Source organism: Arachis stenosperma, chromosome 1, assembly GCF_014773155.1.
Source record: "Arachis stenosperma cultivar V10309 chromosome 1, arast.V10309.gnm1.PFL2, whole genome shotgun sequence".
Lineage (NCBI taxonomy): Eukaryota > Viridiplantae > Streptophyta > Magnoliopsida > Fabales > Fabaceae > Arachis > Arachis stenosperma.
Window position 1 is genome coordinate 13,008,623 of NC_080377.1, and position 123,847 is coordinate 13,132,469.

At 32.9% G+C, this 123,847-nt stretch overlaps 13 protein-coding genes across 24 annotated transcripts; 5 read left to right on the plus strand and 8 right to left on the minus strand.

Annotated features, from left to right (window-relative positions):
• The first annotated feature begins 27,881 nt into the window (after positions 1-27,881).
• LOC130982075 (phosphoinositide phosphatase SAC7-like) lies at positions 27,882-31,843 on the plus strand. The gene is made up of 19 exons (XM_057905966.1): positions 27,882-28,113; positions 28,358-28,485; positions 28,580-28,671; positions 28,760-28,817; positions 28,923-28,979; positions 29,064-29,097; positions 29,187-29,267; positions 29,436-29,542; positions 29,636-29,722; positions 29,807-29,884; positions 30,004-30,074; positions 30,205-30,303; positions 30,385-30,484; positions 30,636-30,744; positions 30,861-30,933; positions 31,166-31,259; positions 31,352-31,444; positions 31,548-31,614; positions 31,713-31,843. Exons 1-19 carry the CDS (start codon positions 27,882-27,884, stop codon positions 31,841-31,843), a joined length of 1,791 nt encoding a protein of 596 aa, XP_057761949.1.
• Positions 31,844-32,292: 449 nt separating this feature from the next.
• LOC130975539 (dehydrodolichyl diphosphate synthase CPT3-like) lies at positions 32,293-34,000 on the minus strand. Its single transcript, XM_057900326.1, has 3 exons — positions 33,792-34,000; positions 32,790-33,175; positions 32,293-32,639 (listed from the first exon to the last, which is right to left on the minus strand). The coding sequence occupies exons 1-3, from the start codon at positions 33,998-34,000 to the stop codon at positions 32,293-32,295; spliced, it is 942 nt and encodes a 313-aa protein (XP_057756309.1).
• A 1,534-nt stretch (positions 34,001-35,534) lies between these two features.
• On the minus strand, positions 35,535-40,056 carry LOC130965823 (probable serine/threonine-protein kinase PIX13). Of its 2 annotated transcripts, none has more exons than XM_057890583.1 (6): positions 39,710-40,056; positions 38,733-39,094; positions 37,192-37,327; positions 36,953-37,098; positions 36,605-36,728; positions 35,535-36,200 (listed from the first exon to the last, which is right to left on the minus strand). In XM_057890583.1, the coding sequence occupies exons 1-6, from the start codon at positions 40,038-40,040 to the stop codon at positions 35,794-35,796; spliced, it is 1,506 nt and encodes a 501-aa protein (XP_057746566.1). In that variant the 5' UTR covers positions 40,041-40,056; the 3' UTR covers positions 35,535-35,793. The 2 variants fall into 2 exon arrangements, with proteins under 2 accessions (XP_057746566.1, XP_057746574.1); XM_057890591.1 differs by having other exon boundaries at positions 36,953-37,095; positions 39,710-40,052.
• A 2,114-nt stretch (positions 40,057-42,170) lies between these two features.
• LOC130939395 (protein RKD5-like) lies at positions 42,171-46,492 on the minus strand. The gene is made up of 5 exons (XM_057867504.1): positions 46,334-46,492; positions 45,873-46,125; positions 44,152-44,390; positions 43,425-43,645; positions 42,171-42,744 (listed from the first exon to the last, which is right to left on the minus strand). The coding sequence occupies exons 1-5, from the start codon at positions 46,386-46,388 to the stop codon at positions 42,502-42,504; spliced, it is 1,011 nt and encodes a 336-aa protein (XP_057723487.1). The 5' UTR covers positions 46,389-46,492; the 3' UTR covers positions 42,171-42,501.
• Positions 46,493-49,624: 3,132 nt separating this feature from the next.
• On the minus strand, positions 49,625-51,688 carry LOC130970187 (uncharacterized). 2 transcript variants are annotated; one of them, XM_057896182.1, is made up of 2 exons: positions 51,415-51,688; positions 49,625-50,596 (listed from the first exon to the last, which is right to left on the minus strand). In XM_057896182.1, exons 1-2 carry the CDS (start codon positions 51,429-51,431, stop codon positions 49,816-49,818), a joined length of 798 nt encoding a protein of 265 aa, XP_057752165.1. In that variant the 5' UTR covers positions 51,432-51,688; the 3' UTR covers positions 49,625-49,815. The 2 variants fall into 2 exon arrangements, with proteins under 2 accessions (XP_057752165.1, XP_057752173.1); XM_057896190.1 differs by having other exon boundaries at positions 49,625-50,507; positions 51,415-51,686.
• A 989-nt stretch (positions 51,689-52,677) lies between these two features.
• Positions 52,678-56,713, minus strand: LOC130961617 (protein GET1). The gene is made up of 7 exons (XM_057887588.1): positions 56,542-56,713; positions 55,994-56,073; positions 55,398-55,468; positions 54,364-54,422; positions 54,197-54,278; positions 53,876-53,925; positions 52,678-53,535 (listed from the first exon to the last, which is right to left on the minus strand). Exons 1-7 carry the CDS (start codon positions 56,653-56,655, stop codon positions 53,461-53,463), a joined length of 531 nt encoding a protein of 176 aa, XP_057743571.1. The 5' UTR covers positions 56,656-56,713; the 3' UTR covers positions 52,678-53,460.
• Positions 56,714-57,122: 409 nt separating this feature from the next.
• On the plus strand, positions 57,123-59,005 carry LOC130945368 (HMG1/2-like protein). Of its 2 annotated transcripts, none has more exons than XM_057874099.1 (8): positions 57,123-57,381; positions 57,503-57,636; positions 57,830-57,928; positions 58,015-58,072; positions 58,197-58,241; positions 58,371-58,451; positions 58,525-58,599; positions 58,704-59,005. In XM_057874099.1, the coding sequence occupies exons 2-8, from the start codon at positions 57,596-57,598 to the stop codon at positions 58,722-58,724; spliced, it is 420 nt and encodes a 139-aa protein (XP_057730082.1). In that variant the 5' UTR covers positions 57,123-57,381; positions 57,503-57,595; the 3' UTR covers positions 58,725-59,005. The 2 variants fall into 2 exon arrangements, with proteins under 2 accessions (XP_057730082.1, XP_057730086.1); XM_057874103.1 differs by having other exon boundaries at positions 57,125-57,381; positions 57,506-57,636.
• A 14,549-nt stretch (positions 59,006-73,554) lies between these two features.
• Positions 73,555-80,004, plus strand: LOC130944506 (uncharacterized). Of its 7 annotated transcripts, none has more exons than XM_057873198.1 (16): positions 73,555-73,917; positions 74,504-74,800; positions 74,871-75,309; positions 75,589-75,837; positions 76,015-76,147; positions 76,257-76,337; positions 76,415-76,497; positions 76,620-76,717; positions 77,495-77,626; positions 77,754-77,863; positions 78,583-78,940; positions 79,034-79,087; positions 79,175-79,264; positions 79,342-79,428; positions 79,548-79,610; positions 79,700-80,004. In XM_057873198.1, the coding sequence occupies exons 4-16, from the start codon at positions 75,768-75,770 to the stop codon at positions 79,766-79,768; spliced, it is 1,428 nt and encodes a 475-aa protein (XP_057729181.1). In that variant the 5' UTR covers positions 73,555-73,917; positions 74,504-74,800; positions 74,871-75,309; positions 75,589-75,767; the 3' UTR covers positions 79,769-80,004. The 7 variants fall into 7 exon arrangements, with proteins under 7 accessions (XP_057729181.1, XP_057729028.1, XP_057729258.1 ...); XM_057873045.1 differs by having other exon boundaries at positions 74,504-74,796; XM_057873275.1 differs by having other exon boundaries at positions 74,504-74,796; positions 74,874-75,309.
• A 101-nt stretch (positions 80,005-80,105) lies between these two features.
• On the minus strand, positions 80,106-91,936 carry LOC130972018 (uncharacterized). Its single transcript, XM_057897145.1, has 24 exons — positions 91,699-91,936; positions 89,535-89,668; positions 89,155-89,239; positions 88,988-89,041; positions 88,594-88,685; positions 88,397-88,500; positions 88,225-88,294; positions 87,416-87,821; positions 86,869-87,195; positions 86,440-86,646; positions 86,152-86,247; positions 86,000-86,060; positions 85,773-85,900; positions 85,337-85,583; positions 85,071-85,171; positions 84,840-84,964; positions 84,592-84,715; positions 84,454-84,512; positions 82,035-82,131; positions 81,663-81,852; positions 81,466-81,573; positions 81,107-81,234; positions 80,539-80,598; positions 80,106-80,445 (listed from the first exon to the last, which is right to left on the minus strand). The coding sequence occupies exons 1-24, from the start codon at positions 91,741-91,743 to the stop codon at positions 80,341-80,343; spliced, it is 3,153 nt and encodes a 1,050-aa protein (XP_057753128.1). The 5' UTR covers positions 91,744-91,936; the 3' UTR covers positions 80,106-80,340.
• LOC130972034 (serpin-ZXA-like) lies at positions 83,145-84,467 on the plus strand. The gene has a single exon (XM_057897146.1). It carries the CDS (start codon positions 83,520-83,522, stop codon positions 84,027-84,029), a length of 510 nt encoding a protein of 169 aa, XP_057753129.1. The 5' UTR covers positions 83,145-83,519; the 3' UTR covers positions 84,030-84,467.
• A 9,639-nt stretch (positions 91,937-101,575) lies between the features above and the next one.
• On the minus strand, positions 101,576-102,298 carry LOC130975559 (uncharacterized). Its single transcript, XM_057900335.1, has one exon. It carries the CDS (start codon positions 102,296-102,298, stop codon positions 101,576-101,578), a length of 723 nt encoding a protein of 240 aa, XP_057756318.1.
• Positions 102,299-105,612: 3,314 nt separating this feature from the next.
• On the plus strand, positions 105,613-109,809 carry LOC130962468 (uncharacterized). Of its 3 annotated transcripts, none has more exons than XM_057888691.1 (6): positions 105,613-105,658; positions 106,811-106,866; positions 106,987-107,066; positions 107,183-108,412; positions 108,700-108,868; positions 109,145-109,809. In XM_057888691.1, exons 2-6 carry the CDS (start codon positions 106,827-106,829, stop codon positions 109,771-109,773), a joined length of 2,148 nt encoding a protein of 715 aa, XP_057744674.1. In that variant the 5' UTR covers positions 105,613-105,658; positions 106,811-106,826; the 3' UTR covers positions 109,774-109,809. The 3 variants fall into 3 exon arrangements, with proteins under 3 accessions (XP_057744674.1, XP_057744660.1, XP_057744667.1); XM_057888677.1 differs by lacking the exon at positions 105,613-105,658 and adding an exon at positions 106,227-106,410; XM_057888684.1 differs by lacking the exon at positions 105,613-105,658 and adding an exon at positions 106,428-106,518.
• Positions 109,810-110,501: 692 nt separating this feature from the next.
• Positions 110,502-113,952, minus strand: LOC130946620 (uncharacterized). Its single transcript, XM_057875426.1, has 4 exons — positions 113,726-113,952; positions 111,974-112,744; positions 110,993-111,040; positions 110,502-110,876 (listed from the first exon to the last, which is right to left on the minus strand). The coding sequence occupies exons 1-4, from the start codon at positions 113,912-113,914 to the stop codon at positions 110,553-110,555; spliced, it is 1,332 nt and encodes a 443-aa protein (XP_057731409.1). The 5' UTR covers positions 113,915-113,952; the 3' UTR covers positions 110,502-110,552.
• Between the last annotated feature and the right edge of the window lie 9,895 nt (positions 113,953-123,847).

Consider the following 123,847-nt stretch of genomic DNA (forward strand, 5'->3'; position numbering starts at 1 on the left):
ATATATGCCATTTTTACCAAGGGAAGCACTAACCTGTAACATTTTAATTAAGTCTCAAGTAACTATGTTATTTAACATATTTATTACATGATGCTAAATGCTTGATTTATGAGCAGATTTGGATTGATAATCAAAACTCATTTGATATCATAAATTGATTTTCTGCTCAATCACTAATAAAAAAAATTGAACATAAATTGCTATTTTAAAAAATATTTTCCAATCAAATTAGAGCAACATACTTATGGTAAGAAAAATATTTTTAACCACATCATGATCACTGCAATTTTCACATTTATTTCCATACTTAATGCTTAAAGGAACTGCCAAAAATAACTTATTCTGCAAACATGTTTACCAAGATGAATCAGAATATTCCTATTCCACAGGTAGCAAGCATATTCATCAAGATAATCCTTTTCACAAGATTCAATTAACAACCAGGCAGCCATAATATCAAAACAAATGCATCACAATCATAATCAACCAAGCATTATTAGTGTTCTTTATCAAGCGTTAGGTGAATCCTTTTAACAGGGGTGATCATGAACTCTCAACAGAGAATTTCATCCCCTGTTTTCCATTTTAAATTTTCAGCACTTTCTCCCCCTTTTGTCATCAAAGGGGCACCTGCAAAAAGATTTTGACATAGAAAACATAATATGCAAAATATAACAGAGTATCACAAAGTATCACAAAGTATAAAAAAGTATCAAAAAGTATCAAACCCAACAAAACATAATATCAGATTGAGCCTACTTAAGCCAATATCCTAAATTAAACAGAGAATTAATCATCAGATAGATGAAGGTCAGATTCCTCAGCCCCGTCCTCACTTGCATCTCCCAGTTCCTTCTCCAAATTTTCTAACATCAAACTGACCCTGTCCTTGCATCTCATCCAAGCTCTTTCACTTTCATATGCCAGTTTGCGTGCAGCCTTGTGAGATTGGACCATGAATTCGGACATAGTTGAAAATTCGGTAAGAATTTTTTTGATGGACTCGGTGGTTTTGGATGACTCAGGTCTGCTCTCATAGTCACTCTCTGAAGCCATGGATTTCTTGCTCTTGGTTCCTTTAACAGCTCCACCACCTTTGACCATTGACACTTTGTTTTCTACTGCCTCATTCAAAAGGTCAACTTTAAAAAATTCAAAGATACTGGTTAAGAACATACCATAAGGCAGATTTGCCTTTTTGGTGCTTCTTACTGAGTCTCACATATGGCGGATCATAAGATAACCAAAAGAAATAGGAGTAGAGGTAACAAGTGCAAATAAGATGAGAGAGTCAGAATATGTTACTTTATTGTGAGAGCCGCTTTGAGGAGTCAAGATGTGGGTGATGATCATGTGAAGCAATGAGTTGGTGGGACCAAGGACCTTGTGGGTAGGGGTAGTTCCATCCAAGCTTGAGAGATTCTCACATATGTGTTGAAGAACAACCTTATAGGTGATGCCGACTTGTGAGCCCCACCTTTCGGCCATGTAGGCTCTCGGCCCTTCTTCTTTATATCCCAAGGCCGTCCCAATGGTGGCAGTGTCAAGAGTGATGTGAACTTTTTTCACATATGAGTGGATGGTGCCATCAATGAGTCTCATGTTGGCATAGAATTGTCGGACTAAGCCAGGGTAAATCGGTTTTTGAATGTGAAGTAATGGAGTCCATTGAAGCAATTCAAACAGAAGAGACACATTTATTCCTTTGTTGGAGAGATTGTCAAGGTTGACAAGGTAGGTTAAACAGAGATGACACCTTTCCAGAACATCTTTGTGGAATTCAAATGAGGCGCAGGAGTTGAATCTGGCAGGGTCATAGTGGGAATGTGTTTCGCTGAACTTGTTCTTGAATTCCATGGATTCCAAGTTGGCAGGTTCGGTGGTGTCGTGCAATGCAAAACTGTCTGGCTTCTGAGTACTCTTTCCAGGAGTAGCCTTCTTGGGTGGTGAATGCGGTGGTGATGGAATGGAGGATGTTTGTGATTCCTCTTCTTCTTCCACAGGTTCCTTTCCCTTCTTCCTTCTTGAAGAAGTTTTCTTGGCTATGACTTTTTTTCTCATGGTGTCTGTGTGTTTGGAGGGAGGTGAGGGTGATGATGATGTTGTGGAATGAATGTGTATATGTGTATGATATTGGGGTGTGGACGGTTTTTGAGAAAGAAGAATCCGTTCGCTTTTCCTAGGGGCGGTTTTCTTTTTCATGGTAGTGAAAATGGAGGAGTGGAATATGAGGAGGTTGGGTAGGAACCGAATAGAGTGAGGGAGGAGGGAAGATAGGGAAGCATTAAATGTGGATTGGAGAGAGAATATGGAGGAAGTTAATAACCATTAAGAGCACGGTTAATAACCAGGAGATTTCCAAGAATTTGAAAAAGTGGTTTCCTTAAATCAAGGGATTAGTTGGAAGGAAAGATTTGATTTGACACTATGCCTCTTTCAACTAGATTTGATAAGACCACAAAAGGATTTTGTTTTTTCAAAAAAATGATGAACTAACAAAACGGTCAAGGTGGGGTCAAAGAGATTTGGTATGGTCCACGAAAATTAATTTTTGCGCAGCCTCCCCCTAGATCACATCCCTTCCTTCATTCTTATTTTTATCTCGTCCATTCCTATGAGACAAAACAGGGCAGAATCAGAATTTCACAAATTATCAATAGAAACAAGATCAATCATTCCCAAGCTTTTTCTCAATAAACAGAATCTGTCTTCACAGAGGGGTTTTGTAAAAATGTCAGCAAGTTGATCTTCAGATTTTACAAATTGAATATCAATAGTACCCTTTTGCACATGTTCTCTAATAAAATGATAATTGATCTTAATGTGCTTTGTTCTTGAGTGCAAAATAGGATTTTTTGAAATATTTATAGCACTCATGTTATCACAAAACAATGGTATACTATTGATCTTTAATTTGTAATCTTCCAACTGCTTTTTTAACCAAATTAATTGTGAGCAACATGCAGAAGCAGATATGTATTCAGCTTCAGCTGTGGATAGAGCTACTGTGGCTTATTTTTTGCTTGACCACATGTTGAGTGAGCTTCCAAGGAAGCAACACATGCCGGAGGTGCTCCTTCTATCCACTCTATCTCCCGCATAATCTGCATCACAAAACCCTACTGCACAAAAATCATCAGATTTTGGATACCATAAGCCATAATCACTAGTTCCCTTAATATATCTAATGATGCGTTTAACGGCCGAAAGATGGGATTCCTTTGGGTGAGATTGAAACCTTGAGCATACACCCACACTTTGAACAATATCCGGTCTAGAGGATGTAAGATACATGAGTGATCCTATCATACCTCTATACCTTGTTTCATCCACATCTTTCCCATTATCATCTTTTTCAAGCTTAGTGTTTGGATGCATTGGAGTTTCCATTAGTTTGGAATTTTCTAGGCCAAATTTCTTGATTAATTCTTTAGCATACTTTCCTTGGTGAATAAAAGTACCACTAGGAGTTTGTTTAATTTGGAGGCCAAGAAAGAAAGTTAGCTCTCCCATTAAACTCATCTCAAACTCACTAGTCATGAGTTTTCCAAACTCTTCACACAAGGACTCGTTGACCGATCCAAACACAATATCATCCACATAAACTTGAACTAGAAGTATATTATCATTAGATGCTTTAATGAATAAAGTTGTGTCCGTGGTACCCCTTTGAAATTTATTTTCCAATAAGAAGGCACTAAGCCTTTCATACCAAGCTCTTGGAGCTTGCCTAAGGCCATAAAGGGCCTTTGATAATTTAAAAACATGATTTGAAAAATCTTTATGTTCGAAACCGGGGGGTTGAACCACATACACTTCTCTTTCAATAAAGCCATTAAGGAAAGCACATTTAACATCCATTTGAAACATTTTGAAACCCTTATGGGCAGCATAGGCAAGAAGCAATCTAATTGCTTCCATTCTAGCCACCGGAGCAAAAGACTCATCAAAATCTATACCCTCTTCTTGATCATAACCTTGGGCCACTAATCTAGCCTTGTTACGAACAACTTGTCCTTCATCACCAAGTTTATTTTTAAAAACCCACTTAGTACCCGTAACTTTCTTACCATCCGAATGAGGTACTAGTGTCCAAACCTCATTCTTGTCAAATTGAGCAAGCTCCTCTTGCATGGCTTTCACCCATGATGGATCTTCAAGAGCTTGTTTGACATTGTTGGGCTCCATTTGTGACAAGAGTGCAAGATAGCTTGGTTCGGATTGTCTTTTGGTTGAGGATCTCGTTGTCACACCTTGAGAGGGATCTCCAATGATAAAGTCATGAGGATAATCCTTCATAGACTTCCATTCTCTAGGCTTCCTTTGAGGTGTTGAGCTTTGATGAGCTTCTGTGGGCTTCACTGTTTCAGTTTCTCTTGCTGGCTCAGGAGACAAAATAGAAATGTCTCATCCATTCTGACGAGACAAAACTATACTGGCAGATTCTTCATTTTGGGCAGACTTGGGATTTTCTTTGCTTGTTCCAGCTTCTTCACAATCTGAATCATTATCTATCACAGTACTGGAAATTAAATTAGAATCACAAAAAATAACATGTATAGATTCTTCTATGGTTCTATGATCTTTGAGATAAATCCTATAGGCCTTGCTAGTGGTAGAGTATCCAACAAACATTCCTTCATAAGATTTTGGATCAAACTTGCCAAGATTTTCTTTGTTGTTAAGCACAAAATATTTGCATCCAAAAACATGAAAGTACTTAAGATTGGGAGGGGTTCCTTTCCATAGCTCATAAGGAGTTCTTTTCAACCCTTTTCTAATTATTGTCCTATTCAAAATATAGCATGCTGTATTTACAGCTTCAGCCCATAGAAATTTAGGAACCTCATTCTCACATAACATAGTCCTAGTCATTTCTTGAAGGCTTCTATTCCTTCTTTTAACAATCCCATTTTGTTAAGGTGTTCTAGGACATGAAAAATTATGAGTAATTCCAAAGTCATCACAGAAATTTTCAAAGTGTTGATTTTCAAATTCTTTTCCGTGATCACTTCTCAAATGGGCCAATTTTAAATCTTTTTCATTTTGAATTTTCTTGCAAAGAGTTGAGAAAGCATTGAAAGCATCATTTTTATGAGCAAGAAAAAGTACCCAACCAAATCTAGAGTAATCATCTACCACTACCAAACCATAGTATTTACTTCCTAAATTTTGAGTTCTTGTTGGACCAAAAAGATCAATGTGTAATATCTCTAATGGCCTTTTGGTTGAAATTCCATCTTTTGGTTTAAAAGAGGATTTAACTTGTTTGCCTAATTGACAAGCATCACAAGTAAGATCTTTATCAAATTTGATTTTAGGAATTTCTCTAACCAGATATTTCTTTACTAGCTTAGAAATTTGGTACATGCTAGCATGCCCCAACTTTCTATGCCATAGCCATTTTTCAGATTCAAGAGAAGTAAAACATGTTACATTTTGTTCTTTCAAGTCCTCAAGAGTTAATCCATACACATTGTTGCATCTTTTAGCTTCAAAAAGAATATTCTCAATTTTTTCACAAACAACTAAACACACAAATTTTCTAAAAATAACTTCAGAACCTAAGTCACACAATTGGCTTACACTAAGTAAATTATGTTTCAAACCATTTACAAGAAGAACATCATTTATACAAGATGAAAAGCTTTTACCAACTTTTCCAACGGCCACTATCTTTCCTTTACCATCATCACCGAAAGTGACAAGTCTTCCATCATATTCATCAAGCTTTATGAAGAAGGTTGTCTTTCCGGTCATATGCCTAGAGCATCCGCTGTCCATGTACCACATATTTTCCTTCCTTTTGGATGCTAGGCATACCTACAAAATGAGCTCAAGTGACCTTAGGTATCCAAATCTTCTTGGATCCTTTCACGTTAAACCGTCTCCTATGTCCCAAATCATTGTAATAAAAAACAACTTTGTAAACTTTATCACCAATCATTCTTTCACCAAAAAAACACTGAACGAGAAAATAACCGTTTTGGTTGCACAGCCTACAAAACCTTGGAGTTGCTGTTTTGTTAAAGTAGGTGGGATCTTGAAACCTTGTGTCATTAGAGGAAGAAGCTCTATTTTTAAAAGAAGGTTTCTTATCAGTTTTATAAAACCCCAAACCAGCTTTATCAAAGAGTGGTTTTTGACTGGCCAATATTTGATTTAAATTTTCAGAACTTTGAGTAAACTTGGCTAAGTCATTTTCAAGACTTTTAACCTTTTTCAGCAACTCTTCATTTTCCATGAAACAGTTTACATATGCAACTACCGAATGATCACTTTCGCAACTTCTAAGTTGAGCTTTCAACTGCTTATTTTCTTCCACAAGATCACAAGCAGTTTCGGCCTCCCTTAGCTTTTCTTTGAGAAAATTATTTTCAGCTTTAAGAATGGTAATTTGTTGTTCAAGTCTTGATTATCAAGGAGAAAGCATCTTATTTTTTCAGAGAGGTGATCTATCATAAGATGAAGGTCTTTAGTGTCAGGGTTTTGAAAGAATACCTGATCTATATGATTTGTCATGAGACAAGGCTATGACTTGGTCTCTGATTCTTCATCACTGTCTGAGTCATTTTCCAAGTCTTCCCATGATGCCATCAGACCCTTCTTCTTCCCCCCTTTTTTCTTCTCCTCCTTTTTTAACTTGGGACAATCAGATTTGAAGTGCTCCATTTTCTTGCAGTTGTAACAAGTTACTTTGCTAAGGTCTTTCTTCATTTTCCTTGAGCTGCCGCCTTTGCCTTTGAACTTCACCATTTTCCTGAATTTTTTGGCAAACAACACAAATTCATTTTCAGAGGAGTTATCACTAGATTCATCATTCAGGGGGTTAGTCACAGAAGAAAAAGCAATTCCTTTTTTTTTTGAATCTTTTTTCAAATAAGTATTTTTAAAAGCAAGAAGGTTTCCTCTCAAATCATCCAATGTCATGGAATCTAGACTACTGCTCTCAGAAATAATTAAAGCTTTTGTTTCCCACTCTTTAGTGAGACATCTTGATAAACTCCATTTGTAGGGTTTATCTTGTACTTGATTTAAGGGATTTTATGACCTTTTACCCGCATTTATCCATTGAAATAGCATGGTTTCATAACTTCTCCTTTAATTGTGCTTAAGAGTGAAAACATACTTTTTAGGTCTTAAAATAAATAAATTTAATTCACCTTGATTCCATTAGATGTCTTGATATGTTTGTTAAGTGATTTAAAGTTTAGGAGGCAAAACTTGGATCAAGGGAATGAAGAAAGAAAGCATGAAAAGTTGGAGAACTCATGAAGAAATGAAAGAACCGGAAAGCTGTCAAGCCGACCTCTTTGCACTTAAACGATCATAACTTGAGCTACAGAGATCCAAATGATGCGATTCCAGTTGGGTTAGAAAGCTAACATCCGGGGCTTCGAAACGATATAAGATTTGCCATAGTTTCTATACGTATGGTGACGCGTACGCGCACTGTACGCGCACGCATCGTTGCTGCCATATGGTCCACTTAAAGCAATACGTGGCCAGCAAATTCTAAAGCCTTGTGGGCCCAATCCAACTCATTTCTGATGCTATTTAAGCCAAAGATTGAAGGGGGAATGAAGATACTTTCATACTTTAGAAGAAGTTAGTTACCATTAGTTTAGTTTAGTTGTAGAAGTAGTTTCTAGAGAGAGAAGCTCTCACTTCTCTCTAGGATTAGGATTAGGATTAATTCTTAGATCTAGGTTTTAATCTTTGCTTTCTTCTACTTCTACCTTTCAATTATTTGTTGTTACATTCATCTTCCTCTATTCTTTTGTTGTAATTTCCTTTATGTTGTTCTTATACTTTGTTGTAGATCTACTTTTGTTCCTCATATTCTCTTTCAATTCAATAAGAGGTAATTCATAATAATTGTTCTTCTTTGCTTTTCTATTGTTGATCTCTTGCCTTTGTAGTTAGATCTCTCTTTAATTCTTGCAATTTATGTTGTTTACTTTTATTGCCTTTTATGTGTTTGTTGAAATGCCTCTTCTAGATATAGTATAGATTTTGTTCCTCTTGGCCTAGGTAGAGTAATTAGTGACACTTGAGTTATCTAATTCCTTTGTTGATTGGTAATTGGAGAGATTGCTAATTGGTTTGGAGTGCACTAAAGCTAGTGTTTCCTTGGGAGTTGGCTAGGACTTGTGGCTCAAGTCAATTCATCCACTTGACTTTCCTTTATTTAGTAAGGGTTAACTAAGTGGTAGCAATGAACAATTCTCATCACAATTGAGAAGGATAACTAGGATAGGACTTCTAATTTTCATACCTTGACAAGAGCCTTTTATAGTTGTTAGTTTATTTTCTTTGCCATTTATATTTCTTGTCTAAAATCTCAAAAACCCCAAAATAACTCACAACCAATAACAAAACACTTTATTGTAATTCCTAGGGAGAACGACCCGAGGTTTGAATACTTCGGTTTATAAATTTTAGGGGTTTGTTTTAGTGACAAACAACTTTTTGCATGAAAGGATTAGTGATTGGTTTAGAAACTATACTTGCAACGAGAATTCATTTGTGAAATTCTAAACCGTCAAAAATCCAATTCATCACATCTCAACATTCTTCTCACAAGCACAGAATCAGAGTGTGTTATTCCCATAGCATCCAAGCCAATAATAATGGTGTTGAACTGTTCGAATAGTTCATCAATGGATTCTCCTTCCTTCATTGCAAACATTTCATACTCTCTGTTTAACATGTCTATCCGAGTCTTCTTTATAATGGTGGTTCCTTCATGAGTGATTTGCAATTTATCCCAGATTTCCTTTGCCGTTGTGCATTGTGATACCAATCGGTACTCCTCGAAGCTGATAGCACAGTTGAGCAGATTTACAGCTTTAGCATTTAGCTCAACCTTCTTTCTATCTTCCTCGGTCCAGCTAGCTTCTGGTTTAAGTTGTGACAACTCCTTCAGCACTTGTGTTGGTTGGAAATTGAGGACCTTTTAGGATGATCTTCCAAAGCCTGTAGTCTACTGCTTGCACAAAGATCTTCATTCTCTCCTTCCAATAGGTATAATTTTTTTCATTGAAAAGAGGAGGTCTGTTGCTTGACCGTCCTTTTGTAAGATTGTAGGATACCATATTCGAGCCATTGCTTTCTGCCATGTGAATCTTTTCTCCAAGCTGCAAAGCTTGATCTCTTTGAGACCAAGCTCTGATACCAATTGATGGCTTTTAGTGGCTAAGAGAAGGGGGGTTGAATCTTAGCCCACTTTTTAATCAATTACACTTTCTAGTCTTTGAGGAGACTTTTGGTTTTTTTTGTCTCGTCCCTAGCCACGAGACTTTTATTTTTGTCTCGTCACTTGTCACGAGATATTTTTGGTTTTAGCTCCTGTGCAGTAGAAACAGAAATGGAGTAGAAGAGAGAGAAAGTTACACCCAGATATATCCTGGTTCAGCTGCTAAGTGCAGTGCATCCTACATCCAGTCTCCATCACAACAATGATGGAATTTCACTATAATCAACCTGATTACAAACAGTAAAGTGCTAACCCAACTTACAAGGGGATTCCCACAGAATCATGAAACACAACACAGATGTACAAAGGAACTCTAAGGACATCTATGGCTTTTTCTTTTTAATTTTGCACTCTCTGCCTTTTTCCGCTCTATGGCTTTTTCATACAAACCTCACTGTTTGCCTTTTTTCCATGAGACTCAAGACATGACAAAATTAAACAGAAAAATTACAAAATAGAATACATTGAAGGAGAAGAAAAACTGTAAGCTTAGGTAGCTATGAGACTTCTGTGCTTTGCACTCTCTCACTTTCTCCTTGAATCAAACTATGACTGTTCACCCCTTTTATAGAGAGGAGAAGCCTTCACAGTTGAAACAAAAACCAAGCTTAACTTCTTTTTCTTCACCCATAACCGGTTCGGCCAGAGAGAGAGAAGAGGTAACCCATGCAAAATCCAACAAGCAAATACCTCTAGTTCTCCCTTGGTCATCATCCTTCATCAATTCGAGCGCTCCATCCTTGGCTTGTTCTCCAAGATAAAATTATGTCCCTTGATGCTTCATGATGATGATGATGGCTTCATCTGCTCCAATCTCTACCTCTTCCATCACGTAGCCACCCTAGCTACCTTCTGTGGTGGTTGAGCAGAATTAGAGACAAGCCAACACTTCAAGAATCTTCACCATGCTGGCCGAGATCTTTTTTTCCATTTTTTGGTATGAAGAAGCTAAGATCTCATCACCAAATCTTTCCACAAGTGATAAGAATCTCAGCCACAACATACTTTATATTTTCTTTTTCGTGCCATCATTGTGATGGTCTTGTGACTTGCTTTTCCTTCTTTTCGGTGACTCAAAGTTGCTTCCATGGTTTGCTGTGTATTGTCCGAAAAGAAGAGAGAGATGAGAGAATAGAAAATGTAGAAAGAGAAGCAATCAAGTGATTTTGAATAATTAAAACTAAAATGAATTAATTTACTTCCCTTTCTTTGCTATTGGTAGCGTGCAGCACTATGGCAATCAATCAACTCAATTGCAAATTTCTCTCTCATATTTTCCATGCAATAAATGACAATTTAATGAAATTTGAAATCCATCACATGGTAAAACGGAAGCAATTTTTGCTTTCTTCTTCTCTTGATTTTGGATCAAGCATGAGGAACATTCATCAAAATTAAAATTGGGCTTAGTAGCAACAACATTTAATCTGCCGCAATAAAGTTTTGATTCATCTAAACTAATTGGGCTTATGGCAATGTTTGTGTTCTGGCCCAATTAATCACAAATTGCTTCAGCCACATATTATAGGAAACATACACCAAGGCTGAATGTTGGTTTTGATTTGGGCTTGCAATATTTCTTTTATGTTTCGGCCAAATAAAACCTGCATTACAAAAATTAATTTATTCAAAACATATGATTTAATATTTTTACAATTAATCGCATTAATAATGTTTAGTCATCACAAATGTTAATTTAGAGTTTTCCAATCTCATCACTTATTTTGCGTAATCAACGTTTCTCAACGTAAACCTTTTCACATAACGTAAACATCTTTCGCGTTTTTTTTCTTCTTCTTCTTCAACTTAATTAAATTCGTGTTTTTCTTCTATGCATTATGGATCTGGATTGATTCAACGCAATTAGCCTCGTCGTTCATCTTCTTCATTTTTTTCTTCGATCTGCACTTTTGAATTGAAACAATGAATGAATCAACTTCAAATCAGTTGAATGAGTGCGATTTTGATGATTCTTCTGAAACGCATCAATTTGATGAGGTTTGGATTATTGAATTCTGAATCGAATTAAATGGAATGAAATTGCTAAATTTATTTGAAATGAATTGAATGGACTGAGGTGATCTACATCTGAATTGAATTGAATTGATAATATGTAACTGTGAGTAACTGTTAGTTTCAGTAACTGTGAGTAACTTTCAATATATGTGAGTAACTTTTCGATTCGGTAAGTACTAAAGAGGTGGTTCATCATGTTCATGTTTTCGATTCGGTCTGGAGTCTAACAAAAATTAGACCAATATGTTCTGTTTTCTTTCCTAAGTACTATATAATTGTTTCACTGTAATTAAGATTTCGGTTCACCATAATTAGGATTTCGATTCACTATAAAATTCTCTCCATATATGCCGATTCTCGTACAGCTCTGGATACCAAACCGAACTTATAAGGTATGGTGAAACGAAAACAATAACTACCAATGAGAAATCACATTCCAATATCAACTATCACGCACAAACTGTGATTGATTCAGTAGAGAATGAAAGCGGTTAGAGATGATGGATGGTGAGTAACTCTGACTTGAGTGGTGTTGTGTATAAATATTATTAATATACAGGTTAGTGGATAATTTTTGTGCCAAATATTAAATTGAGAAACTTTTATTTCAAATAAAAAAAATATTTTATATGTTGTTTCACCTACACCATATCTTATTAGGTCCAGTCACACACTAACACCATATATAAATTATTAGAGACACTTTTTTTAATGTTTATAAAAAATAAATATTTTTTTCGGTATATAAGAATAAAGTGATTATTATGGTATTTATAAGATAACGATTAATTTATTAAAATAAATTAAAAATTAATATTTAATTTAAAAAATATAAAATGAATAATTTTTAAATATTTAAAATTTATTATAAAAAATAAATTAGATTAAATCTAAATAGCAAGTAATAAGCATGTAAATTTTATCTAAGAATAAATAGTATTATGTCTATTCGGTTCACCATAATTAAGATTTCGGTTCACCATAATTAAGGTTTTGGTTCACCATGACGCCATGAGGGTTTAGCATTCAGGGTTCATAGTTCTGTGTTCAGGGTTCACGTTCAGGGTTTAGGGTTTAGGATTTAACGTTCAAGGTTTAGAGTTCAGAGTTCAGGGTTCGGGTTCAGAGTTTAGGGTTTAGGGTTTAGGGATTTAGAGATTTAGGGTTTATGGGTTCAGGGTTCAATGTTCAGGGTTCTGGTTTTAGTGTTTAGGGTTTAGGGTTTAGGGGTTCAGTATGTTTCTATCTTTCGGTTCACCCAGTATATTAATTTCAATTCACTATGTTCTTTTGGAGTTCGAATGTATTGGTAAATACAGTGATTGCAATCACTGAGAACCTGGAATAAAACAGCAGTCAGACAGTTCCAACATATATATCAATTAACATCTCAGATGAGTAATCCATTTTGAATCAAATATAAATATTAACAATTTATACATACGTTGATATTAAGAATAGATATATACATTAACATTGACATATATACATTTGAAAGAAGCATTGTTTGGTTCACCATGAGTACTGTACAATTGTATTTGAAAGAAGCATTGTTTGGTTCACCATCTTGATTTTATATAATGGATTATATTTCGTTCACTCAGTACTATATAATTGTATTGTGTTCGGTTGACCATGAGTACTGTATTCGGTTCACCACGAGTACTGTGTTCGGTTCATTCTGCAGAAAGCTGTTTGAATTTGATTTTATATAATAGATTATGTTTCGTTCACTCAGTACTATACAATTGTATTGTTTTCAGTTCACCATGAGTACTATGTTCGATTCACCATGAGTACTGTGTTCAGTTCATTCTGCACTATTCAAAACTCTTCTTCTTCACCTTCTACTGCTTCTTCACGAGAGAGAGAAGGAGAGAAAGACAAAAAATACAGCAGCAACAACAACAAAAAAAATGATGATAAGGAGAAAACACGTGAAGAAGAAGGAATGCGAAAAAGGAGGAAAATGAAGAACGCGAAGAAGAAGGCGAAGAAGAAGGCGTGCGTAAACCAGCGTGAGAAGAAGAAGAAGAAGAAGAAGAAGAAGAAGAAGAAGAAGAAGAAGAAGAAGCAATGTGATGGAGAAGAGAAGAAGAAGAGAAGAAGTGTTTCGTGTGTTGGGCGCGTGTATTTCACGTTTCATTTAATGGTATTGGATTTTTTTCGTGTTGGACCAACTTGGTTATATGATTACATAGATGTGTAACATCCCTGATATTCTTTTTAGGGATAAGTATGATTTTAGTCCCCAACGTAGAGGCTGAAAATTTATTTCGTCTCCGGCCTTTTTTTCGCTCTAAAATGGTCCCTAAGGTTTCAATTTGTTTTAAAATCGTCCTTCGGACGAAAATACCCCTCTCCTTCTTCCCCCAAATCAACCAAAAGCAAAGCTGTGAACCCAGAAGTTGAAGCAGAACAGAAACAAAAGCAAAAACAGAAGCAGAAGCACCACCAATGAACTCAGAACTTAGAAAAATCATCATCATCATCAAAACTCAGAAAATCATCATCTGAACTCAAACAAACAACAATAAAAACAGCAAGAAATAGAAGAACAACAATAGAAGAACAACAACCCAGAACTCAAAATCATCGTCATCGTCAAAACTCAGAACCCAAAATCAGAAAAACGAAAATCCATAACTTAGAACTCAATCGATAATGGAATCAAAAGAACAACAACAACACAGAAACCAGATTGATAATCATAAACATGTAGAAGCAGCAGAATCAGAAGAAACCACAAAAAACCAGAAACCAGAAACCGGTGAGGAGCAGCGGTGGCGGCGACAGTGAAGAGCAGCGGCGGCGAGGACCCTTCCCCTTCCCCCTCTTCTTCCCGAAACCCCCCTCTTCTCCCTTCGCGTTCCCTTCCCCTTTTTCCCGAGGAGCAGAGCGGCGGCGGCAGCGAAGAGCGGCGGCGTCCGTGAAGACCGGTGGCAGCAGCGAGGACCCTTCCCCTTCCCCCTCTTCTTCCCGAAACCCCCCTTCTTCTCCCTTCCCTTCGCGTTCCCTTCCCCCTTTTTCCGAGGAGCATAGCGGCGGCGGCAGCGAAGAGCGGCGGCGGTAATAAAAACCGATGGCGGCGGCGAGGAGAGAAGAAGAAGAAGAAGAAGAAGAAGGTGGTGGTGGTGCGATGGTGCGGTGCAGTGCGGCAGGGCGGCAAGGCGGCGGTTCCGTGGTGCAGCGGTCCCCTTCCCTCCCCCTCCCCCTCCCCCTCCCCCCTTTCTTTCTCTCCCCACCCCCTTCTCTGTATCTATCCCTTTCTTTCTTCTTTTTTTTTTATTTATTTTATATTTATTTTATTTTATAATTTTTTTAATGAGGGGTAGTTTGATAATAAAAAAAATAAAATTGGTAAAAAGAATGATTTTAAAACAAACTGAAACTTTGGGAACTATTTTAGAGCAAAAAAAAAAAAAAAAAACAAAAGACGAAATAAATTTTCAACCTCTACATTAAAAACCAAAATCATACTTATCCTATCTTTTTATTTGGGGAAAGAAGAAAGTTCAAATTTATTGTCTCTTAATGGGTAATTACAACTTATAAGTGAATCATTCTAATAATATTTGGGCAACATCTTTAAGATAAATTCATTTTTTCATAAATTATTAATTGATTCATCTCCAAGTTTTTAAATAATAAAAATAATACAATGTCGTTATTCTATAATAAATTGAATTAAATTTATTCATAATATGCAATATAGTTATAGTGTTTAAAAAAATATTATTAAAATTAAAATAATATTTTTTTATTATTTAGCAATATTATTAAAAAAATATTATTAAAAAAATTATTATCAAAATATAAAAAAATTAATTTTAATGACAGTTACATAACCACTATATTATTATGAACATAGGCGTATTATAATTCACATGTATATAATAATAATAATAATATGGTGATGATGATGGAAAGAAATGCATAATGACAAAAAAAATTGAAAAAGGTACATATAAGTTTCCCAAAAATTTATGACAAAGAAAATTTAATCTTTAGCAAAGCGTGAAAGCGGGGCCATTAATGATGAGGGAAGTGGAATATTTTTAAAAAATATTATAAAGTAGGGACACTTTTTTAATTTGTTGTTTGATATGTGTATTTTTTGTGTTTAACTATATCTTAATAAAAAATAAAAAATTTTTTATTAGATACGTGTTTGGACACACTTAAATACGATCACGTATTAATATGTTCAATTTTATTCTTAACATGTATTTTTAAAATAAGTTTAAAAATAATATATATTATTAATTATTAAAACAAAAATATTTTAAATATTTTATATAATTCAAAAAAATATTATTAATAATTACAAAATTAATTTATATTTTAATATCAATAAAATACTCAAATATCATTATAATTTATTTAAAAAATATTTTATTTTATATATATATATATATATATATATATATGCCGTGTCCAGGTATCCGCATGTGAGTGCATTCTATCAGTTTACTCTTCAACAGAATTTTGACAAAATAATTTAAAAGAAAAAATAAAATAGGACAAAATAAATTATTAGAATAAAAATGAAATATTTTAAATGTTAGAGATAAAATTAGAATTTAAATTAAATATTAAAAATTAAAATCTAAAATGGTATTTTATCTCATATATTAATTAAATCTTCAATAAATTAATTTTCTCATAAAAAAATATTTTAAGAAATACTATAAATTAATTGTGAGTGCATTCTATCAGTTTACTCTTCAACAGAATTTTGACAAAATAATTTAAAAGAAAAAATAAAATAGGACAAAATAAATTATTAGAATAAAAATGAAATATTTTAAATGTTAGAGATAAAATTAGAATTTAAATTAAATATTAAAAATTAAAATCTAAAATGGTATTTTATCTCATATATTAATTAAATCTTCAATAAATTAATTTTCTCATAAAAAAATATTTTAAGAAATACTATAAATTAATTATTTTTAAGAATTTATTATTAAAAAATATTTAGTGTAATAGTTTAACAATATTTAAATAACGATTATTTTATGTGTACATCAAAATCAATCACTAATATAAAATACATATTAAAACATAAATACACATTAAAAATAAATTAAACCATACGTATTTATATACAAATATTCTAGTAATTATTTTAATAACATTTTTTTGTTTAAATAATATATGTGCTTCGAGACACAGAATTTTCTCATATTATTTATTTGAGGAGGAAAACCTCAAAATCTGTTTAGCATTATTAGTCTGAGTAACCCTCTTGATACTATTTATTGGAAGAACATTTAACCAAAGAAAATTTATTTATTTTAGTAGATCACCTTTAAAACGATTTTAGAATTATCTCAAATTGAATCTCTGATTTTCTCATGGAAAACACTCAATTGAATTTTAAAATAATAAATTCTGATGAATTCAAAAGACATGGTGCTGTGATTAATGAAGGAAGCAAGCAAAAAGAGGAGAAGATTGACGAAGAAAAATCATTTGAGGATAAAAGAATGAACTTTTTTCAAGGTATTTATACTTTAAATTGATGATTTTATTTGTGTTCAACTTTATTTTTATCATTAAAAAAAATTCTGATAGAATAATTAGGGTGAGATTAAATTGCTGATTAGAGTACAATACTCATAGAATATGTATTCAGCAGTTCAACTTCAATTAGATGAAAACATAAATCAAATTCTTATTTATTCTGATAAAATTTATTTTTAATAATTATTTATTAAATTTTAGGGTATTTAAATTATATGTTATTTGTTGAAAAGTCATTTTATATTCCATTTTTTGAATAAAGTTTATCTAAATTTGAAGGCATATAATTAATAGTTCCATTTCTCAAATTTTTCAGTCAAGGACATATAGATAATAAACTGCTTCTAATCAAGTGAATGAATCTAATCGTTATGTTTAATGTGATCACTTTGGGTTTGCGTTTAATCCCAAATTTTTTATTTCTTAATTATAACAATCAAATAAGGGAAGAATGAAAATTTATTATTTATAAATTCAAAAATTAATTTAATTATTTTTAAAATTTAAAATCATTTTTACGGGTGTTAATAATTTTAAAGACTAAATTGATAATTGAGTAATATTTGAATTAACATTAATATATTATAAATATGAAAAATATTTAATTATATTTAAAATAAAAAAATCAACTCTAATATTTTATTTGTTAACAAATTAAAAAAATTGTATTAGTTTTAAATACTATAAATTAACTATTTTAAATTTTATTATTAAAAAAATATTTAGTGTAATAGACTAGTCATACTTAAATAATATATATGGTTTGAGGCATATAATTTTTTCGCATTATTTGAGAAAGAAAATCTCAAGATTTGTTCAACATTATTATTTTAAGTAACGGATTATACTATTAACTGTAAAAATATTTAACCAAAAAAATAAAATACTTTAATACATTACTTTTATAAAATGATTTTAAAATGATCTTAAATTGGACTTTTGTTTTTTCTGTGAAGAACACTAGATTAGATTCTAAAACTATAAATTCCGATGAACCCAAAAGTTATAATGTTTTGATTAGTGAAAAAAAGAAAACAGAAAAAAAGAGGATTGATGAAGAAAAAATATTTAAAAATGTTAATAATTTTAAAAACTAAATTAATAATTGAGTGATATATGAATTAACATTAATATATTATAAATATGAGAAACATTTAATCATATTTAGGATAAAAAAATCAACTCTAATGTTTTATTTGTTAACAAATAAAAAGGTTTTTTTCCGCATTAGTTAATAAAATAAAATATTTTAAGAAATACTATAAATTAACTATTTTAAGAATTTATTATTAAAAAATATTTAGTAAAATAGATAGCGGTACTTAAATAATATATATGGTTTGAGGCCTAGAATTTTCTTGCATTATTTAAGGAAAAAAACCTCAAAACCTATTCAGCATTATTATTCTAAGTAACGGCTGATATTATTTACTACAAGAATATTTAACCAAAGAAACAAAATACTTTAGTACATCATCTTTATAATTGTAAAAAAACCTCAAAACCTATTCAGCATTATTATTATAAGTAACGGCTGATACTATTTACTACAAGAATATTTAACCAAAGAAACAAAATACTTTAAGACATCACCTTTATAAGACGATTGTAGAATAATCTTAAATTAGATTTCTGATTTTTTTTTATGGAGAACACTAAATTAGATTCTAAAACTATAAATTCTGATGAATCCAAAAGTTATAATGTTGTGATTAGTGAAGGAAAAAATCAAAAAAGAAAGAGAATGGATGAAGAGAAAATATTTGAGAATAAAAGAATGAAGCTTTCTCAAAGTATATATGTTTTGAATTGATGATTCTATTTGCTTTTAATTTTGTTTTTATTAAGGTGAGATTAAACTATTGATTAGAGTACAATATGTATACTCAGCCGTTCAATTTTATTAAATGAAGAAATAGATAAAATTCTTATTTTGATAAAATTTATTTTTAATAATTATTTAATGTATTTTAGTGCATATATATATATATATATATATATATATATATATATATATATATATATTGGAAGTCATTTTGTATTTTATTTTTTTAGTAAAATTTATCAAAATTTTAAGACGATGAAACTAATATATATATAGTCCATTACTAAGTTTTTCGGTCAAGAATATATATACAATAAGATGCCACTAATAAAGTGAAACACTGAAACCTAATGTCCTAACGATTAATTGTTATATATGTTGAATCTAATCCTCTTGGAGTTTTATGAGTTTAATCCCAAATTTTTTATTTTTTAATTTTTTTTGGTGTACGTGAGGTGTACGTGTGTTTTGTGGTAGTATTTAATTTTCATTTCAAAAATAAAAATATAATAAAAAATTATATAACTTTAAAACAAAATAAAACAATGAAATTAGAATTTAAAAATAACATATTTGTTTCACTGTTTTAGTACATTTTTGTTACTAATTGCTTTTTTAATTGGTAGTCTGTTAATAATAAAATTTTTGAAATAGTAATCCGATAATAATAATTTTTATGTCTTTATTTTTTTAAATACACTGTTCAAACACACTACTCATGTTATCAGTTATTACAATATTATTGAGGAGTTAACAATCTAGCCACCATAACTAGTGAGTTCATCTTCACACTAAGACTTCCTAGATTGTAGTGTCAATTCTCAAGTGATATGATTGTCATCTATCAAAATTTAAATTGAGTTTATTAACCTTTGGTTATATTAATCTCTATAAATATATTATCCAAACACTATCTATTCTGTGTTGAACTACCTATGTTTGTATGTCTTTAATCTGTTAATGACTTTACTTTCCCTAACCAGTGATTAGTGTTTGTTATATAGGGTAAACTACAAAAAGTATATCAGAATTATTTTGTTGATAAAAATGCTTTTAAATTTTGTTATTAATAAAAATATTCTCAAATTATTTAAAAATATAACAAAAGTGTATATCAAAAAATATTCTACGTGTAAATATAATTTTTTATGTAAAGAGTGAAATTCTGCAGGTATTGACAAGTGAGTCATATATATCATGCTTTTTTGTTAACAGAGCAGGTTTTTAATTATGATTTAGCATTTTTACACGTTTTTTAATTGTTTAAAAATATTTGTATCGATAATAAAATTCAACAATATTTTTATCCGCACTAAAATAATTCGAATAATTTTTGTAGTTTACCTGTTATATATGTCATATGTGTATGTTTTTGTATTTGATAACAATAATAACAACAACAATATTATATTGTGTATTTATTATGTGATTAAAGGATTCGAATTTGGTGAAAAATCAACAAAAAATGAGAACTCATTGTCGCTATCGCTACCGCTGTCATTACCACCACCACCAACTAATGATGCTTCAACAATAGAACCTGTTGAAGGTGGTGAAGATGAGAAGAAAAGTAACAAAGAAGAGGAAGCATTGGCCTTAAGGGATATTGAAGTTGATTCCTTTGTTATGGATAGAAACATTGAAGTTGAACGGCCTGTGGTTTTTTATTTTGACCTCAATGAGCTTCCTACTGAGGTTGACAAGAATTGGTGGTGATTCTATGATAGATTTGCTATTTCAATTTCATATTTAGACTCAATTTTGATTTTTTATAAACATATATATGTTTGTTTAATGTTTCTTGATGACTGGTATTGTGTTTGAACTTTATTGTTAGACATCTTATAATTAAGTTTTGGATATCATTTTGGATGTGTGTTACATTTATATTAGATTGAAGTAAATTTATTGCCAAATTTTAAATTAGGTATTGCATTATGTGATGAGTTGCAATATTACCGTTTCAGTTACTTTATTATCAAAAATATTAAGAACATTTTTAATAGAGTATTTTTAGAGTATTATGTTTGATATTTTTAAGAAGTAAAATGATTTAGAATTGCAATTAATTGATGAAATGAAATTGATATTACTTTGATAGAAAATTAATAAAATTTTACTACTCATATAATTATATTAAAAAAATAATTAAGAATATTTATATATTTTTTTGTAGAATTTAAAATAAAATTAAAATTAGAACTAGTACTAAAGATGTTCTAAATCTTAAATTTTTGCATAGAATTTTTTATTTATTTTATATTTTTTTCGAAGTCAACAATGATTAAATTATTCATATTTTATTGGTTTTCTAAATTTTGATACCATATCACACAATTATTTAAAATTCTAGTATAAAACTTTGAAACACAAAAATCCTATTTATTAGTTAGAAGTGTGGCGAATCATATATTATTGATTAGGTATTTCACTTGTGTTACTAATTAATTAAAGTGTTTATAGTCTAATAAATAAGATCAATGTTAAAATGAGAGATCTATTAAATTAATATTTTAAAGTTCAACAAATAATCAAAATTAAGATGAGAGACTCATTAAATTAACATCTTAAAATTATTTTTTTATTTGATTTTTTTAAAGTCAAAATAAAAGATTAATTAAATTGACACCTTTAAATTTTAAATTAGACATACTATCTTTTTATCTTACATTTTATCACTTAATTTTTTTTTTGGGAGATTTTTTTTTTCATTTGATTTTTGTTCTTTTATTTTTTATTTTAAAGAGAAAACTATATAATATTATGAATATATAACTTAAATTAATCAACAAAAATGCGGCTTGACGACCACTTCGAAATTAGGTAGCTTATCTTATGACACAAAAAGCAATCATAAACACAAACTGAAGATATATCATGTTTTAAGCTGAATTGTGTATAGTTCCCAAAGTGTATCCGTATTATATATGTATAGAATATCGATAAAAATTTAAAAAAATAAGATATTCATTAAGAAATCCAATTTTAATGTACGTGTATGCTAGAAACTTTAATTCCTATATACATGACTTTTATTTTATTAAGATATTCATTAATAATAGTTACACAATAAAAAATACATAAATATATTAAAATATTAGACACCGCTTGTTATTCCTTTGAATATTTAAAGACAAACTAAATTTAAAATAAATTATAAACAAATTTATGTTGATCACTATTAATGATAAAATTATATACTTAAATTGGATATTTCTTGCTATATATATGGTTCTTTTCCTTGATTTAATTATTAACACTTTACGCTGTATATTTATAATTTACTTATTTTAATCGCTCTATACATTTACTCTTTTTTTCTTTAATCATATAAGTTTAAATTAATTAAGGACTAATTAATTGTTAACTTTCAAGTAATTTTAAGAATTAATTTTTTTTGTCTCTAAATTTATACATAAGTCTTAATTTAGTCCTTAAAATTTTAATTATATCTATTTGATTTTTAAATTTTACGAACTAATACAATTTTCTATTCATAAACATTAACAAAATGCTAGCGTATTGTCTATCACACTAAACTCTATAAAACTGCGTTATTTATTTTTGACACTCAAATAATCTAAAAATAACGTTATAAGTAATATTTATTGAAATTTTTTTACAAAACAAGTGATACAATGTCGTTTTTGGATTATTTAAGAACTAAAACCAAAACAGTATTATTTTATATAAATTTCTGCGTAATATATAATTGTCAGCACTTTATTAATGTTTGTGTGCTGCGTACAAATTATCTCAAAGACTAATATGAATCATATTATAAAATTTAAAAACTAAATTAAAATAATTAAAATTTAAAAAATTTACATATAAATTCTAAAATTAAATTGAATATTATCTCGACATCATGTGAATCACTATTACTTCTTTTTTGTTCTGCTTAAAATTTAAATTGGTTTAGCAGAAATAAAAACTAAAACAAAAAAATAAAATATTCACAACCCCCTATTTTTTACATTATGTTCAAAATGCATTTAAAAGAAATGATAATTAATACTATTTAAACTTATTTGAATCAAATAATTGAATTCAAATAAATAAACTTCTTTGACAATTCAAATTATTAATTGCGAGGATTAAAATGAATGGAAATAAGAAAATTAAATATTATATGACCAATGATTAATGAAGGAAAGAGACACTTCTATAAAATGAGAGCGAGGCACTTATATTCTATTATATAAAGGCAAAAAGGGAAAACATAATAAGCATTAAAGTATAAATGGTTTGACTATAATAATTACATACACACACTATATTTTAAAATATGTGTTAAAAATGAAAGCAGTATATATTAAGACAAAAATTATATTAATAAATATATATAATATGAATTGACAATATTATCCCTTTAAAAAAAATTTAAATTAATTCGAATTAAATATAACTGTTATTACTAACATAGCAAGTAAATGACAGCATCATATACCAGCGGTTTTTAGAACTGTTGGTAAAACTACGGATAAATTTTTTGAAACTTTTAAATTTTTTTTTTTTGTTAAAAAAACAGATAAATTGAAAAAAAAATTAAATCCAAAAAAGATTTATTTTAGCTAAATCATGAGTTTATTTTATATATTGATGTATTACTAATGAAAACAAATTTACTATTTCATCATCTAATCAACTAGATTTTTTATAATAACTACTAAAATAGTGAAAATAAATTAAAATATAATTACATGATAATATATAATTAAATATATGTATAAAATGCTTATACATTTGTTATTACATAATACACATTAATTACTAATTAAAACCAATGTTGATGACATTGATCTATATTACATAAACATCCCTAAATCTTCACCTACCTTTCATCAATTAGGTTCCCTCATATTTTTAGTTATGGAAAAACCCAAAAAGAACTCCACCAATAAATCTATTATCTCAATTGGTGAATCCAAAAGGGTTATTGATATCATTGATCTCACAGAAGATAGTGATGATGATGATGATGATATATTTGAAACAAATGGAAGAAAACTTAACGGAGGAATGGAGATAAGAAAAGGAAAACAATCTTCTAAGCACAAAAGAAAAATTTCTGAAGGTATATAATTAAGAATATAGATCCTTTTTTATGATTATACTATATATGCCAAAAATTGAATTGTAATTTTTGGAAATTTATATTTAAGTTTCTTTTTTCCTCCCTTAATATTTGTTACACCAAATATCCCAAATCATAATTTGGGACAAGTTTTGAATGCTAGGGAGAGGGTTAAAAAAGGAATAAAAGTATTGAAAAGAAAAGGAAAATGGGAGTGCAATATAGCTGTTCAATTTTAAATGTTTCACCTTAATTATTTATATTAATCTATCTAAAAAATTAGATAATATTACAAATGAGATCTTCTCTCTCGAATTTATAAAAAATATATACTCACCTCTCTTAAGGTTAGGTGATATTATATGAATATTTTTATATTGTAAAATGTAAAATACTAATAAGTGAATATAGGCGTGTAATGTGATTGTAATATTTAGAGTTTGCCAACCCTTCTCCTTTTATTTTTCCTTCAAAATGTTGTACTAATTAAATTAAATATGATAATTCATCACACATCTATGACGGGCACTATAAAAAAAGTTCTATTAAAACGTGACTATAGCTAGTGAAAAGGGTGACCATAAGTCTATAGTCACGATTTTTGACCATATGGTCACGATTTTTTTGTCATGGTCTATTTTTTTATGACTATAGATCTATGGTCACGATTTTTTTATCTATGGTCACGGTTTCTATAGTCACCCTTTTTAAAAAAATCGTGACCATAGCTTTGTTTTTGGTCACCCTAAAAAACTGTGACCATAGAGGGTCTATAGTCACAATTTTTTACCGTGACAAAAAAAACCGTGGCCATAGACCCAAAATATTGTAGCGTGGATTTTTCTTTTAAAAAATTTATATATAAGATGTGAACTAAATTTTCCTTTTAAATTATGAGTAAAATGACCAATTTTTTACATTAGAAAGATTTTAATTTGATCTGATTTTTATTTTTAATAAAATGAACTCCTAAATATTATTTATGTTTGATAAAACAAACTAATCATTATTAATTTATCATTCTATTAGTTTAGGTTATTTCATTAAACAGAGTTGATATTTAAGATTTATTTAATCAAAAATAAATTTTGAGGTTTGTTTTATTAAAATCAAAATTTTGTGGATATCAAAATGACTATTTATTCTTATTAATGAGCTGATTTTTTTTCCCTCTTTGACTAAGTTGATAATTGTTATTACACGGTTGTAGGTGAATATGAAGTGACTACTAACGATAAGAAACTAAGCGAAGTGGATCTTCTTGTTAAAAAGAAAAATTTTGTTGGTCAAGTTTCTAATAACATGATTAGATCATTTGACCTTAATAAATCTCATGATGAAGATGAAGAAGGTTAGCTTTGTATAACATCTTTTCATTGATGAGTGCTTCCTGTAATATGCCTTTGGAATGAATAATGGTTTATAAATCTTTTTAGGTTTAATTATTTTATTATATTAATTTTTATAATTTTACTAAATTTACGGTTAGATTTTTATATTTATTTTTTTAATTGAATTTTTACACTATTTTTAATTTTATAATTAAATCTTTTCTATTATAAAAATTATGTTACAAACAGTGTAGAAATTCAATTAAAAAATATAAAAATTTAATTATAAATTTGGTAAAATTATAAAAATAAATAGAATAATTAAATCATATTTTTAATATGATTTCATAGTTAATAATAATAACAATAAAGCTATGTTCATATAAGAAATGTGAGAAAGATATTTCTCAATCATGTTCATTCGGAAATAACTTATTACATATATATTTTTTTTCTCAAATTATTAGTCATGCTTAGGATTGGAAGTAAGTCAAGTTAGCTCATTAGCTAGTTCGAGCTCGACTCATTAATAGCTCGATAAGCTAAGCTCGTGAGCTAATGAGCCATGCTTGAGTTTGGAATTGAGCTCATAAATTAAATGAGTCGAGCTTGAGTTTGGATAAGCTCAGCTCATTAGATCGTGAGCTGACTCGATATATATATATATATATATATATATATATATATATATATTAATACACATATCCTATATGCATTTAATCTATATTTTTAATATTATATATATATACATATGAAATAGTACTATATAATTATATATATTAATGATCTTAATTATTTAAAATTTTATATTTATTTTTTACATATAATTTTGATGTAGGACATAAATAAAAAATTTATAATTTATTGATAGGTAACAATATATAAAATTGATTTTTTTAAATAATTTTTAAAATATATAAGTTATAATTTATTGATATCGAATTATAGATTATGTATTTATGTTTTTATTATTTGAGCTAGCTCGTGAGCTCGAACCAGCTCGTGAGCTTTTAGTGAGTCGAGTTTGAACTTAAGAAATATGCTCGATTATTAATAAGTCGAGCCGTGAGTCAAGTTCAATTTTTGTGAGCCGAATTTGAGCTTGGTCTAACTCGACTCAACTCGTCTCACTTCCAGCCTTAGACTCATGCTGCTTATTACTTAATTCAGATTCAAATGTAGATGTGAACATTATTGCTTGCTCACTATAATTATTATAGTTTCATGTAAAACGAAATAGGCATATACATATATACTTCTTCGGTTCTTGATATTAGACTACTACTTAATTGATATTATTCTTTTTAATTTTGTCCACTAATAATGTACTCGTCTAATTCCAGAACATCTGTTGACCAATTATATCAATTAAGTATTTAATAAAAAATATTTAAATGAGTTTTGTATTATGTTCATATCTATGGAGGTGTATACACATGTATCATAAAACTATTTATTTACTTAAAAACTTTAAATAGTTATATATTTAACAAATATGTATACATTTGTATTTGATAATATTTTGTTGTTACTTATGCACGTTTGCTTAATTATGTGATTAATTAATCTAATAAGATGGAAAAGGTGGTGCATTAAGAAAAGAAGACTCAATTATTTCCACTGAAGAGTTACTTGAAGGTTTGGATCTACTTGCTCACCATGCAACACAAGAATCTCTTTTCATAATAAACGAAGAAATTGATGATTTGATGGAGTCTCTTCCTGAAAAGAAGCAGAAGCTGAAGACAAATAAATTGGATTCCATTGTTATTAAGGAGGACCTTAAAGATCATGGTGTTGATGATAAGATTGATATCAATTTTGATTTGAATTTGCTTCCTACAGAAGTTGATGAAAAATGGTGGGTCTAATCCAATAATGATTAATTAATCATTGCAAGTGTACTTTCAAGATCTAGACCCAATTCTTATTTTCCCGTTAATTGCCAAACATATATTTATATAAATTTCAATAATTGATTTTGGTATTATTTCTCAAAATACTTGAATGGCAAATGATGGCGGTTTTGAACCAATGCAAATAAAGTAAAAAAAAAAAAAAAGAAAAGTCTCCTAAATGTTAATCAAATAATTATTATCATTACTTAGTTTATATATTTATATATTCGTTTGTAGTGTATTATTATTACTTAGTCAAATAATTATTTTAAACAAAAAAAAAAGTGTCCTAAAGGTTAATTTTAAAATTGACTACGTCACAAGGTTCTCCATTGTAGTAGGCAAGTAGCTCTCACAAACCCATAATTGCATTTTACGTGTCCTTAATTCACATGCATTACCCACTGTTTTAGCCTCAAAAAACTTTCAATCTTATTTTGATATCATCACTAATACAATCTCATACTCTTCAACACACATTTGCTTCCAAACAAAACAAAATTTAAAATAAAAAAAAATAATGAAGCGCATAATAGTGGTGTCCCCTCCTTGTTTTCATTGCTAATTCAAAGTTTTAAGATCTCTTTGGTTATCACCATTAGTGTTCTTATTATTCATTAATCCACCTTCAACAAAGGTAAACATTTCTCTTTTCCATGCATTCAAAATTTCATAGCTCTCATTTTTAATATTTGATCTTGTTAACCATTTCTTTTTTCACATTATTTTAAATTGCAAACAACATCATTTCGTTGTTTGCAATTTAAATAATTATTCACGTAAAAAATGTCTTCAAAGATAATAATTTAAATGTTGATTATATTATGTTAAACTATTTAGTCAATTCTTACGGGAGACTCACGTAAAAACAACTGCATGTAAATTTTTACCATCAAATATATCAAATTATCTAACGGCTATTATCTTTAGATTGAATAGTGAAAGAATGGAGAAAGGAGATTCGGGGCAGAAGCTGCACACAAAGATGCGGCTATGGGAATTTCCGAACCAGTATGTGATTGAACCAATTGAAGGATCATCTTCTCGATCTCCACTCTCAATTAGTAGAAAAGATGGCACCATGAAGCTCATTGATGGCATCCCTGAATGCAGCACCCTTCGAGTCCCTAAGATCATGACCATTTTTGGTGTCATTGGCATGCTAAAGATCTTGGCTGGTAACTACTATTTTCAATATAAATACATTTAACTCATTTTCAATGTGTATTTCATATTTCAACGTGTACGACATTTATCTGCGTATCAAAAGGTCACAGGTATATTTTTCACATAAAATATTTTACATGTGACGTACCACATATCAGAACGTATTGCCTTCTATGTAACTATGATTTCGAGATAAATTTAAACATTACCCTAACTATAGTAGTACTTGAAATTAAAGTATGTAATGGTTTATAGGATCATATTTGCTGGTAATAACTGGGCGTGAATGTGTTGGAACACACATGGGGCATCCAATTTACAAGATATCATCAATGAAGGTTTTTGCATGTGATCAAACTCTTAACAATACCCCTGCTGAGCAAGTAACTAATTAACTTCCTATAGCTTCATTTACTTCTATTTTTTTTTCTAATTAAAATTCACTATCAATTTTAATGTATGATATTCTTTTTGCAGAAGAAAACAGAGATGGAATTTTCTAGGTTAATAACTGTTGCTGAGAAGACATATGGCCTATTCTTCTCATATGACACTAATTTAACTTTGAGGTCATTCTTTTTTCTTTTTATTTTTTTAGATTTTTCAGAAATCATCATCCAATTCTTATTGATATGAATTTTACATAAAATTATGCAGTGTCCAACGACTGAATGAATTGGGTAATGAATCTAAATTGCTTCCTCTTTGGAGACAGGTAATAATTGTTCTAAGCATCTTAACTTTGTAAAAATTTATGTCTATGCAAACAATGCCTGCTTTAGATCAATTCAATTTATAATTCCTTTTGGTTTCGCTGCAGGCAGAGCCTCGATATCTCTGGAACAATTATATGTTGGAAATGCTGATTGATCACAAGGTGTGTTTGTAACAAATTGCTGTTATCTGTTAACTTCTTCTTGTCTACATTTTCTCACTTCAATTTTATTTTATTTGAATGCAGCTTGATCCATTCCTACTTCCTGTAGTTCAAGGCAGTATCCTTTCTAAGACATTCATATGTTTTTTAGTTTGATCATATCGCTTCACTTTCGCCTTCTTAGAATTATCCTTAACAAATCATTAGGCTTTCACCATTTTCAAGCAGCAATTGGGAAAGATATCATTGACATCACTTTGATTGCTAGGAGATGCACAAGAAGAAATGGTAAAAGATACTTTTCTATTCATTTACATATCGACTATGTACTTATTACTAGTAATGTCATAAGACGCGTCTGCATCTTAGAAATCGAACGAGTAGTTATAAAATGACTCAACTTTTTGTACTGATTCGGTTGTTAATAACATCTTATTTTGTTGCTTGGCGAATAAGGAACTCGGATGTGGAGAAGAGGGGCTGATGCTGATGGTTATTGTGCTAATTTTGTGGAATCAGAGCAAGTTATGCAGTTCAATGGCTATACAGCATCATTTGTTCAGGTAATTAATGCTTTCTAGTTGAATCTTGTCTTAGTGATTTGGTCGAAACAAGGACAGGAAATTAGATGAAAGGTTTTGTTTGATCTCTTGCAGATTCGCGGATCGATGCCATTCCAATGGGAGCAAATTGTTGACTTAACATACAAGCCAAAGTTTGAGATATTGAAACCTGATGAAGCTGTAAGTGGTTGTTGTTTCATTTTCTTTGTGTTTCTTGATCTTCAAGCTTCTCTGCTATGCTAATTGACTAATGTTTCGCTGCAGCCTCGAGTCATGGAGCGTCATTTCTTAGATTTGAGAAAAAAATATGGGAGTGTGGTAGCTATTGATCTTGTCAACACGGTGAAAAAATATTCTTCTTCTGAATTAACTTCAAATATGATATCTAATGTTACTAAGTACTAACATTGTGGTTTAATTTCAACTATAATTCGAACTTTTTTCGCTCCTAATCTTATCAGCATGGAGGAGAGGGGAGGTTATATGAAAAATTTTCAACCACGGCGCAGCAGGTGGCAGGTGATGATGTAAGGTAGAAGTCTCTTTCAATTAACTTTTAGATTTGGCTTTATACATTCTTTTGGTTTCTTTCTATTTGATATCTATGCACATGTTCTTTCTTTTCTTTTTATTTTTATTTCTTTGTCTTTTTTGTTTTACAGATATATACACTTTGATTTCCATGGCACATGTGGTCACATTCATTTTGATCGTCTCTCAATCCTCTATGATCAAATTTCAGATTTTCTTGAGAGAAACGGGTGCGAAAATTTTATTGGATAAGTTATTATGATAAAGACTTTAGCAATTTGATTCAAACTTGCTTTGTTATGGAATTGTAGATATCTTCTGTTGAATGAAAAGGGAGAGAAAATGAAGGAGCAACTTGGGGTTGTTAGGACCAACTGTGTTGATTGTTTAGACCGTACAAATGTTACTCAGGTCGGCTAGTCTCTGTTTTCATTTTCAGTGTTTTCTATTTTTAGAATTTCGAAAAAGAAAAAGCGAAAATGAAAAACATGGCTATAGAAAATGAAAACATAAACCAAACAGACAGTACTTTTTGCTTGACGGAATTAAAATGACGTGGCAGAGCATGATTGGACGGAATATGCTGGAATACCAGCTTAGAAGACTTGGTGTCTTTGGAGCTGAAGAAACAATTAGTTCACATCCAAATCTGGATGATAAATTTAAGATCTGTAAGTATAACTATATATTATGTATTTAATAATTTATTTTCATTTTCATTCATGTAAACTTTAAAACTTTGATTCTATTCTTTTTTTATTTTTATGTTTTTTTTTTCTATGTTCAGTGTGGGCAGATCATGGTGATGACATTAGTATTCAATATTCAGGCACTCCTGCTCTGAAAGGAGATTTTACCAGGTATTCAATTTCTCATGGAATTTTTCTAAGATTTTTTTATTTTATTTTATTTTTTAATATCATGTAAAGAGCGAAGTTTTGGAGCAACATTGAGTTGTTTCTGTATAATATCATCATGTTGTAAAGAGCATGTAGAATTATGCAACCATATAGAAGATTAGTCTATATTGAAAATATATTCATGATTTGATTTGATTTTTTCATTAACACTTTGAGGTTTTGTTGGATTCAGATTTGGACACCGCACTGTTCAAGGCATACTAACTGATGGTTGGAATGCTCTTATGCGTTATTATTTGAATAATTTCGCTGATGGAACAAAGCAGGTTTGTGACACTAATTATGGTAATATAGATGAATAGTTGGTTTATTAGTGACACTAATTACCATGCTTAATTAAATTGTGTTGTTGGTGAAGGATGCAATTGATCTCATGCAAGGACATTACATAATCTCTGTTGGAAGAGATATGACTCCAACTTCTCAGAATGGAGGCATTGAATCTATTGCTGTGAGTGTTTCAATTTAGATGAATTCCAAATTGAAGAACATAATTAACTTCATCATAGAACAAATCCATATTAACATCATTTTTTTTTCTATTATCTCTGCAGTCTTTTCCTCTGGCTCTAGGCCTGGTTTTGACCGGATTCTTTTTCGCTACCATGTCCTTGAGACAAGGTGAGTTTTTCAGAAATTTTACATTACATAATTCCTTCATACTTCAATCATGCTTTTTAAGTGATATGATAGCTTCTGTCCATTGTTCTTGCATGCAGTTCGATACGATTTTCGGCACTTCTTCCTTTCACTAATGTGGGCAGGAATTAGTATTGGGATAGCAGCGTTCGTGAGGGCGAACGGCCGAGTTTTCTGCAACAGGCCACGCCTACACAAGCCGCGGTCTTAGATGATGATCAATTTTTTTTAAAAGAATTCAATATGTTTGCATAAGGTTCCCTAGCATGATGCTCATATTACATTTTATTCTTCTTTTCTATACTAACTTTTTGTAGCCATTATTACTATTATATATAGCTGCCACAAATTCATAATTGGTGCCTTTTGTTGGCAGTTTTTGATGCCACTCTCCTCCTCCTAATTTGTATATGCAGATTTTGTTTATGTTCTTGGAGATTCATGTATTCAGTTCATTTTTGTATGCTTAAGATTCATACAATATATACAGATATAAATAACATCATTATACATTTTGATTTGAGTCAAGAAAACAAGAGTAAATTATACTGAACTGTCTTGAAATTCGGCTATATTATTGTTATTATTGTTACCAAATTTCGTTCACAAACATGATTTAACATTGTTACCAAATTAACATAGACATTTTCCATAGTTCAATTAGAAGTTCTTGTGCTTCTTCTTCTCTTTCTTGTTCTCCAAGTAATGATGGTACTTTTGGAAGTTCAACACTGCCAAGACCAAGTGCCTCAAACCTATCTCAGGCCAAAGTGAAGATGGTGCATACAGAGGGCAGGTACCAGCCTGCCACAGAAGAAAGTTGCTCAGCCGCGCCTCACCGGAAGTTCGGATCAATATGTCAGGGTCTGGTGCCACTGCCATGTACATATTCCTCTCAACATCAACCAATTCTATTAGAGAACAAGAAGAGGGAGGAGGAACACTATGTTTCTCAACTTTGTTCTCAAACACTCCATTCTTGCTACAAATCATCCCTTTCACTTTCTCTGTCAAAAATCAAACAGCATACAACAATTAGGACAAAAAAATAAAGTAATAATGTTGACAGATGTAAAAAATTATATAAAAACTATGAATATTTTCAATTATTAAAAGCCTACAGGCTGAAAACGAGTCGAGTTGAGCTGAATTAATACCTATACCACCATTCTTAACTACTTTTGATGGCTCTTCACCATTAAGATGGCTCCATTTTTGCTTGCAAGATTGGTAGACGGCATGCACCATCTCGTCGCGCGAAGTATACGCGACGCAGATGAAAAGAACTCTGTGGTTGTTGTGGGCAGTGACTCGCATTGCCTTGTCCACAGCAACCCTGACAGGCTCACTAAGCATTGAAATGTTTCCAATGAAATGCAACCTCACACCATACTCATTGATGATGCTTTCTTGTTGAAGCAACTCTTCAATCTTCTGCCTCATAAGTTCCATTAAACTTTGAACATCTTTTGGCTTCCTTCTAAAGTTGTCAATGCTGAATGCATATACAGTTACATACTTCACTCCCAGTTCATAACAGTACCTATAGCCAGCCACGGATTTAGAAAATTTTAGCAGCTAGAACAAACATATATAGGACTAAAACTTTTGCAATTGTATTCAATTTTCGATTAGATCTTCATAAATTAAAAGTTTATAATAATAATCAATTTTCTATATTATAAACACCTCTATACTTATATTATACAAAACTCTTCAGAGAGAAAAGTTTTTATCAATTATAGGAAATGGACCACAAAATTTATAGACTATGGAGATATTATCTAAAAGTGTATAGTACATGCACTTGTTTAAAATGTTTAAAACTTAACAACCTGGTTGAAATTTTTAGAAACTTTGAGCTAGAATTATAATACATTTGTATAACTTGGTTGAAATTTTTAGAATTATAATACATATGTATAACAAGAAGTTTATGAATTTTTGTTTTAGAATTTAATTTTGATATATCTTCATGTAATATCATATTAGCAAAAACAACTATTGTGAATTATCATTCAAAAGGACAGATGTGATTATACCACTGTGAAAAACATTTTGCCAACTTTTTGTTAGGTCACATATCTTTTAAAAATACAGAAAATACAAGAATTTTCTATTTTTGGATAAAATAAAAAGTTGTAGTATTATGTTGATACCTGAGGATGGATAAGAGAGCTGAAAATCCAGCTTTGTGGCCTTCACCTTCAGCCAAATTGTTCTTCTTTGCGAACCTTCTATTACCATCCATTATGAATGCAATGTGATTTGGCACTGCCCCAACACATAACACTTTAAAGAGAAGTCTTCTTAGATAACAATATAACCCTTCTAACAAGTGCACTGTGTAACCGTTACTTATCTGCATTATTATTATTATTATTATACCTTCAAACAAAGAGAGAAAGACCTTGACAATAATATAGAATGATGGAAGATTCAAAAATAAATAGAAAACTTTGGTGGAGACATATTAAAAAAAGAATAAAATACTCGTCGTTTCATACATGATTATTTACACTATTCAGAGATGGTATATTTATAGAATTAATTTTTATTCATTGACAATATAAAATATTTTACATAAATTTATTTTATTTTTCTAAAGCGTCTAAGGTGGCAAGATTCTGGCTTAGATTTAGGTAAAAGCATTTTCCCTATCCGCATAGAATTACTTTATTTCTAACCTTTTCATGTGAGCAACTGATGAATATGAAACATGAAAATAGTGTGAGGCATTGTATTTTTCTGTTATTATTATTATTATCAAATAACTTCTTGATCAAGTTTTTTCCTCAGTGAAACTATGATTAATTAAACCATATGTAAATAATATACTAACATTAGTTGTATTGTGTTATAAACTATAAATAATATATTAAAGTTAACCTATATATGTAATTGACTCTCTATTTTTTAATAAGGTATATATACTTGACTCTGCTTAATGAGAAAAAAGTTAGCTGTACAGTAAAGTCATTATGAAATTTGGATTAGTTAATGATGATTTTAAGTATATATTGAAAGACAACTGATAATTAAACATGTAATAAGAACATGATAATAATGTGCATATATAATTCATGAGTATATGTAGCAAAAAATGAATGATCCCCGGAATAATCCCTGATTCAATGGTGGTGAAGATGGCATGGACTTTCACAATAATATTTGTTTACTCATCTTACTTTTGTTAAGTAGAGTAATTCAAAAATAGTATAGTAGAAATTAAACATAATAAGCTATATATATATATTTGTATTTTTTATACATACCCACAAAATACAATTTGATTTGAATCTCTCGATACTTATTTAAACGGATGAATAACTTGATTACTTCACTTATTTAAGTCTGGTTAATTTATGCATTTTTTTTAAATGTGTCCTTCTTTATATGAGTATAATTAAACACATTTTTCTACCTAAATATTAACAAATAAAGTGAGTTGTTGAAAAGAGAAGGTTGTATATTAGTAATAAAAAATATTTGATAACAAAAAATATTAACCAAAAACTACTAAAACTTATTACTTTTAGTTTTATTTAATGCACCCAATAATAAATAAATATTAAATAGAACAAATTTAAATTATTTAAACTAATTATTTTGTCTTCTTAATATTATTTTGTCTCCTTAATATTATCGATCAGCAATGATTAGAAAATGTCCTAAAAAGTATGTATTTTCTGTAGAGTTTGATTGTTATGATCATGTGATATTCTTTGAACTTTGATTCTAGAAAGAGTGAGTATAATAAATTAACTTTTATAGGTACGAATAACATAACTCTCTTCATAAATAAATAGGATAAGGATACTAAGTATATATAGCGAGTCTTAAACAAGAATGACAAAAAAAAAAAACAGTGAAAGTGAGGAAAAGATTAAAGAATGTCAGTCTTTTAGAATAATCCACACTTTACAAGTAAACGAATTTTTTTTTCCCACTTTGCAAAAATGTTAATATTTCAACAAAAAGTAAAAAAAGAAAAACAATCATACAGTTGTAAGTTGTAACAGGGTTGTTAATCTCACCCTCCAACCAGGTCAAAGGAAACAAATAAATTAAAATTAAATTAAAATTAAAAATTCATATTGATTGGATCATATATTACTATTCAACAAGATCATTTTGCCAAATGTTTCACAATTTTTTTTCTCATACTTTTGCTTTTGAAACTCTTTGCCTTGAATGATGGTGACTCTTAGAGGCTGCAGAAGAATGAGAACCTCTATTCTTGGACTCCTTGGATTTATCTTGCATTGATTCTATGGCTTCCAATGCCTCCACAACTTCTTTCATCGACGGTCGGTTTTTGGGGACCGGTTCCAAGCATTTCAGAGTGAGTTGCGCCGCCTGCTGCGCCGCCTTTTGTGAATATTGGCCATCAATCCTAGCATCCATTATGGTTTTCAACTTTCTCTTGTTGGAGAGATTAGGCTTAACCCATTCAACCAGATTCTGTTGCCCTGTCGGCCGCTTTGTATCGAGTGCGCGCAAGCCTGACATCATTTCAAGTAGAACTACGCCGAAGCCGTAGACATCACTCTTCACATACAAGTGACCTGTTAAATAATGATTACAATTTTGCATTGCATGCAGCCATGTTAGTTGTTGGTGAGTCTCAAACAATAGTGTGTTCATGTCAACCTTTTTTTGCAAAAACATAAATAAAGAATGAGATCACTTCTCTAATTTTTGCATAAATTTTATATGCATTTAGATTAATTCAGTGTAAACATGACCAAGCATTTAGACTTCATGAAAGTAAGAGTTGACATAATAACAAGGTTATCATATTGACCTATCGATCACAGGTTCGGATCCTAAAATCAGTCTCTCAGGGGATGAGAGCCTTAAGCGCCGGAGCTGCCTGTTTCGTTCTTACTTAGCATAGCATTCATATTCAAGTTCATGCAGCATAAGTCAAAAGATGAGTGAATTGCAAACTATATATACATATAATTACCTGTTGCAATGTACTCCGGAGCAGCATAGCCATATGTGCCCATGACTCTGGTAGTTACATGTGATGCTCCCACAGCAGGGCCCAATTTAGCCAAGCCGAAATCCGATATTTTCGCGTTGTAATTCTGCAGGAGACAGAACAATAAGTTGTCATATTGATCTGTAGAATTTAGTATGCTAGTATAGATCATCAACTTTGATTACTTCAGAACTATGTGGACATAACATCACGAAATATGGTTAAGATTGTGGTCTAGAACCATTTGTTTTGGCTTTTTTCTCTTAGCATAAAGGAAAATACACTAAGAACAAGATTAAGAAACGAATGAACTAGCATAATATAGCTGACCCCGTCAAGTAGTATATTTGAAGCCTTGAAATCTCTGTATATGACTTGTTTTTCGGAAGCGTGCAAGAAAGCGAGGCCCCTTGCTGCGCCAATAGCTATCTTAATTCGGGTGTTCCATGAAAGTGGTTCTATGTTAGGATTCCCTGCTTAGGAACAAAACAAAAGAAAGCAAATGAGGTACAAATCCACAACCAATATAGTTTTTCTTTTCATCATTTGGAAAGAGTTTCAGTTCATACTTCTGAAAAGATGATTCTCCAAGCTCCCCTTTGGCATGAACTCATACACAAGTAGAAGCTCGTCGTCGTCCCAACAGTACCCTAATAGCTTTACCAGGTTCGGGTGAGAAAGCCTTCCTAAGAAGTTTACTTCTGACTGCACATTGCCAAATCAACAAAGAAGCATAACAAAAATCAGATCACTAAGTTGAAACTTCTGCACAAAAATTGTGACAAACAAAATTATTATTATTATATTATTATTATTATCTCTACAATACACAAATATAAGAAGAAAACATGATCACTTAACTTTCTATAGCAATCTGTGTTTTGTACTATGCTCTCTTCACATTCATAAAATGTATAAAAGTCCACACTATTTTGCAAAATGAAAATATCCCATGTGCCTCAATGCCTCAACTAATTACTTTACTATATTTATATAACATGCACAAAACATGATTAATTCTTTTTATTTATTTTTTCCTCCCCCTCTTTGAGGAAAAGTCAAGAGGGATTTTGCAAAGCTACTTCAAATTTTTTGTCTTTTTATGAAAAAGTAAACGCTTATCTTGAAAATCAATTTGTAGTCAAGTATTCAAATATGTGGAAACTAAGACAACTTATTTTAAACTGTTAATATCCAAAGTTTCCTGTTGGATCATCAATGGATGGAAGAAGGACAGGTCATCTAAGTGGGGACCACAATGAATTTTCCTGCTACATTCCATGACCATATTCCATAAATGTGATGTTTTTATATAGTTTGCTTGTAGAATAAGGAATCCATTTTTAATGAACCGTCTGCATCAACCACAGCTGTGCCTCTCCACATTTACATTGCATAATCATGGTCACCACTATTTTCAATCAAGAATTTCAAGTTCTCTTTCAAAGCATAGTCTTCAACCTCATAATAATAATAATCTTAATAAAAATATATAATTATAGAATGTAGGAGTTATATTATGCAGTAAACCATTTATGATTTACACCTTGTATAAGGTTAAGGATTTAATTTTATAGGCAGACCATTATGAATATTTTATAGGTTATACCCAAAAAAAAGATATAATACATTGACAATATAAAACACTTCATATTATAAAAAATTAATCTCCTAAATTACCTTGATTCCATTTTATTTTTTTACCATTTAAGTTAATCATGAGATCAAGTGTTGACAACAACTAAACAAGAGCTCTATAATCTTTTTCACCACAATTACTTTCCACCTCTACCCCTAGTACTTAGCATGTGAGACAATAATAACAAGGGTTCTGTTATTCAGTGGCATTGATCAAAGGTTTCCAAAATAGAAACTTTTAATTGAAAGAAAAAAAAAAAAAATTTTTAAGAAGCATTAAAAGCACCATAAAATTTCTATAATTTGAAACCTAACCAATGTCCTAAGGGCACTATATAGCAAAACCATAATTGTAGTAGTAACAATAATACTACTACTAATAATAATAATAACAATAACAACTATACTAGCATCAATCACCAAATACTGAAAGATTAAGAAAATTAAAGTCTTGGAATTCAATTCAACAAACCTGCCACTCTTGAAACCCTTGAGTGCTTTCAGAGTTCAATTTCTTGATAGCAACCACCATCCCTGACCCTGCCTTTGCTGGTGTGAGTGTCTTCTCATCCAACCACCCTTTGTACACTCTGCCAAACCCGCCTTCACCGAGCAATGTATCTGATTTGAAGCTCTTTGTTGCCGATTTCAGGTCCCCGAAACTGAACACTTTCAAATTAGGCCTCTCCAGGATCTGGCCACTTGAAGATGGAAGCGAACTAGTCCCGTCATCGATGATGCTGCCGCTTGCAATCTCCGAGAACTGGCTCTTCCCGGCGCTGCTAGCGGTGGTCGCCGAGAACCCCACATTCCTGCTGTCAGTGCTAGCTGAACCTGCAAAGAACAACAACACAAATACAATTACAATTATGTGAAAAATGTAAACTCTTTTTACTAGATTTAGTAATGGATTACTATAATCAAAGGAGTACACTCATAAATTGAGCTTCTTTCAGTCATAATTCTCCAAATTATACTACAAATAAATGAGATAACATTTTAAAGTTCCATTTTTAAGAGGTATTTCCTAATATACTCAAATATGATGCCTCTAATTTATACATAATTATGAGAAAATAAAAGTGAAAAAGTTGTATCCATGCAACCATTGGAGATCACTAGTCCCCCCAACAAGTGATTAACTTTGAATCCTAATTGAACTTTTCGTGTCAGAGCCTTGAACAATTGTGCAAAAGATACTTGTGAAAAATAAACCCCCCCCCCCCCCCCCAAAACAAAACCAAAAAAAAAAAAGAAATTGTACAATTTTACCCTGGTATGTAGTTTTTCATGTACAGTGAATGATCTAACACAAAACATAGGGGGAACAAAAATTGGAACTTTGCATTTTCTGAGGAGAATTAGAGGAAAAGAGTAACTACCCATGATTTGTTTTGGGGTGAATTTTCAGTGGAAGAAAAAAAAAGAAGGAAAATTGAGAAACTTTACCTGAATACTGAGCCTTGGAGAGAGTAGAGGCTGAAGGGTTTTGAGCAGAAGAGAGAGAGCCAAAGCATTGACCCATGTGAAGCTCTCTCTCTTTCACTCTCTCTTTCTCTTTCTCTTTCTCTTTCTCTTCTGTTTGGTTTGGATAGAAATGGTGTTGATGAAGGAAAAGAAGAAAGTAAGAGCAGATTACTATGCACCAAATCACCAGAGAGAGAGAAAGAGAAAGAGAGATGGAGAAAGAAGTGTGTTTGTCTTTTTGATTATGTGTGTTTTCTTGACTGAGGGGTTGGATTTGATTTTCTCTGTTACTTACACATCCATCAATGAACATACCAAGATGTTTCTTTGATGATAATAACAACTACATTTTTTTAGCAACTTCCTTTTTATCTGTTTTACAATTCTCAAAATTCTGTTGCATGCTCTTGTCTCTTTGCTCTTTAAGGAGGTAAAATTTATAAAAGTTTCATTTTGGACACTTTTTCTTTTATATTTATTTTTTAGCTTAATTTCGATCTTAATACTTTTTATGCAATTATTTACTAATATTTATTAAATATTAAATAAAATATCAATTAAAATTGAATTTTTTTTTCTTTAAAGATGATTAACAAGGTGACAAAATTTACTCTTGAATAAACAAAATAAAAATGAGTTCTATTTTTAATTTTGTTAATATAAAAAAGAGTGAAAGAAATTATATAGAAAAAAAATATTGTATAATCCTTTTCCTAGAGATAAAAATGGTTACAAATATTATTTTTACACATAAAAATTATATAAATGTAAGTATTTGGAGTCAACGGCCGCGTGAGGAGTGTCTAGTCAAACCCACCTTGGAAGTTGTTTTCTTCCTTCCTAACCAGGATACAAATTACAATACAACTATACAAGCATGACTAAAACCTAACACTATGTCACCAAATTCATTTTCAATTTTCAAATTTCATTACTAGTGTAAAGAGATTAATCTCTTTAAATTTGGTGTACTATATCTAACTTATATGGAAGTTATTTAAAAAAGTCAAGTGCTTACTTTTATATATATATATAATAATAATATGTGGTCATATATGATTATGTAACAATTATCAATCTGAAATTACTGTGAAATTGAATTAAATAGAAATTTCTCCTTAATTCTTATGGCAATTGGCAAAATGGCAAGTATTCGTTTGTGTGACATATGATAGAGATTAGAGAATAATTTATCACATGTTTACAGTTAATCATGAAAAGTCATATTACTAACATAAGATTATATAGTTTTAAAGTTGAAAGAGACACCTTAATAAATATTATGCCCTATAATACAAACAAAAGTAATATAATTTAGTTGATAACAAGAAAAAAAAGGCAAATAGTTTACTTTGCCAAAAGATAATTACACCTATTATTAATCATAGCAATCACTTTATCACAAATAGATTATTCAATGTGATTTCTGTTAACAATCAACAATTTTAGTCTCCTCCCAAAAAAAAAAAAAAAACATCAATCAATAACGAAGACTTGATTAAAATTAAAAAGCACTATTATATCTAAAGTTTATCAAACCCAGGGAATATTCTTTATTCGTACAATTATCTTTATATAAAATTGATAGTCAAAAATCATTTGATAATTATCATCTAATGACTTTCGATTATAAACTTTACATGAAAACAATTGCATATGAATTTTCACATTAAGCATTATCTAAAAAACATACCTAGTATAAATCTAGAAAAAAATGCCTCGTATAAATCTAGACTCTATTTTAATGATTAGAATTCATACTATTAAATTATCTTAATATATGACAGATTAAATTAAACTCAATGCATTATGCATCTAAAATGTTTCCTATTATCTAATATTTAAGTTGAATGAATCCACTATCAAATTAAACATTACTCAATTTATTTTCTTTTCCATAATTTATAATAAATAAAGTTCATTTCTTGTTTAAAAGAAATAAATAAGTATCAAACTAGTTTCAAGCAATAGCAAAAAATAAAAATAAAATAAAATAAATCAAAGGTGAGAAAACCAGTGGCAGTACTTTGACAAAAATTTAATTTGTCAAAAGTTAGTGGACCATGGCACATCAAATGCTGCACCCATATTATATGTTTTCTCAACTATATGAAATAAATCATGCGGTAGCCCTTTTTGACTTCAATAGACATTAGACAAATAAATTAATAATTATTAATAATATAAATATTTATTATTTACTCACTTTACATGAGACACTGTTAATTTATTCATCATTTATCATTGGACATATAAGTTAATCCCATTTACAAAATAAGTGCATCTAACATAACTGAATAATATAATGGGGAATGGTTGGTGCTCCAAATATACAAATTGAGAGCCAAATTCTTAAATCATGAGTTTTAAGATATAATAATTTTACTTAACTACCTTATCCAATCCAAAATTGTGCAGAATACTATACAACTTTTTTGAGAGGACTCAAAAAAAAAAAAAGTCAAATTTATAATAATTTTGCATTTTGCAATGGCACCTAACATAAAAAACAAAGGTAAATAGTCTAAAGGCATAGTTCTATAGAAAAATGTTTTAAAGGAAAATTCCAACACAGCCTAGTTGCTGGTTCAAATAAAAAAAAATTCACCTGAATTTCTAATTAAGAAAGGTGAATACAGAGAAAATTCTTAAGGCTAAATAAAAAGCATTTATAGGAGAGAAAAGGGTATGAAGTCCTCAAAGAGTAGTACTTCCAATGTGGACTAAAATTATAATTTAGAACCTTGAGATGCATAATTTTCAATATGAAACCTTCAAGTTTCAATGGTAGTTTTGTTGCTACTGCTGCTGCTGGAGACAGTCGAATTATGTTTGACCTGAGCTCGCGCCCGATGCCTTCTCTTGAAGATGTCCTGCCTCAACTTCTTGGTCTCACTTTGTATGTCCATGAATGGTTTCCTTTCTATGTTTTCCTTTTCACTCTCCAACATCCTTCGTTTCTCTATTGCCGCCAATGCTGCAGCCTTGTCATCCGATTCTTGGTTGTTCGCTTCTTCCTACAAATTCGGTTTATGTTCGAGAGCCACTCAACAATAGTGAAGCATAAATGCAAGAATAAACCTCCCAAATGCTGTATTTAAAACTACCAAAATATCAAAAGCATGGGTAGGAATGATGCACTAAGAAACCAATAAAACATGAAAAAGAAAAGCAGCAACCCCACTTATAGACTTATAGTGTATAGTTCACAATGACTAAGAAGCAATATGATACAGCTGGTTAGATTTGAATGGAGACAACCACAAAGTGATGCAAATTTGACAAAAGTAGGCATTAAGGAACGGCTGAAACCACTTCATTTTCAAGGTGAAATCTTGACAAATTAATAAATAAATAAATAAATAAAGAGGATAAAGTCTCCCTAAAATTCATAAATGACAAATTTTTTCCTCACCATTTGGAAAAGGGTGTTAATTTAGGTCTTCCGTACGAAATTCTTATATGTACAAGAGGACTAATATGCCCGTTTATTTTGGGGCAAACTTATCCGATGAGAGACAAATTTGCCACTTTAAGATTGAGGTACTACTTGGTCCCTGAGGTTTTGTTCATGGATGAGATTGGGAGATTACTCCAAAATTTAAATGCTTCAATTCAAAGTACTATTACTTGCTTTCACCAAAGTGCTCTTCATTGAATAGTATTTGTAATAGGAAAGGGACAGTAAGAAACTGACCTGAATTTCATGAATGAGACTGTCAAGTGATTTGATCTTCCTATGAGGCCAGCGAGGAATACCAAATTCTCTGCATTTCCTCTTCAGAACTGTTAGTCCAACATTTAGCCTTCTTGACGCTTCTACAATCGGTATATCAAAATACTTGACTAACTCTGATAACGTTATTTTTGCTACCCGGTCACTAGATGCACGTTTTTTCTTTTCTGCAGAATCTGCATCTGTTGACCTCAATTATTAGCTGTTAACCTTTACATATGGTATGCCTAACAACATTAGAAAGACTACTAACGCATGTTGAGAGAATCTATTCCATTTTAACTCGGTGTCCTCTCCTCCACACAATACATACAGATAATCAGAGACCACTTGGCAGAAATTTACCTAAGTTAACACAGAGCACAAAGTTGCAATGTACCTTCAAATTCAGAAGCATACAATATACAAAATTTAAATTAATAGCACGATATGTGAAAAAGGAGGGAACTCCGTATGCGTTTCATTACAAATATTTTATGGATTTGATTAAAAAGTATTCACAGGTTACGAAACTATAGAATCCAGTTACGAAACAAAAAAACAATATTGCTGTGACAGTCAAAATTAGGACATATTGTAACATGGTGAATTTGCAGATTGGAAGATTGATTAAGTCAATAACTGTGCTAAATCATTTCATGCTAAATAGTTTGTGTCATTAGATTATTAAGAGTAATTGAGAGTAAACCTGGCAAGGCTTGGACATCTAGCTTGTTGTCTGGTGATTCGGACATGTCATCTTCATAAGGAAGAAAATTCAGGTCCTGAGTTAACACGGGAACCACTTTTCTCAATGGTTGGGAATCTTTGTTGTTTCCTTGGCGTTCTCCCCCTGTGGAGTCTGATAGAACATCTTTGTCTTTTTCCAATTTGTATATCACACGGAGGTCTCTCAGCAAGGTTGGGATTGTCCGAAGCTTCAGGTTTCTGAAAGTTCATTACAGACAGTTAAAAACAATTGGAAACAAAACATTCTATCAATTGGAGGAGGCATAATGATTTGAACAAATCAACAATGCTATTAATTAAGTTGGTACTTTCACTTGACGTGAAGCACAAGTGAAATTCAAAACACAAAATCAATCATTTTACAAATAATGCCATGCCTGGCATGATATGTATGACTCTTTGAGTAAATGCCAGTTTCAAGGAGAGGGTAGGAGAGGGGTTGTAAGGCAAAAGTTCCCCACTAATGGATGTTAATAAGAAGAAATTGTGAATAATACTTTCTCTAGTGTTGTTTAACATTTCATGATAATGATTTTTCAATTTACTATTGCTGATACTCCACTTTGTAACCAAAAAGAAAAGTTGTCATTTTTATGAGAGTGGAGATTGGAAGGGAATTGCACAACTCCATTCCCTTCTCTTTACCTTTTATTGATTCCCCTATGCCCCCAAACCCAAAAATTTAAATTAGATCATATCGTTTATTCCTTGATAGACCAGTCACATAAAGATGACAATAGTAAAATCTGTATCCAATTCAGCAAATGAATAAGCGAACATATTATGTTCTTCTGCAAAAGAAGTCAAGTTAAAATATATTATTTATTGAAACAAGAATCATTTTCACAGATGTTTTCGACGTTTTGCTTTTGGTACCCTTCCGTTATTTTCACAAGACAATCAGAAAAGTCCAGAAACAAGAAGCCAAGAGGGGGACTGGAAATTTGAAAAGCTTAATTTTTTTCATGATAGCATAAGTATTCCACTATCACCAAATAGTCTCCACGCTGCTAAAGAAATCTCGTAATAGTACTATAGCTAGTTCCACATTTGGTACCGATTTCGCAAATCTTGGTTTGGTTTACCAGGGAAAAGAAATATAACCATCTTTTAACTTTGGCTCAATTCGTGGTGTGAGAGGTGAGACTGAAAATCATGTCAAAATGTGACTTAATGCAATTTCGCTTAACATATTGGATTAAGTTGAAATTCAGATTGAACCCTACTCAAAACATGGTTTCTGAGCATTCTCAGTACCATGGCTAACCAATTCCAATCATTATGACAAGGACTAAGCTATCTAACTTAAAAAGGAACCCCCTTCCCCCTCTCTCTCACATTTTAGGACCAAGCAAGATATAAATTGTGAGAACTAATAGCCCTGTTTCATACTTTTAAAGAAGGATATGCAGATAGACATAGAAAATGCATAATGTCGCTGTCCTAAGACAAAATATGCCCAATTTGGTATCCATCCAAAAGTTGGGGACCAGGGGAATTGAGACAGTGACACAAATATATTCTCTGGTCTCAGTCTCATGCCTCTGCATTTTCTATCTTAAGGCATTTCATAATATAGCAATAATCATGACCAAAAGCAAATACACAATCTAAGAACAGATACAAAAAGTTTCAGCAACTTTAGATAGGGACTTGAGCAGATATTATCTATATATATACCTTGAGAGCAAAAGCAAGTTTGGAATGCTGGAAAATTGAGGCTTGTGATTTCTATGAAAGGAAAAGATACAAAGCCACACTCCATTTTGGTACCCTTCAGAAACTTCAGCAACACAAAGCTTCTTCTGCAATCTGAGGATTGGTGTGGACCTCATTTCGCCATAGGAGCCACTCTCTGAGAACACAAACTCTCTTTCAACTTCCCTTACTTTCCCATCCTTTATTTGGTATACATGCACACTCCTGATCAACTCTGCAAAAATTTACTCAAAAAAAAAACCCCAAAAAATTACAGAAAAAAAATTAAGAAAAACCTCAATTTTGCACAACCCCATCAATTAAAAATCGATTTTTTCCCAATGAAATGGAGGGAAAAAGGAAACTTTATGTGAAAATGAGGCATGAAAGTTGAGAATCTATAATATGAAAGGTGAAGTGCATGGTGGGGTTGAGGTGGTTACCTTCTCTAATGGTGTTCTTGAAGACTAGGAGGGTGGTGAGCAAGGTGTTCTTCATGGCGAGGTTGAAGATGCTACCATCACTATTGGGTACGAAGCAGGAACAGTGTCGTTGTGGTGATAAAAGGGAGAAACAACGAGACAAAAGACGAGGTTTTGGAGTTTGTTTGCAGGTGCATGATCTTCTTGTCTGTGTTGTTTGGTCATTTTATATCACTTTTAGGATCATGTCGAAGGAATTTTTTTTTTCAGTTTTGTTGTTAGTGTTTAATTATTGAAAAATATTAATATAAAATGATATTTATTATAAAAAATATAGATGTAAGTGAAATTGATTTTTTTCATCTTTTATTTATTTATTTATTTATTTATTTTTGTATTTAGATCCGAATTTGAATTGGTTCTTTTATTATCAACTTTTTATCTAAAGAAAATTTAGTTAAATAAATCAAAGTTAACTTCATATAAAATAAGGTATAAAATTGTGTCGACTAAACTATTATAGAAAATTTATAAAAATATTCACTAATAAAAAAGATAACTATTCAAGATAATAATTAAAAATAGTTAAATATAATTTAATTAAATATATTAAATTATTTAATAATTCTTACTTAGTAGCTTCAATACAATATAAGTGCTATGCAGGTAAGCGAATCATATAAATTAAAGAGTCATGTAAATTTAATACAAATCATATTACATGAAGACAAAAAACTAATCATAAAATTAATTATTTATATAAAATATATATTAGAATAAATAATATATATATATATATATATATATATATATATATATAAATAGATAAATATATCATGGTTAATTTAGTGATTTTTTTTAGTATGTATATTAAATTTTTTCGAAAATATTTGATTAAAAAAAATTAGAATTTGTGTTATTTAACATTCATGAATTAACTGATTATTTTTTTGTCAATTTAACATTATTAAAATTTTTTATTTAAAAAACATATAATTAATTGTATAATCCTATCCTTTAAGTTGGTCAAATGTACAATCTAAATTCTTTTGGTTTTTGGCCACATGCATTTTATTGATGTACTTTCTTGTTTTGGTTATCCTTTCTATCTTTTTAGGATTTTTTTAATTATCTTTCACTTATTTTCATTTATTGTTTTCCATTTTCTGTGTTGTGTTTAGATCCTCTATTTTAATTCAGATACGGAGCAGTTTTATTCATTTACATTCCTTTTTGTTTAAAAATACGAAAATATTTTATAATAAAAAATATTAATAAAAACTGTCAAAATTTATTATTTTTAATTTTATTTAATGTATTTTATAATAAATAAATATTAAATAAGAGAAATTTAAACTGTTTAGGTTGACTGTTTTTTGTTTTTCTAGTATTACCGAAAATAAAATAAAGAATAAATTATTTATTAAAAGGTTAAAAATATAATTATACTATATAAATACAAAAAATCATTTATCCTTGTAGAAACTAGAAACACAATTGACCTCTCATTCACATTTATTTTGATAATTGATTATTCTACTGAGAATTTTATAAATATATGCAAATATATAATGAATAATTTCTAAACTCTATAAAAACAATTTTTTGTATAAAAAGTGGTTATGACTTATGATATAAATGATTCAACAATAAAAAAAACCCTCAAAATCGAAGCAAATGTGTGAGCTAACAAAGTGAGTCGTATAAATATAATAAAATATTACTTGTACAACCCTTAGTCTAAATGTTTAAGTTGGTCAAATGAAGAATCTAAGCTTTTTGTTCTTTTTGTTTTATGGTTTTGGGGTTTTGAAGGTTTTTTTTTTTTAGAGGGGTTGGGGAATTGAGGGAGATAGAGGTTAGAATGGAACTCAATTTTTTTTATTTAATTTAAAAGAATTTTTGTTTTTAAAGTTGGGTAAAAAACTAAAAATTGATGGAATAAATCAACATTTATCAATCTCCTCATGTAAGTGTTTAATTGGATCAAATTCACTATCTAAATTGTTTTGTTCTTTTCCACAAGTCAGACCTCAAGAAGACAAATTTGTTACATCTATCTGCGCTTTATGGAGATTTAGTTGCACTTCGCAAAATCTCCTTAACTGGCATCAAGTTTGGATTGTACAAACTAACTCTTAAAACTTGGTTGAAAGCACTTCAGCCAAAATAAATACATTATACCCTCTTCTCTTGAACTCTAAATTATTAATAGATCCCCAACAAATTTCCGAGGATATATAACTATAGGACTTAGAGCCCGTTTGGGAAGTAATAGAAGCTACCTTTTTTTTTTTTTACTTTTGAATTATGAAAAGTCACAATCTGCATGTTTGACACTATTTTAAAAAAAACTTTTAACTTCTTGAAAAGTTAATTTGCAGTTTTTTGAAGTAGAAATATATGACTTCTCTGCTTTTCAATAAGTCATTCAACCACTTACTTAAAAAAAAATTAATTTAAAAAAAATCTATTTTCCTTTTTTACTCTGTAAAAAATACTGACCATTTACCACCATTTTCACGTAGATCTGCTAAAAACACTGGTCTTCTACTATCATTCTCACACAATGTTCCAAACCTCTGGTCTTCTACTATCATTCTCACGTAATGTTCAAAACCTCACCATTTTCAGGTAATGATTCATCTGATAGAAATATTGAACCTCCACCACAGACAATATACATTTTTGTTATCAAATTCCTAGTTTCCTATTTTGAATGATGAATATCCCCCTTAAAAAAAGTTCCTTTAAAGAAAAAAAAAAAAAACTCTACTAAACAGTCCTTTTATGCATCGTTTAATCCAATCAAACTCACATTTAATCCCCTTAATTCATTAAGTTAAAATGGTTGAATTCAGTTGAGGGTTGAAGGCGAGTTAGGTCACAATCTGAAGAAGAATCTGTTCGAGGCCATAGTGTACTTTGGAAACAACTATTTTTATGTAAAACATCAATTCTCCACCAGCTAGTGACTAGTGACAGGAATAACGATGTCGATAAGCCCATTCCTGTTCAAATATCTTAAAAGGACACTAAAAATAAAAAGAAAAACCAAACTGGTAAATAGCATGTGAGCCCTTTTTTATTGGCCAGGCCTAAGCAAAACTCGTGAAACGGTTAGGTTGACATGGGTTCTGTAAAATGGCACACTACCGCACCACATTCGTCGAGCCACATGCTGATCGAAGTAACTTTTGGCCAACGGCCAGTCTGTGAAACAGGTAGGCATATAGTTCCGATCAAAATCTTGATTGTGACATACACAACTAAACTGTTTAATTCTAGAGAACAGTCCACTAATGACCACTGTTATGGATCTTATCTATTAATCATAAATTAATGCATGCAATTCAGAGACATTGAAATATAGCTAGCAAGTTGAACTAATACCATAAGCACCATAATCTAAAGCTAAACAGTGTAGTAATAGTACCAGAAAATATAACAATGTTTCAGGACCTAAAGTAAGATACACAGTCCCTAGCAGAAGTGTATATCTGTTACTGCCTTGATCTTGACTCTGCCCGCCTAGCTTCATCTGTTGTCGAAGGAAACAACTCCACGTACCTTGATCCAATTGTCATTTTATCCTTGCACATTGCTCTCTTGGCCTCGTCGGGGGAAACAAACTCCACATAAGCCTCTCCAGTAGCTTTTCCATCTGGGCGACAAGCAATGTGTACCCTATCTTCTATCAGCTTGAAATCTTTAAAAAAATCAATAATTTGAGCTTTAGTAGCTGAAAATGGAAGTCCACGCATCTTCAATATCTCAGTGTATTCCATCTGATCTTTATCGCTGAACCTTTTGGTCCGAGATGGAGGAGGGCTTCCATGGTAGTCATTATCGTATATTCCTTCATAATTGACCTCAGATGCAACAGCATTGTAGTAATCTTGCTTCTTGCACCTGAAGACTTCCACATATCTGCGACCCATGTTCTGCCGGTCTCTCTGTAGAGCAAATTCAACCTGCATTGCTCCTGCAAAGACTACAAAGGCCTCTCCTGAGAATCGTCCACTCTTGTTGACAAGCAACACATCCACAATGGTCAGTCCAGCAAAGAACTTCAGGATGTCAATGTCAGTGCAGTTGAATGGAAGTCCCCTGAGACGAACCACAGGAAATGGAGGAGGGGGCTGGAAGCCACCACCGTATCCATAGGGTTGAAAGCTGCCTGTTCCGCTGCTCACTGCGAAGTATGGATTGGATTCCATCATTCTTTGTCTCTTTGAGCCAACCTCGTACCCGTCCGAAACCCCCCCGCTTCCCAACATTGCCCTTCAAATTTCCATACCCATAAAAAAAAGAATCCCCCACTCAACATGTTAATAAAGCCAAACCCAACCCACACTTTCCCTGACACCTAATTCTAATTCCTAATGTAATAAAATATATCATATTGATTAAAACTCCCAAAACCAAACAATATAGAAGGCAGTAACTATATATCAACTAGCTATACCAATAGAACACAGTATTACCAATAAAAGGTCCACAAACATATATCTTTCAGAGAATGCGACTCAAAGTTAACAGTAGAGATACCTACCCTTAAACTAACAAAGCCCAAGGAAGCTAATCAAAGATGTATATAAAATCAACACAAACAACAAAGAGTCGGTTATTCCCTATTAATTTTTCAGTAAGAATCACAAAATACATAGGTAACTTAAATCAGCACATGGGATATAGATTATCCAAAAAACATAGCTCTATACGTAAAATTGATATACATAGCCAAAATCCACTCCTCTATCAGATTCTAGCCCACATGTAAATAAAACTACTCTCATTTAACACAGCCACTCTTCCCTCTAATTTAAAAAAAAATTGATAAGAATATCACTGCAAAAAACTTAAAAGAATGATCTTTTCCTTTTCAAAACTCAGATGCACAAAAACACAACCTCAAATCAGATAAGCATCGCCACCAGAAACCTAACTCCAGATTAATATCAAAACAATAAAAAAAACAGAGAACAAATCGAGCAGAAAAAAAAAAAAAAGAAATTGAGCTCAGCATAATGGTACAATAAACGGAAATTCGAATCAAATAGAGACGGAAACAAAAAGTGATAAAGTTATGGCAGCCTTACCCTCTCGGACCGTACATGTTACCGAGATCGCCGAACGATCGAGCAAAGGGGGGGTCGGTTGACGGAGGAAAACGATACGGATCCAGTGCTGCGATTGGACGAAAATCCCCAAATCCAATGAAGAATCAAAAAAGAAAATGGAACGCGAGAAAGAAAAAAGAAACCCTAGTTAGGGTTACAATAACGTTAACGAGCTTCTTCGTGGTGGAACACTGCGCACCCTTCCCCGGAGAGTTTTTTTTATTGGGTTGGCGTGTTCGTTATGCTTATGTTATTATTGTTTTTATTTTAAGAAAGTTATTGGTTAGTTAGCATTATCTTTTTATTATTAACATTTTCTGTGATTGATTTGAAAATTATTTATTGGCTTGGATCTTTTTATTTCATTATCTTTTTATTTTTTAAATATTTTACTCTGGATCAATTTTTTTTAAAATAAAAAATTTAAAAATAAATAAGTAAAAATCTAATCATTATTAAATTGAAATAATAAAATTTACAGTCTCACACATGATAAAAAATAAACAATTATATATTAATAGTAGTTAGTCTATTTAATATGTTATTTTTATTTTTTTTTTTCGCTTTAAAGTACCTCTTACTCCAACACCCTTTCACATAGCGAATTGAACCATTGAAATTGTGAACCACTCTTATTTAATTTATTTAATTATTTCTAATAAGAAACATTCTATCCAACTCCAAGATTGAATCCTTTCCTGATTCCATCAAGATATTTGTCCCAAATTCTTGAATTATCCTTTTAAAAAACTTAACTAGAATATTTACTATTCTATTAGTTTAAAAAGCACAAACACTTTTATAAATTATAGTGTCTCCATATCTTATATTTTATATACATATTATATTTCCATATCTTATAAAAAACTAAAATTCGTATATTCGCATATCTTATATCTATTTGATATTTTCTTTCCAAATATATATATTGTATTCCCATATCTTATAAAAAACTAAAATTCGTAAGTTCACATATCTTATATCTATTTGATATTTTCTTTCTTCGTGGATATCCGTAGAATCAGATATGATTAAATGGTAATAGAAGCTATCATGTAAGGAAAACATTTGAGTTTCTTGACCAAGAAATCAATAAGCATTCAAAATAAACAATATATATATTCTTGTTAAACTAGTACTTCAGTTACACACCTGAATTTAGTGTTTAGTTTAGTGATATGAAATACATCCGAGAGATTATCATATGCACATAGATTGAAACTGGTCTAATTATATGATGTCAATTGTCAAGTGGTAAATTAAATATTAATTTTTAACCCATTTTAATAAGTTAGGCAAACACTTTTAAAGATCATAGCAATCACCTTGTCAAGTATCTACTAGTCAGTCCTTCAAAAGAACACTTTATCATAGGGATATGAGCCAAACACTGCACTGAAGATATTAGCTAAATTCTAAGAAACTCTAAGCATCAAAAGGACATTGCTGAACCTGTTGGTGAAAAAGTATATTTAAACTGTTCTATATGATAACAGCATCTTAACACATCTTGTAACTGCGTAAAATGATTGCTAACCCGGCTGGAGTGAACAGAACAGAATGCCACTGAAGCTTTTGCAATTCAAGATGAATCAAATGATAAAATTCCTTGATAAGGTCTAAGATACAACAAGAAACAAAAAGAACCCAGCAAGGTAATGGCTATCATATAACAAGCAAATGCAGAATGGATCTTACTCAGTGGCCTCTGCTCAAAAGCAAAAGTAATGGAATACTTACAGCCAAGGTTATCAAAATAAAGTTTCTAAACTAGTGGAAATCATAAAAATCAACCTATAAACTCATAAACCGAATTTGGAAACTAAAGAATTTACAAGTCTAGTCTTAGAGTTTGATAACTTTGCTTACAACTGACCATCCAATGTTGGAAAAAAAGAAAAGAAAAAGGGAGCCCAGTCATGGTGTACAAATCTATTAACTTTTCATTCTTTTCATTTTCAGATCCATGATACTAGTCAAGGGAGCTTGTGATTTTCCAGCATTGTAGTTGAAGATCGCAAAAATCTATTTAAAATAGACGAGTCTACAAATAACTTTGCTAACCCTGGTAGATACTATTAGCCAAGGTATAATCCCAATCTGCAACGATATTTAAAAAGAAAGTTGGCAATTACATTTAGAAACCAACTGCTAGTAGAATGCATAGTGTAGACAACGTGATTGCATTGTGTATCATACGCCATGTAAATAGGTAAATTGTAAAGTTAAATCTCCCACACTTTAACCTTTTAATCAAACATACCCCAAAAGTAAAAAATTACTGCAAAATGTGTACCAAAATTATTTGGATTTTGAAGTACCATAACCCATGCAAATGCAAAGTATAAAGCTGATATCAATTTTCTCCTTTGCATTGCCTTAAAATATCACTTCATTTGAAGAAATATGCATGTAAGGAAAGATACTCGCAATTACTTACAATAACATTGCCATTTTGAAACCCACCAGTCCTCCAAGATAATAATCTTCCTGAAAAAAGTTCAGAACACAAAACAAAACCTTAGTGTTATGTACTTTTGCTATTAATAAAAGATGAGGTAGGAAAGTTATCAGCTACGACATCCTTCGGAAAGAATGTTAGAAATCCAAGAAAAATAAGAAAGCCAAATTTGATTTTTTCCACATGAAAAAAGCTAATAAACCTTTTAGGTCTTATTCCTTTTTTTTAAACAAAACAAAAGGGCAATAATGCCGTATTATAACCTAAAAAATTTGAAGCAATAATTGTAATTGCATTTACCAAATGGTTGCACAAGTTGTTGAGATATGGTAGCCACAGGAACACTCCAAAACCAGATAAGCAAAACGAAATATGTTAAAACCTACACAGCATATCCAGATAGCACTTTATCAGCATACAGAAATAAAATAAACAAACTACAAAACAAATATTGTATTTGTAAATACCCGGGCGATGAGCAGAACTTTTGAGTACAATGCATTATCCTTGTTCTGTACATTTTGACCTGCAGATTAATTTAAAATAAATTATAATCTTTCAATCTACATGAACAAGAAACTATCCACCAAAATAATATGTAAGGATGTTGAAATGAAAAATGATGATAAATGCTAGATTTATGAAGTAGGAAACACCTACGGCAGTTTTACAATATACATGCACAAGAATTTCCACACATTTTATGCATAACTGATTATGTGACTACAACATTACTGAGAATATATCATTAATTGGACACTTTTAGGTATTTTACAGGGGGGGGACAATTGTTTGATATTTCAATTGTTGGGATTAGTAGGGATTTTACAATAACTTGATTGCTCGACAATCAGGCTGTGCCGCTGTGGTTTATCTAAGAATTGTAAAGTACTTCAATATTAGAATTTGAAAATGGGATTCTGGAACTAGAGTTTTGTTTACCACTTTTTTATACTGTCCTGCATTCCTTTCACAATCACTCAAAAAATTCTTATTGTTCCCTTTCTTCTGTTGTGCTATGCGACATACATCATACATCATGAAGTGCAAAGAAAATCCTCCCAAAACACAGAAAATCCAGCAAAAGGATATGAAACAACAGAAAAAAAGAAGTTGATATAAAAATGGAAAGGATATAAAAATTATCTTTAACTCCTTAGCATCTATTATAAAAAATACTGTTAATACAAAAGAGCACACATTTAATGAGTTTAAAATCATACCTTTTATTTTATATATGAAAAAGTGTATATTTATTTAGATGACCTTGTTTCAATTTTTCAGCAACATATTGTTTAAATTGAACAACTTGAATAATTACAGCCTTCTCATTTTCAGTTACTACTTATTGCTTCCAAAATTCAAGAACATATTTAGAACTATAATTTTCTTTATTTCAATGTAGAAGTTCAAAGATTTAACATTATAGCTCTTCATTGTGTCAATCTACATCTGCATAAAATACAACATCAAAAATGAATTGCAGCAAGATATAACTCACACTTTGCAAGTTCTCTCTCTTTAGCAGCTGCTTGTCTTCTGAGTTTTGCTGCCTGTGCAAAGGTGGCTGGCCTGAGAGGACAAACAATGGGTTCATGTACACATTCTATCACAAAAGCACACATATGAAATTAAGCTTATATTAGATTTAAATCAATGAATTTCTGATGTTGCTATGAAATATCTATGGCAGTTGCCAATGATATAGACACTTCTCTATCATATTGGCCCTTGTCCACTTCAATATTTTTGTTTCAATATTCTTATTATAACATGCACTTTTAAAGCCAAAATATCTATGACATAGGGCACAGAGAACATACTGGCAAAACGATAGATTTACCCTTCCACTTCCAATGGCCATAAACTAAGCAAGCACATAAGAAAAGAAACCAAGTATAAATAAAGTTCCACTTTCAATCATATAATAGCAAGTCTGAATGGCTGAGCAACTCAAACTTGAGTCCTAAAGCGCCAAATAAAAATGTTTCAATGCAAGAAACAACAAATATAAAATACCACATATATAATTTCAATTCTATCAATGATCAATTCCTTTCAATAGAGGAGACAGTGGCCAATGCATGAGTTACTTACTGTGACAGTGTACTTGCTTCCCTCAGAAGTTGTTTTATTTGTGCTCGCATCTGGTTCTCTTTTTCTTGCTCGGATCGACTCTGCAGCAAAAGCATACGAACAAAGGAATTGAATGTTGCAATCAACATATCTTACCAACAGAAAATAATGATAACTGATAAGCATTCGAAAATAGTGTCCACTATGTCTCATGAAAAGTTCAAAATCATGTTAGATAGAATTGAGATTAGCTCAATTGTAGTTGTTCCCATTAAAAGATAATCCAAATCAGCACAATATTTTCATAACACCAATGCACATGATTGACAACTTATAAATTTAAGTTCATATATTCTTAAGAGACATATAACCTCTAGAATTATAAACATAACAATATCAATAATATTAAGTTATGCTTCTTCCTATTTAATTTACAACAGAACAGAGCATGCACGAGACTTTATTCAGCTGGACTATGCATGAGATATATCATCGCTAAACGTCAAAAAATTCCAATCGAGAATTATTTCTCCGAAAGCATTATTATTAGCGTAAATGGAGAGAAGAACCTTTTTGTGGCGTTCGATCCAATTTGATCCGAAATGAAAAGCGAAAATGATGAAGAATATGAAAGGTGCTGCTATCGACCTTCGTCGTTCTTCACTTGCTTCCGCTTCCATCATCTTCGTCTTCGATTCCAATCACAAAAACGCTTCCGCTCTTTCACTTCGGTCCTTTCTTCTTCTGTGTTTTTGTTTTAATTTTTGTTTATGCTTCTTTTTGTTAAACTTTTCTGTCACTTGGGCCTAGTTTCGTTATCTTTTTCAAAAAACTTCAAAATAGGCCCAATAAAAATCCAGCAACAACAATCGTTGACCTTTGACCTTTTTAACTCTACAACTCTAATAAGCCTAACAAAAGGCTATGAAATATCTGTAAGGTGAATTTACGAACATGACCTTGGAAGGCGCAGAATATCTACACGTCAACTTCGCGTGGGCGCGTTGCTCATTATCCCGTGGCAACTTGGTAAATTCTCAAACCCCAAAAACCCCAAACTGGTAATTTCCCTCGCCTAACAGCACGCGTCACAAACATTCAAAGCACAACGCAATAGTGCTATTTTCTCCCAAATGGATTCGGCGTCCGCCCAAAACACACACACAGAGGAAGCACAAGCGGATCGGGAGCCAATGATTTCGCATAACGGGGATCGATGACGTGGCAGAAGATCTCAGAGATCCCGCGTAAACCCAAAACTTCAATTTTATTTTATGTTCCGCGATTCCAAAATTTTGTGTTAGCGTTTTCTCTTCGTTGCCCCTACCCTCTCAGGCTTCTTATTCTCGCGCCCAAACCCTTCTTTCTCACAACGCAACACAACGCTACGCACTCTCTCACGAAATCACGTTAGTGTTTTCTCCTTCCAGTCTTTCCCTTTTGCTTTCGTTTTCGCTCTCTATAATTATTTGAGAGCCTTTGTTTATTATTATTATTATTATTATTTATTTGTTCTTTTTTTTCGTTTAGTAGTGACTCGGAAACCCTTGCGGCTCTGACTCGGACTGAGTCTGCGATTTCGCAACTCGTTCTTCGTTCGATTTCGAGTCTTCACGATTCGCTATGCCGAAGGTTAAAGCCGACGCGAAAGCTGCTGATAACCGGTGAGTTTTTTTTTTTTGGAATAAGGATTTGTTCAGTTGGTTTTCACTCCTTGATATGCTAGGTTTACGAAATTGGATTTTGCGATACTGAAACTTCTGTTTTCAGATCTGATTTCAAGTGGTATGAAGTTTGCTGTTTCGGCATAGATTTTTGAAAATTTTTTGTGATTTTCTCGGTCGCGTGTGGTTTTAGGTTGAAGCGCAAAGGCGCTGGAACGGGAAGGAAGCAGGCTAAGAAAGCTAAGGATCCTAACAAGCCGAAGAGGCCTCCAAGCGCTTTCTTCGTTTTCATGTATGTTTTTCAAATTGTTTAGCTACTTCGCTTTTGTTAGAGATTTAACTGTTTGTGGCTGAGATCGATTTGTTTTTGTTTTGCAGGTCTGAGTTCAGAGAACAGTACAAGAAGGAGCACCCAAGCAACAAATCCGTTGCAGTTGTGAGTGTTTATTTACGTGGAATTCTGTTCAGTACTTGTTTTAAAAATTTTTGAAAGAGTTTTCAAATTATTTTTTAGTTTGAATTTTAAATTGTTTTTGACGTTGCTGCTTCAAATCAATTAGGTTGGCAAGGCTGGTGGTGACAGGTGGAAATCAATGTCTGATGCTGTGAGTACTTAAATTCTGAATTTCTTTTTTCGATGCTATTCTATGATTGGTGATTGGTTTTTTCTGTTATTTTTGTAATTGTTTTCTTATATTTTATGGTCCTAATTTGTTTATTACTTTGTGGTTTAGGATAAAGCTCCCTACCAAGCTAAGGCAGAGAAAAAGAAAGAAGAGTATGAAAGGAGTATGCAAGCCTACAACAAAAAACAGGTAACTACATACTTTTTAGAAGTCACAATTCTAATTAATAATCCTTGTTATTTATTGGTTTTTATGTATTCAGGAGAGTAAGGGTGCTTCTGAGGAAGATGAATCTGACAAGTCAAAGTCTGAAGTAAATGATGAGGATGAGGATGAGGTGGAATCAATATATATGCTGATTGCTTTTTGTACTTTAATTTTATCGCTTTTTCATGTTTGATTTGTTGGTATTAATTATGTTTTTGTTCTTTGCTGTTGTAGGAGGATGATGATGACGAGTGAATTTGCTTGGTAACACGGGAAGTTTAACATGGAAATGGGAGAAGCAATTGTTTTCGGATAATTAGGGTTCCATTTAGTATTCGATAGGATTCTTACCCAATTCCAATATCTTGCTTATTATTAGCTTTTTAATTCTTGTTATGCTCTCTCTTTAGGTTTAGATTAGTGAACGATGTTAATTAGGGTTAATAGTATCATGATTATGTACTTATAGTTAACCTCTCTAGTATCTTCAGTCACATACTTGGTTTATCTATTATACTTTTTCTCTTGCCGATTAATTTTCTCAGTCTCCTGAGTTAATTTAGTTTGTTGTCACGGTGAAACGCCGCCAATTTAGCACAGTGAAAACTGAAATGGAAGTAACTGAAGTTTGAACTACATTTTAATTTTACTATTTAGAATTGAAAATTTCATATACTCCCAAGGATTTCCACACAAGATGGTTTTTTGTTCTTCGGATAAAGAATAGAATAGTGTCGGTAGAGTGGGGGGCTTCCGCAATCACTGAACCGATTCTCCTAATATGCTCCCTTTTGTTTGTGAATAGTTTTGTTGTGTTATACGTGATAATGTTTCATTTTTCTCATAATTAAGAGCGCTGCAGTTATATTATACTCTTAAACAGTGATCCTGTAATCGAGTATTTAACCTTTATAGATTTTATAATTCGAGCAACGAGTTCAGTAGGAGCTTTTGCTCGAAGTAGGCTTTAATTGTTTTAAAATTTTAATTTGATTCTTTCATGTTTACTAGCCTGTTTGAAGATTCAAGAATCAATGCAATAATTTACCTTATTCGAAAGATTGTTAGATCAAGTTTCTCCACTCTTTCTCCATTTACATGAACAGTTTCTTAATGCTTTTTTTTTCTGTTCTCATCAACAATAATGGTTGGACAATCCGACGCATTTGGATGTTGACTTGATAATGAGAATCACCTATTCTGAGTTCGGATCTCCTCTTCTGACCCATCTTCTGTATTACTTCAAACTTTCAAAGGATCTTATCAATTCTAGTGACCTATATTATTGTGAAATGCTACTAACAAAATTTCCCACAAGCAAGGAAAGTAAGGGATATGCATGTCTTCCCTTTTCTTTTTAATAAGCTTGGCTTATTTACGTGTATATTTGTTTGTTAATACTTGAGCACTGAATAACAACCCAAAACTAATAAAAATGTGTGCCAAGGAAGGATTACAATTTTAAAGAGAATATACAACACTATAGAACAAACTTAAGTTTTCCCAATAAAAACCGGATAAATTGAATCCACTTATTCAGTGTCTTTTATGAATTTCGTTTATCTTGTTCTGCTATTCGGAGCACTTGATTTGCAGACGAAATTGACTTTGTTGTGTCTTGTATTTCTGTAGTTTTAACATTGAAAAATGACGAACATGCTTCTCTTTGTGTTCTGCATTTTTTTTGTGTTAAACCAAAATATTTGACCTGCAGTTTATTCAAGTTCTCACACAGCTTGCTTTCCGACAGTTTAGCAGCACTTGTTTCCTGCATTATCAGATTTTTTCTTGAATCATTTTTTGTTTCTAATGCACCTTAGGAGATTATTAACAATAGCTAACATTGCACAATACACAATAATCACATTGCACAATCTGAGACAAAAAAAAATAAAAATAAATAAATTCTCAACATAGATAATCTCCAAGATTGCAAACTTTTATTCCCAAGTAGAGATTAAAAATGTTCTTTGTAAGACTCAAAATTTTCGAAAAATCTTATTGTGAACTAATTTTAATTTATTTATTCGTTAAATATTTTAATATCAAAAATTATTTTATTAAAGTTAACTAAATCAAGTTTTGATAATTAAATTAAAAATTTTATCTAATTTTATAATTTTTGGATAATTTTCATATTTAAATTATAAAGTTTAGAATTCGTAAAACAATAAGAATTTACATGATTTGATTTAAATAATTGTGATTTTAGAAATTAATATTTTAATTTTTATGAATAAAGAAAATTAATTAGATTATTTATAGTTATCGAATTAGAATTATTTATTTGGGAATAATTTGTAAATTAATAATTAAATAGTATTTTTTTAAATGTTAGTGTTAGGATAAAACATGTTTTCAATTATTCTATTATTCTTAAATTTATAAAATTGTTATATTATTCATATGAATTTTACCTTAACTCTAAATTCTCAAATAAAACCCTAATTTTAACCAAATTAACCCTAAGAGCAACTCCAATAGTGAGTGCCTTGCTAACTTTTTCTGACACAAATGAATTCCTCACCGTTGGAGCAAAATGGAATGGATTCTTGTACAAGGACCGATGGAACAAAGTTCCTCTAAATAGGGACTGAGAGTAACGATTTGGCAAGTTATTATTTAAATAAATAATTGTATAAAGTTTAATTAATTATATTAAATAATTATATTAAAATAAATGATTATATTAAATAATTATATTTTTATTTAATTAATTATTTAAATAATAATTAAATCATAATTAATTTATTAATAATTATAATAATTAATTAGATTAAATAATTAATTTTTATTTAATTAATAATTTATAATAATTATTTATGTCATAATTAATATTAAATATTATTTATATTATTATATTAAATTAGTCGTTATAAAACTAGCCGTTATAAAATTAGTCGTTAGAAATTAGTCGTTATTATATTACTTTTATTATTAATAAATTAATATTTTGTTACTCTACATATACCAGTTAGATACACTTCTATTCTCACACTTTTTACTATTCTTCTTCATCTTCTTCCAAGTTTCCGTTCGTCAATTATAGAACTTAATTATATTTTTTTGTATTAAATAATTTTACAAATTAGTATAACCCCGAATGATATATTGTGTATTATTGTTATATATGAATTTATTTAATATTAATATCTTTTAATAGTGAATTTTTTTAAATTTAAATATTTAAATTATATTATTGAAAAAAATTAATTACATTAATTTCAAGTATTTTAATAAATTAATTAAGTGGGACCAGAGACTAAAGTTAGTTCCTCCTAATAGAGAAGAGAGAGATGTTTTGAGTTCCTATTTACTGTTTATGAAACAAAAGCTGATGTGGAGTTACTTTTTATGACAGGTGGGTTATAAATAGGGACTGGGATGAGTTCCCTACTGGAGATTATCTAAGCCCCCTAAACTAACCCTAGCCGCCCTTGTTTCCCCGTTCTAACAACATATACGCAGCAGCAGTAAGAAGCAAAAAAAAAAAAAGAAAGAAAAGAATGAAGGAAAGAAAGCTTCAGAGAGAAAAGGAAAAAAAAGAAAGGGAAAGAAAGAAGAAGGGGGGGCACGAGAGGAAGGGAGAGCTGAGAGGATGAGGAGGAAAGGAAGGGAGCGGCGTTGGCAGGACTGGGAGCCGCCGTCGCCGTCGAGTCATTGAGAAAGAGAGAAAAATGCTGCAACTGGAAGGAGAGAGAGAAGCTGCCTTGCGTCTTGCTGTCTCCGTCGTCCTCATCTCGAATCGCCATTATCGCCGGTGCAGGGAGAAGAGCCGTCGCGCCGCCGCCGCTGTGGGGTCGTCGTGCTATCGTCAGAGAGTAGAGGGCATACGCGAGGAAGGAGAAGCCCTGCCTTCGTGTCCGCCGCCGCTGCCTCTGAGTCCGTCTCCGTCAAGCAGAGCCACGGGCAGAGGGGAGATATCCGCGAGGAAGGGAGGACCGCGACCCGTCCAGCCGCCACGCACAGTTGCCGCTCGTGTCGCCGGCGCCATCCTTGTCAGATTCGCTACCTTCGAAACTTCTGGCCGCAGAGGTGAAAGGTATGTGTGTCCGGGTGCCACATTTCCACCAAAGCGTTTACCAGTGCTTTCTGGCATTGAACACTTCCAATATGGGCGACATGGTAAAAACAAGTAAATGTAAATGCTCCTCCGCCCTCTTATTATATCGATCCGGAGGGACATGGTGATCACATGTCAACATCTGCAAATCCTGCACACACATAGCAAAATTACGATTGTGATTACACAACTATCATACGTAATGTAAAAATATCTTATTAAAACATATAATTTTACTGATAATACTAAAACCTTCCCTAAAATAACATATTTCTGTCAACATTATTCTAAAAAAATTAATCCAAAAAAATTATAGAACGAAATTATAACAGTTAACTAATTAATTATTATTACTAAAATTATTACACAAAATTAAAAATAAGTCATTTTTATTACTAATCTATTATATTGAAAAAAATTCTTCACAACACTTCCTTAATTACATTTAAGCACACATATTCCGGATTATTATTTAAACATATAATTCTAAATTGTTAAAATTAATTATAAGACTTAACTCTAATTTATAATATTATTACAAAAATTTATAAACAAGTAATTTTTAATACTGATCTATTATATTTTAACAAAATTGTAAACAAGAATTAATTATACTTAAACACACTTATCTAAATATCATTTAAATATGTATTCCTAAATTTTTAAAATTAATTATAATAGTTAACTAATTAACTATAATTTTTACTATTATTACAAAAAATTCTAAAAAATTATTTTTTTATTTATAATCCACTATATTTACCAAAAATTCAGCCACAAGAATAACGCAAATTAAACATACATATATATTTCTAGCTATTATTTAAACATATATTCCTAAATTTCTACAATTAACTATAACTACTTAATTATAATTTCTAATATTACTCCAAAAATTTTTAAAAACGTCTGTTTTATTTATAACCTATAATATTATAAACCATTTTAAACAAGAATTAACTACATTCACACTTTTTTTAACATTTATTTCTAAATTTCTATCAATACAATTATAAACTGATTCTCAGTTCAAGTTCTAACAACAATAAACTTAACTAAATTTCAAAAATAATAATCAGAACTATGAAATATAAAAAAAAATTAACAAATAAACTTACATAATCAGAATAGTTGAGATATTTTATAATTTGAAGTTCCGGACGATCAATCTTTCTAGTTTGTGATCTCTTTGACATTTCAAATTTTTTGAAAGAGCCCACGGATGAGAAGCACCAAACTTTCAGGTTTTAGGGAGGAAGAATATGGCATGCAACTCATTGGGTGAGAAAGGAAGGGAAAAGTGAGGATTGGAACGCGACTTGTGGGGTTAAAGGGGGCATCGTCTTGGGAAGCCATGAGCATGCGACGCATGGACAACTCTTCCACAACTCGTCGGTCCGCGTGCAATCCACTTCTCGCACGGTCCGATTTGGCCAGGACAACTCGTTCGGTCCGTTTTCTGTGTACACTGACACCATACCCATGTAAAGCTCTCCTCCTTTTCATAACGCCATCACAAACTGTGGCTCCATAATAAAATTAATTTGCGAAGTGTGTGTTTGGATTAGAGTTGGTTAAGGTGGAGTTTGAACGAAAGTGATTTTGTAAAATTGATTTTAGATAGAAGTGATTTTGTGCCAACATGATTTATATTTGGCAATTCTATACTAAAATTGATTTTGATAAAATGAAATTGTTTGGATAATATTAGTCAAAATTACTTCTAGATAGATAATTAGTTAATTACTAAAAAAATATAATATTAAATTATAATGTTCTTTTTTAATATAGAATATTATTCTAAATTTTCAGTTTTATTAGATGGACTGATGTAGACAACAAACATTTAATTACATTAAATATACATTTAAATACATTAAATATACATTTAAATGAAATATGCATTAAATATTCTAAACTAAATATTAAATATAATAATATATAAATAAGATTATTTAGTAAGATAAATATAGTAAGAAATATAAAAATAAATATGGAAATAATATATATTAAGATATAAGGGTATATAGAATAATATAAATAGAACGTATATTCAATCTTTTTTATATTTTTTTAGTATATTTTTTATATAGTATTTTTTATAAAATTCTATTTTAATTTGTTATAAATTTTTACTATTATAATAAAAATTAATATTTATTTATTAAATTAAAAATAACATATAAAATAATATATTTTAATATTCTTTTATGAGTACTCTTAATAATTTTATTTTGTTTACTGTTTTGGTTTTTAACTTTTTACTATGTTTTTATTATTATTTATGATTAATTTTTTATTTAATTTATCGTTTTTAATAGGAACAATAATACATATTATAACAAATTAGAATAATAAACAGTGAACAAGAATTACAATAATAAATTTTATAATGTCAAATAAAAAATATTCTATAATTTTTTAGTATTCTCAGTATTCTTTTATTTAGTATTATTTTAGACTGTAAAATTTTATTACTTATGATTTCATTATTATGTATGGTCAGTTTTTTATTTATTTTGTCATTTTTAATAAGATCAATAATTTATATTAGAATAGAATTACAATAACAAATTTAATAAAAAATTAAAATATAAAAAAAGTTATAAAAATTGAAAAAAAAATTAAAATATTTGAAATGACTTGAAACAAATATGAAAATTCTTTTGCAAAAAACCAATAACATCATCAAAGGCTAACGCACGTTGAAGTGAACGCAGAAGCAACAATTTTTTGCTTCCAGTAAAGGCGCTTTTAGATTGCAAAATCACTTCTGTGTTTAGAGGGAAAAAGGTTGTCGAACATCAAGAAGCAGCGTTCAAAGAATTTCAACGCACTTTTATCCTCTCCAACATAATTGCCAAACACACCCGAAATTAATCAGTCGCAAAAAAGAAGTCTTAAATTAATATTCTAAGAGATGAGAATGAAAGATGGATTGGGGGATTTTTCATACCACATAGGCTCTTGCACGGCTTTCAAGACAGAGAGTTATGGGGGATTGATCAAGGTCTAAAGATGACATGGACTATGGGGATAAGGAAGCTCATTTTGGAGTGTGACTCTCAGGCTATTATATCTATTTTGAATAGCCAAAAGAAGTTAGACAAGCACCCAAATTCCTTAGTTAGAAGCATACAAAGATGGAAACAGAGAGATTGGAATGTCTATTTTGTTAATATCTACCGAGAAGGTAATAGATGTGCTAATTGCTTAGCTCGAAAGAATATCGATCTAAATCAAGGATTTCACTTTTGGGATTCGCCTCCTAAAGAGCTTATCCAACTCCTAGCTGATGATAGAAGGGGAACTTCTTTACCCTGAGTAGTTTGTACTTAGTTTCTTCTTTTTTGGACAATAACCCCGTTTAATACCAAAAAAAAGGATTGGAAGCTGATGAACAATGTAATGTTCTCATAATCGAAGCCTAAAAAAGTAAAGCATAGTTGTTTTTTTTATTTCAAAATGAGTAAACCATGTGGGGGAGGCAACAGGTGCATTGAAAGGCTGGATGGAAGCTGAAAATCCTTAGAATAATGACAAAAAAATTATCCATTCACTATTAAGTAACTCCCACTCACCAACACAATGCCAACTAAAGAAAAGGAAACTTTCGTGTCAATGCCTAGGATATTGCCTATTTCCCACGCCAAACAAACCAGAACACCCTTGCTCAACCTTCCTTTCCTTCAGTGATGAAGTTTTTCTATACCCTCTAATGAATAGTAATTGAACAAGAGAAGAAACCAACTATAAGTGGTCATAATAAAGACCAATAAATAGAGATTAGAATGCATCAGTACTTATACACCTTACTGTTAAATCATTAAAGATTTCTTAAAAATTAAAACTTAATTATAGCATTAAATTTTCTTTAACATCCTGGAAAATACCACTCACACTCAGACCGAAATGAAAAAATCATTCAACTTTATATAATTAATTATAATATACATTTATTTAGAATAAAAATAAAGATTCTCAAAATGCTTTTTTTTTCCTTCAACTCCATTTCCTTTTCTTGAGACTATTATAAGAAACCAAAAAACCCATGAACCTTAAAGAAGTCCAAACAATTACAAGCCAAACAATTTCAACCCACTTTCCAAAAATTCATAATCACACACGCACATTAATCTTTTTAATATATACCGTCAACACACTCTGCTAACCATCTGCTATGACCTGCTACAACCTGTGCTACCAGTCTTTTACGAGCACAGTTCTCCATATACCGCAGAGGAAGAAAGTTACGCGTCGCAACATGCTAACTGCCATAACGGATCCATATGTATGGATGTTTCATGTGATCCATACCAGAGAATTTCCCACACAATAATACAATATACAATAAATTCCTAAATTAATCGGCTAATTCTTTTGGTTATGGAAGAGTTGGGTGTGTTGTGCCGGGTTATGGGATGAGGAGGAGTTAGACCAAGATGTGGGACAACTTTTTTGCTCAGAATTGGTGATAAGAAATCGGACCAAACGATTTCTTTTTTTAGATTTCTTTGAGCAAATCGGAGGGTCCGTTTTACATGGAGTGAAGATATGCAAATAACATAAGGGATATCGGACCATGCGACTTGTACATGTACAAATTTTTTTTTATATTACTTTAAGGAAATCGCATGGTCCGTTTTCTTTGTTAACGAATTTTTGGATTTAGGATGAGCAACTCGCTGGGTCCGAGTTGTGGAGAAAGATTTTTTTATTTTCAATAAAGGAAATCGGATGGTCCGTTTTTATTATTATATAGTTTATTTGAATTAGGTTACAGAAGTCGCTTGGTCCGATTTGTGTGTGTAAATATACACTTGCGAAGGTGTGTAGATCTTAATCCGCCGACCAGATCTAACATTCTTCATCTTCTTTGACTTCTCTTCTTCTTCCTCATGGTCTGGTGTTGAGCTGGTTGGCTTGAATAGGAAAAAAATTGATAGTGAAGTATTTGTGTTTATTTAATTGAGTGAGAAGAATAGATGATAGAGTTCTTTTGAAAGTGTATTATTTTGGTCATATTTTATTGCAGACGCCTGAAGGAGTAAAATTTGTTTGTAAAGATCCGTTGGATGTTGTTATTCCGTTCACAATTTCATTTGAAGAGCTTAAAGGTGTGATTTGTGAGAAGATTGATTCGGAGATGTCAAGAAAAATATCATGTATTTTATACAGATATCCTGTACCAGTATTTGGTGGATTCATTCAATTTCAGACGAAATATATAACGGACGAAGCAAGCATGCAGGAGATGTTTTCAATGTATATTGAAAGTCGTGCTTAAATCTCGTTCATCGAGTTGTACATTGAATTCGAACAATCTGAGGCCGACCGAAAATATTTTACGGAAGGACTACAATAGTGACAGTGAGAAAGAGTTCGAAAGTAATTACGAAGTTGTTGGTCCAAACGGAGATGAAGATCAAGGTGACGGCAATGTGGCTCCGAATGTGAAAGACGTTGAAAATGCACTCGCGAACGAAGTGCCATTTGAGGAGCCATATTTCATGCGAGTTTTGGATTTGGAAGGCATGCATGCTCCGAAATTTTCAGATTATATGAGTGCAGGTACTCGTTTAGCATTTGTAAAATAATTTATTTAGTCAAGTTTAAGATAAACTTCGTTCCTGATGAGGAACTCCCTGAACGAAACCGAACTGTCGTCTAAACCTGTCGGTAGCATGCCATTCAATACACTCAAAAGATACCAACGACACCGTTGCACTCCAAATCACTAAGTGCATGTAGATATTTGCGGAAATTATGTCCGGATCAACACGATCAACAGAATATGCAACCCACAAAAATTGGTAACAATAAAGCAAACAAATAATTAAAATCCAAATAACTAAATCATTAGACCTGACCCAAATACAACGTTAATGCAAACACACATGGCCTTCCTAAAGATCATCCAAGGCCTTCCTAAAATGAGCAAGCTTAAGATATCTATAGATTCGGTCTCCACGCTCCCAGTTACGCCACCTAATATAACGCATCTCATTAACACAATTGGATTCTAAATATGAATATACCAGGTAAATGTAAGATAATATTACCTATTTGCAAGCAGAAAACTGCGGTCTGCGGGGTTCCCTAGGAACCGGCGCTAGATACGGTAGGCGCATCCATGCCCAACACAGAAGAAGTGTTAACGGACCATCAATTTCCTTACAGTCAAAATGTGATGCCCTGCATAAACTCTTGTACAGATGTGCTAGGCATGCTGATCCCAACTGTACTGTCTAATACTAGCAAAATCACTGAGAATAGGCAGATACTTCTAATGGACAGATGTCCCAGACTTGTCTCCAAACAAGATCGTACCGATCAAGAACATGACGTGGCACTTAACGTACACTTGTGTACTGTTTTCATCAATCAACCGTAACCGTTCTTTTAAATTCCGTAGCCACGTAAATTTTATGCCGCTTCCTCGACACTCCAACTTTAACGGTGCGACCACAAATTGGTGCAGACACTCCGCCTGTAAGGCTTCAAAACTACTCAAAGTCATTCCTGTCACTGGAAGAACATCGGTCGAAAGATCGAAGATCATACCCACGTCTTCCAGTGTCACGGCACATTCACCAACCGGAAGGTGAAAGGTATGTGTGTCCGGGTGCTACCTTTCCACTAAAGCGTTTACTAGTGCTTTCTGGCATTGAACAACTCCAATATAGGCGACATGGTAAGAACCAGTAGATCGTAAATGCTCTTCCGCCCTCTCATTGTACCGATCCAGAGGGATAGGGTGATCACATGTCAACATCCGTAAACCCTGCACACGCATAGCAAAATCACGTTTTTGATTACACAACTATCATACATAATGTAAAAATATCTTATTAAAACATATAATTTTACTGATAATACTAAAGCCTCCCCTAAAATAACAAATTTCTGTCAACATTATTCCAAAAAAATTAATCCAAAAAAATTATAGAACGAAATTATAACAGTTAACTAATTAATTATTACTACTAAAATTATTACACAAAATTAAAAACAAGTCATTTTTATTACTAATCTATTATATTGAAAAAAATTCTCCACAACACTTCCTTAATTACAATTAAGCACACATATTCCGGACTATTATTTAAACACATAATCCTAAATTGTTAAAATTAATTATAAGACTTAACTCTAATTTATAATATTATTACAAAAATTTATAAACAAGTAATTTTTAATAATGATCTATTATATTGGAACAAAATTGTAAACAAGAATTAATTATACTTAAACACACTTATCTAAGTATCATTTAAATATGTATTCCTAAATTTTTAAAATTAATTATAATAGTTAACTAATTAACTATAATTTCTACTATTATTACAAAAAATTCTAAAAAACTATTTTTTTTATTTCTAATCCATTATATTTACCAAAAATTCAGCCACAAGAATAACGCAAATTAAACATACATATATATTTCTAACTATTATTTAAACATATCTTCCTAAATTTCTACAATTAACTATAACTACTTAATTATAACATCTAATATTACTCCAAAAAATTTTAAAAACGTCTGTGTTATTTATAACCTATTATATTATAAACCATTTTAAGCAAGAATCAACTACATTCACACTTTTTTTTAACATTTATTTCTAAATTTCTATCAATACAATTATAAACTGATTCTCAGTTCAAGTTCTAACAACAATAAACTTAACTAAATTTCAAAAATAATAATCAGAACTATGAAATATAAAAAAAATTAACAAATAAACTTACATAATCAGAATAGTTGAAATATTTTACAATGTGAAATTTCGGACGATCAATCTTTCTGGTTTGTGATCTCTTTGATATTTTCAAATTTTTTGAAAGAGTCCACAGATGAGAAGCACTAAACTTTTAGGATTTCAGGGAGGAAGAAGATGGCATGCAACTCGTTGGGTGGGAAAGGAAGGGAAAAGTGAGGATTGGAACGCGACTTGTGGGGTTAAAGGGGGCACCGTCCTGGGGAGCCATGGGCGTGCGACGCGTGGACAACTCTTTCACAACTTGGACAGTCCGCGTGCAGCCCACTTCTCGCACGGTCCGATTTGGCCAGGACAATTCGTTCGATCCGTTTTCTGTGTGCACTGACACCATACTCATGTAAAGCTCTCCTCCTTTTCATAACCCTGTCACAAACTCTGGCTTCATAATAAAATTAATTTGCTAAATTAATCACTCGCAAAAAGAAGTCTTAAATTAATTGAAATAAAAAATTTTAATTTAAATAATAAGAATTTACATGATTTGATTTAAATAATTGTGATTTTAGAAATTAATACTTTAATTTTAATGAATAAAGAAAGTTAATTAGATTATTTATAGTTATCGAATTAGAATTATTTATTTGAGAATAATTTGTAAATTGATAATTAAATAGTATTTTTTTAAAATATTAGTGTTAGGATAAAACAGGTTTTCAATTATCCTATTACTCTTAAATTTATAAAATTGTTATATTACTCATATGAATTTTACCTTAACTCTAAATTCTCAAATAAAACCCTAATTTTAACTAAATTAACCCTAAGCCCCCTAAACTAACCCTAGCCGCCTTTGTTTTCCCTTTCTAACAACATATATGAAGCAGCAGTAGGAAGCAAAAAAAAAAGAAAGAAAGAAAGAAAGAAAAGAATGAAGGAAAGAAAGTTTCAGAGAGAAAGGAAAAAAAGAAAGGGAAAGAAAGAAGAAGGGGGGTACGAGAGGAAGGGAGAGCTGAGAGGATGAGGGGGAAAGGAAGGAAGCGGTGCCGGCGGGACTGGGAGCCGCCGTCGCCGTCGAGTCATTGAGAAAGAGAGAAAGAGGCCGCGACTGGAAGGAGAGAGAGAGAAGCTGCGTTGCGTCTTGCTGTCTCCATCGTCCTCATCTCGAATCGCCATCATCGCCGGTGCAGGGAGAGGAGCCGTCGCGCCGCCGCCGCTGTTGGGTCGCCATGCTATCGTCAGAGAGCATAGGGCATACGCAAGGAAGGAGAAGCCCTGCCTTCATGTCTACCGCCGCCGCCTCTGAGTCCGTCGCCGTCAAGCAGAGCCACAGGCAGAGGGGAGATATCCGCGAGGAAGGGAGGACCGCGACCCGTCCAGCCGCCACGCACAGTTGCCGCTCGTGTCGCCGGCGCCATCCTTGTCAGATCCGCCACCTCCGAAGCTTCTGGCCGCAGAGGTGAAAGGTATGTGTGTCGGGGTGCCACCTTTCCACTAAAGCGTTTACTAGTGCTTTCTGGCATTGAACAACTCCAATTTAGGCGACATGGTAAAAACCAGTAGATCGTAAATGCTCCTCTACTCTCTCATTCTACCGATCCGGAGGGACAAGGTAATCACATGTCAACATCCGTAAATTGTGATTACACAACTATCTTACATAATGTAAAAATATCTTATTAAAACATATAATTTTACTGATAATACTAAAACCTCCCATAAAATAATAACATATTTCTGTCAACATTATTCCAAAAAAATTAATCCAAAAAAATTATAAAACGAAATTATAAAAGTTAACTAATTAATTATTATTACTAAAAATATTACATAAACTTAAAAACAAGTCATTTTTATTACTAATATATTATATTGAAAAAAATTCTCCACACACTTCCTTAATTACATTTAAGCACACATATTATGGACTATTATTTAAACATATAATCTTAAATTGTTAAAATTAATTATAAGACTTAACTCTAATTTATAATATTATTACAAAAATTTATAAACAAGTAATTTTTAATACTGATCTATTATATTGGAATAAAATTGTAAACAAGAATTAATTATACTTAAACACACTTATCTAAATATCATTTAAATATATATTCCTAAATTTTTAAAATTAATTATAATAGTTAACTAATTAACTATAATTTCTACTATTGTTACAAAAAATTCTAAAAAACTATTTTTTTTATCTCTAATCTATTATATTTACCAAAAATTCAGCCACAAGAATAACGCAAATTAAACATACATATATATTTCTAACTATTATTTAAATATATATTCTTAATTTCTACAATTAACTATAACTACTTAATTATAACTTCTAATATTACTCCAAAAATTTTTAAAAACGTCTGTTTTATTTATAACCTATTATATTATAAACCATTTTAAGTAAGAATCAACTACATTCACACTTTTTTTTAACATTTATTTCTAAATTTCTATCAATACAATTATAAACTGATTCTCAGTTCAAGTTCAAACAACAATAAACTTAACTAAATTTCAAAAATAATAATCAAAACTATGAAATATAAAAAAAATAACAAATAAAATTACATAATCAATAGTTGAGATATTTTACAATGTGAAGTTTCGGACGATCAATCTTTCTGGTTTGTGATCTTTTTGACATTTTCAAAATTTTTGAAAGAGCCCACAGATGAGAAGCACCAAACTTTCAGGGTTTCAAGGAGGAAGAAGATGGCATGCAACTCTTTGGGCGGGAAAGGAAGGGAAAAATGAAGATTGGAACGCGACTTGTGGGGTTAAAGGGGGCACCGTCCTGGGGAGCCATAGGCGTGCGACGCGTGGACAACTCTTCCACAACTCGGACTGTCCGCATGCAGCCCACTTCTCGCTCAGTCCGATTTGGCCAGGACAACTCGTTCGGTCTGTTTTCTGTGTGCACTAATACTATACTCATGTAAAGCTCTCTTCCTTTTCATAACGCCGTCAAAAACTGTGGCTGCGACGCGTGGACAACTCTTCCACAACTCGGACTGTCCGCATGCAGCCCACTTCTCGCTCAGTCCGATTTGGCCAGGACAACTCGTTCGGTCTGTTTTCTGTGTGCACTAATACTATACTCATGTAAAGCTCTCTTCCTTTTCATAACGCCGTCAAAAACTGTGGCTCCATAATAAAATTAATTTGCAGAGTCGCAAAAAAGAAGTCTTAAATTAATTGAAATAAAATCTTTTAATTTAATCTCATCATGAAACAATATGGTGTACCCATTTTACCCTTGTTGTTTTCGGTCTTAGCTTCCCCAGTGCTTAGCATTCTTGCACACTCTCGGTGGAGTTGTCACTGTTGATGATGGTTCTGAAAACCGACCGGTTCCTTTAAACGACGCCGTTTTGCTATTTCATCAAAAGGGATTCTGAATTCAAACCCAAAAACTAAACCACTAGCCTCCATAGTTCCATCTCAGCTCTTCCTTGAAAACCCTAGCCTCCATAGCGCCGCCGTTCATCTCACCGTCGCCGCCTGGTTCGTGGTGGTCGTTCCCCAATCCTCCTGGTTCGTTGTTCTCGAAGGTCCTCCCCATCGTGTTCGTCGCCGGCTCGCCAGTGTTCGTTGCCAGCTTCCTGTCGTCCGTCGATCTCCCTCAAATCTCTGCTCCCTGCCCTCGCCGAAGGTAACGCCAGGATGCACTAGAATTGTTTAGTGCTTTGTTCTTGGTTGATTGGCTTTGCTCACTGCTTGATAATAAATTTTAACTCTGTTGCTGGCTTGTTCTTGCTTGTTCTTGGTTGATTATATTTGTTACTGGCTTACTGCTTGATGATAAATTGATACCGATTCACTGTTCATCCTTGCTTGTTCTTGGTTGATTAGCTATGCTCACTGCTTGAAAATCAATTTTAACTGTTACTGACTCGTTCTTGGTTGATTAATTCTTGTTATTCTGCTGAACTTGTTAAAATTGGGTTGAAAACTTTATTAATCTTTGTTAAAGCATGTTAATTTTTGTGTTGACCTTGTTAAAATTGTTTTGAAAACTTTGTTAATCTTAGTTAACAAAATTATTTTGATATGGTATATTAAGGCTTAAAATTGTGTTAATCTTAAACACTGATGGATTACATTAAGTCTTAAAATTATATATGGTAAAACTCATTTTAATAAAAACTATGCAATTTTTTATTTTTTTCACTGACAGTGCACAGTCGTTACTAGTCTACATCTTCTCATCACTCTTCTTCTGCTGCTGCTGTTGTTAGATTGATAAGCTTCCGTTTCCCAAAACTCGTCCACCGTGATGCCTTCATCATCGTCAATTTCTCAGGACCTGTACCCTTCCCAAGACGACCTTCTGTACGAGGAAGAGATTCTCCGAAACCCTTTCAGCCTCAAGCTATGGTGGCGATACCTAATTGAGCTAACAAGAACCAGGAGAACCTTCGATCGAGCTCTTTGCGCTTTGCCGGTCACTCAGCATGATAGGATCTGGGAACCCTATTTGGTTTTCGTGAGTCAGAGGGTGTGCCCATAGAGACTTCTCTTCGGGTTTATCGTAGGTACTTGAAGTATGATCCTTCTCATATTGAGGATTTTATTGAGTTTTTGGTGAATTCTTGCTTGTGGCAGGAGGCTGCTGAAAGGTTGGCTTCGGTTTTGAATGATGGCACGTTTTTCTCGATTAAGGGGAAGACTAGGCATAGATTGTGGTTGGAGCTGTGTGAATTGCTCACTAGACACTAGGCATGCTAATGAGGTCTCGGGGTTAAATGTGGATGCCATAATTAGGGGCGGAATTAGGAAGTTCACTGATGAGGTTGGCAGGTTGTGCACGAGAAGGCAAGGGATGTCAACTGTTGTGACTGTTAGGGATTTTGGTGTGATTCACAGTTTGAGGAGAGCATGCTTGCTTACAAGATGGAGTAGGAGATGGGAATGAGTGATATAATGGTGAAGAAAACGGTTTTGGAGATGGGGAAGAGGAGGATGTTCGGTTTAAAGGGGAGGATTTTGAGAGGAAGATCTTACATGGGTTTTGGTTGAACGACAAGAATGACATAGACTTGAGGTTGGTATAGATAATATAGATAAAACAACTCAATGGAGATTGTGAAAATATTAAATCACTTCAAAATTTTTAATTTCACCTAAAATCTGTGTTTATCATATCGTATCTTTTTGTTCTGTTTAAAATCTAAAACTCACTGCTTGAATTTTTAATTTATTTATCTTATCTTATCTTAAATAAATAAAAGATTCAGGCAGTGATTTTTAAATTTATTATCTCTATATATATGTCCGCCCTGTTTTGAAATTCTGAAAATCTTCTTCAACCTCGCATCTTCAGTGTTGCAAGAAAACTTCCATTGCCGTCCTACTCAGCGCTACATCGGCGACGTTCGAAGAAGAAAGTTTTCAACGTCTTATTGTCCAGAGTGTGAAGAAAGCGATTGTTGTTACACACAAGTCGCATTAAAAATTTTCAACTTCAATCAATTTGTGTCGTTTGCCTTCATTCAAGTGGAGATGGTGGGGATCAAGAGAGATAGTGTGCAGATGAGGAAAGCTGCGAAAAAAATTGGACAGGGAAAGAAAGGTAATTATAATTTATATCACCTCAGTTTTGGTCTAATTCTACAGAATTTTATCCTTTTATTAATTTGTGAGTTTTTTGTTTTTTTTCTCCAATTCTAGATTTTTAGGTATCGTTCCTTGACGTTAATGTGTGAGTTATTACTTTAGTTTAATTCTTGATTGGAATGTTATTTTACAGGCAAAGAAAGATTCCATGAAATCGATGATGAGGAAGATCGTGTGGTACCACCGCTTAAGCTTGTTAGATTTCGTTGTCCAACATTAATTCACTCAAGTTTCGTGCGAAAATTAGAAAAATTAGAAAATAAAAAGTATGGCTTTTTCTTCTTTTCCTTTTTTATTAAAAAAAAAATATTTTATATGATACGTTTATTTTTTATATTTATTATTATACATTTTTGTTTTCTTTTATTATTGAAGAGCTTGTGTTAGAGAGGAAGGATTATCGGCTTTTATTAAGATCTTTCTCGAAGGATTTGAAGACAGTATTTTGGAAAACTAGTAAGGCTATATACTATTAATTCTTGTTCAATTTTCCTAAATAGATTTGAATTATTAATGAGTGCTTTTTTTTACAGCTTCATCACTTACTTGGAGCAAATGTTAAATTGCCTTAAAAAAGGTTTGACTAAAGAGAAACAATTGGCTTCTCAAGCTCTTGGTTCGTCTTAAACTCTTTTTCTCAATCATAATAATATTTAATAGGCTTATTGACTTTTATTTTTCTTACTCAATAACTATAACCTAATTTGATGTTTTAATTTATATGAAAAATGAGTTCAGGGTTAATGGCAATATCAGTTTGTGAGACTGAGAATGCAGACGAAGTATACAGATACACAATTTCTCAAGTTACTAAACTGCTTCGAGTTCCTGACAAGGTATTTTAAGATACAATTTCATAATGTTTTTTAAGTTGTTAATATTAATAAATAAATATTTGTTTACTAAAATAAAATAAAAAATTATTATTTCCTCAAACATGATTTTTTAACTTTAACTCCCTAAATACGATTTTTTTTTGGCATTTGGGCAAGTTCGCCGCACCTGAACTCTATAAAAATTATAAAGTTGGTCTTATCCCGGCGAACTTCACTTCAAATAGATCATATTGTTTGAAAAGTTAACAATGGTAACCATTGTCATCGTCTCCAAAGTACATGATAGTACACAAAAATATACAGGAATAAGTCATATTTTATTTTTGGAAAATAGTTTTTTTTTAATTTATAATTAAAAAAATCCTTTTTAAATATGGCTTATTCCGATGTACCTGTGTATTTTTGGAGACGGTGATAATTGGTGCCATTGTTAAATATGGCTTGTTTTTTAAATTTATAATTAAAAAAATTCTTGGAAAAGTTATGCTTGTTTTCTGTGTATTTTTGTGTACTCCTATATACTGTTTGGAGATCTAGATACTATTTTGGAGACGATGATATGGATTAAAAACATGAATTTTTAAAAATTTGAGTGGAGTTCGCCGTCGAATTTGCTCTAAAAAAATCGTATTTGGAAAATTAAAGTTCAAAAATTGTGTTTAGGAAAATAATAACTTTTTTATTTTATTTCAGGAAAAAATCGATAAATAAATAAACCAATAAATATAATATATGAAAAGATGTTTGAAATTTAATAAAATCTTAATCTCTATGCAGCTTTTGGAACCATGTGGCTTTATTGCTCTTGTAGAGTGTTTGGCCATAGTCACATCTTTCTGTGCAAGCAATTCAGTGGAAATTCAAGCAGCCATGCAAGTGATTTGGGAATATATTTGTCCTAAATCCAAGGTTGGTGTACGTACTTTAATTTACTCAAAAATCTTTAGTTAAATTTTTATTAATTGAAGTATGATCTGTTTTGTATATATTTATTATTACTTAGAAGCTTTTCTTTTCTTTCTTTTTATTTTTTCAGGCACTTAAAAACCAAGTCTCTGCTACTACTCTATCAACATTAATTTATGCTTGGATGTTTTTACTTACAAGAGTATATAGGTTGGAAATCATCTCCGGTCGCTGGCAAGGGTAAGTCCATTAATTTTCTATTTTGTATAAGAGTTTTAATTTTGATGCATTGAAAATATAAAAATTAATTTTTTCAAATATGATAATACATGATTGGATAAATTTAAAAGTTAATATTTTTTATAATGTGACAATATATGATCGAATTTCTATGTAAAGTTGTAAACTTCTTTGTAAGGATGTTAAAGACTTAGCTATTTTTATTATTTTTATCTGTAGTTATTTTCGGACTAGATTCAGATTATGCTTTGGGTCACTTGATCCACTTCCACCCCAAAGTTATTTTTTATAATAAAAATATATATTTTAAAGTAAAATTAGTAATGTCATATTATACTTTTATATTTCAATTAATATTTTTTATATTATATGGTATTATTTTTACTTTAAAATAATTTATTTTGTATAAATATAATATAACATTTATTAAATTTAATTTTTAAAAGTAAAATTTTATTACTTTAGTATATAGAAATTATAAATTTGTGTATACTAATTTTACATCGGATTTATCTAGTTAATCCGATTTATTTCGAATTGTTTTCGAGTCGAGTCGGGCCAAAATAGACCTGATGCTTTTCTAGGACCGGGTTTAAATCTAATTAAACCCGACCTCGCCCATAAATACTCCTACTTCTTCGATACATGAAAATTAAATCCTCAATACAATCTTAATTGTCATAATTTAACTTTGCTTTAATTAATGATTCTTGATGCAGGGTAATTTCTCGGTTCTTGACATTACTCAAAGAAGATGCAACTTGCGTTGCTGCTGGTGAAGCATTAGCTTTGATATTTGAGCGTGATAAAGTTGACAGATTTTTTGTTAAAACTGAAGAATTATTATCAGAGTCTTATGATGGATTAAGAAAATACATTAAAAACATCATTTTGAAGCAACTAGAGAGTACTTCAATGGAAGCTAAAACTGCACCTCCTCTGAAACAAATGTTCAACAATGCTGCTAGAACCGACTGGGACGTCTTAATGTACTTTAAGGAAGATAAACGTCCAAAATATTGTGAAATATTTGATGGACAAAAATTAATTCTAACATCATGGACTTCAATTACACAGGTATATTAAACAATATTTATTCATTGTTTACTTGGTCCTAGTTTGTTCTTGATTTTGATTTATTTCTAACACTTTTTTCTCTTTTATGAATAGTTCAATTTCCTCAAGAATTTTGTGGGAGAAGAAGAATTTTCATATTATTTGATGGTTAGCTTTTAAAAAATCACTACATAATTAATAAATAACTCTTATTTATTATCAAGTATTTGATTTTTTTTATCGTTGTTATATTAGGAAAACGAAGTCATTCAAGAATTATTTGCATTTGTACCCTATTATGAAGAGGAAGAAACTCCATGTCTATATGAACCTATCGAAGAAAAGGTTAGCAAAATAAATTTTGTTTTTCTTGGATAAATTTAATTTTTGAATTTACTAATAATTTACTTCATTTCTAACAGATTGAAGCAAAGGTATATCTCCCTGGTACTCGAGGGAAAGATCCTGAACTATTAACAAGAAGTCAAATAAAGAAAGAGCGAGAACAGGTATAGTAGCCAAACTTCTTTTTTACCTCATATCAGTAAAAATAACTATTAAACTCATCTTTTCATTTACATATATATTTTTTTTTGTTACTTTATCATTTCATGATTCTATCTTTCAGACAAAGTCAATTATTGATAAATCAAGGACCAAACTTATGAATAAAAGGCGAACATTTGCAGAGGTGATTTTTTCTTTTTCCACCATGATCTTCTCCATATATGAAAATATGTTGATTAACTAATTTATACTTAAAAACTTATTTTTTCTCAGGAGAGAAAAGGCAAGGGATATTTCGAAGAGGTTGAGAGTGCAGTAACTCTGTTTGGACTACTTTTTTAGTGTTTTTTTTTCTAATTAAGTAATATTTAATTTTGTACATGATTAACTTTGGAATAATCCTTTGGATTTTCAGTTATTTAGTATTATTAGATTAATGATTTTTCTCATAATTAAGAGTGCTGCAGTTATATTATACTCTTTAAACAGTGACCCTGTAATTTAAGTATTTAACCTTAAATAGATTTTATAATTTGAGCATCGAGTTCAGTAGGAGCTTTTGCTTCGAAGCTTGCAAGGCCTTAATTGTTTTAAAATTTTAATTTGGTTCTTTCATGCTTTACTTAGCTTGTTTGAAGATTCAAGAATCAATGCAATAATTTACCTTATCGTAAGATTGTTAGATCAAATTCTTAATGCTCATTTTGGTCCTGTTCTCATCAACTCGGCTTATTTACACGTATATTTATTTGTGAATATTTGAACACTGAATAACAACCCAAAACTAATAGAAATATGTGTGAGGAAAGGTTCACAATTTTAAAGAGAATATACAAAACTATAAAACAAACTTAAATACAAGTTTTTTTTCCCAACAAAAACCGGGTAAACTGAATCCACTTGTTCAGTGCCTTTTATGAACTTCGTCTATCTTGTTCTGCTGTTCGGAGCACTTGATTTGCCAATGATGAAAATGACTTTGCTGTGTCTTGCATTTCTGCAGTTTTAACATTAATGCCCTGCCAAATCATAAGAGTAAAATGTGAAAAATGAAGAACATACTTCTTTTTTTGTGTTCTGCATTTTTTTTGTGTTAAACCAAAATATTTTACCTGCAGTTTGTTCAAGTTCTCACGCAGCTTGCTTTCCGACAGTTTAGCAGCACTTTTTTCCTGCATTATCAGATTTTTTTTGAATCTTTTTTTGTTTCTAATGCATCTTAGGAGATTATTAAAAACTTCAAGTATGAATTATGTGCTAAAGCACAGTTTTCTCACTACTCTATGGTGGTCTAGCCAAGAAGTACTCGATGATTAGACAAAATATAACAGAATCTTTGTCAGAATTTACGGCGGCGATTCAATAACAAGTGGTGGGATCAACCCTTTCGTTGCAAGGCCAAGGAGTAAGGACAATGTCACCTCATTCTGGTGACAAAGTTCTAGTTCTCGAATATTTTCCGAGTCTAATTATCGATCAAAAAGTTTGTGTTAGTTTTTTCAAATGGTAGTCGCTAGACCTACGAAACCACGATTACTTGATTAATAAGTTTACTGAGATTAACTAACTATGATGACTGAGAAGCTCGCATAAGTAGATGGATTGTTATGTGATGAAAATGGAAATTCCATGCATGATAGTGATAGAGGATGCATACTCAGGAAGATATATATTACTTACATTGGAACAAGAATAAGAAGAGAATCCATATTTTTTCTTAATTTGATCAACTGTTCCGGCTTGCTCTTCTTGTTGATCTTCCTTTGCTGATGTTTTGTGAATGTTTCCCTTCATCTCTTTCAACTTACCTGCATTTGGATGCTCAATTAAACTAATTTAGCTAGTGTTCAGTGTTTAATCGTCTTCATTTATATCTTACAAAGCAAAAGTTCTTAGCTAGTTAGAATTGATTTTGATGTAAAGTGATTTATGTTTGGTAGTTCCTAAAACTTTCCACTTCTCCCAAAATCAACTGAAGAACATGAGAGAATAATTGACTCACAAGAAGTAAAACTGAATTGAGTCATTTTCCCGCTAACCTTTTAGAGCATGAAACTTTCCAGCCAATTTCTTCTTGTTAAGAGCTCCCAATCCCAATTTGTTTTGTTCTCTGTGTTTTTCTTGATGATCATCTATGTCAATGTCATCTATACAAGAACAATTAAGAACATTTCAGATTGTATATAGAAATTCTATGAATACAGACTCATGCCTTAGATAATGTAAGTATTTATACCTATATTTAGATCAAGATCATCTTCATCAGCAGTCAGGTTATCATTATTATCTGCCTCAGAAGGAAAATTTGGATTCGAAAAGATGACTGAGAGTTCCTGGATACTCTCTTTAGAATCTTCTGTTTCCGGAATCAGGGCATGCTTTTCTTTACCACCGGTGAGATCTTTGATAACTGAGCTGAATATTCCCTAGGGAAGCCAAAGAGCAAAGCAAGCACCATTACTTCCAAAGATAATATCAGCTAAGAATGGATCAAGTGAGGAGAATATGATATGAAATCTAACTCAATAGGGTAGTTTGTCACAATCCATTGCTGTAAATCTTTTGGGCCAACAGATAGTTTGCAAAGTTTAATAAAGTTTGTGTGTACCTTTTTCTTTTCCTTATGAATGGCTTGGCTAGGGACAAGCTCTTCTTGTGATGCCATCCTTTCTTTGCTGTAGATGGTGCTGACAGAATCCAAAAGCCTAGAATGAAGTCAAGCAATTTGTGAGAATGAATTACTTAGATGCATGGATGCTTCAAATTAGTATTTTAAGTTAAATATTCATATATACTATCTTCTTTCTCATACTATCTTCTTTAGTATTTTAAGTTAAATATTCTCCTAGTTTTATATCATATATTTGTTAGAAAGGTAAGAGAGAACAGTAGAGAAAAAGTTTGTCCAGTTATGCGGAATGATACAATATAGAAGCATATTTATAGGCCCTAAAAGAATCGAAATAATAAAGACGTAATATCCTATAATAAATATTCAGATATGCTAAATAATGTTAATTGATCTAATTGATCCTAATTATACTTTAACAAAATAGAATATTCATATTGCCCTCAAAATAAATAGAACTTGAAAGGAATTATTTTGATTCAACCAGCGCGATTTAGTAAATTAGTTATAGGAACCGATTCTATAAATCCATAAAGTTCTCAATGGAATAATTCATTTTATTATTAATTAAGAATTTTGTATATAGCTAGAACAACTTCACAAATTGCAAATATTAATTTGTTAAGAATGAACCGAATTGAAGCTATAGTATCATCATTAGCTAGAATCGAAATATTCGCGAGATCGGATCACAATTTGTATCGATTAAACAAATTGTTGGAATTTCCAAAGTGATACATTCTCTAAGAGTGGTATACTCCTCTTATTGATCAACGATTATGAAAATATCGGGTAAGTCAGTCATGTATTTAATGCCACCCAAATAGATTTCTAAGTACTATAACTGTCTCTTCAAAATAGGGTAAACTATGGATTCTGCCCCTTTTTTTATCTGTTCTCAAGGACATGAACTTATGAAATCTCGTTTCTGTACTATACTATTTAGTTAATATGCCGCTGAGCCATTTTTTATTAACATAATGACAACTAGCTCTTGTTGCGACCTGTGCTATTAAATCCGCATCTTTATTTTTTGTGCTAACAAGTAAAAATTGTTTTCCCTTATTTGCCGCATCAAAAACCAAATCACAAGCTTTTCATAAAAAGCCAGCCGTTTTGTAAGATTTAGAATATGAATACCTTATGTTTTGTTTTTGGATATATAAGGTGTCAAAAAATATCTTTAAATTCCCAGTGTTCCATATCAGAAACGAGTTTTTAAGAAACTACTAGAGTTTTGGTTGAAAGGTCTGTAAGAGAAAGTTGTTTTGGGGGAAATGATACCTGTTGGTATCGGATTCAAAATGGAAACACTCTCCAACTCTGCCCCCAACGCCGCCACCACCACCACCTCCAATGACGGTGAGAAAGCGACGGCCGCTCAGGTGATCACTCCTGAATTTAGGCTTGCAAATCACTTATTACTCTCGAAATCACTTGCAAATCGAATTGAAGGACGTGATCATGGCTAACACACTCTACTTCAAAGGATTATGGAGAGATAGTGGCACCTTCAGAGAAAAAGATACACAGGATGGTGACTTTCATCTCTTGGATGGTGGTGGCTCAGTGAAGGTTCCCTTCATGGATGGAAGTCACAACCATTACGCCATTGCTCATCATTATCAAGATTTCAAGGTCCTCAGTCTTAATTACAAGGAAGCCAACGAAAATGGCCCCAAAAGGATGTACGCCATGCACATTTTTCTTCCTGATGAAATCAACGGCTTGCCGGCTTTGGTCGAAAAGGTATGTACTGAATCTGAATCTCTTGAAAACATGCTCCCGAACGGTTATAAAAACTTAGGTGTGTTAAAGATCCCAAGATTTAGGCTATCTTTTATGGTTGAGGCTTCTCCAATGTTAAAGAAGATGGGTTTGGTGTTACCATTCATGGAAGGAGCTTTGACTGAAATGGTGAGGAGAGAGCTGCGTATATTTCCGACATTATCCAGAAATGCATCATTGAAGTGAACGAAGAAGGGACCAAAGCTGTTGCAGCTGGAAGGTTGCAAATACCTACCACTGCAGGAAGAGGAAGAAGAACAAGGGAGAAGCCTCCTCCTCCTTTTGACTTTATTGCAGACCATCCATTCTTGTTTCTGATCAGAGAACAATTTACTGGAACTGTTCTTTTTGTTGGTCAAGTGCTCAATCCTCTTTACGGTTAATGCCATGGTTATCAATATACCAAAAACCTCAAATTACTAGGTTACTGGTGAGTTATTGGTCCAACTTTATGATATGAAGACGATTCGATGCGAATGCTAATTGATCTAATTGATCCTCATTATACTCTAACAATATTAAAGCCGACTTGTATCTTGTAACTTCTAACTTCTAAGCACAGTCTTATCCTCGTATATGGTAGTATTTTTGTGGTTTATTAAGAAATTACCTGAAAATTTTTCTTTGGACCAATGCTGAGAACACAAGAATTTCTTGATCACCACTAACCTGTAAAAATGGAATTTGGGTCAATTACTTGAATCAAACAAATGTATAAGCTTTTACAAGTAAAAAAATATGGCCATACCAAAACAAGATCTCCTCTTGATGAACAACACATCTGGATGTCAGAAAATGATCCAAGTTTTGGAGGTGAATAGTTGAAACCTCTAATAGAAGTCTCCACAATCAAGGATAATTCCGGCAAAGACCTAAATATTTGAAGTGTGTGTCTAGTTATAAAACATTTCGCTAAAAAGGCGAAATACTTGACGTGCAAGCCAGAAATTATGAATAATTTAAGTCATAATTTGTGTTATATACTCTTCTCTTTACCTTAATTCTACTTTTCCATTGGTGAAAAGGAGCGTAAGGCCAATATCATTATTGCTGTGAAATGTTGATGCCCAGCAACATGAAGAAGAATGAAACTTCTTCTTATAGAGCACCTTTTTTGTTCCCTGTAATGCAAGAAAAGCATTGTTGCAAGCATTGGCTAACAAATAATTTTCTTGTTAGACATGATTCTGGATTGTTATTATGGCATCATGCATTAAATTAAATTACCTGAACAGCATGAACTAATGAATAGACATACAAAGCCTTCTCAGAACAAAGCAGAATATGTGATTGCTTTGTTGTTGCATCCTCACTGTTACCCTGTCCATCTGTGTACAATGATATTAATAATCACCTCTATCTTTCTGATAGTTTGCTTCATAAATATCAGCATTCAACAATATTATTAAACTATATTGATCCTAAACAGAATAAGCATCTGCATTGAGTTCTTGATAAATTTGATCATTATGTTATCTTTTGTATAGGCTTACCCAACACCTGCATAAATAGAGCTCTAGAGGGCTTCTTTGGATGAACACTTCCATTGCCAAGTGTGTTTCCAGTTTCACTATCAAGTGCAAGAATAGATGAGTCCTTTGTTCCGACCACTAGAATGTTCTTCGCAAAACCCTGCAGACTGCATGTTAGGAAGTGTAGATCGACAATGCCGGCGGATATTTCGCTAGCAATGTTTTTCTGATACAGCAATGTTGGTCCATCCATGCTAAAAACTGAAACCTGTAACAAACAATAGTTAAGGAACTAAAAATCCAAACAAATGATAAGGGTTAATATAAATGCAAAACTCACATATTTTCTTACAACTCAGGTATCTGACCTCAAATTCATATCTAAGGATACTTTTGGACAATGAGCGAAAAACACATTTTCAAGATTGAAATAAAAAGGTATAAAGTATAATCTCACATGTCCTTGATCAGAACCAACTGCAAGATGTGTTGAACTGTGATTTATGTTCATAGAAAGCACAGCACCATTAGTCTTCAGAACTTTTACACTCTGGATTATATGATCAGTTCCTTTCTTTGAACCGCCTGCACAAAGAGGAATCGAAATGAAAGTTGCTGTTAATTAAAATATTTAAGAGTTTTAGCTTTCTGATAACAAAGAAAATTCTATATTCTATGTCATACCAGTAAGAGACATGAAGCTGTTGGTAGTATATGGTTCAGGTTTGAATCTAAATAAGCGAACCTGTTAATCATGTTTATGGAAAACATATTATAACTAGGAAAGGATGAAAATTTAAGAAAATGATCACAATGTATCATCGAAGAAATCTAACCGTTCCGCTCTGATCACCAGAAACAAGAAGAGGATATGTGCTATCAAAAAATAATGCTGTCAAGGGTATGCCACTTAAAGAAAAATCATTTTCACTCTGCATTAAGATCAAGGAAAAAGATTAAGAAAAGAACTTATGACTGAAATTATGCTAACTATTAAGTTCTAAATCATGAATATGGAAAAGGGGACTTGATTACAAACTTTTAAACTAACTATAAAGATCCAATTGAAAATTAATTGAAACTATTGGGATGTCTAGGATAATTTAACCACGAAAAAATATTACCTGTTGCTTTAACTGCAGAATTGGGATGAAAAGGGGACATGAAGCATCCCAGAAGTTTAGAGCACCATTGCTGTGTCCAGTTATGTACAGATTTTGAACTTTTGAGAATCCAGTAAACTTTGCGGAACTCATCAGTGTAGACCCGTCCTTTTGATTAGTTTCGACCGTAATAAGTGGTGGATAATTTTTTATCAGCTCTCTATAATACTATGTCACCATAGAAAAGAAAATCACAAACAAGTACATTAGTATAGAAGATGTAAATTTCAAGAAAGAATGAATATATGGATTAAATTTCAGGAGCACTCATTAAATGTGCTTCATAAGTATGCAAGTATTTCTTGCAGACTATGCAGCTTAATGGAGTGTCCGTGCTTCTTATGTCGAGTGAAAAACAATCCAAATTCATAACTCCTATTAATTTATTACCTCCTCTTCAATGTTTAATACATCGGTAGTGTTGGATATGAATTTTGAAGTTGTGATGCTTGAATCTGCAAATGGTAATTTCACAGTCACTTCCTTTGGAAGTGAGGGTGAGGACTTGGATTGGCTTTGTATCAGATATCTTTCAATCAAGCCATCATCATATTGATATATATGGCCTGATTTCCCAATCAGAATCAAAGATTCTTGTCTGTGCTTGCTTTGTTCATTTGAAGTTGCTGATATGAGCTCCATGGCAACACAACTTTCAGACAAATGAAGGCCCAACTTAATCGTGCGAGATTCTATGTTCTCATTCAATAACACTACCTGCATCATAGAAAGTTTCAACCATGATCTCAAGAATTTCTATCTAGGTTAATTACTATAGAACTTTTACTTATCTAGGATAGAAATTCTGAAAAGTTAGTATGAAAATTAAAGAAATAAACCTAGAAGCATCTGAAAGTATTTTGAAGAATCCGGTATCACACAAATCCGATACAAACAAGCAATTCTGATAATATTTTCAGCAAAAACATGCGAATACCTGCAATGAGTTTAAAGAAGATGCATCATCACAATCTCCCATGACATATAATCTACTAGCCTTCCCTTCAGCATAAATCCATTTCATTGATCCTATGGGAATTTTCTCTGACTTGTATCCCAAGTTAAGTTTAAGAAGAGGAGTGTTCTGTGTAGTATTATGATCCGGCGCTGATGCTGAACTGTCTCGTCCGATGTTTAGGGAAGGGATACTCCAAACGAAGATCTCTCCGTTGTTGTAGCCTACAACAACTTTGCTTCCAAAAGGACATGACCAACATGCAGAAGAAACTTTCTTTGTTTCACTATGGAGTGGTTGTGACATGTTTCCACCAGTTTTGAAAACAGTTTTGCTTTCTCTAATATCCCACAAAATTATCTGGCCATTTCTAAAGATTATCAGAACCCTGCATTGAAACAAAAAACAGAAACTTGAATTGACTGAAATTTTTATACTGCCATCGTATCAAAATTAAGTCTTTCCGTATGCACTCGAGTGTATAATAGTACAAAAGTTTTCAATCAAGTTCTTATAGCTTAAACATTTCAAATTCATTTCCAATATTTTGTACAAACATTTTTCAACCAGGTCCATAAGAATTATCACAAAACTTTATAATGTGTGAAAACTTTATATGGCAATGTATCATTTGGTATGTACTATGTAGGTTTCATCACAAAATGTTAGAACTAGGGATCCAATTACAAACTTCTATATAACTTATAGAGACTTGATTACAAACTTTAAAATTATAGAGACCTAATTGAAATTTGTGGAAAATCTAGAGATAATCTTGAGAGTAATTTCACCTTTTACTTTCAGCTGCTGGTTGAGGCAGAATATGTGTCACAACAGTATCATCAGGCACTTCAGAATCTCCTAAATAATGTGATTAAGGAACTTAAGCTCAAATAATTAATGAATCAATGTTAATCAACTATTCTACAGCAAAATAGATACTAATGTATCTCAAATTCTCACCGTAAGAAGCCGAGAGGGGTATTGTGTACTGCATTTGAACCATATGCCAAGGTTCTTGATCAATCTTCAACACTGAAATATTACCATTAGAATATCCAATGTACCTGCCAATGGAAAAATGCATATGATAAATTTTGGACCTCCCTCAAAAATTAATTTTTGATAGTTTAGCATGAATTGTGCATATTATTACTTACATATATAGGCTATGTTGTATGACTGCAAAGGAAGTGATTTCTTCCTTCACAATGTAAGCATCTGACAAAAGTTTCTTGTCTATGTCCCAAACCTAAATATGATATTTCTTAGAAGAATCAATTAACTTACTAGCACATTAATTTTTTGCTTTCGATATTGTAATGTAATGTAATATCAGTGCAAAGGAATTTTACATTGTCAACCAATAGAAATTTTAAGGAAGTGTCAAGTCAAGATACATGACCACCAATTATAACTATCTACGATTATTTGCTATCTATTAGTTGACCTGTAAAACTGTTTCGCACTGTCAATTCATAGAAATTATTCTCAACAATGCAATGCAGAGGCAGCTAGACAAATTGTTATAAATGCAAGAGAAAGTTAACTTGCCTCAATATGATTATTGGAAGTAACATTTATAAGAATGCCTTGGTTCTGGATGAACTGCATTATATCAAATGTGAATGTCAATGTGAGTGTTACAATACAATGCATACTTATATGTGTATATAACTTATATATAGGGAAATTTGATCATGAAAAGTAAGGGCCATCACCTGTAAGAACTTGCTAGGCAATGGCTCACTAGATTCAAGTAGGCCTTGGGAATTACCTTTACCATATAGTTTAATCCGACCATCCCTTTTTGGAAATAAATCTCAACACAATCAGTTTCGACTTGAAGCTTATGAGGACAAAAAAAGGATCTCATTTAATAACACTTAACATGTTCAAATATTCCATTTCCATGATAGATTTCACATAGGAAAGAGTACAACAACACAAAACCAGTTAAGTAAAAAGAATTATCCACGAAAGACGACAAAGTTACTCGTGAAAGAACAAAAATTCTTCAAATACACTCAAAAGACTCGTTGACAAAACTATTGAAAAGACTTAGAATTAGGCTAGGGCCAAGGGGAATGAATGAAATTACTTTGTTGAAATGGCCAGTATCATGTGAGTATTGTCAAAAGCAAAGTTTGCAGCACCAGATGGCACCCCATTATGAAATAACAACCTTGGATCCACATCACTTGCTTTTAATCCATCTGAGGAATTTCCTCCTGGCTGCAACCATGAATGCAATGCAATGTTAAGTCTGTATTTGTTTGAAGTTTGAAGTAAGCTAAAGATAGTTGGTATAGATAGTAAAGATTCTATATGTTAGTACTAAGAATTGGACTCAGATTCTTGTGAAATCTAACTTTGTTCTTTACTAACTGTGCCAACGATCTTTAGTAGTAGATTCATGTAAAGAACTATGCAACTATCATCGTTAGATTGTAGAACTATTCCCTATCAAATTATCAATACTATTTTCCAACACTTGTGTGAAGAACTTCAACTTCTATATTACCATCACAATCACCACTATTCACCACATTTTTACCAAATATCAAGTGAATTTTTTATTTAGCAGAAAACAACCATTATAGTTCAGTATAATTATGACAATATGTTACATAACTTTTAATAATAAATTTTCGAAGCTATCAAACTCTTCAGTAAAATAACTAAAGAAGTTCAACTAGCTACCAACTGTACTAAAGTCTCTGATTAAAGTAGCAAAACACTTGTTCTATCAGGCTGCATTTGGAAGGAAATCGGAGACCTAAGAGATTGAGATTTTCTGTATTGTATTTGGTATAAAATATATTAGATTAAATTATGTTTTGATATGATGTTTAATTTAAGATAAATATAAAAATTAAGAGATAAATTTAAAATTTAAAAAATTAAATAAAAATATTTTTTTAAAAAAATATTATTAAAATTTCAATCTCCTTACTAAATCTCCACTTTCTAAGCACAGGAGAGACTGAAATTTTAAGCTCATGATTCAAATTTAATTCCAATCTCTAACCATCAAACACTATCTCATAGTCATAGACACAAAATAGATTAATTGAATATGCGAATATGGGACTCCAAATTTTTGAATCCACAAAAATGAAACTAAAATCTTAGTCCAATTCCATTGCTTGTTGGGACACTTGTTTAGTTCCCTGAATCCCAGGGCCTTGGATTCTGGTGGGGAGAGTAAGTGAGTACGTTTCATAGAATTAGAAACATTAATGCAAGAAAAATGGGTCCACACAAAAGACCTTCTAATTAAAAATACCACCGACCACTGTTCTCAAAGTTGGATAACACCGTATCTTTTTCCAATCTTCACTATTTGGTCAACAATTCAGCATTAAACAGTTAATATGACTTTTTTGTATATGTACTAAAAAGAATTTTTCTAAACCAATTCCTATTTATATTCGGTTCTTCAAACAGAATACAAAATGTCCGGAAAATGAAATTTGTTTTATTAAATTAATCAAATATTAGAGAAATGAAATTCAAAAATTAATTTGATATTATAATAAATTAAAATATTTTAAACAATTATCTAATCATATACACTACATTATAATTAAAAGTGTTTTCGTCATACAGTATTACTTTTGAAAGTTACCTATAAAAGCATATACAAGATAATATTAAAATTTCTTTTTTTTTGTGTGTAGTAGCGTAATATTAAAGCATATAAAATGATCCAACCTGCTCAAATTCTAATATATTGTGAAGACTACTAACTACACTAAGGAGACATATTTCACACCAAAATTAATTTTTCTTAAAAACAAAATAAAATACAATCCTATTAGATAACGAACAAAAGTCTAATCAACAACAAATCAATAAATATTTTTAAATTAATTCTGTATTAATTAGTTGTCACTAATTTAAATTTTATTTTTTAAAAAATATAAAATTAATAATTATTATTTACAGTTATTAAAATTAGTCGGTTAAAAATTATTTACCTATACGTTCTTTTTTTGAGAATGTCATTAATATATTTCATTTTTCTATTAAAAAAAGGTTGAAGGTAGATCCAGATTACATGTAAAATAATATATAATCGAAGCTCGAATATCTAAGTTGAGAATCAGATGAAGGAAATTAAAGGGGAATTAATCTATGCTAGGAATAAGAAGTAGATTGAAGTGTAATTTTAGGTATAGCTAGGAAGTTGAGGAATGAATAATGAAGAAGAGGGAGAAAGAATTGAGAATGGAATTGAAATGAATAATGATCGATCTGACCTTCTTTATGGAGGCTTTTTCAACCAGCTTCTTCACGGCGAACATTGTTCAAATAATCTTAGAGATGATATGAATTCAAGGAAAGCAAATTGAAGAAGAAGAAGAAGAAGAAGAAGAAGTGGGGAATGTGCGTAGTTTGTGGCAGTTTGCAGTATCTGGTTCTGACGAAGAGGTGATTGATGAAAATATATACAATGCTTTTTCAAAGAACAGAAAGCACAACTAAACCAAAGATTCTTCTCACTTATGACAATGATGTTAATAGATTTCATCCTTTTTCTTTTGGCTACCAATTACCAAATTTAACGGTTGAAAATTTACTACAGTTCTTTTCACGTAAGTTTAATTAGTTATTAGATAATAATTTAATTAAATTTATTAAATTATTTAATAATTTTTAATTGTTAATTTCATGTGAAATTAATTGTATATGAATTCTACTAATTTAAATATAATGGTAATGTCTAATTTTAAATTTAGTTAATTAGTCTATTTATAAGTATTAAAAATTCGAATCTCATTATATATATATGATAATTTATTGATCAGCGATAAATTTTTAAATTAATCTCAGATTCTGTTCAAATTAATATTTTGCATATTGAGTTGAGAAATACTATAAAAAAATAATATCTGAATTTAAAAAAATAGCTGGATAATTTTACAATTATAATTTGGGATTTATGAAAATAAATTTAAATAATACAATATTATGTCATTTCTTAAAAAAAATAATTAAAAACTACAATTTACTAAAAACTAATACTTATTGAGTTATAGAGAAATTATTATCTATTTTTACAAGCAAATATGTAATTTATAAATAGCCAACCACAAATAAGTTGAGACAATTATTAATTTTTTATAAAGATATAATTATTTATAGTGTTTTTAATGTTGTATAACTATTTGTTGAGATGATTGTCCAAAAATATGCTGAAATTTAGTTTAGGATTTTCCTAATGAGCTTTTTAAAAATATTGTTGATATATATTATAGAAGTAGAGAATTTTGTTTTTCTCAATAATGCATTAAAAAAAAGTAAGAATTTATATCTTTTATTAAAATTGTTTCTTTTAGCCTAGAGTAGGGTTAATTCTTTTTAGTTAAAAAGACATGTCTTCTCTTCAAATGATGGTTAATTTTTTTGTATATTAAAAAAATTTTGATGTACTTAATTATTGGATTTTATAGTATTTTTTAAAATTTTGGGAATAATACAATATATTTCTTGTATTGACAATACAAAAAAATATATTGTTAATACAAGAGATGTATTATATTGTTTTCACAATTTTAAAAAATATCATAAAATTTAATAATTAAGTATTATACTAAGATTATACTAATATGTAAAAAAAATCGCCAAATGATCCCTTTTATTTTTAGAAGAAAACAAAATCTACAGAAATGAAAAATAAAGAAAATCTGTTATAGTGGATAGGATAAGATTTATCAAAAAGACATGTATCCTTGACTATGTATACAGTGTTAAAATGTTTAATTTCACTCACTCACTCACTCACTCACTCACTTACTCACTTTGACTTTGTCTTCACTCTTTAGAACGTGTTACTGTTTTCCTCGAACAAGTTAGATCCTACACGTGTCAGCTGTTGATAGTATAGTGGGACCCAAACGATGGATGGTGGAGCCCACACTATTATTACATATACGTGGCACAACCGAAGGGACTTTGCCTCATCCAATTGCGTTTTCTCTTCTCCCAACCCCCTTTTATTTTTGGAAATTTTATTACTATCTTTTTGGATTGTTTGGTACCATTAACGTTAATGTTACCTAATGTTAAGTTATGTTAATCAATTTAGGTTAGTCGATAATTAGTCTACTTAAATAACAATCCCACTAGGTATATATATATATATTTTATTGAAGAGGTTTCCATCACGTTTGCATGTGCATCTTCGACGGAAACGAGCAACAGAATTATAGAACCTTGGAAAAATTTAAAATGTATTGGTATATTAATATTTCAGTAATTTTAATCGTTAATTTTAATTATAAAAAGTATTGTTCGTTATCTGATGATCTCGAGTGTTTGACGGGTCGAAATGATTATGAGAAGTTGAGCGGGTGAGCCTTTGAACTGATGTGGAGGGAAAATTAGTGCGGGTTGCTGACGTCAGAGATAATGCGAAGCGTGGGGGTAGTCACTTGCAATGACATTCCGACAATCAAGTCAATGTTCGTACAACGTAATAGCCGAATTAGGTAAGAATGTTACGTACCTCGGGAGGAGAGCTGACTTCTCCCCTTATATATGGTGCTGGGTAGGCCCATGAGTGACCTAGCCCATTGGCCAAGAAGCTTCTATGAGCTGTCGCGGTCTATGTGGAAGAGTTAGGTCGGACCGGACCTTTGGGTCGGGGCTTTGGGTGTTGTTCCGAGGGGACCGACCCGTCTGGTAGCATGGGTCGCACCAGGGTGAGCCGGGCATGACGTGGGTCGGGTGTTCGAGACCAACCCGTCAGGTTCTTCCGGTTTGTGAGGGAAGGTTTGGGCCTGGATCGGGGGTGGTGCCCCGACCCGACAGCGAGTTGGGTTGGACCCTTGATGGTCCGTATCAGTGCCCCCAACATGCTTGCTTTGAGGCTTTGGACTCATGGCCAGGCGCGTTTATTCTATTCGCCGGGTCGAGTCGTGTCTATTTCCTCAGGAGCTCTTTGGTGGCGTTTCGTGCTTCTCACGCGTGGTCTTCTCGTTTCCAGTGTTGCCTCCTTGGCTTCTGCGCTGGTCATTAAATGCCCATCATTTCAAATGTTCGAAATTCGTGTGAAATAGCGATTATGCCCCTAGCTTTTTGGCGCTCTTCCTCGACGGTTATATTTTTACCCCATTTATTTTGTAACCCCTTTTTCACATCCTCATCCTATTCTTCTTCTGCATCTTTACTCTCTCGTGCTTTTTCTGCTTTTGGTTCTGTTCTTGGCGCATTAACTTTCTTCCTGCTTCCGGTGCTTCCTCTTTTCTTTGAATACCTTCTTTGTTTACTGGTATGTTGCTTTTCCCTTTGTTTTTATCTTTTTGGTTTCTGCATGTTCTTCTTTATGCATTTTTCTGGGTTTTTGTTTCGTCCCTGCAGCTTTTTCCTTCTTTAGAGGGGCGCTATTGGGTTTTTCTTTGGATTTTACTTGGATTTCTGGGTTAGAGTTGGTAGTATGGGGATTTTTTGTTTTTTACTGTTTCCTGGGGTTCCCGACCTCTCATTCTGACTAGGTGGTGCCCCCGCTGTAGGTATGGCTGATCAACCCGTGCCCTCGAACTAGGCTCAGCGTCCGCTAGCCGACTTTGTGGATCATTACGCGTGGGTTACTTCCGACGTGAGGGATACCCCATCCACAGTTACTCGGGAGAGCCTTCAAGAGCTTCAGCAAGCTGGGCTTTTGTGTGGTGGTGGTCCCGAGGAGGCGCACTACCAGGCCTACGTTCCTGCCGACCGGGAACGTGTTTGCCAAAAGAATTTGGCATCCCCGCGGGTGGTTGATTGGTTGTGGGTTTACAAGCCTATGTTTACCACCTTGGGGGTTCGCTTGCCCTTCTCTCCCTTTGTCATGGGTTTGGTGAATCGTTGTGACTCGCTCCTTCGTAGCTTCACCTGAATAGCTGGGCCGTGATTCGCTGTTTTGAAATGGTTTGCGAGTATCTGGAGATCCCGGTCTCTATGAATGTCTTCCTTTATCTCTTCCTTCTTACCAACCCTTCTCGGGAAGGAAAAACCAAAAAATGTTATATGTCTTTCCGGGCCCAACAAGGTCGGAGGATCTTCGGGCTCTTCAAGGATTCCTTTCATGATTTCAAACGTACCTTTTTCAAGTTCAAACCGATTGAGGGCCATCAGCAAGTGGCTTACGGCGGAGGGGGAAAGGCAGATCCCGACCTACTGAAGTTTTGGGGCGGGGTCGGATTGTTTGATTAAAGTTCCTTATGATTGGTTGAGCTCGGAAGAGCGTAACATTGCTGGCATTTTGTTGGCCATTTTTGGTGAGAAAAATCTTAATTCTCATCTGATTATGGGGGACCGGGAGACCGGTCGTTCACATGTTGGTGAGCTCTTCAGCTTTTTTCCTCGTATTTGTTGCTTTTTACTTCCCTATTGCTCACGCTTTATTTTTGCTTGTAGTTTCGATGGCTGGCGGGAGGACTACCCTAGCTCAGTTGATGAATCTCATCAATGATGATGAGGGTGATGAGGACTCTTTGGCGACTCCTTCAGCAAGCGAAGAGCAGGAGGTCACTGTTGAGGCTGGTGGCCAAGTTGTCGAGGCCAACCAAGCGGAATCGGTCGAGGTCCCTGTCGGGAATGCTCCTGAGAATCCTTCTGTTGAGGAGGAGATTCCTTTTAGGGAAGATGGTGTGGGGTCTGATGATGACGACCTGTGTGTTGTTGGGAACCCGAAGAAGAGGAAGTGGGATTCGGGGAAGTCCCTCTGCGTTATGGAGAATAATTTTGACACTGGGGGCTTTATCGAATCCCAGCTGCTCCCTGGTACTGAGGAGTTCTTTCAGGATGCCGATCTCTCGGGTCAAGCGAGGTGGATCTATCGTAGCCTTCTCCGTGCTGCCGCTATCGCCAAAAACGTAGAACCCGTCTTGGAGAACTTTCACTCTATGGAGGTGAAGCTTCGGAACACCCAGAAGGATCTGACTGATTCAAGGTCCTGGGAGGAGTCCCTGAGGGCAAAGCTGTCTAAGCAAGAGGAGAAGGCTAAGGTGGATGCTGAAGAGATCAATAGGTTGTTGGAGCGGGATGCCGCTTTGATGAAAGATCTGAATACTGCTCGTGGTACGGCTGCTGCTGCCGAGGAGAAGATCAAGGTCTTAGAGGAAAAGCTCAAGCTAGTGGAGAGCTCGGAGAAGGCTGTCCGGCAGGAAGCGGTCGCCCTGAAGAAGAAGAACAAGGATATTGCTAATGGTTCTCGAGAGGCCGTGAAGCTGACTGAGGAAGGGATCAAGCTTCAAGTTTCCGTGTTGGCTCCCGACCTCGACCTTTCTCAGGTGAGCGCCTTCAAGACAGTGGAGGGTGGGAAGATTGTTTACCTCAAGCCTTGAGATGGGTCCCTCTTTTCCTCTTTTTGCTTCTGTAATTTTGTTTTGCTTTTTGGGCCTTTGAAGGCGCCTTTTGGTTGTAATGAACACTTAATGCTTTTTAATTAGGCTGTTTTTATGGTAATTTTCGCCTGCTCGTACCGTCGTGGCTTTACTTTTATCGCTTTACTTTCTGTGCCGTCGTGGCCGTCTTTATGATAATTGCTCGCCTGTTCGTGCCGTCGTGGCTTTACTTTTATCGCTTTACTTTCTGTGCCGTCGTGGCCGTCTTTATGATAATTTCTCGTCTGTTCGGGCCGTCGTGGCTTTGTCCTTTTTATTGTTTTCCGCTCTCTCCGGGCCACCGTGGCCTTTTGACTTATCGCTTTTCATGGTATTTTATTGTTTTGTTGCGCGTAGCTTTTAAGTTTAGGGTCCCTATGGTTCCCGGGGTGATCAGTCCTGGGTTCCCGTTAGGTCGACCGCTCGTTCGCCGTTGTTTTTATTCATCGTTTTTTGGCGTAACACTTGCAAAGACAAAACTTTGTTATATGTATATGCATATGCAGCACTTTAAAACAAAGGGTAATGTGGTACATAATTTAAAGAAAACGACCGTGGAAAAAATAAACGACAGTGGATTTGGCTAGGTCACCAGGCTGTTAGGTTGCCTCCTCCTACGAGTAGAATCTTTTTAGGTTTGCCATGTTCCATGTCCTCGGCACCTCGCTTCCATCTAGTTTTTCTAGCTTGTATGCCCCCTTGCCGAGGACTTCTCTTACCCTGTAAGGTCCTTCCCAATTTGCAGCCAGCTTGTCTTTTCCTAGGGTTGGTGGTCCTATTTCGTTACGTCGCAAGACTAGGTCGCCTTCCCCAAGGTTTCTTTTTAGCACTTTGCCGTTGTATCTCAGGGCTATCCTTTGTTTGATTGCTGTCTCCGTCAAGTGTGCCATTTGTCTTGTTTCGTCGACCAGATCTTTCTCGACTGCCTCGTCTCCTCTCCCAAGGAGCAATCTTGGGCTTGGTTCTCCTATTTCAACTGGGATGACTGCGTCGACCCCGTATGTGAGTCGGAAGGGTGTTTCGCCGGTAGATGACTGTGGGAAGGTCCTGTTTGACCATAAGACTGAGGCCAGCTCGTCTTTCCATGAGCCTTTCTTGCCCTCGAGTCGTTTCTTTAGTTCTTTTAAGATAATTTTGTTGGCTGCTTCCACTTGTCCATTGCTTTGAGGGTGTTCGACTGAGGAGAACTTTTGCTTTATTCCTAAGCTCGAGGGGAATTCCTTGAACTTTTTATCAGCGAATTGTGTCCCGTTATCCGATATGACGGTTTCCGGGATTCCGAACCTAGTGATCACTTGCCTCCACATAAATTTTTGGTAATTTGCTGACGATATACTAGCTAGTGATTCGGCCTCCACCCACTTGGTGTAGTAGTCTACGGCTACTATCAAATATTTTACCTGCCCTGGCCCAGGTGGGAATGTCCCTAGGAGATCGACTCCCCGTTGGGCGAAAGGTCGGGGTACCATCATGGTGCTGAGCTCTTCGGGTAGAGCCTTGTGGAAGTTGGCATTTTCTTGGCACTTCTTACATTTCCTGACGAACTCCTGGGCATCCGACATCATTGTGGGCCAGTAATATCCTGCCCTGATGATTTTTCTTGCCAACGACCTTCCTCCAATATGATGACCGCAGCATCCCTCGTGGACTTCGCTTAGGATGTAGTCCGTCTGGTCGGGGTGTAGGCATTTGAGCAGGGGTTGGTGGAGCCCTCGTTTGTACAACTGTCCCTGTATGATCACATATTTGGGGGCTTCCCTTCTAGTGACCTGTGCTTCTCTCTCATCAGGGGGTGTCTCTGTATGCTCCAGGTATCAGAAGATAGGGTATATCCATGAGGGGGTTCTTGGGGTTTGGTTTGAACACAAGATGACTGCTGGCTCGGTTGCCATCCCTTGGATTAGCGACCTGTTCCCCGTGCATGGCTTGGTGCTCGCTAGTTTGAAGAGGAGGTCTGCTCGGGTGTTCCTTTCTCTAGGAACGTGTTGTACTATGACCTCCTCGAAGCCTTTGCATAACTCTCTTACCCTTTCTAGATATTTTTCTAGTAGTGCGTCCTTGGCCTGATAGCTGCCGTTTATCTGGGATGTGACGATCTGGGAGTCACTACTTACTTCTATCCTTGATGCTCTTATTTCTCTTACTAGGATTAGCCCTCCAATTAACGCTTCGTATTCTGCCTGGTTGTTGGAGACTGGAAAGTCGAACTTGATCGACTGCTCGTAAGCTACCCCCGCTAGATTCTCGAGGATAATCCCTGCCCCCCCCGAACGTTTGGTTGGATGCTCCGTCGACGTGGAGCTTCCATTGTATGTTCGGCATGTCGGGTGCCTCTCTTGTGACTTCTACCAGGAAATCCGCCATTGCATGCTCTTTGATTGCCTGCCTTGGTTCGTATCGCAAGTCGTACTGGGATAGTTCGACCGCCCATGCCATCATTCTACCCGCGAGGTCAGGTTTCTGGAGGACTTGCCGAATGGCCTGGTCGGTTCTTAGGATGATTACATGCCCTTGGAAGTATTGCTTGAGCCTCCTTGATGAGATTAGCAAAGCATAAGCCAGTTTCTCCAGCTTGGTATACTTCAACTCCGCTCCTTGGAGTACTTTGCTGATGAAGTATATCGAGTGTTGGGTCTTGTCTTCTTCTCGGACAAGGACTGCTACCCTGGCCTGTGTGGTCACTGCTAAGTATAGGTACAGGGGGTTCCCCTTCTTTGGGCTTACTGAGCATGGGTGGTTCTAATAGTACATTTTTGAAGTGGCTGAATGCCTCCTCACATGCCGGGGTCCACTCGAAGGCGATTCCTTTCTTCATTAGGTTGAAGAATGGGAGGGCCTTTTCTGCCGAGGCTCTAAGGAACCGGGATAGGGCTGTAAACTTCCCGGTATTACGTCTTTGATGCATCCTGGGCTTGTCATTTTGAGGACAGCTTCACATTTATCCGGGTTGGCCTCTACCCCGCGTTATGTTATCATGAAGCCTAGGAATTTCCTGGCCTCCATGGCAAATGCACACTTGAGTGGGTTGAGTCTCATCTTGAATTTTTTCAGTGCTTTGAAGACGGCTTGGAGGTCGTCTATAAGGCTACTTGGTTCTGCCATTTTTACCAAGATATCGTCGACGTAGACCTCTACTGTGCTGCTGATGAGATCATGGAAGACTCTGCTCATCAGTCTCTGGTAGGTAGCCCCTGCGTTTTTTAATCCAAACGGCATGACCTTGTAGCAATAGGTGCTCCCTGGTGTTATGAACACTGTCTTTTCCTGGTCAGGTTGGTGCATCAGAATCTGCTTATACCCAGATTATGCGTCCATGAAGTTGAGGAAATGATACCTTGCTGCCGAGTCTACCAAGGCATCGATGTTAGGGAGAGGGAAAGGGTCTTTGGGCATGTTTTGTTTATGTCGGAATAGTCGACACACATCCTCCATTTTTCACTAGGTTTTTTTACTAGGATTGCGTTGGATAGCCATGTCGAGTACTTGAGTTCTTTGATGAACTCGACTTCAAGTAGCCCAGCCATTTGCTTGGCGACCTCATTGGCGCTTTCTTGGGACATTTTCCTTCGCCGTTATGCCACTGGCTTCGCGTTTGGTTTGACGGCTAGCCGGTGGGCCATGACCTCAGGATCCAGTCCCGGAATGTCTGATGGCGTCCAAGCAAAGAGGTCACTGTTTACCCTTACAACCTCCATGAGGGGGCCCTTGAGCTCATGGGGCAGTTTTTTTTTTTTTACAAAGGTGAACTGTTCTGCTGACTTCCCTATCTGGAATTTTTCCATGTCCCCTTCTGGTTCGGGTCTCGGCTTGTCTTCTATCCTTAAATCCAGGTCTGCCAAGAACACGCCGGCTGCCTTCTTAGACTCCTTCCTTAGGGAGAGACTGGCGTTATCGCAGGCGACTGCTGCTTCTAAGTCTCCCCTAATGGAGCCGACAGCTCCTCTGTCCATCACGAACTTCATTGTTATGAATTTGGTGCATATCACGGCTGAGAATTCGTTGATGGTTTTTCTTCCTTGGATGATATTGTAGGTCGTGGAGTCTTTGAGGACTACGAAATCCGCCATAACCGATCTCTTGTCGACACCATTTCCTAAGCAGATTGGGAGCGAGATCGTCCCATCGGGCTTTATGTAGTTGTCACCTAGCCCCATGACCTCGTGCTGGTGGCTCTTGAGGTCGGATTCCCTTAGTCCCATGGCGTCGAACACATTCCTAAATAGGATGTTGGAATCTGCTCTAGTGTCGATGAGGATTCGCTTGAACAACCCGGTCCCAACCATTGCCGTGATTACCATGACGGGGGGTTCTCGGGGAAGTCGTGAAACCACTGATCTTTAGGACCGAAGGATATCATGGGGGGTCTTCCGCTTGAAGTGGTACAACCTTCTGCTGAGATAGAAAGTATCCGGGCATCCTTCTTTGCGGCCGATTTGGACTTGGGGGGAAGGTCGCGTCCAACCACAACGTTAACTACAAAAGTTGGGGGGTTATCTGTATTCCCTGCGGGTTCTTGCCTGGCCTTGACAGCCCGGGTGCGATCTTCTTCCGAGTGCTCCCGTTCCCGTCTTCTTGGTTCTCGAATGAGTCGGGAGAACTCACTCAGTTTTCCTTCTCAGATGGCCTGCTCCAAGGCATCTTTGAGGTCGAAACAATCTTGTGTCTTGTGGCCAAAACCTTTGTGATAATCGCAATACAGGCTTTTGTTGCCTCCCGTTCTTTCTTTCAATGACCTCGGTCGGGACATGATTTTCTTGTCTGCAATTTGCTAGTAAACCTCCACTATGGGCGCCGTGAGTGGCGTGTAGTTTGTGAACCTTCCCACCCGTGGAGGTTGCTTATGCTGTTTGGCTGGGGTTCCGTCCTTGGGGGCCTCCTTATATCTATCGACCTGAGGGACCTGACGGGCCGGAGGGTTAGGGAGCTGCCGTTTATTGGCTGCTACGACCTGACTTACTTCCTCATCATTGATGTATTCTTTGGCCACGCTTTGAATTTCCTGCATGGTCCACACAGGCTTAGTTGTGAGGTGCTTCCTAAAGTCCTCGTTTAGCAGGTCGTTTGTTAGGAAAAGACTAGCGACTGAGTCCGTGAGGCCGTCGATTTCCAAGCATTCATCGTTAAACCTGTCCAGAAACTTCCTGGTCAGTTCTCCGGGTTTCTGGGTGACCCATAGCAAGTTAATTGGGTGTTTTTCCTTAGCTATGCGTGTCGTGAACTGAGCCAGAAAGATTTGGGAGATGTTTGCGAAGGCCGTAAAGGACCTTTGTGGGAGGGTGTTGAACCATCGGATCGCTGGGCCGGCCAGCGTTACGGGGAATGCTTGGCACCTGACCGCATCGCCTACTCCTTCCAAGTTCATTCTCGCTTCAAAAGCGGTGAGGTGCTCTTGGGGATCCTTGGTCCTGTCGTACCTCATATCAGTTGGCTTGTCGAAATTCTTCGGAAGCCGGACCTTGAGGATCGAGGGGTGGAAAGGGGTGGCCCCCATGATTACGGGTTCTTGTTTCTTGGCTTTCCCTTTTTGGGACTCCCCATGGCCCTCGAACCTGCTTTGGTGAGGTCGAGAGGTCGCCTGTGTGTGTGCCTCCTCACCCCTTATTGGCTCCTTTCTAGGCTCTTGTGTCTTCGGGAAGGGGAGCAGGTGCGGGTGCGAGATCGGCTGGCGTCCCACAGGAGTGGCTGACGTCTTCGTGAGATCGGCTCCTCGTTGCCAGCTCCCGTTCTAGGTTTTGCGCTCTGTGTCTGAGCTCCTGCATGATCTTGGCGCTATCGGCTCCTGTCCGCCCGAAGGGACGCCTTTCAGGGGTTTTGGTATAGATCTGTTGGTTAGGCTGAACGGAAGATCGCGGGTGTTCGGCGGTACGAGCCGTCGAACTCGCCCTACTTAGGCGGGCCCCTCCTCCTTCGCGAAGCTCCTCCGACGTGGAAAGTTGCTCCATGTTTGCAAGGTCCCCACAGACGGCGCCAATGTTCGTTACCTGATGATCTCAGGTGCTCGACGGGTCGGGTGGTTATGAGAAGGTGAGCGGGTGAGCCCCTGAATTGACGTGGAGGGGAGATTAGTGCGGGTTGCTGACGCCGAAGATAGTGCGAAGCGTGGGGGGTAGACACCTGCAAGGACACTCCGACGATCAAGTCAGTGTCCGTACGACGTGGTAGCCGAATTAGGTAAGAATGTTACGTACCTCGGGGGGAGAGCTGACTTCTCCCCTTATATATGGTGCTGGGTAGGCCCATGAGTGACCTAACCCACTTGCCAAGAAGCTTTTATGAACTGTCGCAGTCCATGTGAGAGGGTTAAGTCGGGCCGGACCTTTGGGTCGGGTCTTCGGATGTTGCCCCGAGGGATTGACCCGTTTGGTAGCATGGGTCGTACCAGGGTGAGCCGGGCATGGCGTGGGTCGCATGTTCAAGACCAACCCATCAGGTTCTTCCGGTTTGCAAGAAAAAATTTGGGCCTGGGTCGGGGGTGGTGCCCCGACCCGACGGCGAATTGGGCTGGACTCTTGATGATCTGTAACAAATATGTATAATTAAAATTAATAGTTAAAAATTATTAAAATATTAGTATATCAATATACTTAAAAGCTTTTCTAAAACTTTTCAACTATATACCAATTTATCAGATTGACATGTGCCTCTTTTTACATTATTACAAAAAATAAAGAAGGTATTTGATAGAAAAAAAATTTACCCCATCAAATTGTATACCTTATTACATAACGTAACGTTTTCTCTCTTATAAGAGGTCCACATGCTAGAACTATTTTGAATTCTAAAACTTGAAAGCGAAAACAAGTGTGGTGTGACCTTTACCCTGCTTCTTTTACGTACATGAAATTATTACAACTTCAAATCTTCAATGACAAATAATATCAATCAAATATCTTATCTGCCACGAAAATCTTGTGAACTCTGACCTCATCATGAATGTGTATTTTTTTTTTTAAATGGATTAAATAGATCCCAATTTTAAATATTATATCACAAACTCACACACTTAACATTTTTAAAAGTTCTTATCCACCATTTGACATTACCAAAGTTTGAATCCAAATACAACATATTAAGAAAAATGCTAATGTGCTATCTCAATTAGGTTTCAAGTTTCAACTGCTCATCATAAATGTGTTTTTTTTTTGGACTTGATCATAAATGTGTTTGAAATTTGAATCTTTTTTCTTTTGGATTTGGATCTTCTAAAGTTTGAATTTTACTTTAGAGAGTAAAGTATGATCTTTCACCTTTGAATAGTTTCTCTTTCATATTTATTCTTGGTCCCACCTATAAAATCAATGGTAAGAGATTACACTTTACTCTCTAAAGTAAAATTCAAACTTTAGAGGATCCAAATCTTTTTCTTTTCGGCCATGTGTTCTTTAGGGCTGTGGGCCATGTGTTTGAATGTTTCCATTTAGAAAAATGGGGCTCAATGGGTCAATGATAGAAAAGTGAGCCACGATCTTGAAAAAAAAGGCCCAATGGTAACTACACAAAGAAGGTCATACTTATTTGTTTTGTCTGTGCCTTTCTGAATTTGTAGCCCAAAGTGGCCATGACCAAAAAATTTCCAAATTATTAAAATATATTTTTGTTAATATAGTTTGTTTTAATTATTTTGTTAATTTTTATAATTTCATCAAATTTTAAATTAGATTCTTTAAAACTTTGTGAATTAGATCTTTATATTAGATATTAGACAAAAATTTGCAAATAAATCCTTTTTAATTGTTATTTTTTAAGAAAATACACAATAATTTTAGAATATTTATTTTTATAATATTTTATAAACCATCCTATATCAAGTACAAAAGTAAATATTCTAAAAAATGTATTGATTAAAAAAATGGTTAATTAAATTATTTTATTATCTAATATAAATATTGATTACAAAATCTTAAAATATAAAAATTTAATTAAAATTTTGGTAAAATTATAAAAGATGTTAAAGTAATTGAGCCATTAAACTACGAACCAAATACTTCATCTATACAATACTTAGGAGGAATTACTTAGTCATCATACTTAAACTCTAATGGTAAGAAGGAAAAAAAACTACAAAAGAAAAAAAAAACGATAATACCAAATAGACCAAAAAAAATTAGAATTTATTTTATTTAGTATTTATTAATTATTATAATAATTAATAAATGTAAAATAATGTAAGTTTTGGCTGACTTTGTCTAAGTTTTTTTAGTTATCAAATATTTTCGAAAAAATATAACCTTAAATAGTTGTATATATTTTGGTATTTAGTTTAGAAAAATATAACAAATGAGCCAAAACCCCCCTAAATACAGGATCTTGTTTTATGTTCGAATAATATAAGGAAAGAAAGTGATATAATAAGAAGAGGACAAAAATAAATTATTAATAATAAAAAATCCAAAATTGGAAGGTGCTATCTGAAGCCAAATGGAGGCTCATGCGCATGCATGATCCAACTACATCACCACACACCTCTTAGCTGTTTTGTTACGTGAGATCTGAAATATTCAAAGATTCCAAACATATATATGATGCTAAATTTTTATTCCATAATAAAAATTGTTACAAATTTTTATTAACACCTGTAATTCCTTATGATGACTTCAACTTTTATGTCATTATATTTTGCTTGGAAAGTTCCATGTTTATATTCTTTCTTGCTTATTCAGATTACGGAATTAAATATATATGTTTGTATCCACCAATAGATACAATGAACAAAGGACAAATTATATATATATACAAGTTCGAGAAACTTACAAATATGATTAACTGTTACATATGATCAAGACACTTCCATTATTTGATAAAAAATATTTCCTTGTTCAAACCGGAAACGCAAAGAAATTCACAAGAAAAAGTATGTGTTTTTTTTAATTTGCTCATGAGCTATGGTCTATGGTTTAATACTTTAATTAAACATGGAAGGAAGAAAATTTGGTTATTTTTTTTAGAAATGAAAGCAGATTATGTGTAATTTATTGTAATGGTTAATTGGTATGTTTTTTATGTGGATTTTAATTTTTGTTAAATTTAAATAATAAATCGGATTTTCAGTTTAAAAAATAATAAAATTTATAAATAAATTTAAGAGTCATTTTATAGTGCATAAATCAGAGAGTCAAATTTGTGTTGAAATATTTTTTTACCGTAAAACAAATTTGCATATTTTAAAAAAAATAATACTAAAATATAAATTTGATGGTCAAATTTATATGTTTAAAATAAAATAAAAAATCTAACTCTCAAATTTGTATGTTTAAAATAAAATTAAAAGTCATAAATCTGAACGTCAAAAAACATGCTAAATCTCAACATTGTTAAAAAACACTATTGGAAGTACAACACCAAAACTAAAAAGTGAGAAAATTTATCAAAAAATAAAAGAAAATAAAGAGAATGATTAGCAAATAATAAAGAAAATTTATTGAACATTGAGGACTTGTTCATTACAGCTTCTTCCTTTGTCATCATCATTCTTTTCTTTTCTTTTTATCTCAAATAATTTATTTTTTTCTACACAATCCTAGTTCATACTTTTCCACCTTTTGATGTCACACAAACACATTCTCTATTCATTCATATATATGAGTATGTGACATGCCACCCCATGTAAGTTTTTTCTTTCAATTTGCAACCTTTGATGCTTTTCAAGCACACCCATCTTCTTCTTTTTGAGTTGGTTGATACTTTCTTTTGTTCTGTTTGTTCTCATCATTGGTATGTCAATACAATATATAACATACTCAACTCTTTTAAGTTTTCCACTCTTCTCTAAAATCTTGCATTGAAACATGTATGAGCTAGTTTTTAAGCAACATATTTATTTAGATATAAGCTTAAGAAGTTTTCATCATGTTAATATTAATATATTATTGCATGCTTTCCTTAATCTCACTTCTTTCTTCTTCTTAGTTGCTTCTGATGTAATCTGAATCTTAGTTAATTTTAGCATGTTAGTGTTAAATTATTATCTATATGTAAAGGCTTACTCTATGCTTTTTGAATTCAGTATTCAGGGTTGAATAATGGCCAGAAAAGTTCATAACCATAAGAGACATAGTGAAGGTAATAAGCGTTTTTTAATTTTCCATAAGAGCTTAGTTCCTATGTGGTTTAATCAATAGAATATTTATTCAATTTTGTGTACTTTTATGTAAATTTTTTCACTAGTATCTATTTTTGCAGGTATGAATAATTCACAACATAGCATGAAGCTGCAAGAAGAAGCATCAAAGATTATGTACAAACCAGAAGTTAAATTACCTGTAAGTTTTTCTTTGAGTAACAATGACCCTTCAAGTTTTTCTTTTAATAATAGTGACTTGTTTCTCTTTATAATTAATTCCCTTACAATGAAATATACTCAAATTTGAAATTTCAGCACTCTACTAAAGGATCAAAGAACAATGGTTATTCAAATGTGAATTCAGTGAGAGAATTGATGAATGAGGAGTTATCTACACAATCATGCAACCGAAATAATGTACCAAGCATCGTGGCGAGGTTGATGGGATTAGATATGATGCCATTAGGATCTAGATCTGTTGTTCTTCTATCAGATCAGTGCATAACTGATCAAAATATGGAGAATAAGATCTTTGATGATGATGGAATGGGAAAAAAGTTCTCAAATCCAATGCTGCTGGAAGAAGAACTCAAGAAATTCAAGAGAGAATTTGAAGCATATCAAGCATCAAGGCTTAAGGAGGGTCCAAAAGTTGATGAAAGAATTCGAAGCGTTTCGCAAAGAACCAAGAGTGTTCAAGAAATGGTTCCATGTAATACAAATTCAAAGACAAAGAGAAAGGGAAAGGGAAAGGTAGCAATGAACAAATCTAGAAGAAGATTTGATGATACATCACTTTCACCAACTCAGATAACTATCTTGAAGCCTTATTGCTACCATGAAGAGAGTTTGATCAATTCATCAGAAACTTCACAAGGGAGAACAAGTACTGGTGTAAAAGATTTTCTTGAGGAAGTTAAGGTGAAGTTGTTAAGTGAAATGCAGGGGAAAAGTACTTTGGAAAAGTGTTCTTCGGTTCGAGGAAGCGAAAATGAGAGACATAACACTAAAAAACAATCCAATTCTAAAGAAGTGGTTTGTCATAGATCAAGTGAGTTCATAGATTTTGTGACTAGGGATGTTGTTGAAGCAAATTTACTCCATTCACAATCAACAAGATCTTTTCGAAGTGAAATCGAGTTCAATGGACAGAGTTCCCCTGAATTTATCAGCAGAGGAACAATGAAGTATGCAAATTTGAATGATGATTCATTGCTTCAGAAGGAGTTATCTCCAATGAACCTTGTAAGATCCTTCTCAGCTCCTCTATCAGGAAGATTTAGCCGCTTTTCGACCGGTGATCAAATTCGGAAGAAGCTTGAAGATCTTGAAAGGATGTCTTTTGATGCTAAGAAGAAGAAGAAAGATAGATTTGGAATTAGAGAAAAAGTTTCTTATCTTAAACAAAAGTTTGGTCTAAGAGGCAAGATTTTTGCCAAAAGGATTCATTCAATGGTTGAAACTCCAAATAGCATTGAAGATGGTTTCATGGTGAGAGACATTAGAAGTGGACCAACTGTTCTCCTGAAACATGGGAGAAGTCATGTAAGTTTGATCTTCATTCAATTTACAATTAGATCCCTTAAGCTCCAAAATTTTGTGATCAAGCCCCTGTAATCAATGATAACTGTATAAGGACTTGATCGCAATATTTCTAAATTAGAGGGACTAGTCGATAAAATATTCGAACAATTTTCGCACAATATAGGAACTTGGTTGCAAAGTTTTTAGCACTATCCATTATGAAATTTGATTTTGCATAAGGTCTTTTTTTTTTCATGATGTTATCTAATCAATCATCATATTTTCTGTTATATATATATGATATTTAGGATAATTTCACTGAGGTTCCTCCTAGTCCTGCATCTATGTGTAGCAGTGTTCATGAAGAACTTTGGAGGCAGAGTGCAATTTTAAGCCCAATTTCAACTCCAAGTGTATCTTCAGTAGATGATAGCATTATGCCACAGGTTTATGGAGATATCAGCTCTGATTTAAATGGTGGGGAACAATGATTATTATTATTATTATAAACAGTTCAGTAATTGAGATAAATGAAATCCATGTTTTCTTATCATAGATTTCTTACTCTATCAACATATATTTTATGTTTTAGATTCCATATTTCCTTCAAATGGATGATTAATAACCTTGCTTGTAAGACCTTAGGCTTGAATTTTCATGTCAAATTCACTTTAGTAATTCTAATTTTGGTTCCTTAGGACACAAGAAATTCTAATTTTCATCAATGGTTTTCTTCTCTTGTTGAATTGGCAGAACTAAGTAAGCAACTAAGCCAACTTGAGTTTGACAGCTCAGAAGAATTCGCAACGAAGCCAAAATCTGTCGAGTACGAATTAGAACGGCTACTCGATCCGGCGGAGTCTTATATAAGAGATCTTCTTGTTGCTTCTGGACTTTACTTTGGATCATGGGACAAATACCTACAAAAAGAGGACACATTTACAAATCCTATAGCCAACTCAATTTTTGAAGAAGTGGAAGAATCTCACAAGAAATGTTTGGTCAAAGAAAATATTATTGATAACAAGTTAGATCACAAAATTTTACTTGATTTGTTAAATGAGGCACTTTCCATTGTTCTTGGACAACCTTTGACAACGTCTAGATTCAGAAGGAAACTCAATAATTCATGCATAATACAAACTCCACCATGTGGGAAGGAACTATTGAAGCTAGTATGGGACATTATCCATGTTTCATTGTATCCTCCAATGTCTAACACATGTTCTTATTCATTTGATAGTTTGAAGGCACAAGATTTTGGATCCATGTCATTGTATGGACTAATGAATGATGAGATCAATGTCTTAGAAATGGAGATGGCATGTTCAATTAGTGATGATTTGGTTGAAGAACTCATAAAGGATATGATGGTATTTTAAATATGAGGGGTAAAATTGTACATTTGTTAAGAATGATGTATTGTACATTTGCAATTTTAAGATTTTTTATTGAAATGTTGTGTCTATCATATTATTGAGTTTTTTTTCTTCATTTAATTCGTTGATTGATCAATTGATATTTCTTATAAATTTGATTTCAAAATTTAATTACTCTGTCAATCCTTATGGTTTTATCAAATTTTTAATTAAGTTTTTAACTCTTTATAGTTTAAAAGTTTGTAATTAAATTCTATATTAAAATGAAACTTTAATTTCAATTAAGTCATTTTTAACTTTTTTTTTAATACAAACTTTTTTTGAAATATTTATTTTAATAAGTAAAAAAGATCTAATAACAAATTTTTATATCTAACATAAAAATTCAAGTACACATTTTTAAACTATAAAAATCTAATTAAAAATTTAACAAAATTATAAACACTAATAACATATTAAACCATATTACAAAATATAACATATCTTCTTAAAGTTTCATATCAAAATGTAGCGTTCAACTTCTTATCATTGTATTATCAATACATTTCTCAACTTTGAAAAAGGGACAAAAACAAAATAACTTGTTTTGAATGAATACATGAATTTTTCATACTTAAAAAATAATAAGAACAATATAGAAACAAATTGCCATTTACTTTTGTCAAAAAGACCTCCCGGGTGAAAACAAAACTCTTCACCAAATTATTGCATTTTTGCAAGTGAGCCCAAGAAGCAAATAAATAAATAAATAAAAGAATCTTATGAAATTTTCTCCAATTGATTCACTTTCCTACGGCAATTTGAAGGTTTCTCATGCCAACATTGAGATTTTCAAGACTATTTCCATTATTGATGATGTCAAATGGAGCATAGTCTATGTCCTTGATCCAAGGGTGCTGCAAGCATTGTTGTGCACTTGGCCTTTTCTCTGGTGAAAGATCAAGAAGTGGCAAAAGAAATTCTGAAAATTCATTGGCATCTTTCTCTGAAAATTTGTATCTTTCAACCAACAGTTTCTTCAGTGGACACATTTTTAGTCTCCTAATTCTTTTCAAATCTCCAAATCTGTCAAAGAAATCCTTACATTTCGCCCCAGAAGTAGCCATCTATTTGAAAAAAAATATATATATTAATAGAATTACAAATTAAATATTTTTCATAATTTTATTGTCTAAATTTCACAATACTTTTATTTCATTTGACCATTGTATACTATATATACCTTCTTAGGGAACTTTCCTAGGAGTTCCATCATCAAAGCAAGGTGATCCTGCAAACAACATAATGCATAAGATTAATATTTTCCCATATGCTTTGTCACCTTAAAGACTTTATTTGGTAGTTCATCATCAAGTTTTAAAGCAATAATAATTGGTTGTTTCATTAATAATTGGTGTAATAATGACATACACCCACCTCCTTTGTGGTTAACTGATAGTATATATGATATTTTTCTGTTTATAAATATTACTAAAATTTTTTTATTAGCGACAGATTTTTTTGATGAATTTTTTAATTAATAATTAGTGACAAATGTAAGCTGCATTAGCAACAGAAAAATGAATGATTTTTTTAAGTTTTAATAACAGAATAATAATATTTATTCGCATCATGTAAAAATAATAATTAAAATTTTTTAGATAATTTAATATATTTTATTAAATTATTTAAAACAATATATAATTACATCTCAGTCTTTATCTTTATCTAAAAACATATTTATATAAGTAACCACTTTTATTTATGTCTCTTCTAAAGATGTCAACTTTTCTAAAGATGTTAATAGACATGACAAATAAAAATGTAACTGAGTGTAATCTCAGTTAACCTTCACAAATATTAATGTAATATAATTCAAGTTGGGTTAGCATTATAATAAAAATCATTTTTAGTAACAATAATATAATGATCATAATATGTATTATTTAACTTATATTTTTACAAAAATTATATATTTATCGTTATTATTATTGTTATAATAGTAGTTATATACTTTTTGTTATTCCTAAAAAATTTTCACCGATAATTATATAATTACAACTAAAATTTTTTAACCACAAAACATAATATAACTAATATCTAATTATCGACAAACATTTTAGTAACTATTTTCATTATAGCTAAAAACACCATAAATAATTGCTAAAAGTAATTTTTTTAGTAGTGCAGCAGTGAGTCAAAAAAAAAAAAAAATGATACATACCTCATCCTCACTAAAACCCTGTCCAGCCCTAGGGTTGAACAACATATCACCAGTGGCAAGCTCAAAAGCAATACAAGCAAAAGACCACATATCAATAGAGTAGGAATAGCCAGCTTGCAATATAACCTCAGGAGCTCTATACTGCCTTGTCTGAACCAAATCTGTAAATTGATTATCAGCCCAACAAGCATTCCCAAAATCAACTATCTTGCACCTAACATCAATTTCTTCTATGTTCCTTTTCGGATATTCGTCTATCGAATCGCCTCGGCCGATCGATAAACTCATACTCATCCTCCTCGCCCTCCTCTTAAGCCTCTTCTCCATGTGACTAGGAGATGGAGAGATGCTTCCCTCAGGTCTTTCTAGAATGGGAGATGCTCCTGTGCTTAAAGGGTCTCTAGATGGATTAATGGGAGAAATAAGAAGAATATTTTCGGGTTTTAGGTCAGTGTGGATGATGCCATGTTCTCTATGCAAGTAATCCAAACCAATCAATATACAAGTGCAAATCTCCCTAACTTTTTTCAATGGAATTCCTTTGTAACGAGTGTATTTGATTAGACGAAGCAAACTGTCACCAAGAAACTCAAGAACCATGCAAAGGTGATTGCCATTTGGACCTGTGTGCTTAAAGTGATCAATTAGTTGAGCAACAAATTTTGTGTGTGAAGGAGTTCCATCTCCAATGGCTGAAAGGATATCAATCTCATGAAGTGCAGCTTGAACAAATTGTGCTGCACTTTTCTGGATCTTTAGAGCAACATATTTCTGAAAAATCATAAAAAAACAAACTTGTTCATTCATCATTCATAATAATTATGTTTGTACAGATATAGTTTCTTTTTTCTTCACAAAATTTAAAAAATAAAAAATATTAAAAATACAAATACAAATTAAATATATGATTTTGATTTTTTTAAAAATATTGCTAAACTTATACTATATTCTTTTTTCGAAAATATTTGATAACAAAAAAAAAGTCAAATAATTAATGAATGTTAGATAAGATAAGTTTTGATTATTTTTTTATTTTTTTAATATTATTATTTTTGTCTTTTTTTATTGAGAATTAGTTAAATACTTCTTAATTATATTTAAAAAATAAAATAGCTTACAAGTATTAACATAAGTAAAAATAAAAACTCAAAAGATTATCTTAATTTGATAAATAAAAAAAATGATAAAAAAAATTTTCCACTGTCAACCAAATAGAGAAAATTGACAAATCATGATAGATAATTTTTTTTATCCTTAAAAGAATAATTACAAACCGTAGGTAACAAAAATCTAACGGTCAAAAGAGTTCATAAAACAATCAAGATAAAAATAAGAACAGAAACAACAACGGACTCTGTTCAAAGTCTAAAAGAAAAGGAAGAACAAAAAGATGTTAACTCATGATGGATAATTAACTAGCACACCCAAAATATGTGTACCTATAATTTCAAAGCTAGTTGCCACAATGACATGAAGAAAAAGTTTAATAATATTAAGAACATAACATACCCATCTCAAATACTAAATCAATTCTCTCACAAGTCACAGAGCCAAAATAAACCGTCGCTATTACCAAAATAAACCGTTATAATTTACTGTGTGTCTTGTAGCTAGGGCAATACAAAATAACCTCATAACATAGCAAATAATCATAACATGAATTTGAAGGAACCTATTCAATACACGATTAATTATCTGTGAAAAACTTTTTTATTGACAATATATAAAAATTAAATTTATAATTATATATACCTCATCTTTAGTATCATAAGCAAGCCAAACGGTGGAAAATTGACCCCAACCAAGCTTCTTTTGTGCTATGTACCTACCACCTGCAAATTGATCACCAATTTTAACAGCATGATACCCGCCTCTTCGATAAGATTCAAAGCTCTCATCTTCTTCTTCAGATGATGATGATGATGGAGAACACGACATCATCAATCACCACCTTCTTCCTATATATGATCACAATTAATTCACCACAAAAGAAAAGGATAATGTTTCACCCTTTTGCTTCAAATTTTGGAAAGTGATCTTATTTTATTTTTTTATGTTTTTCTCTTTGTTTTTGTTTGCCACCCAAAAAGGTTGTTTTTTTTTTTTGCTTGTTTTTATTTGGGGTGTTTATTTTTTAGCCGTCCTTTTTTTTTTTCTTTTGCAATTAATGATTAGATGTTGGGATAATTTGTATGATTGTGAACGAAGGTGACTAGAATTTGAAGCTTTTGTTTCGGAAGTTTCGGGGGAGAGTATGCATGCATGGCTGAAGAATTGGCCTTTTCAAATCTCACAAAGTTTCTCTCTTATAAACCCCCACTTTTTTCTATATATATTTTCTCTTTTTTTCCCCCTTAAAATTGTTTAGAGAGCTAGGAAGAATTTATTTCACAATATTTCTTTTAATTTGGTTTGAAGAAATATCCAATATTTTATTCAGACTTTTTCTTATAAATATTCTTCCAAAATTAATAAAAGTTAAATAAAATTACTCTATGAGATTATACTATTGTTTTTTTTTTTTTTTGTGACGATGAAAATGATGATAGATAATGATAATTAATAGTGCTTCTTTCCACAAACTTTATTATTTTTATTTTCACATACAATTTTTAAAACACAAATAAATTTAGTTTCAGTCAAGGTTTTAAAAACTGAATCAACTGAAACTAATAAAATTACTATAAAATTATTGTTGTTTAATTTATTGGCTTGTATTTTTTTTTCCACCTACCATAATCTTTAAATTTATTAAAAAGAATGGTGTGGAGGTAGGGTTTGTACATTGTTTTATATATATATATATAGGTGAAAACTCAGGTGAAGTCGACTTCACGTGAAGTTGATATCTAAGAGCCGTTAAATGAAAATTTAGTCAAATCAGTCAAATTATCTAATGGCTCTTAAGTATCAACTTTACATGAAATCCACTGCACCTGAGTTTCTACCATATATATATATATATATATATATATATATATATATATAGTAGTAGTAGAAGAGTGTGTCTGATTGTAATCACATTATATTATAATTATAATATCATTAGAATATAGTGGATATTTTTAAAGTTTTGGTCGTGGTGAATAACTAAGGATGAAATTATATCTACTTAATTAGTCTTAAATCTTATTAAGTCTATATGAATCAGATGTGTCTATATGCATCAAGAGTATCACTAGTAAGTATATATGTCATTTTGTCGAAAATTACATCTAGACAAATCAACCTCTCATTGTATCTTCTATAATATAGATCAGTGCAAAAAATTAACAATTATTAGTTAAATAGGTTCATACTATCTATGTCGTTAGATAAATAGGTCCTATTTCAGAATATTTGTTGGAGACCTATTTTTCACTAAATGCATGTTTTGAGGAGGGAGAACAATCTAATAAAGATACTAAAAATATATTTTTTTTAAAGATGTTCACATATATTATGTTATTATTGGACATTTTTATTAAATCGGTTAATAATTTATGTTTTATTATAAACCAAAACAAAATCGGTTTATTATAACAACAATAATAAATTCAATTGTCTACATTATAATTATTAGATCCGATTTAATCCGATCGAATTATATCATTTAAATCGAATATCTTTGAATTTTTTGATAAAAAGACAATTATATCCCTAACTTTTTGTTTTTCGGACATTTAAATTCCTAAAAATTAAAAAATACAATTAAATCTCTAAAAAAATTGGGTTTATTATTATTGTTATAAAAAAATTGATTTTATTCTAATTTGTTAAGAAATTTAAAAATAATCAGTTCATTAATACGTCTAATAATAATACGACATGTAAATATCTTTATAAAAAAAACACGTAAATATCTTTATAAAAAAACATTTAACGCATTTTTGTAGGAGCATGGTAGGGTATGATGCAACTGACTTTATAATGACTTAAAAAAAGGAAATGAAAGTACGGTAGTGGAAAAGACTTCTGCAGCTCTTCAATGAAACAGTACAGAAAGGAATTATTAAAAGGTAGTCTTTGTAAAAGTAAGCAAAAGATAATAAAGCAGTATAATCATCGAGGAGAATCGCAGGATAGCTTCCAAGATTCAGCAATGTCCTGGGAAAGGGAGAAAGGGAATTCAGAATGATTTTAGAGAAAGTACAGAGGTTCAGAGAGAATCAGAGAAAGTAAGAGAGAGATGACAAATTACCACAAGTTCGTTACCCAACAAACTCCTCCAGCCTCCTATTAAAAGTTCTTTCTCTCTTGCTTTTTCTCACTTCATGAATTGGTGGATTTTGCGCCATCTGTCCATTCTACATAACTAACTCCTTTTCTTCATTGAGTGCCAGCTGCTTCTCATTATTGGGGACTAATTCATCATTAATTCCCCTAATTGTCGTAGCTTTATTTTTCTCCCTTACATTACCCTCCCCATTAACATCAACCTTGCCCTCAAGGTTGAATTGAGGATGCATCCTGAGAAATTCACTAGCCAATTCCCAAGTGAATTCAGCCGATGTACCTTGTCCCCATTGCACTTTCAACTGCTGTTTCTCAGTGCCATTCTGTAGAATTGTTTTGTGATCCACTACAGCTTCAGCCTGTAAAATTGGTCCTTGCTCTGTAGTTTGTAGGGGAAGTGGCAAATACTGTTGTTGTTGGTCACCGCGAAACTTTTTTAACACAGAGATGTGAAAGGTGTTGTGAATTTTAGCGTGGGCAGGCAACTCAAGCTTATAAGCTACTACACTCAGCTTCTGACAGATTTTAAATGGCCCAAAATATTTCATACTCAGCTTCTGGTGTTTTCTCAAAGCTGCGGAATGCTGGCGATACGGTTGCAACTTAACTAACACCAATTCACCTTCTACCAACTCCAAATCCCTTCGATTTCTATTTGCATATGTCTTCATAAATTGTTGTGATCTATTCATATTAGTCTTTATTTGTTCCAACAGTTTGTCGCACGCTATCAGCAATTCTTGTAAGGAAGGTTCATCCAGTGGGAAAAGCTCGTAGCGAATAAGAGAGGGGGTCCCTACCAAATAGAGCTTTATAAGGAGACATCTTTATGCTGCTGTGAAAAGAAGTATTGTACCAATAATGTGCTCACGGAAGCATCTCAAACCATTTTCGTGGATTGTCAAAACAATAGCACCTCAAGTACATCTCTAGAGTCTTGTTAAGCACCTCACTTTGACCATCGGTCTCAGGATGATATGCAGAACTCATCGCTAAGGTTGTGCCTTGCAGCTTGAACAATTGTTGCCAAAACTTGCTAATAAAGACCTTATCCCGATCGGAGACAATGGATTTAGGGAACCCATGCAACTTAACCACATTAGTGACGAAAACCTTTGCTACAATACGACTGTTAAAGTCATGTTTCAAGGACAGGAAGTGGGAAAACTTTGTGAGTCTATCTATGACTACCATGATAATAGAGAATCCATGTGATGGAGGTAGGGCAGTAATAAAATTCATACAAATATCATCCCACACTTGAGCAGGGACTGGTAAGGGCTTCAGCAACCCTGCAGGTAATTTAGTTTCATTTTTTGCTTGCTGACAAATGGAACAACACATAACATAGTTCTTGATATCCTTCTGATGAGTTTGGAAAACTCTAATTTAATTTTGATGATGAACAAACATTATTGAAATATTTAATTATAAAATTATTAATTTGTTTTTCATCTAACTTATGTTAATTAATAATTTTGTGATGCAGAATTTTAATTGGGCCGAAAATAAAAAGAAAATGTTGCTAGCCCAATATTAAAATGTTCAGCATTAATTTGAAGTTAGTTTCTTATGGCTGAATGGGAGATATATCACTTGGGCCAGAATGAATTTTGTTGCTCCAAGCCCAATTATGTTCTATGCTAAGTGATCTATTGCTAGATCCAAAAATCCATCAGGAAAGCAAATATTATCATTTGCCTTAAGCATTCCAACGGATCTCAATTTATGGCATATGAATGATGGCTGAAATATTTCATCACTTGGGCCAGTTTACTCTATCATTGCTACAAGCCCAAATTAAAATTATTCCTAAAGATCCAATGCTTGGTTCGAATCATAAAGAAAGAAAGCAAATTGGCTCTATGTTTACAACGGATTCCATTTCTCACTTTGGGATGGATTTCAAATTTTAATTTGCTAAGCATTGGAAACATAAGTGAGAGAGTATGAGTGATATGATTGATTTGATTAATGCAGCACGCCACTCAAGCAAGGGAAGTAAAAGCAATCACATTAATTTATTTCATTTCAACTAATTGCTTTTACTTTAACTCTACATTCTCTCTCATCTTTCCTTCTTCTCTTTCGGTCATTATCCAGGAAGCCATGGAAGCTACACCTACTCACCGAAAAGAAGATGGAGCACGTCTCAAGACCATCATGATGATGGCAAGAAAACATAACAAAATAAAAGTATGCTGTGGCTGAGATTTTCACCAAAAATGGTAAGATTTGGTTAGGTGATCTCGAGCTCTTCATATTCAAAAAGAAAGAAGAAGATTCGGCCAGCAAGGAAGAGATTCTTGGAGGCATGACTTGTCTTTGATTCTGCTCAACCACCACAGGAAGTAGCTAGAGTGGCGAAGTGATGAAAGAGGCAGAGATTAGAGCAGATGAAGCCAGAAATCCATCTTGGAGAGCAAGCCAAGGATGGAGCGCTCGGATTGATGAAGAGTGATGACCAAATAAGAACTAGAGGTATTTGCATGTTGGGTTTGCATGAGTTACCTCTTCTCTCTCTGTGGCCGAACCGGTTCTGTTTTTAAGGAAAAGAAGTTAAGCTTGGTTTTGTTTCAACTGTGAAGGCTTCTCTTCTTTATAAAAGGGGTGAACAGTCACAGTTTGATTCAAGGAGAAAGTGTGAGAGTGCAAGGCACAGAAGTCTCATAGCTACCTAAGCTTACTTATTTTCTTCTTCTTCAATGTTTTATGTTTAGTATTTTTCTGTTTAATTTTGTCATGTCTTGAGTCTCATGGAAAAAGGCAAACAGTGAGGTTTGTATGAAAAAGCCATAGAGCGGAAAAAGGCAGAGAGTGCAAAATTAAAAGAAAAAGCCATAGATGTCCTTAGAGTTCCTTTGTTCATCTATGTTGTGTTTCATGATTCTGTGGGAATCCCCTTGTAAGTTGGGTTAGCACTTTACAGTTTGTAATCAGGATGATTATAGTGAAATTCCATCATAGTTGTGATGGAGACTGGATGTAGGCTGCATTGCACTTAGCAGCTGAACCAGGATATATCTGTGTGTAATCTTCTTTCTCTACTACTCCATTTCTGTTTCTACTACACAGGAGCTAAAACCAAAAATATCACGTGTCAAGTGACGAGACAAAAATAAAAAGTCTCGTGGCTAGGGACGAGACAAAAACAGAAAAGTCTCCTCAAAGACCAGAAAGCGTAATCAGGCAAAAAGGGGGCTAAGATTCAACCTCCCATTCTCTTAGCCATTGAAACCATCACCTTCTGCATATTGGGCCAATAAAAATTAGAGCAAATACGCTCCACTGTCTTTGCAATGCCCGAATGACCGCCAATGGAGCTATCATGGTACTCCTTTCAAATAATGTTTTTCAGGTTACTCTTAGAGGGTACAACCACTCTATTTCGCCATAAAAGAATTCCATTTCGACAACTGTAGTTGCTGTCATGCATGCTACTATTAAGGCACCTTTGCTTAATGAAATTCCAATGTTCATCTTGCTCAATATCATTTTGTAAGAGTTGCAGCCACTCTAATTTTAGGGACGACTAAGTAGCAAAGAAACTTCGAGAAAGCGCATCAGCAGCAACATTCTCTTTGCCCGGTGTGTACTGAATTTCGAAATCATAACTAAGTAATTTGTGCAACCATTTCTGCTGTTCAGGTGTGTGTAAATTTTGGGTCAATAATGCCTTAAGGCTTTGCTGATCTGTTTTGATAATGAATCGCTTACCCAACAGATAGTGCCGGAACTTGGCTACGGCCTCTGTGATCGCATAAAATTCTCTAGTATACGCTGACTGACGCTGTATCGTAGGACTCAATTTCTTGGAGAAATATGCAATTGGATGCTTCCCTTGGGACAGAACTGCTCCAATCCCCATGTTTGAAGCATCACATTCAATTACAAATGGTAACAAAAAATTCGATAGTGCCAGGACAGGTTTAGAAGTAACAGCAGCTTTGAGTTCCTGCAATGCTCTTTCAGCCTTATCACTCCACTGAAAACTGTCCTTCTTTAATAAATCAGTGAGGGGGGCTGCCATAGAAGCGTAACCTTTGATGAATCATCGATAATACCCCATAAGGCCCAAGAATCCGCGTAATTGCTTCAAATTCTGTGGCTGCTGCCAATCCAAGATCGCCTGCACCTTGTCCTTCTCCATATGGACACCATTACCCGAGATCGTGTGGCCTAAGTAATCAATATCTGTTACACCAAATAAACATTTTGACAACTTGGCAAATAAAGTTTTTCTTTGCAGCACTTGCAATACAGTCTCCAGGTGCTGGAGATGAGAATTCCAGGAAGGACTATAAACAAGAATATCATCGAAAAACACTAAAACAAACTTCTGCAAGTAAGGGCGGAAAACGTCATTCATTAGGCCTTGAAATGTAGCTGGCGCATTTGTCAATCCAAATGGCATTACTAGCCATTCATAGTGCCCTTGGTGGGTCCTAAATGCCGTCTTGTATCTATCCGCAGGCTACACCAAGATTTGATGATAACTGGACCTTAAGTCCAATTTAGAAAACACAGTAGCACCAAACAGTTCATCCAAGAGTTCATCAACAGTTGGTATTGGAAAGTAGTCCTTAATAGTGATGTTATTTAAAGCCCTATAATCCGTACAAAATCGCCAAGTTCCATTTTTCTTTTTAACTAATAATACCGGAGAAGAAAAAGGACTCTTACTAGGTCGAATGATGCCGTCATTCAACATTTGCCGCACCATCTCTTCAATTTGGGCCTTTTGACTGTGTGGGTAGCGATATGGACGAACTTTAACTGGAGTGGCTCCTGCAACTAGAGGAATGCAATGATCGTGGTCCCTCTGCGGTGGTAGGCCAGTAGGTTGAGCAAACACCTTCGAATAAGACTGCAGTAATGCAGCCAAATCTGGCCTGCTATCTTGGGGTAGTTGCATAGAATCACCACCTACAGCTGTTGTCTTATGAACTTGAATGGTAAATGCTTCAGCAATTGCATTGGTGTGGACCATTCACTTAATATGATGGAATTGAGCCGGGCTGGCATGTGAGATTTGTCCCCAAAAACTGTCACAAACTTTCCATCATGAAGAAACCTGATAAATAAAGAATCATAGTCGACGATATGGGCCTTTAATGTTTCTAACCAAGTCGTGCCAATAACCAAATCACCCCCGGCAACATGTAGTACATAAACTTCAGGAATATCCACCTTAATCCCCTGCATTGTTACCTCCAAAGTAGGAATACACCCCTCCACTGTCATCATATCAAAATTACCCACCATAACTCTAAACCCAGGTGCTGGCTACACTGGTAAGTTAAAAAATTGGGCGATTCTGGGTAGTATGAAATTGTCGGAACTTCCACCATCTCAAAGCTTGGATTTTCACCCCATTAATAAATGCTTTGATGCGAATGGTAGCGGGGCCAGAAGTGCCATTCATTGCATTGTAAGACAGATGGTGATCAACCCCCTGCTGATCCAATTGTGGCAACAACTCTAGAACTGTAGCAATAGCAGTCGGGGGTTCCTCTATAGCCTGTTTCTCATCCTCCTCCAGCTGAAACAACATCAAATGCTTATGTGGGCATTTATGGCCAGGAAAAATTTTTTCCTCACACCAATAACACAAACCTTTATCGCGTCTATTTTGAATCTCAGTTGAGGTGAGTCGCTTGACTTGGTTATGATTGGGGTTTGGTAGAGTTCTCAGAGGCGGTGTAGGTAATAGAGGTGGTAAAGGTTGTCCGGGTGGGGTTCTATTGGAAGTGTTTGAGTTTTGTGGTTGGAGTGGCGGACGATGGATTGATGAACCATGTGATGGTTTAGTGTTGGTGGCAAATTTATCCTCGTAGAGGCGAGCTAAACTGATAGCTCTCATTAATGAAGGAAGGCACTGTGCTTTAACTTCTCGTCGCACATCAGGTTTCAACCCACTGATGAAGCAGTCTCGTAGGGCATCCGGGGGCTCGACGTTGGTGCGATTTGCCAGAGCCACAAATTCAGAATAGTATTCAGTAACCGATCCACTCTGCTGCAGCTTAAACAAAATCTCGCGAGGAGATTCGAACATAGAAGACCCAAACTCAATTTCAATCGCTCGTTTCAGCTGATTCCAAGAGCGAAATGGCGCAGTACATTGCGACATTTGAAACCAAGGTATCGCCATCCCCGACATGCGAATCGCGACAATCCCAATTTGTTCCTCCTCTGGCACACGGTAAAATTCAAAGTACTGATCAATAGAGAATATCCATCCCAATGCGTCTGTGCCATCGAACTTGGAAAGATCAAAGTTTACCCTACGATGCGGTTGCGCATTTCGAGTATGTTCATAACTCGAGCTCGACCCATGAGGCGGATGCTGATGCGTAGAGGATTCCTGGTTAATGAGTTGTGCGATGGAGGCCTGGATAGCATCGAACTTGGAGTCAGACAACTCAGTAGCGCGGGCTCGTTCCGCACGGTTTTTGTCTATCACATCCTCTAACATCTGAAATAATTTTTTTATGTCAGCCTCCATGCCCTTCATACGTGTGTTATCCGCGACTGCCATGGCCAATGAAAGCACCAAATGGTAGGGTATGATGCAACTGACTTTATAATGACTTAAAAAAAGAAAATGAAAGTACGGTAGTGAAAATTAAAAGAGTTCTGCAGCTCTTCAATGAAACAGTACAGAAAGAAATTATTAAAAGGTAGTCTTTGTAAAAGTAAGCAAAAGATAATAAAGCAGTATAATCATCGAGGAGAATCACAGGATAGCTGCCAAGATTCAGCAATGTCCTGGGAAAGGAAAAAAGGAAATTCAGAATGATTTCAGAAAAAGTACAGAGATGTTCAGAGAAAATCAAAAAAAATAAGAGAGAGATAACAAATTACCACAAATTCGTTACCCAACAAACTCCTCCAACCTCCTATTAAAAGTTCTTTCTCTCTTGCTTTTTCTCACTTCCTGAATTGGTGGATTTTGCGGCATCTATCCACTCTGCATAACTAATTTTTTTTTTCATTGAGTGCCAACTGCTCCTTATTATTGAGGATTAATTCATCATTAATAATTCTCCTAATTGTCATAACTTTATTTTTCTCAAGCATCCCTCTTAAAAAATTATGAAACAATGTCATTATCTTCTGTGTATGTTTTAATGTTGGATCTATTTATTTTGACACGTGACATAATCATGGAAACGTTAGTTAATGGATATATAAAATCTTTTTATTAATAGCTAACGGTTCTGACTAAGAGAGAGATCTATTTATTTTACAAAAATAAAATTCAAAAACCTCACTCAAACATAATAAAATTTAATTAGAATAAAAATATTTGATACAAAATGTATGGAGATCTATTTAAATATTTATTTATAGCTTTTTTAACAATCTAACCTAAATATATCTTAATTTATAACTATATAAGTTGACCCCTCCGAAAAAATAAACAGATCCACTTTCTTTATTTAATTTTTTTCTCACATCTTTGTGTGAGTGTTTTTTTTTTCCTACTACAACGTGCATATTTACCTCTTTGTTTTTTTTAGCATTATTACATCAACTTGGTTTCTTTGTTTTTGATTTTTTCCTTTGATAGGGAAAAATCTAAAAACCTATAAATAGCGGCTATAGATGAAAGGAAAATGTTCGAAAACAAAAATATTCAGTCAAAGTTGCCAAAAC

What these genes read in the sequence shown, in the direction of transcription:
- LOC130982075 (XM_057905966.1), top strand. Translation starts at nt 27,882, where the DNA reads ATGGAGAAAGGAGATTCGGGGCAGAAGCTGCACACAAAGATGCGGCTA. An exon ending in AAATGCTGATTGATCACAAG is followed by an intron (nt 28,980 to 29,063) that starts GTGTGTTTGTAA and finishes ATTTGAATGCAG; the next exon opens with CTTGATCCATTCCTACTTCC. An exon ending in GATTTTCTTGAGAGAAACGG is followed by an intron (nt 30,304 to 30,384) that starts GTGCGAAAATTT and finishes ATGGAATTGTAG; the next exon opens with ATATCTTCTGTTGAATGAAA.
- LOC130975539 (XM_057900326.1), bottom strand. Translation starts at nt 34,000, where the DNA reads ATGCAGATAAGTAACGGTTACACAGTGCACTTGTTAGAAGGGTTATAT. An exon ending in GCTCTCTTATCCATCCTCAG is followed by an intron (nt 33,176 to 33,791) that starts GTATCAACATAA and finishes GGCTGGCTATAG; the next exon opens with GTACTGTTATGAACTGGGAG. An exon ending in AGTTAAGAATGGTGGTATAG is followed by an intron (nt 32,640 to 32,789) that starts GTATTAATTCAG and finishes GATTTTTGACAG; the next exon opens with AGAAAGTGAAAGGGATGATT.
- LOC130965823 (XM_057890583.1), bottom strand. Translation starts at nt 40,040, where the DNA reads ATGTTCATTGATGGATGTGTAAGTAACAGAGAAAATCAAATCCAACCC. An exon ending in GGAGAATCATCTTTTCAGAA is followed by an intron (nt 37,099 to 37,191) that starts GTATGAACTGAA and finishes TTTGTTCCTAAG; the next exon opens with CAGGGAATCCTAACATAGAA. An exon ending in TCCGGAGTACATTGCAACAG is followed by an intron (nt 36,201 to 36,604) that starts GTAATTATATGT and finishes ATTATTTAACAG; the next exon opens with GTCACTTGTATGTGAAGAGT.
- LOC130939395 (XM_057867504.1), bottom strand. Translation starts at nt 46,388, where the DNA reads ATGAAGAACACCTTGCTCACCACCCTCCTAGTCTTCAAGAACACCATT. An exon ending in CAAGAACACCATTAGAGAAG is followed by an intron (nt 46,126 to 46,333) that starts GTAACCACCTCA and finishes AAATTTTTGCAG; the next exon opens with AGTTGATCAGGAGTGTGCAT. An exon ending in AGATGTCCAAGCCTTGCCAG is followed by an intron (nt 43,646 to 44,151) that starts GTTTACTCTCAA and finishes TGAGGTCAACAG; the next exon opens with ATGCAGATTCTGCAGAAAAG.
- LOC130961617 (XM_057887588.1), bottom strand. Translation starts at nt 56,655, where the DNA reads ATGATGGAAGCGGAAGCAAGTGAAGAACGACGAAGGTCGATAGCAGCA. An exon ending in GAAGCAAGTACACTGTCACA is followed by an intron (nt 55,469 to 55,993) that starts GTAAGTAACTCA and finishes TTGTCCTCTCAG; the next exon opens with GCCAGCCACCTTTGCACAGG. An exon ending in TTCAAAATGGCAATGTTATT is followed by an intron (nt 53,536 to 53,875) that starts GTAAGTAATTGC and finishes ATATCGTTGCAG; the next exon opens with ATTGGGATTATACCTTGGCT.
- LOC130945368 (XM_057874099.1), top strand. Translation starts at nt 57,596, where the DNA reads ATGCCGAAGGTTAAAGCCGACGCGAAAGCTGCTGATAACCG. An exon ending in GGAAATCAATGTCTGATGCT is followed by an intron (nt 58,242 to 58,370) that starts GTGAGTACTTAA and finishes TTTGTGGTTTAG; the next exon opens with GATAAAGCTCCCTACCAAGC. An exon ending in AAGCCTACAACAAAAAACAG is followed by an intron (nt 58,452 to 58,524) that starts GTAACTACATAC and finishes TTATGTATTCAG; the next exon opens with GAGAGTAAGGGTGCTTCTGA.
- LOC130944506 (XM_057872969.1), top strand. Translation starts at nt 75,768, where the DNA reads ATGGTGGGGATCAAGAGAGATAGTGTGCAGATGAGGAAAGCTGCGAAA. An exon ending in ATATTTGTCCTAAATCCAAG is followed by an intron (nt 77,627 to 77,753) that starts GTTGGTGTACGT and finishes TTATTTTTTCAG; the next exon opens with GCACTTAAAAACCAAGTCTC. An exon ending in CATGGACTTCAATTACACAG is followed by an intron (nt 78,941 to 79,033) that starts GTATATTAAACA and finishes TTTTATGAATAG; the next exon opens with TTCAATTTCCTCAAGAATTT.
- LOC130972034 (XM_057897146.1), top strand. Translation starts at nt 83,520, where the DNA reads ATGGCTAACACACTCTACTTCAAAGGATTATGGAGAGATAGTGGCACC.
- LOC130972018 (XM_057897145.1), bottom strand. Translation starts at nt 91,743, where the DNA reads ATGTTCGCCGTGAAGAAGCTGGTTGAAAAAGCCTCCATAAAGAAG. An exon ending in AAAAAGCCTCCATAAAGAAG is followed by an intron (nt 89,669 to 91,698) that starts GTCAGATCGATC and finishes TCATGGTTGCAG; the next exon opens with CCAGGAGGAAATTCCTCAGA. An exon ending in AAAGTTTCATGCTCTAAAAG is followed by an intron (nt 81,235 to 81,465) that starts GTTAGCGGGAAA and finishes ATCCAAATGCAG; the next exon opens with GTAAGTTGAAAGAGATGAAG.
- LOC130975559 (XM_057900335.1), bottom strand. Translation starts at nt 102,298, where the DNA reads ATGGGGGCCACCCCTTTCCACCCCTCGATCCTCAAGGTCCGGCTTCCG.
- LOC130962468 (XM_057888691.1), top strand. Translation starts at nt 106,827, where the DNA reads ATGGCCAGAAAAGTTCATAACCATAAGAGACATAGTGAAG. An exon ending in CCATAAGAGACATAGTGAAG is followed by an intron (nt 106,867 to 106,986) that starts GTAATAAGCGTT and finishes CTATTTTTGCAG; the next exon opens with GTATGAATAATTCACAACAT. An exon ending in TATCAGCTCTGATTTAAATG is followed by an intron (nt 108,869 to 109,144) that starts GTGGGGAACAAT and finishes TTGAATTGGCAG; the next exon opens with AACTAAGTAAGCAACTAAGC.
- LOC130946620 (XM_057875426.1), bottom strand. Translation starts at nt 113,914, where the DNA reads ATGATGTCGTGTTCTCCATCATCATCATCATCTGAAGAAGAAGATGAG. An exon ending in CTTATGATACTAAAGATGAG is followed by an intron (nt 112,745 to 113,725) that starts GTATATATAATT and finishes ATGATTTTTCAG; the next exon opens with AAATATGTTGCTCTAAAGAT. An exon ending in AGGGTTTTAGTGAGGATGAG is followed by an intron (nt 111,041 to 111,973) that starts GTATGTATCATT and finishes TGTTGTTTGCAG; the next exon opens with GATCACCTTGCTTTGATGAT.